Here is a 142,935-nt window from a genome sequence, read left to right on the forward strand (position 1 = left end):
CAAACATTATAAACACAGCATATTATATCTGTGTTTTAACCTGTAAAACGGGTGGGGATTACTTCAGCAGTGGTAGAGCTTGCCTTGGGAAAATTCCTGTACCACACTCTAGGCTGTAGTTTTACAGTATCCTTAGAATTGCCTACTCTCAAGTGTATTTTAGTGTGACTTTAGCACTGAATGACTGCGTAGAAGATGATGCACAATGTGATTTCAATTTAATAGTGGACATAGTTAATGCAAAGTAAGTTTGTGCATTGGCACAACAGTTTCCCTGTGCTGTCAGGCCTAAAGTGATTTGCTACACATCAAAGTCATGTAAATGCTTTGACCAGCAAAGGTAGGGCAGGCTAAAATGTGCCAGCTAACATATGACCCATCTGGAGGTGAGCATTTTCTGAGCTGAAAGCTGTCTCCGAATCACTGTATTCAACTTTCATGGACTGGATGCTCAGAAATACCAGTCTTGTTTGCAGCTTACTAATGATTCAACCTGTACACATCTTAGGTACCACAGCTTCTGGTGAGTGAAAATACTGTAGCTTTGCTTTAAACCTGCCTAATGAGAACTAAACTGATAATATAGATATTTTTTGAGACTAAGCAGGGAATATGTATTTTTTCCCCCTATTTATTTTCTGCCTTTCACAGTGTGCTACAAAATCCCTGCTCTTCTTTTTTTCCAGGTTAAAGAGTCCTAGACTACGTACAGTGCTTGTAGGGAAGCTGCTTGGTCACTTTAGGGTTCTTTTTCTCCCCTTCTTGTATTCTTTTGATTATAAAATATATTAATGAAACAGGGGTGGAACAGATTCTAAATATCATGGATTTAGTGTTTTGTCTTACTCTCTTTTTGCTTTCTTTAAGAGTTTGTAAGATTCTCTTAAAGTCTGAGCTGGCTGACGTTTCAAAGCACTGTCCTTGACTCTTGGATTCTCTCACATAGCAGCAACCAAACTAGAGCCCATTGTGATTTTCTTCCTCTGCTTAAATTGCTTTGGTCTTTGTTGACATCAGTTTTTATTGGCCAGTTTAATCAACCAGTCACTTAACTGCAGAGAGTTACCAAACCATTTATCTTTAGATTAAACCAAACCCTGGATAGGTGTCAGATTTTCACTTAACCATTAACTTTTATCTGTAGAGAAATTAAGATCATATTGAAAGGTACGGGTGCCAGCACAGATTTTTGTGATACTCTCTCTCCCCTGGAACTTGCTTACTTATTTATATTCATGAATTCTCATGTTAACTAGTTATTAACCCATGAACTTTATCTTTTTCTTAAGGCAGTTTAATGTCTTTAAGAACACTGGGGGAAGGAACCTCAACAAAAATTTTTTTGGAAATTAAATATGTTCCATTACTAGATCCACAGCTTCTTGATCCTGCCAGAGCTCTGATATTTGAAGCGTGATTTCCCTGTGATATTATCACCTGTAAATGAATTCTCCTTTTAAAAACATTTCTGATAGTTTTCTGATCAGACACTAGACATACTGGTCTTTGTTTTTCTGGGGGCTGTCTTCATTGTTTGGCTTTTGAAAAGAAAACCCCAAAAACCCCAACCTGGTATCTGGTTTGTCTCCTTTTATTTCTCTGATATTGCAATCAGTTCAAGCAACAGACTAGGCATTAGCTGACGTTTCACTTTGAGTTTCCTCTTTTCCAGTTAAATGCCAGGATGGGGTGCTATTCCTTCTATGGTCTCCGTACCTGACGCCAGTCTGAGACAACTCTGCTGTCTTTCCTGATGAGGGTTTATTTCAATAAAGGAATACCCCATAATCTTTGATAATATTATACAAATAAATCATGTAACTTTTCTGAGATGGCCATACCTTTCTTCAGACTCCTTATCTACTGGTCCCACTACATCATGCTTCTGGCTTCAGGCATTATGGCTGTGTCTACCTTTCTGCAAGTTTCACATTGCACTTGCTTATGGTATTTTTCTTGTTTTCATCCACATTTATTTCTAGAAGCTTCAATGTCAGGGTCCTGTGCTTTACTTTAAGAGGCTTTTTGCAAAGGGTTTCTTTGCCATAGAGAAGTGGTATGCCATTTAACAGACCTTGAAAAGTGATATTTGTAGTCTCCGTCTTTCTTTAAGCGGTTCCTTTTCACTTCCTTTTACACAGCTCTTGTCCCCATGTCTTGCATTCAGTCACCAGAATTCATTGCTTCTCAGACATGGTTGGCTTTTGTTCAACTATGTGTTTATACGCCTTAAGCAGTCAGTATACAAAGTTCATAGAGATATAGAGAAGGTTCATTACCTGCAGTGTCTGGTTTGGTGGCTTGGATGTGTAAGTATCCAGACTCTCGCAATAGTTCATGTATATTCTTCTGGATGAAAGGATACATACGTCGAACATCTTCCCTAGTAAAGCCTATGAGCCATGGTATATAAGCCCCAAGCATCACGGAAATCATCCTTCTCAAACCTTCTCTGCCAGCGAAGATAAGATTCACAGATCTGAAATCAAGTTAATGAATAGAAGGTTAAATCAAGCCATTTTCTGTTTCCAAATTTTCTAGAAAATAAGTCTGACGGGAGCTGTAATAGAAGCATTTCACTAAGCCAAATACATAAGCCCTTCACATTTATCGTGATTTCCAAAAAAAATTTGGGAGAGTTAAAAATGGTACAGCTGGTGCCATCTCCATCCAGGAAAGTCCTATACTTCGTGGTACTGATCAGCTGCTGAAAGGCTGAGCTCCTTCCTTTTCTCCCTGCCAATTTTAAATTTATCTCCTTCCTGATTTAGAATGATGATCCTTGAGGTCTCAAATCAAAATGCAGCAGAGCTTACTTCCATGCCTAGTGAAAGAGAAGCCAAACAGCACTCCATTTTTCTCTGTACAACTCTTCCCTAGATAAGGGAGGCCAACAGCATCCTGGCTTGTGTCAGAAATTGCGTGGCCAGCAGGACAAGGGCAGTGATGCTGTACCCAGCACTGGTGTGGCTGCACCTCGAATACTGTGTTCGGTTTTGGGCCTCTCACTACAAGAAAGATGTGTCCAAAGAAGAGCAACGGAGCTGGTGAAGGGTCTAGAGAACAAGTCCTATGAGAAACAGCTGAGGCAACTGGGCTTGTTTAGTCTGGAGGAAAGGGGGCTTGGGGGAGACCTTCTTGCTCTCTAAAACTACAGGAAAGGAGGTTGTAACAAGGTGGGTGTTGGTCACTTTTTCCCAGGTAACAAGTGAGAGGATGAGAGGAAATGGCCTCAAGTCGTGCCAGGGGAGGTTCAGATGGGATATTAGGAAAAATTTCTTCACTAAAAGGGTTGCCAAGCATTGGAACAGGCTGCCCAGGGAAGTGGTAGAGGTATTTAAAAGGTGTGTAGATGTGGCACTTAGGGACCTGGTTTAGCAGTGGACTTGGCAGTGTTAGGTTTATGGTTGGACTCAATGATCTTCAAGGTCTTTTCCAACCTAAATGCTTCTATGATTCTATGAAATTTAGAAAGCGTGAGAAGGCAAATACCACTGTCAATGCAAAGCACGTGAATATGACTGAATGCACAGGGGTGGGGATACCCCTGGAGAAAACAAAGCAGAAGGCGATGAGAGGCAGGGCAAACAGAAGGCAGGACCCGGACCGTGGAGCCAGAAGGTAGGGTAAGAACTGGAGAAACCTTCTCTGCACTGATTCCCTTTGCTACTCACTGTGGCAGCATCTGGGCCATGTTTGTGGTAATAAGAGATCCCCAGTCTTCTCCCTGTAGGTAGTATTCTTTGGAGCCCAATCTATTCATCAGCTTATGAAATTTCCGAGCAGTTGCTTTGCTGTCAAAGCCTGTAGGTAAAGAGAAACAGAGGAAACCTGTTTGTCTTGGTGTATCATCCCCTGGCCAAAGATCATGGTCTGACAGAGGCACATGAGTATGCTGCTGTGTAAAGGCACAGTGTGCTATGCTGCTCTGCCTTGCTCCTTGGCAATACAGTGAACACAAGATGGAAATTCAGTGGAAAGTGGATAAAGTGGATAAAGTGGAAAGCAGACCTGGTTTCCAGCTACCATTACCTTCCAGATCTCCACAGCCAGCCCCAGAGCCTCAGCCACATGGGTGTTAGTGCAGAGCCAAGCATCTGCATTCACAAACTGCATTCCCTGGTGAGGGCCAGGGATGACTGAGGCTCCAAGAACCTGGCAATTCCAACAGCGCCTTTTCATCGCTCACCTTTCTGGTGTGGTGCCTCAGAGAAGCCATATCCTGGGATGGATGGGCAGATGACCTCAAACACCATGTCACCCTCATTCAGGCCATGCTCAGCTGGCTCTGTGAGTAGAGCGATGGTCTTGTAGAACTCGTAGAAGGAGCCAGGCCAGCCGTGGACCATCAGCAGAGGTTGAGCAGCTCAACTGTGAGGGACATAGGAGGGCTTCACGTGGATAAAATGGATATCAATCCCTGCCACACATCCAGACAGATAAATTAAAGCCTTAGTTCCATCACAGTTTCTGTTCCAAACTCTGAAGAAGGAGGGTGGCAAAACTGTGATTAGCATTCACAGCAGAAGGTACACAATCAACCCATGGCAAGAAGATGCCTAGCTGAAAGGACATGCCTGGTATTTTACCTGTGTCTCATCTTTTACTTACAGACAGAGGTATTGATCCCAGTCCCAGTTACTGGGGTCACAGGAGACTGAGCATCCACCTCCTGAGAAATTGGTCTTACAGTATATAAGTACAGCTGCACTTCAATGAATAGCATAATGCAGCTAAGACACGTGCAAAAACATGACTAAATTACAAAATGTGTGGGTGATAAAAAGAGAAACATGGAAAAAGTAAGCGCAGGATATAAGTTTAACCTGCAGATCACTTATCTAAAGTCTGGCTAACCTCACCTGGCTAAACTGGGTGGTGGTGGTGGATATTCCAACCTCAGGGCCTGGGTAAATTTTACAGTTTTCAAAGGTGGCTTCAAGGCAATAGCAGAAGAAAACCTCGTTGTTATTTAGTGCAGGTTCAGAGCCAGATGAAGCCCATCTTCAAGCAGATCTAATCTTATCACCACTGTGCAATGATCTTAATCTATAGAGGGTTACTAATAACATAGCCTCCACTACTGATCCTTCATTAAGCTGTTATGCACACTGTTGTCTTAATAGAGTAACCTCTTAAAGCCCCCCATTCTCTCTGTGCATTTCAGAGTGAGACCTGCTCAAGCCACAGAGACCCCCTCACCTTCAATGGTGGTTCGGAAATGGGGATATTTGTTCAGGATTTCCACTTGCTTGCGCCGGTCAAACGGGTTCCTCCAGTAGGCCACCACCTTCTGCAGGTAGCTGGAGGTGAAGCCGTAGCGGAAGGCAGCCCCTTCCAGCTGCGGTGTGTAGTGGGCCTGCTCCAGGCGGCGATGCAGGTCCTGCGGACAGGAGCTCTTGCAAGGCTGGCCAGATGCCTGCATGTGCCCTATGCTAAGGCAGGCATGAACAGGCTCTCCTGGCTCCACCGGCTTCTGTGTCTCTCTCTGGGACACCACAAGCCCTCCTGAAGCAGTGCCATACTCTGTATAACTTCCTGAATCATTTATATGGAGAATATATTTCTCTACAGGTTAGCAGTTCCCCTAGGGCACCCAGGAGTAGTGGGTTCTACGCTTGCCTTACTGCTAACTCGCTTTAGGGTTTTGGGCACTAGGAACTTGCCAGCACTGCCAGCTGAGAGAAGAATAAGCAGCTCAGCCTGTGCTACCGACTGCTAGTTGGCCAGATAATTAGTGACAGGCTTGTAGGGACAGAAGGAAGGACCCCATCCTTCTTCACCCTTCCAACCCTGTCCTCTGCGGAAGCCCCTCAGTCCTGCCCTACTGGTGCCTTTGCTATCCCGGTGCCCTCCCACCCCATTCCACCACTGCAGACCTGCTGTCAAATTCTGCTGCTCAAAGCATGGCCTTTCTGCAGGAGCAGCCCCAGGTTGCATTGAGAGTCTGTGGTCTCAGAAAGCGTAAAGACATTGCAGTGAATCTGAGCTCAAATCCCATTCATAAAGGGCAGTGAGCCAGAGCATCATCTAACGGACCTGCGCTGGCTATTGCCCCCAAGGCATCACCTCAAAGCAGTAAGGTGGGTGATGAACTGGCTCCACCTCGCAGCTTTCTGCCCCTCCTTACCTCCCAGGCACGGGCACCTCAATTTCTTTGTCAGATGTTTCAGTCTTGAAGGGACAGATACTTTCATCTTCTTTCCCTTTTAGAGGTCTTTCATCTGAGCCCCACCATCCATTGCCCATTTCAATAGTCTTGATCTTGTGTCTAGACCTCAGCCAGTAAACCAGCATCCCTCCAACGCCCAGAGCGGCCACAGGGACCAGGACTGCATTCCTCTGAGAACATTCGAATGACCTGGGGAGGCATAAAATTGTTTGCGCCCAACAGAAGTGTCAAGGGTAAAGGGACTATGCTGAGGCTTGTAGTCACATTGGTTGGACGTGAGTAACAAACCCCATGCAGTCAGCAGGGGCTGGGTGTTTCTGTTATTTTTGAAGATCGCAGGCAGGATTTGTGGCAGGGTTACATCTACCAGTGTTTCTTAGGGACCTTAAGCCTTTGCTGATCAGGACTTGTTAATCACAAGGCTTCTCTGTCCCTCTCCTTATGTACCAGGTGTGCCCTGGGAGACAAGGATCAGTAGGATCTGGATCTATCTGTTTTAAGGCAGGTACTGAAGTGAATGGGATAGTAGCACCTGGACAGCTTCAGGAATAAAAACTGCACAGAGTGGGCTGAGGAGCAGAGACAAGAGTTTTCAGCTGCTGGAGACAGCTGGATGTGCTAGACATGCCCCTTGACTGTGCTACATACATAGCTCCCCTACAGATTCAGTCATCTTTTAGGGCAACGCTAGCCCTCCACCATAGCTGTCCATAGGTAAAGGTCTCAACTTGTCTGTCTGGTGCCTCTTTTTCTTACCTAGACAGCAAAGTTTCAGACTTTCTTGAGGTGTGGGAGCTAAGGCGCCAGAGCTGGATTTAACAGACAGACAGCAATGTTTTAAAACCGTTCAAACCCTTCAGCAATCAGTCCTAAATGTAGTGTCCCTTCCCATCCCCCTGACCTGTGCCTCAAGCTCTCCAGCTTCCCTTGGGGATTAGCAGAGCTGTCTGGGGCTATTGCAGGGGGCTCAAAGAAGACTGTGAATGAAGATTTTTTGTCATACAGGGTATGGAAGGGACTATGCTGTGCCCCAGCCCAGGTGCTAATAAAAAGTGAACTCCTCAGCACAGAGCAGCTATTTCACTTACCTGATCCAGGACAAGGTGCCATCCCTAGAAAATGGGGGTGGGGGTGGGGTGGGAAAGATTCTTGGTCTGATAGTGTTGTCTGAATGGTACCATCCCTTGGGGATGGTGTAAGGAACATCCCCTGCCAGCACCATTTACCGCGCAGCCATGGGATCACAAGCTGTTCAGCTGGCTGGCAACAGAGACAGTGTTTCTGGGCTGTGTTTTAGCTAGATAGTTTGTCACCATAATATTCCCGCCTTCAGCACAATTTAGATAAAAGGCACTGAACAACTGGGTAGGTGTCCTTGCGGTGTTTCATCCTACAGAGGGCTGTGTTACTTCAGCCAAGTAAATAGTTTATTTTGGCAGCTGTGTAGCGATAGGTGCCCAGCCTTGGCAGGGGACTTCCAAGCTCAAGGGTTACTCTGCTGCCAGCCACGTGGTACTCATCCTGCCCAGGGCTGGCATGAGGAGCAGCTTGTGGGACCCTTCCCTGTTCAGGTTCAGTGAGCTGCTGTACCTTTGCTATTTCCAACTACTCCTGACTGGATACCAAGCTTTTAGGTCTCATCTGCCCGCAAGAAAAAGGAAACATCCTCGTTGGTTCTCTTTTAGCCTGGTAGATTCTCTTGCAAGAAAAGCAGAATCTAAAATCTACCAAAAAGTTAGAAGCAACAGAGAAAGTCTTGTTACTCTGCAGCTAGATGAGGAAGCTGTTTGGTGTCATAATTACGATGCCTTGAGACAAAAAAAAAATTAAAAAGGACAGGAAACTCCATGAAAAACCAAGTCCACTGGGTGTTTCCTGTTGCCTGGTACCCTTTCCCACTGCTACCTGTGATGCAGAACACAGTGCCTGTACTGGACACCCCAGCAGTAGTGAAGGCAATTGGGTAATTGATCTCTGAGACAGTCTATGTGATTTTTAAGGAAGTATCTCCTGAAACCACTCCCAGACAAAGAAGACCAAGAGCTCCTAAGAGTAAACAGTGTCAGCCTCCACCTCCCTGGAGGCTGAGTAGCTTATGCAACAAGTAATAACAACCCCCTGCACTTATATCCTGGAGTTTAGTGAGTCAGAGGCACGAAACCAGTTAGCACGGCAACAGCACAAACTCGGCACTGCTAACAAAGCAAGCATGTCCCAGAAACAGCTCTCTGAGTGGCACAGAACAAGGCTCAGTCTTATAAAACCTCCTCCCTACCCATGCTCAGGAAAGCTCAGCTGCATGCTCCCACCCACCGATGGCCTGGTGGACCCCACCGGGCCTTTCTCCTGCCCCAACCCTGGGGACCCCTGTTTAGAGTCCCTCCTCCCTGTGCCAAAGAGATCTCACCAGGCGTTTGGAAGCATCTCCTGCCACATGTCCGCTCCTCCTCGCCTAGCCACAGCTCCCAGCGAAACAACCCAGGTGTCTCCTCTGCTGGCTTTCTCTTCCGCAGCGACACTCTCCTGGTGACAATGCAAGCTACATCAACCGTCAGTGCCACCTATTGCCTAAACGTGCGCTTGCAAATCAAGTTCAGCAAGAGACAAATGCCAGGTCCTGCACGGGGAGGGAACAGCTCCGTGCATCAGCACAGGCTGGACGCCAGATGCATAGAAAGCAGCTCTGCAGAGCCTGGCCTGAGGTCCTCAGCTGAGCCTGAGTCAACAAGGTGCAGCAAAGGCCGGTGCGTACAGGGCTAGATAGCAAGCGTGTTAGCCAGCAGGCTGAGCGAGGTGATCCTTCGCTCTCTTCAGCACTTGTGGGGCCACATCTGGAGTGCCATGTCCAGTGCTGGCCTTGCTGGCAGAGGAAGGGCTGGAGTGAGGCTGCCCACCCTCGGTGGTCAGGGCCACCAGGCTGCTGGGGGGCTGGAGCCATGTGGTGTACCAGGAGAGACAGAGAGACCTGGGCTTGTTCAGCCTGGAGGAGAGAAGGCAAAGGGTGGGGTCTTACTGCTGTCTGCATCTACCTAGTGGAGAGTGTAGGAAAAATGGACCAAGAACAAAAGGCAATGGACGCAAATTGCAAGAAGGGAAATTCTGGTTAGATGTGAGGAAAAATTAGTTCACCATGGAGGTATTCAGACACTGGGACAGGGGCCCAGAGAGGATGTGGGATCTCCATCCTTAGAGGCAATCAAAATTTGACAGGAACAAGGCACTGAGCAACCTGATCTACCTGAACCTGCTCTGAGCAGAAGCTGCAATGAGCTGACCTCCATGTGTCCCTTCTGACCTGTGCATTGTGTGGCTCTATTCCATGTGCACCTGTGATCGGCAGCAGCCCAAACAAAAAAGGAAAAGTTGCTTTTCATTTTCCACAGAAATCAATGCTTTGTTTTAGCTCATTTTTAGACTTCATTTCCTTCATGGTTAGTAAAATCTTACTAGGTAAAGGCTTCTCTTTCCTAAATTGTGTCCTTGCTGTGCTTCAGTCCAGGAATAACTACATCTTACTGTGAGAGAAAATGATTCCTATCTCCATGCAACGCTCTAAGCGAAGTACCATCACCAGTGAGCTCTGTGATGGTTAGGTCTCATACCGTGACTTCATATGCAGCCACTGTGCCATCAAAAAAGAGTCATCAGGAAGAAAAGCTTGTAAATCCTTCATTTGGTCAAAGTTCAGTTTATTGCTACACCACAGCTATTTCTGGTTACATCCGTCTGGGATTACTTAGCTTTAAGGTTCTATTTCCCAAACAAAACCAGCTCTTTTGAGGCCTCTTGGAAGATGATATCCCTGATTGCAGAGGGACTATAGTCAGCAGACAAGAGAATTATTAGCAACAAGGGGAAAGAACTACAACCCATGTGGAAGGTAGCTGAGGACCCTGTAAAGAGCCAGGTTGAGGTACTGCAGGCTGTGATGTCGTCAGTAGACAAAAGAGACCTCGAGGAAATTCTGTTTCTTACTTAGCACTGGGAAAAAGCATAAAGGCTGGTGGAGGAAGGACTGGCTTAAACAGCTGTGAGTGAATTTATCTATACCAGGAATGTGGGAGAAGAGCCAGCAGAGCTAGTTACAGCTACAAAGAAAAGACAGAAGTTGCTGCTTTCTGTATAAAAAGCTTGGGAAAGTCAGAATGGCTTTTACTTAAGATACAAGGTGACACACCAAGGCCACTAATACCCTGAGGCTAAAAGGCAACACCTCACCACCACCTTCACCCCCGATAAATCTGGAACAGCTGGGATGCCAGGATCCCGTCTACTGAAATGCAGGGGATGTGCAGGAGTTTTGTGTGAGTGCTGGTGAGCAGAGATCAAAGGGTTCCCAGAGGAAATTCCGTCCTGGGATGCAGCAGCAGTGGAAAGCAAGGGGTTTTTCCCCTCCTCTCTTACAACCTCTCGAGGCCAAAATGCACAAATTCAGGCAGAAACTGCTTGCTGGAGACAGCAAGGCTGCCTCCCACGAGATTTTGATGCATGTCTCATAAATGGAAAGGGGAATCCCACAGGAAAGGACCTGCAAAAATGTCTCAGAGCATCTCCCTGCATTGGGGCAGGATCCCTTATTCTTAATGACAGATGTCTTAGCAAACCCATTTTTAAAAAGCCCCTTCGGAGCACTATTAGAAAAAATTCTGCCTCTGTCCCAGTGCTGTGCTTTTGCTGGTTCAGCTGCTACTCTGGCATGGGAAAAAAAAACACAAACCAACCCAAAAGGAGAGAGAATAAAATTTGATACACTGAATCTCACTATTGCACCTCTGTCTAAACTTCCAAATGTCTAAACTTCCCACAGTCCCTGTGCGACAGGCATCATTTTATAAAGGGATTTCATATGTTCCCATTGCACAAATCACATACTAACAGAAAGCTTGTTTCCTATGCTTTTCTCTTGCTCTTGTCACTGATCTGCAGGATCACCCCTGCAGCAATGATAGAAAATACAGACATGGAAATGTTACCGTAATGTATTTTTTCAGATGGTTTAACAGCTGGATACAAGCAGGAGGAGCCAAACACAACACAACCTGCCAGCTCTCCCAGACCCGTTCGCTACTGCTGGTACAGTGTGACCTGCTGCTGGAGAAAGCACCCAAAGGCCAAGCAGTAGTTCTGCAAACACTGGGTGCCCTCTTGTGGGAAAGAGGAGCTCGCAGCACCAGTAATAACACTTTTTTTTTGTGTATTTGGGCTTTTTTCTATTTTGGACTTTATGTGTTTCTCGTTGCCAGTTTCACGTAATCATAATCCAAGCCTCATCAATGCCATTAATACTGAAACCTGAAACACAGGGAGGAAAGCTGGTGACTTCTCATTATGAAATGGGCTATTGAACAGGGGTAAGAATGGAGCACAAAACCTTTGAACGCAGCTCTTTTATAGCTTGAGATGCTGTGGCAACTTGGAAATTATTATTCTGACCTTTAGAGCCGTTGCAAGGCCCTTGCTGGGATTTATGGCCCCAACTGTAATGCACTGCCCTTCACAGAATCATAGATTCATGGAATTGTTGAGGTTGGAAAAGACCTTTTAAGATCATCAAGCCATCATCTTACAGCATGAAGGCATTGCTGCATAATTTTCCTTTTGCATGCACAAGATCAGGTTCACTGTCTTAAGCATTACTAGAAAGCAAATGGTGCTCATTAACAGGGGATCTTTGTGAATATGGTCTCCTGACTTATACCAGGGACCAGCTCTCTTCTTTTTTTCTGGTCGGTGGCCACTACCAGTGAGCTGCTGGCCAGTGATGTTGCAGGGCAGGACAACTGGAAGCTTCAGATCTCTCCTGTGCTCTTCCAGGTTCCCGAAACCCTGCTTGCCCCATGGCATCACTCTGTCTTTGAACGTTATGTTCTTCCTTTGCTTTTAAGGAAGGTCCTAAGGCTAACAAGGATTTCATGTGTTATGCCGGATCTTTGCTCCTACAGGCCAAAGACACTGAATGCTGTATTTCCCTGCATGACTTCTGAAGGAAAATGGTCCCCGTGGTCCAACAGGTCCAAGCTGGGACTGTCCATGCACATGCAACTCTTTCCAACTGGTATTGTATGAAAAAAGCCATGCCCAGAGATGGGATTAGATGGGAAAAATTGGAGATCTTACCACGTGTGGCTGTGTCCTTGGGGTTAAGGGAAAGCCCCCAGCACATCGCCCTACTTGCAATGGACAAGCAAAGTTTTCACCTTTCCAGTGAGGTCTCAGGACATTCAGCTGGTTGGTGGGAGATTTGTTTGGTACCAAAGTCGACTCTGGCACTGAATGGCAGGCTCTGTGCTCAGCCTCAGTGATCCCGTCCCTGGAGGAAACACTGAGCTCCTAAGCACCTCCAAGCTGTTAATTCCTGAATCTTACTAACAAGAGCCAGCTCAAACATCTGAGAGCCGACGGCAGCAACACCTTGCTCCTGCCCTCACCGGTAGCCAGTCCATGAGGCCTCTGTGCTGCTCCATGGTATATTACATAAAAGTCGGATTGCAGGAGCAATGAACAGCTTGGGAGAGCCCAGGACAAGCTCTCCAACCTCTTCCTCCCCCTCCACAAATGCTCCTTTCTTGCGCAGAAAGCCCATTCTCATTGCTGAATATACCTTCCCCCAACATCTCTTTAGTCCTCTGCTCTGCACTGTATGCTGAAGAGAAGTTACTGTTTTCCCAGCTGGAAATGGCCCCTTCTCTGTCTCCCTTATTGTCGGAAGGCCTCACAAATGTTTCACTGCTACCTCCGGCAAGGACTGGCCCCTTCTGTTGCTAATTAGGGAGCTAAGAGGTTCCTCCAGGCACTTCCCAGTGAAACTGAGCCCATGAAATGAATGGCAGGCAACATCTCTGGGGGTGGGGAGCAAAATTACACAACCGCTGCTTGGAAATAGGCAGTTTGTTACGCGTGCTGGTTTTAGAGACTCAGCAACATTAAAAACAAAAGCAACTTTCAAATCCAAACCAGTGTATTTAGGTCACTGATACCCCAGGGATAATCTTGGGGATATTGGTGATGGGAGGCAGGCAGCAGGCTCTGGAAGCTTGTGCTCAGAGCCTGGATGCACAAAATGTGATAGCTCCTGCATGTGTGCCAGGCCATGGACTGAAAGTCGGGTGTACAAGACCTTTCTGTGCTCTAGGATATGGGTACTGCTGTACTGCATGCTAGGAGTGTTAATCCTGGAACGTAATGTGAAGGATAGACCTTTTGGGCTTGGACACACTGTGGAGTTTTGGTAGGTGAGTGTGGTGGAGGCTTGCAGGCTTGGCTTAGCTAACCCAGGTGCCCAGCAGACGTGAGGAATTTCTTATACAGAAGGGAACTTCATACAATCAGTACAGATATAACTTTCAACTCTGCTCAGTTATCCCATTTTTGTTGTTTTACAATCTTAGGATTGCATTGCATATCTCCTGCAACCATTGCTCCAAGCCATGTAAAATTATCATCTTGCAAAGAAAGCAAGAATCATTTTTTTAAAAAAAGGATGCAGCTGACCAAAGGTACTTGAGAGAGGGACTAGTCTTAAGATTTGTAGGACAATATAGATATAAATGTCTTATGGAAAAGAATATGCTGGGTGATTTGTCATTAATGTAGTGAAGAAGCATTGGTGGCAGAAACAAAGGCCTTATCTTCAACAAAGGGCTGCATATAAATTAGTATGTGTAGAGGGTCTATACTCAATGATGTATTTAGTTTAACAAAAAATCTCTAAAAAAGCAGTTAACAGCAAGTATTTGGCTGAGGCAGAAAGAAATGCTAGAGAACGATCTCCATCCTTCTCAATAACAATGATTGCTGCTGAGGATCCTGTAACAGCAGCTATTACGACAGGCCAGATCCCAAGCTGCTTTTCTCCATCCTTACCCTGGAAAACTCCTGTTCTTGCTTTCGGTGGGCATGAGTGCGCAGTGGCTGCGAGGGGTAGCTGTGTTGCAGAGTGGGGTGGGTTGTCTCTGTCCCACCGCTCTGCTGGAGCTCTGCACAGCCACCTTCCTGAAACTAGCTCTTACAACGAAGGGCTTCGGAGGGAAAAGGAGAAGCCCAAATCTAAGCATGGGTTTTGCAGTGCCATCAGCTGAGCATTAGGCGCTCACGGAGCTCCCACAGTCGGTATGGCAGGCAGCTGAAGGGCTGCTGGAGTGTGTGAGCTCCCCTTTGCAGGCCTGAAGAAACATGCAAGAAGAGATCTGTTTTTGAGACGTTGGTCTCATGATGTATTCAGTTCACTGGAAATTTTGGAGAGTTTTCTGCAATGATCCTGTGCGTTATTACCTCCCTTTTGGGGAACTGTGTTAGCTGTTTGGAAGTATTTGTGGCCTTCTTCCCAAATTATTTATTTCTCTATGGTTTTTCCTACTGTCCATTATTAGTTGTTATGCCTACATTGTATAACAACAACAACAGTAATATGAGGAGACTCATCAGGTCCAGAGGCATTAAGAGAATGAAGACTGAATCAGCTGAACTTCTGACATAAGGATATGATTTTCATTTTTCATTAAAAACATCTAGTCTGGAAAACGAGGGACGTTTGAGTATAATGTAATAACAGCACTGCAGATATCTCACCTAAAGAAAGCAGCACTATGGACCTTGAGCATTATATCAGGACCCACAAATACAATTGGGAAAATAATTAGGTATTGTATTTTAAGATATTGGTCTGAATATGGTAAACAAGATTCTATCAACAAATCTGTAAGTGTAATTTTTTTTTCTCCTCCAGCTTTTCAGCATTCTTGGAAAGACTTCTCTAAGCAAAATCCCAGATACGTAACTGACTGGCCCTTCCCAAAGGTACAAGGATAAAGCCCTTTGCAAGTGGCTGTTAAGAAAACTGGGCAGCAACAGCTGCAGGATTAATCCTTGCCTAAGATTAATAAGCAGTTCCACAAGCAGTGTAACTAATGAAGCCTTGTTTCCTACATGTATTTGCAAAATACAGCTACTATTTGCAAATACAAAGAATTTGTATTTTGCAAGTACAAACACAAAAACTTTCTAACAATTGAATTGTTCTAAGATTTTGTTTCCTTTAGGTATGTTTATAAAATCACCCCTGCACTTCCAAAGAAATCACTTTTCATGAAATGTGTAGAAACACCTTTCAGAACTAATTTTGAAATGTCTGCTTGCCAAAGTTGGTGAAATCAGCAAACAGATCAAAAAGTTACTGAGAGGACACATCTATAGACATACCCAGTGATTGCACCAGCACTGGTTCTGCAGGAAGCAAGGAACAAAAATGAAGTTGTGAAAGAAAACATAGGAGAAAGCACCTATTTTTTAGCAGTGTTGCAGTGAGAGGAGTTGCAAGGCTCACAGAAGGAACATCCCCCATGATCAGTGCTGAGACATATGGTAGCCAAGAATGATCGAGTCCAGCTCATTTGGTTTTAATGGTGAAATCTTCAGTGCCATTGACGAGACCACCGCTTGCTTTTGCACCGCATCCAGAGGATGAAGTGTTTAGTGAGGCAGCCAAATCTATGTAAGATAGAGAACGACTGGGAAAAACTTCAAAAGCCCCTAGTAAAGGCTGCTGCTCTGAAATCTAATTCATGTTTTGGCATTTGCCTTCAGTGGGAGCAGGAATGAACCAAAAGTTGGGTAAGTGGCACAAAGTGATTGCAGATGGAACTCTCTGTATGCCAATATAAGTTAAGGGAAGCTGGAAAAAATATTTCACTGACCTAATATTTAAATGAAATATTCTGAGTTAGAGCTGATTTCAGGGAAAAACTCCAGGCACCTCTGTGGACAGCACAGTGCTGAGAGAGAAAACTCAGTGCAGAGCAAAGCAAAGCCAAAATAAGATGTCGTGTATTAAATAGGTCAGGAATGTATATATCACCGTAACAATTCCAAAATAAATCAGCTATGCATCCCCACTTTGAAATCAGTGTTAAGTAGGGTCACTTCCATAACAAAAGGGCAGAGAGGAATAGAAAAGGCAGAAAAAAACCTGGCACCATAATCACTGGGACAGTGGAGGCTGTAACAGGAGAAAGGAATGAGTGAGCAGGACAGTTTAGCTTTATGAAGAGTTGAGTCAGGGGAGAGACTAACATAATGAATAACTAATTTGACCTTTAATAAAGTCTCTTGTCACCTGCTGAACACCCTTCATGACTTGACATGGATTATAATCTGGGAGTTACACAACACCTGATGTAATAAAGAAAGGAAATGTAATTTTATGATGCATAGAATTCTGAGATAAAAAGAATTGCTGAAAAATGTCACCAAGGCAAGTAGCTGTAATCATAAAATTAGTATTAATAAAGTTGGTGATGGTGAAAATCCGTCAGTTCTTGTGCCTCTTGTTTTAGGATTTCCATTCAGGTTTGTGTGGCTCACTGAAGCTGAGATTATTCCTGCTGCTCTTTAAGCACAGCAGCATCCACATGGTGAAATACACTTTAAACACTGAGAGTTAGAGCTCAGGATGGAGAGCCAGAAAAAGCCAGTGTAATCCTGGTTTCTGGCACAAAGGCATCACTTAAAAGAGTGCAGAGTTATCCATTCCACAGCTCTCATGCGGTTGCAAATCTCTGTCCTGAAGACACTGGATGGTTTCTTTAAAGCTGCATCTTCTCTCTGGAGTAACCACCTGAGGGCAACATCACAGACGCAACGGGACACACAGGGTTCCTGTGCCTGGAATATTGCACTCACTTTGAGTGACCCCATTACCAGAAAAATTGTGATGACTGGGAAACAGCTCAAAGAACAGCAACAAAGATGATTAGGAGGCTGGAGCTACTATGCAGAAAAAACGTTACAAAAGCAAAATCTAGTTTGCCTAAGGGATGACTGACTAGGAGCAGGATCCTGGCCTTCAAATGTTTGAGGAGTGAAGAGAAATTATTTAGCGTAATAAAGGGAGATAGAACTACCAGTAACTGGTGGAAATGAGGCAAGGAAAATGTGCCTGCTCTTCCTCTTACATTTTTCCTACCTGTGAGATACTGGGTTGTGAATTGGAAGTATTCATATTCTGACTCTCTAATGAAAGATCAGGGTGAGGACAGTGCGGGCCAGGAGCACAGACCCTTGCTCATGGAGATCAGCTCACAGTCTACGTGACAGTCAGGAGATGACTAGTGAGTAAAGCAGACCACTGTTGGGTGGGCAGGAAGATAGGGATACCACGAAGTAAGAAATGATTTACAAAAGAGAAGTCATTCCTTCAAGAAAGTCCCAAGAAATCCAAGCTGTTCTCCCCCATCCACAACTTTCAAAATACATATGGCCCCAAGAAGGATCTTTCTTCTTTGCCAGCCTGCGACGTATTTGTGGGGGTGCTCTAGAGCAATACTGATTTCAGGACAGGGATACTTCACCTTCTCATGCCTTTCCAAGGAGGCAGGTGTTGGGGCCCTTGATCAGGCATGACAGTGGTTGGAGGCAGCCAGTGGGACACATCACCATACGCTCTGATTCTGGACAATTATTTTTCTGGTGGAGAGGGTAGTGGAGGCATCCTGCCCTGTGCAAACGCTGAGCTGGTGCTTAGAACACGGAGTGGAAGGGAGTGCTGAATTTATAGTACCGATGTGAAATGCCACCTACGTGTGCAGAGAGGTCTAGAGAGGAGACAGAGAAGTCCTGCCTGCCCTGCAGTCCAGGTTTGGCTTCTTCACTGCATGGGTTTGTGTACCATGGCACAACACTGGCAGAGCCTCATGGCAGTGGCTGATGAGGTGTCCAGGTGAACCAGGAGCAAGCTGTGGGCTGGAAGGGCTTTGCTGGAGGGACCCAAGGGGACTGGGAACTGGGCACTGTGCAGCGTGCACACAGCTGAGCACCTCCAATGGTCCACAGGATGGCCATGATGGAAGTCGTCCAGCCTGGTCCCTCCTCGGGGCAAGCAGCCCTCCCCAGCTGCCTGACCAGGTGGGAGGGAGGCACAAGGAGTCACAGCAAGGGGCTGAGAGGGATAAGGCAGGGTGAGCTGGATGCACTGGGCAAGCTAGCAGAGCTGTGACACTGCAAGCCTGGTGCTGCCTGAGCCTCTTCAAAGAGCGGCTTTAGCAACCTGAGAACATACATAGTCGGCAGGATCATGCTGTGCCAGGGCTGAAGGCAGAGCTGAGCTGCAGAGCTAAAGCTGTGGCACTTGGGCATAGGTTAGTATCCGTTCTTTGCTCGGGAAGGGAAAAGCTTAACGCGGTGTTCAGGGGGAGGGGAGGCTCTGGGTGTTCCTGTAAGCACAACGCGAGGAAATGGTGCTAAGACAGAGGCATGACCCATCATTTGGTAGGAGGTGCCAGCCTGCCCAGGTTAGCAGTGCTCAGTAAAGCAAGTGTGACAAACCAGGGCAGTACAGGGGTGGCACCTCCTGTCTGCTCGTCCAAGCCCAGCCCGTACTTCTGCCATATCCTTCTCCCTTGTGGCACCAAGTGGGTGTTTTTGTGCAGGTTTTGCAGTTACTAACTCTTACCGCACCAGCTTTCCTGCTCTGTTCCCCTCTCAGTATCCCTTGCTGGTGAGGTCTGAGGGACACTGGTATAGCTGAGAGACATCTCTTCCCCTACTTTTCCCTCTGCCAGCTGTCAATCACCCACCTGGCACTCAAATTCAAACCTCCCCATATCAGGCTCTCCTTTTCTTCCCTTTCTGTCCCTCCATCTACCTCCTTTAGCCAGTGATGGGACCACACCACCCCCTGGAACGTGCCAGCAAGAAAATGAGCTTTTTGTGCAGAGCTCCCTGCGTGGGTTTGGGTTTCATTTGCTTAAAAAGCACAGAGCCAAAAACTTCAGGGTGATCTGGGGCCACTGGAGAGCCCTGGAAAAGGAGCAGTTCTGGACCTGTCCAGCATGTGGAGTGCCCTGTTATACATCAGGACTTTGCAGAAGGATCCACAAGATGTTTCTTATTTAAAATGCAATTGGAGAAGGGAATGCTACACCAGCAGACTCGTCTAGCTCCAGGTCATTGGGATGCCAGCTGCAGTGTGGTCTAACAAGCTTGCTCAAGCCCCTGACTAGACTTGACTGGCCTTTCTGAAGTCTGTCTTGCTGTTACTTCATCCTTGTTAAGAGTTTAAATACAGTTGCTACGCTGCAGTTAAACACTGATGCTGTGGTAGGCATGCCCTAAGTGTGATGGAGCCTGAAAATTTGGGAAGCAAACCAAGCTCAAGTAACTACTCCAAACGGAAAGCAATAAAAGACAGCAACTCCTCCTTCCCTTCACAGATCCCCTACTTAAGAAAGAAAATCCTAATTCTTCTAACAGTCCCATTATAGGACTGAACTGCACCAATGATGACAGGCCTTTAAAAAAAAAAAAAAAAAAAAGATTGGCAAATCTATTGTCTCCTCTTAGAAGGCTTATTTGTAAATATGGCTAGCCAGATCCTTTTCCTACAGTCTGCAGCAATATTTTTCCCTGAGATCGAGGAGTTAACACTCAAATACATCAGCCTATCTCAGACCCTGGAGGCAGACTAATGCACCATCTCTGCTAGAGCATTATCCCTACCATCCACTGTTTTCAGGTTCCTGTTAAAGATTAATGATCAAAGAGCAAACAGCTTTTGCTTTGACTAATTCTGATTCAAGCCTGGATCTCTGTTTAAGCAAAAGCAAACCAAGCGAGTGTTCATTTGTTTTGAGAACCACTGGTTCCCAGGAAAGAGGACAAATTTCTCTTTCTGTCTTCTGGGTAGTTGGTGCGGGCAGCTCTGTGCCTCAAAGGCTTTCCTGCCTCCATGACACAGCAGCTGGGAGCCGGCGGAGCACATAAACCCGTAAGACAGGTCCCTATCCTGCAAAGTGAGAAGATGTTAGGAAAAAAAAAAAAGTGATTTTCCAATAGAGGGCACTAACTCATGGCTTTTGTGGCAACATAAAGCCCTATCTGTTCTTTACCAGCACCCTCTGCAGGCTCCCAAACGGGGTATGTCTGAGTTGAGGATGAGAAGGGGAAAGCAGACCAGTACTGAAGTGCTTATGGCGCCGTGTTGGTTTCTAGTATCTTCTACTCATAGGTTCCACTGTTGCAAAGCAACATACAAAGGGTATCTGGCAATGCATTCAAGTACCTGACCTGTGCAGTGACATGAAGAGGGAGATACAAACTATTTTGTTATGGAAGACATGGCAGAGGCTTCCCTAGCTGGAGGGGAAGTCACTGCTAGGAGACTGTTTTGTTTTTTCCTGGCAGTTCCTTCCTGGCTTTGTAGGGTCCTTGCCCATAGGCTGTTTTCCTGGGAGAAGCAGTCAGTGAGGTTCGTTTGATTTCATCACATCCTGTTTTCAGGGCTTCTGGAAAATAAAGCTGTTGTGAGGCTGAAAGAAAAAAAAGGATCGCGTCCTTGAACAATGACCTGTGGAACAGCAATAGCTTCCACACCTGTATGTGCTCCCCAGCCATAACAACCCCCCCCGCTGCACAGACCCTGAGGGAGGAGGTGTGAGAAAGTCCAGAATCCTCCCTCTAGCACAGAGATGGGGACAGGAAAAGGTGTCCAAATATCCACTGGTGCATCACCAACAGGTCACGGCCATTGCTGGCTCCTGCCTCTTGGACGCATGAGCAGGTGCCGTGGTTTAACCTCTGCTGGCAGCTCAGCCCCACACAGCTGCTCGCTCACTCTCCCGGCATCAGGATGGGAGAGAGAATTGGAAGAGTAAAAGTGAGAAAACTCGTGGCCTGATATAAAGACAGCTTAACAGGTGAAGCAAAAGCCACACACGCAGGCAAAGCAAGCCAAGGAATTCATTCACCAGTTCCCACCGCAGGCAGGTGTTCGGCCATCCCCAGGAAAGCTGGGCTCCATCACCCGTAATGGCTACTTGGGAAGATAAATGCCATAACTCCAAACATCCCCCCTTCCTTCTTCTTCCCCCAGCTTTACATGCTGAGCATGATGTCACACGGTAGGGAGTATCCCTTTGGCCAGTTGGGGTCAACCGTCCTGCCTGCGTCCCCCCCCAGCTTCTTGTGCACTCCCAGCCTGCTCGCTGGTGGAGCAGTGTGAGGAGCGGAACAGCCCCCGACGCTGTGTACGCCCTGCTCAGCAGTAACGAACACACCTCTGTATTGTCAACACCGTTTTCAGCACAAATACAAAACATAGCCCATGCTAGCTACTATGAAGAAAATTAACCCTATCCCAGCCAGAATCAGCACAGGAGGGCAGCAGCACAGCTTTCCAGGTGTTTTTTCACTCTTTTACTTTAGCTGCAGAGTGCTGTTGTCCCACACTACCCCTTTTTGACTTCAAGAGGAGGAGAATGCGTCCACCAAAGCAAAGACACTTGCCAGTGTGAAATTATGTTGGTCTAGGAAATCTGAAAGAGCAGATTTCCTCTTAGGCTTGGAGGCCTCATGCTTCATTCATCCTCCTTTGCTCTGAGTTTTGGGAATATAGACCCAGCCAGTTTGTCTTACAGCTGGACATGGAAAAGGGTCATTTCACAATCCTTTGGAGCTGCTCTGGGGTTGCTAGCCTCCATTATCTGTCCCATTGTGTATTCCTGACATCCCTTTTCCATCTGAACTGCTCTTCCATGCGCAATATTGCCATCATTACTGCTTCTGAGTGCGGCACGCTGTCGTGCAGAAGCTGGTGCCTCACTGCTTCAGCTAAGTTCAGTTCTGTGTACGTTCCTCTTGCTGGTGATTTCCTGGATGACAGGCATTTGCATGGATCCTGGCCCTCATGTTTTGAAAGGCCCAGAGGTGGAAGACAGTTAATACTATCCTCCTATGCTTCCTGACCTGCAGGAGTTGCAGGACACCATCAACCACCAAGGCAGAAGGAAGTTATCTAGAGTTTCATGCATTCTTTGCAGAGAAAAGCACCTCCCCTCCTGAAGTCTGTCTAAATCCTTTGTATCACAAGCCTTCACACTCCAGGCTGCTGCCCTGGATGCTGCTTTGTGAGTTCCTTCAGCGGGGGGTTAAATGGAGAAAGACGCCACAGAGTATCTGTGACTGTTTTTCTAGCGGGAGAATGTCTTTGGCTCCCTTCCCAGGGTCACAGTGAACTTCTGGAGGCAGTGGTGGAAGCAAGACCTTTGTGGAAGACTGTTAGTATATTATTCCCCTCTTTCCATTTCTCCTAACACAACTGAGTATGTTCAGTTCAATGCATAAGCCTGAGGTTAAAAGTGTCAGTAGCTCCAGGCGAGCAGACCCTGCAGGCGCAGACACTAACTGCATAATGGGGTGTGAGTGAAAGGAAGCCCTGGAGGTTGTCCTGACACAAACCCCTTGTAATCAAAACAGCTGGAAGCCGTGACATGAAGGGGAGCTGACTTACACAGTTCAGCCTCTTCCTCATGGGGTCTGGTAAGCCCTGGGACTCCTGCTGGATCTGGTGGGGCAGGAGGAGCTGGGCCATCAGGAACACACTTGAGTCTGTAGCCTGCGCTGTCTCCTGACGCATCCCAGCCTCCGAGAGCTCTTCACTCCCAGCAGCACTGCGTGCCGGAGGAACCACTGTCCAGGAGAGTGGCTGAGGATGTGCCAGAGCATGCAATTCATTTCATTACACACAAAAGTGCTACAGCAAAACGTAAAGGAACAAGAGATTAAAGGGGAACAGATGTTGGCTGATCTTGCCCACCCTACTGCTGGGAGGCAGCCCTGGGCAGCTGCTGTCTGACTCAGGCTCTGCTAGCTCAGGGTAGCAAGGCTGGGATCTTTGCAGTCTTGCATTGCTCTTCAGAGGACAGTACCAAGTATGGCTCTGCGGGTACCCTTTTCTGCTGTGGCAGCTTGTTTCATGGGGTGCCCTTTCTGTAAAAATTCATTTAAATGAATCCTTGTCATCATAAGGCATGAGCATTTAACTGTGGAATGCTGGGCCCCGCTGAGGTGAACCATCCAATCCATAATGAGAAAGGAGATCTGAACCACTGGATCATTAGTCCCAAACCAGGTTAAACCTCCCGTGGTGCAAAGCTTGCCCATCAGAAAAGCCAGAATGGGTTACTGACACTGCCTGATTCTATACACAGTTCAGCTGCCAAAACTCGTTTTTTTCACTTAGTGCATAAGCCACATTATTCCCCATTTTTGTATCTTTTTCCTGCCTTCCTTTCATTGTCCGTAGCCTTCCTTTCAATACTTTCTCTATCCCTGCCTCCCTTACTCTGCACTCTGCTGTATCAAGCCACCACTTACTCATATAATGGCTGGACTCCCTCTCCTCATATTCTCCTTGCCCAGCCTCTCTTTTTTTCTGAATCTGCACAGAAATGCTGCCACCCACACTGACATCTCTAATAGATGTTTAAAGGTGCGTCAGCCAACTTCTGAGGAACTTGTGCTCCTGTGTCACTTAGTACAAAAAGGCCCAGTCTTCAGTCATTTAAATTTTTTTCCCTAGAGGGATGAAAAAAACCACTAACCAAGAAGAAACAGCCCAAATTGAACAGTTTATTCTCTTTTTAAATATTCTCCCTCAATATTTCTAAGCCCTTTTCACTGTTTAGTGATCCCTTACTTCTGCCAGTACCCACCACTGGGAGCTATTGTCCGCCTAATGCAGAGCAGAACATGCCAGCAAGCTCCAGCCAAATTCAAACAATTAATTGTAATGTACCCACCACTACAGTATCTGCAAATAGCTGTGAAATCCCAGAGAATTAAGCTTGAAGACTTAATGGGTGAAACTGGCCTCTTGATTTTTATTTGCATGTAATGGCTCACTCATACATGTTTGGTAACTGAGGAACTGCAGCTGTAACCGTGCAGTGGAGCTCATTGCCTTCCAGCATTATTTTTTTTTTCCTTAAATTGCCTTGCAGCTTTTCCTGCAAGTGTGTCCTGTGTCCTGCCTTCCCCATCTCCTATATAGTCAGAAACAGGAGAGGGGGTCAACCTTGCCGGTGCACCTCTTGGACTGTCTGTCCCCTCTCCTTGCTGCACGCTCCAGGCTTCTGCGCTCACAGGGCTATGCTGAAAGCCCAGCGACACGGCTACAGCTCTGAGAGTGCACCGTGCCTTCCCTGCAGGGCCACCTTAATAGCTCACTGCGTACCCCTGCTCACAGATGGGACTTCCCCAGCACCCAACACCACCAACAGCACCTTTCTGTGTCTCTCCTGATACAACAGCATATGCTACCTGATCCTTGCAAAAAAGAACATCTTTCTCAGCAGATGTCCTGAGCCCCCCAGGAAGTGTTTGCTCTTCTCTGTTTGCAGATCTCTTCTCATTTATCAGGCCAGCCTGGTCACTCATCACCTCCTGATGTTAATGCTGGGAGATAGGGCCACTGAGTGCAAGAGTGGCAAAGCTGTCATGCTCCAGCTGGGCAAAAGTGGAGCCTCACTCAGTAAATATTGACAGGTCTGCAAGCAAACAGAAGGCAGCTTTCAGCAAGCAGCTCTCTGGCTCCCTGAGCTGATGCTGGACCAGAGACACTTGGTGCTCTGTGGTTATGAGCTGCTGTTTACAGAGGGCAGGATACAGGAATGGATCTCCAGCAGCTGTGATGACAGTGGCAAATTGATGGGCTCACAGGAGCCACCAGCTGCATGCCCGCTGCCCACCTGCAACACAAGAAGTGGCTGCAACCACTTCAGCCCGTGGAAAAACAAGCTGTCTTTTTCATTCCCCAGCAGCTTCCAGATGGGATTTCTTCAAGAGGATATTCAGGACAATCTCCATTGAAAATAGATAGGATAGCACAAACCAGATTTTTGTTCCAAGTCTTTAGTTCTCTGGTTTTCCTGTTCCAAAACAATGTCCTTAGCATTTAGGTGGTTATTGCACCTCCTGTAAGTTGTTAGATTTAGGCAAGTCACAAATGCAAGTGAGTATAAACATAGAGATAATCTGATTGAGTCCTTCTTATGGGTCCATGGAATTGAGTAGCCAGTCATTAGCAGCATCAGTTCTTACAGAAATCCCAAAGTTTAGTTCTTATACCTTATTAAAACTAACTTGCATCCTAAAATGGGAGATCTATGCCCCTTTCAGACTATTGCCTGTTACCTAAGTGACCACATTCCCTACACAGGTGGAGCAGAGTTCTTATGCAAAGAGATGGGATTGCAAGCGAGGGCTCATGACGGATTGGGTTCACTTCCTGGCTCACCCTTCCTATGACTTTGGGCAGGTTATTTGATCTCTTAATGCTCTAGTTCCTATCCATGAAAAGGAGGTGATAATGCTTTCCAGCTCTTTCTTTCATCTACTTAGACTGAAAGGGACTTTGCTTTTTCTGTGCTTCAGTGTTTTCTGTTTGTATTATTCCTAGAACAGTTAGATTCTGATCCGCTGCAGAAGTTCCCCGGTACTGCAGTAAATGCAAGTAATTATCTGTTCTCATTTAGAGCCTGTGGGCACCATCAACAGCCAATAAACAAGAGGATGACTCAGGTCCTTAACTGACACTGTGTGGGTCTTAGATAGAGAACTAAGGAGTGGGACAGTAATTTCAGCAGTAGATCCCACGAGTCACCATGCTGTTAGTCCCTAGTCCCTTTCGCTTCCTTTTCTGAATGTCCAAGCTGTTTCTTTACATTTGTTTTCCACTCTCTGGTTTGTTTCTACTACCTGCCTCTCACTTGTAGAGTGAAGACAACAGTTAATCTCCATTTCCTTTCCCCTGCGTGAAATAAACACTAAGTAATGTGCGTGCTTTGGAGACAGGGCAGATCCCTGCCATGAAGGACATCTCTCTTCTTCCTTACTCTCTATTGCCATTTTTCATTTCTAAATCAGACTGACAGTTTCTTAGAGCAGGGACATTGTCTGTGTCAGGGAGTAAGCACAGCATGCCTAACGCACTGCAGTATGCTTGAGAGGCTGTTGGTGTAGACCGTGCTAGGAAGGGTTTCTTATGTATTAATTTCCTAGAGTAAATCAGTCACTGGGAGTTTTCTGTCAGACAGCTCCTTTGCTGAACCAGGTGTTGGGTGATGACAGGTACCAGAAGTGTGAAAGAGGATGGCGGAACTGCAGCCTAGGGACAGTGGAAGAGCGACCAAGGATTTGGTTGGTGCAAGACCAAATGTCTCTGCTACAACTACAGCCCAAGCGCCATGCAGGGCCAGAAAGCACCTAGGCACTGCTTCAACAGCACTGGTCATCTGATCCAAACCTCAGCTTGTACAAAGCAATGGTCTGATAGTAAATCGTTTCAGCTGTTCCTCCCCTTCGGCCATCCCTGCTCTGTGGGGCCTCTGCAAAGCCCCATAAGGAAACCCACAGCTCCGGGATGGGGTCAGCTCTTTTGTCAAGATCACTGGAGATCATGCCAAAGCCAGTGCCAAAACTGCTGTGGGCCTCCAGCACTGGCAAGTCTACCAGTACAAATGAATTACAGGGAATGAACGTAACAAGACACGTCGATGGAGATCCAGGGGAGGGACAGAGAGAGGGGAGGGAAACATGGCAAAGGATGAAAAGAAAAAGAAGGGACATAGCAGACACAAAATGGACCTAAGGGTAAATGAGAAAGGCAAACTAGTGATACCTTTTGTTAAATATTCATTGAATAATGGTTTGCACAATTACAGCCAGAAGCAACATTAACAGCAGGCAGCAAAACTTACACTGTGCTGGCAAGCTGCATTCCTCTTCCAGAAGTCACTCATTCCAACCACTGCAACACTATCAGTGTAGGGCTGTCGGTACATGCGATGCCAGAAATTTTCTCAGGCAAGTTTTTCCTACAAACTCCTTCCAGTATAAGAACATACAGGTGGAGAAACTACACTGTATGTCACCTATGCATGGAAGACAAAATGAAGAATCCTGTTATTTGTGGCTGGTCTCCCCACTCAATGCTGGGAAAAGCTGGATTGGACTGCACCTCTGCCTTCCATGCTTAGAAGAGCATGAGCAGTAAATAATTTATCTGGAAGCTTTTTCTGGCACGGACAGATGTGTATAGACACAGAAAGGAAACACTGCTTGTTAGAAGGTCGGCATATATTGGTTATGAGCACGGGAATGTTCTCACAGGAAACAATGAAGGCTGTGCAGAAGTAAACATACCTCCAGTGTGGAGTGGCACGGTGACCCAGCTGAGACCCTCTCTGGGGACTAGATTCCCAGGGATGATGCACAAGGCCCTTGGGGTATTTACACAGCCTGTTCTCTAAAAACCAGCTGCCACTCAGAACAGTTTATCTTCTTTTCCTGATTATTCAGTCTGTGTTCTCTTTGCTCCTCCTGGCTGCTTTTCCTCCAGTTCCTGGAACTGTGAGGAGCACAGAGGAGCCTCTATAGCACCTGTGTGTGCATGCCAGACACAGCAGCTGCCGCATCCCCCGATGATCAGTGCTGCCTGTCCACCACACACATTTCCACACCACTGGGCAACAGGCTACTTCCAGATCCTTCCCATGCAGGTTTGTTCCTAAGACCAGAAACTTTGTATTTTCCTTGAGCATGAAAACTCTGTTCTTAGCCCTAGGCACCTCTGCATTTTGTGTTTCTTTAGATCAAGAGGGCTACCCAAAAAGTTCCACCTTCTTGCTGCCAAAATTAGGAGAGACAGTTCCAGCTTGTGACAAGCCTGGACGAACTCCAGTAGAGGCAGAGGGAATAAAAAGAGCGAGGGCCTCACTGGATTCCTGCATTTAGGTCCTGCAAAAGGCTCCAAATTCCAAGAGTCTTTCAGCAGAAACAGCATTTAAAGTGGACACAGTTCTAGTGCTTCTACAGAGGGTCAAAGCCCTTCTTTGTCTCTGCTCGCAAAGGCTTGTGTGTCCATATCTGCTAGATCTCCCTGCAGGGACACAAAAGATGCTCAGATACTTGTTGTGGTCTCCACTTGGGCTGGAGGAGCCCTGACTTCCACAGGATTTCCAAACACACAAAGATTAAGCAGGCCAGGCTAAACGGCTGGCATCTCTTCAAATTTTGCTTACTTCTTGCAACAGCAAGGCTCAGAGGGGTGCATTATTCTTTGTGGAACAAAGAGGGTACTATCTACCAAGCTTTTGCTGTATAAAATCAGTTCAGTTCAGTGAAATTCACGTTTGCTGCTTGCATGCTCCCTACTTCCACAGGCTTGCTGTCTCAACTGCCTTCATTAGTCCCATTATTTTTTGACCCAACTGCTGTAACAATAAAAAAATCAACATGAATTGGCCACAGAACACAATTCACATCTGTTTCTGGAACCCAGCACCTAAAAGGGAGATAGATTTCTTTATCCACCCAGGCCTTCTCTAGAGTCATAAGAAAAATGCACAGAAAGAATCCTTATAAAATACGATCTTCAAAAAGAGAAGTACTTATTAAATGTGCAAACAAAAGCTTCCCTTGCTACTTTCAAGTTCTATTAGCATTGAAGATCTCCATTTAAGAACAGTGGAGGAGAGGAGAAATGATAATGTTACGATTCACGAGTTGTTCATAGCACCCAAGGATGTGCTGTTTAAACAGAAAAAAGATTTCTTGCGTGCTGCCTTCTCCCGAACCAGTTCTTACAGGGTAGGAATGTGTGCCTTGATGTTCTTACTACTGAGGGACCAGAGGGGCTGCCTTGGTGGGTACGAAGTCTACGGATGTTTACAAGGTAGGATTTCTACAGCATACAAGGGAGCTAGTCATCAGCCAAGGTTACTTCTGGCTTAAGCAATCAGTTCAATGGACTTTAGCACTGTTATAGAACTGTAACCTGAAGTCCTCTGGGAGTTTGAACCATGCTGTTGTGCTCTCACAACAAGTAATTTGTGAGGCATCTCTCCCCTTAGGAGTCCGTATTAGTCAGTAACGTGAAGCAGCTGTGAGCTCTCTGTGGGAGAGAGGTAGTCCCAATGGCCAGAACCTAGGTCATACTCTCATCAACTCCCATGATGTTATCTCACAGCTTTTCAACAAAGCATGTAGCCACCTCTTGACCACTTTAACTTTCTCATCAAGTTCATATTGTAGATTTATAATTTTGTTTCTCCACACAAAACATCCAGCATCATACCCAACTTCACCACAACTCTTTTACTGCCATTTCTGCTACTGCCGTCCCATTGGCTCCTCATTTGCACTCCACAGATGAAATCCTGTTCCAGCAAAATCAATGAAAGCTTTGCTACTGACTTCTGCCAGACCTAGCTTTCAACTGGTAGCCTCTGGCTGTCACAAAACCTGTATCTTAACCCAGATACTGTTTCTGGTTTCAGATATTTTCACAGCACAATTCTTCTAACCATTCAGCAATACACACATCTAACAGCCCACTTGAGCTCCTATTTCTGCTTACATCAAGTAGATAATGTTTTGAAATAGGCTGCAGCTTTCACCTGCCCTCAGCCAAGTTCATACAGCTGTGGCCCATCAGTTCAAAGATAAATGAACTCAAGCTGCCAAGATGTGATTCTGGGTTAACAGGGGCAAAAATAAAGCTATGGCCAAATGAGAAGGAAACATTAAGTTGTTTCGTATTTTGAAACTGATTAGGCATTTGTACAGACAGACCCACTTAAGTCCTAGAACTAGGCATCCAGATCAGTCAGTACTGGCCCAAACAGCTCTCTCTCTCTCCCAAAATAATTACACCTTAACTCATCCCTGCTGGTAGTGTAAAAGTAGCTGTAAAACAAATGGTGCTTGAAGTTGCCTCGTGGTGGTTCTCTGGGAAAGGAAATTTGGTTCACAAGCACCACCGTAGTCCAAGTCTGCATGTCCCAGGTGCTCAGAAGTTGGCAACAGCCCATCCCACAGCGATTCTACTGTGCCAGGCCAAGCTTTGCAATGTGTTGTTATTAGTCTGAGGTGAACCGTAAGACACACTATGGCTGTCTAAACCAGTAGTCCACCACAACACCCACTCCCCTGCCCTCAGTCCCAGTTTTCTTTTGAATGGAAAGCTGGAAGCATGGCAGGGAAGAGAAGGCAGACCATTACACATCCAGGCTGCATCCTGTCAAGCAACCAGGATGTGACTGCAGTGCGCATCTGGGCCTCTGAGCTGGAAAACGGTCCCACGACTCACAGTTCCGGTGTGCCTCTCTGCCTCAAAGGTTGCTGTGAGCGTGAAATTGCCCTGTGGCTGGCTATAAAGCCCGAACAACTGACTGTGTGAGACCCACCCCATTTTCCATTGGCACAGTGCTGTGCTGCTGCATTGACAAACTCACGGTGGGGGCTTGGGCATGTGATTTCTCCTATTGTTGTTGAGGAAACTTCCCTAGTTCAGATCTACAATGACCTCCAGCCCTTGCTGGCCAAGCTCAAGGTTACTGTGTTGCAGGAAATCCAGAGGTAGAGGCCAGCAGAACTAAAGGCACATCTAACAGCAGGAAAGCAAACTGGTAGTCATTATGATGTGTGACACCACTTGTATTCTCATACAGACTAAAGGCCACAAGTGAGACTGGGGGGAGGATTAATTCTCCTAGGTGCTGAACAAACCCAGAGTGACCCTCCACCCTTGCAGTTTACAGGTGTAAACCAGGCTTATGTAAAGGAAAATTTCTAAGTTGCAGCATTTACTTGCTCGCTTTTTTTGCTCTGAATACTTTCACTTACTTAAAGACCAGAAAACTTGAAAAGAGATCAAACCAAGAAAGGCTGGAGTCTGCAAGGAGCTGTGTGGCTCAAGCCTAGAAATTATGATTTTATAGAGTTAATCTGGTTTTGGGAGCGATGCAGACAATTATAAACAAATCAAGGCAAGAAGGAGAGAGGTAGGAAATAAATGTCAAAAGATCGTAACTTATTAAGAGAAGTCTTCATGCATGCCCATGAAACCACAGACTGCATTCTCTCTTTAGATCAAGTAGGAGTCTCTAAGCAGACAAGAAAGAAAAATTTCTCCTACCGGAGCTCTGTCAATAAAGAAATGTCAATAAAGGTTCAGCTGATTAAAACAATTGCCCAACACAGAGGATAAAATAAATTTGACAGGGTGGTCTATTACTTCTTTCAGTGACAACCCTTCTCCTCTCAGTTACAAATAATTACTTAGCTTTTCATTAGCTATGTTGGAGGCACGCATCCATTTAGTATTTGGAATTTTTCACATATAATTCCCTTCTGAATGATCAGTGTGTGTTTAAGATTTTACTAAAGGAATAGGGACAAATTCTGCTCTTTGAAAATTTGATGTAAATCTGAAGTATCTGCCCTAATATAGACGTACACTTGTCGTTAAATCAGAGTAAATGAGAGGACACTTTGGCCTCGTGATACCTAGCACAGGGCCAGGAAGATAATACAAGAAAGGGTTACTTTCTAACTGCTTGTAAGATTTAAGTCAGACAAATACATGATAATAGTAAGTCTTTGTTTCTGAAAGGAGATATTCAGTCTACCCAAAGCACCATCCGAGTCATTAAAGGATTCCCAGGTGCCAGTATTTGGAAAGGGTATTAGCTATTCAAACAGTTTAGGCAGAGGTCTCTGCTGTTCTCTCTCCTGGGTCATCTCAGATGTCCTCAATCTCTGCCCAGAACTGAGTACAGGCAGCAAAGAAAGGCTGGAAATTTCAGAGGAGTAACATTTTCTCCAGAACTAGACAGAACATATTTTTCAGTCTTGCGGTAAAAAGGAGGAAACCCCTCCTTTATTAGCGCTAAGCAACTCCAAGGCTGGCAGGGTGAGGGCCATACAGTGCATGTGGAGGGACAGACTCTGCAGCAGATGCTGTGCAGGGAGCCCTCTTTTCCTCCCCTTTTCAGATATAATTTACCTGGTTCCACTCCATTACTGGGAAAAGAAACCACATGAAAGTATCAGCATGATGCAGCTGGGTTGCTCAAACAAAGCAATTCAGCAGCAGATTGGAGGAGTGAATCCACACAAAGGCAAAAGGCTTGCTGAGGAGATGCCTGAGCTCCGCTGACAAAAGTCAGTGCCTCAGAGACAGGGATGCAAACACAGCAGAGGTCTCTGCGTGTTTGATGCTTGGAGGGTGCAGACAGTCATCTGAAGCCACCCACCCCACCTCAGCTGGTGTCTGGCTCCTGCACATTTTTAAAGATTAATAGTTCTAAGCAGGTGCCTGAGACTGAGCAGAAATTTCAGACTGGGAACTATTTTCCTGAGGAGGAAAAAAAAAAAAAGGTGTTGGAAATGGCAATCGCTATAGAAAGTGACATGAAAAAAGGCCAGTGGTCTCTGACTATCTGGCAAAGGGAGGGATGCAGATATCTCCAACGGGAATAACCTCTGCCTAGATAAAAGCAAAGCTAACTAGAAGGAGCATGTTTTCTGAAAACGTCATCTTTAATTAATGAGATCTGCCTTGTTGATTACTCTGATCCCAGAGCTCCCCTGGATTCGCTTCCTTACTTCTGCTCTGGGCTCTCAGGCAGTAGGCCAGAAACACTTATCCCATCATCAGCTTGCTGCATGCTTTTCTCACACATCACCCAGGTCTTCGTTGCCCCTGTGCTTAAATGGTTTACAGAGGTTCTGCCTGGAGCCATCTGCAAGCTGCAAACTTGTTGGGCTTTCTTCCAAGGACAAGTTGACTCAACCTTGTTATACCAAGACTGTGCTTACTGATGGCTGCCGATTCATTCCTCTCTGTCATATGTAATCTTGGTCATGGCTCTGAAAAACCTAAATCGTTCAGGTCCCTGCCACTATAAGACATGCTCTTCCACCACTTTGCTGTAGCAACTGCAGCTTGTAGAGACAAGATGAGTGTCAGCCATAAAAACTGAACTTGCAAAGACCAGGGATCATCGTCAGCAAGCTGCTTCCAGGGAATCACTAAAACAATTTGGCAGTATTTCATGCAGTGCCTGTCCTTGCGTAGGCTGTCTAAAACCCCTTTATTATATTGGAGTATATATTTGTGTATATATTAACTGCTAGTGCCAAGACACTAGGATGATGGGCAGCCTGAAATGCGGCTAATACCTATACCAATGCATTAAATCCTCCTGAAACCTAATCACAGCCAGGACTACACTTACGTAGCAGTTTCTCACCGTCCTGTTTTGTCTTTCCCAGGGTTCCTCAACAGCATCCTCCTACTCAGACTGCTGGCAGTTTGACTGGCAGTATGGTGGCTGCAAGGTCAGAGGGCTGCATCTCACCCCTCTGGGTACCTGAAAAACGCAAAGACAGACGTGTGTGTTCAGCTGCCAGCTGGAAGAATCACAGCTGCTCATGTGATGCCTGGGCAAGATGATATAATCAGCACATTAGTACTTCTTACCCCAGTAAACTCTTTACCTGTCCCCTGTGCCAAGAGCAGTCAGGAAGACAGAGGCTATTAGGGGAGTGATGAAAAATATGAAATGAACCTTAAAGACATAGAAAACTTCATGTCACAAAATGACAAAGCTCTTTGGCTCTTGTGCCTTCTTCCTGAGTAGGGCAGTATAACACATAATGTCTGCCCCGGATTACGCCAAAGAGAATCTCCAGGGAAGACTTGTCACAGTCATCCCACAGATTCCTCTCTTATCTCAGCACAGCTGTTCCCATCCTGACCTACTAGCCTGATTCCTTGCTGCCTTCTTACTGAGAATGCTACTGCAGGGATTCGATTCTAGATGTGGAGGAACCCAGCCCACAGCACACGTTGTACCTTCACCCCTTCCTTTCCGAGTCTCCCAGTGACTGCACACAGCTAGCTCCGGTCTCAGTAATGGAGACAATGGCACTGGTCCCAGACAAGCCAAAAGACCCACATTCTTTGGACAGCTTGCAGTCAAAGTATTCCCAGAGTTTTTCTGTATTCAGTACGATCTCCAAACCAGAGGAAAGCGTCTATATTATACCAGGTAGGGACACCCCTGGTCCCTTCCATTCCTGTTAAACTGTTACTTGGCTGCAGTTCCTTACTTCATGCTCAGCACAGCTCAAGGCTTCATTTTGCAGCTCTTGAAGTTTGTCCAACTGTTCGTCACCCACAACCTCCTCCCCTTCTGTCAAGCAGCCACCTATCATGCCTTCCTTATTGAGAAAAACTGTACTTTTCTTTCTTGTTTCCTATCTTTTACTATCCTTACACAGTAATGACTTACACGCAGGAAAATGATTCAAAACCACACTGTTTCTGAAGCCAGACAGTCCGAACTTTTGAGATAACTGGAAGGAAAACGAGACCTTATATTCAACACACCTGGGAGGAATAACCCCAATCTATTTCTTGGTGCATCAGAACCAACTGCAGCCTGTCCCCACCACACTGAAGTGACCTGGATGGTGGATACCAGTATAACTCGTGAGCAGTGTCAGTCTAATGGGTGCCCAGGACAGTGAAACAGTTTGTCCTGCAAGAGTATTTTGAGGGTAGCCTTCTTAATCTGTACCAGCAGAAATGCTGACATGGATTAATAACTATTTTTCTTTCTCTTGAGATCAGTATACTACAGAATGCAAAGGAAGGTGAGCTAGCTTCCTCCTAAATCACTGAAAGTTTTTTCAAATGTTTTATAAAGCTGTGCAAGCATACAGGAGTCACTGTGCACTCAGCATTAACTTACAGGTACTTCAGGATTTTTAACTCTGATGCTGTAAACAGTTCTGTGAGCTTCATTCAGTACCTTGCTCAAGACGAGCGGAAGGGAACCTGAGTTTGATTTCTCACCCAAAATGATGCCAGCTCTAAATGAGTGGAGCTGGGAGGAGCTAAAGCTGTTTGGCACACAGGTACACACACGTTCTGTGCAAAGGCAGGAGAGCTCAGTCCTCTGACTGGAGCTGCTGGGCATTGCTGGAGCATGGCACCTTCCCTCCCTGAAGCAGGTGTCCACGCAAAGCCGCCTAGCCAGCAGCCGGCTGAATGATGCCTGGTGCCTCTCTCCCCTCCTGGCTGCCCGAGTGCTGCTCCAGCCTGGGATGGCAACGGATGGGAGAAACTGCTTTCAAACTGTTTAATAACAGTGATGGTAACCTCTGACCTTAGTGAATAGCAGCGCTTTTGACCTTTCATTTGTTAAATAATGCAACCACTTACTTCCCGATCCTTATCAGTGTTCAGTAATTGGGGTCAAGACAAAGCAAAGCAGAGTACAGTTACCCACCAGACTTCACTGAACCAGGAAGAATTTCCTTAAGCTATAGATTTCCTTTTTGATAATCTTCAATCAGGACTGGCAAAAACTAGACACTGGGTGGCTTAGAAGATCCATAACAGGCTAAAGAGCCTCTCAGCTGTTAGCATCTGGTTTGAATCCAGCTGTGGTTGACAGTGGCAGAAATTCACTTCAGATCTCAGGTTGACTCTGACTGGTTTGCGGTTCTGTTTACTAGCCAGAGAGCCATAGCATATTAACATGTGATTCTAGAGACATCAGTGATTGAATGAGCTCACAAAGCCTGAAAATGCCTATTCCCATAGAGAGAATCAGACTATGGCACAGTGGTAGGTGACAGCATGGACAGAAAGTTTGCAGTCACTCCTACATGTTCTGCCTGATTCGTGTCTAGGAGAGGTGGTTCATCTTCAGGAATCTGAGTCGCTTTTTGTGTGGCGTACATAAAACTAATGGGTCAGATTGTGTGCTGCACAGCTCCTTAAAGATTTCACGTGACAGATCAGCAGGTGATGATTGTTACAGGCAGCAGTTCCAGGATCACTGTTTTCCTTAGAAATGAACAGGAAACATATGAAAAAGAAACCCAAGAATTTATGATGTGACAATGGATTTAAATGTAAGTGCATACACATATATTTATTTATATAATGCACACATATAAAAGCTTCAACTTCCTGAAGATGTCAAACAAATTCTGTTTGTTTAAACACCCACACAATCTCATTATTTATTGCATTTTGTACTAAGTCAGGTTGCAAGGGCAGGGACTGTTTCATGGCTGTCTGTATGGGATTCAGCAAAATGAGCTCCCAAAGAGTGACTTGCACAAAGAGTGAAAGCACAAAGAGTGCTGTCGTTTATAAACGAGCCAATTGATTATAGATGTACACGAGCTAGGTAAGAACTGTAAAAAAGACACTGCAAGTAATGAGATTCAGAGGTTTGGATTTTTTTAATTTTTTTTTTTTTTTTTTTTCTGCCGTTCATGTAACAAATGAGGAAGGTGGAGCCCTTTGTGGTATCCTTTGTGGTGTAATCGTATGCCCTCCTGCTTTTGGACGTACATTTGGATTTGGGCCTCTTGAAATGGAGGCCATTGACCTAGGCAGGGCAGCCACCCCTAACCGCATTTCGAGCGGGCTGCTGCCCCTCAGGGCCGGGGCTGGCTCCCCACAGGCCCGGCACAGCCTGCCCTGCCTGCCCAGGCTCTCCAGGGCCCTGCTTTCTCCGCCGTTCCCCGAAGCCCGCGGTGCCCCAGGCCTGCACACGGCCTCCGGGCCGCGGCCACCCCGCTCCCCTCAGCCCCGCACCGCGCGGGAACGGCCGCCGCCTCGTGCCAGGCACTGAGGTACACCGGCCCCGCGCGGCTCCCGGCGCGCCCGGGCCCTCAGCCCCGGCACACCGGCCGCCTGCGCCCGCCGGCGCCACCGGGAAGGTGGGACCCGCCATTGCTGTGCATAGTTTATGTCAGCGGTTAGCACTTATAGCTGCAGCGAGTTCTCTAGATATAGATTTGTAACCAAACGGGCACAGAGGGTTGGTCTCAACTCAGTGCCCATTGCTCATCTAGGACTGCAGTTAGCATGGCGTGCAATGCACATCATTGATGACTGATGTCACCCATTTCCGGCAAGTCTTTGGTCTTCTGTGGAGTCCACTGAAGAAAGACTGTGATTCTTTCCTATGTTGTGGGCATTAGAGAAACGATATGATACTCTATGGTGTGACGAACGTTAGCCTAGCTCACTCTGTTAATGGTCATCAGTGGCTGTTTGCAGGTCTTTCTTTGATGGAGGCAAAAAAGTTAAGTTCCTATTTCCATTTCACTGAGCCTGTTAACCTGAAGGATAAAACCCTGCTGGAAAAGGCTGACCTCGACCCATCCACTGACTTTCTAGACTCTCTGGAGCATGATATCCCACAAGGTAAAGGTAGAAGAATCGACAGATGCAATGAAAGGGAAGGCAGCCTTGAGTAGTCTGGGAAATGCTGAGGTGACAGGATGCAGGTCACTATGGAGTTTGGTATGCTTGTGAGGAGCTCCTGCAAATCTGTAAAGGAATTGTATCCTTTACTAACTGTTGTACTTAGTTCCCTTCTTTAGCAAGTCTAAATGCTTACAGTGGTAGATGTAAGTGTACCAGAGCTGTTACATCCTCACAACAGATCTGACCACATCAGCAGTTAATAACCCCTCTGCCTGAGTGGCATATTGTCTCTTGGCTTGGGTAAAGCCTGTGACAGCTGGTGTCCCTGTGGGGAGAGATAACTCCGCCAGTGACAGAGGGAATTTATGTGGTTTGAAGTATTGAAGAGACCTCTTGTCTCACCCGGTATTGCTGCTCTTTATCTAAATGGGCTCTCATTAACACTAAGCTGGTATCTCTGAGAGGCTGGATTCAAATGTTCCTTTGATAAACTGTGTTAGATGCTGCAGTGTGGAACAATCTGTATTCTAGTGGGATTACACTGGAAGCAGAAAGGAAGATGTGCCTACTGGAATGTATTTTCAGTTCACATCTCTATTGTTCTGCTGGACAACTGTTAAGTATATTTAAAGCTTCTTCCCCTGGCAGGCTATTTCTCTAAAGAGATGGGCATGATTTTTATTTGCTTCTAACTACCTTTTGCTGATTTGTTGCATTTTTTTGGATTGGGCCAAGTGTTTTCATGGCCTGCTGTCTAGAAAGAACAGAAAGAAAGATTCTTGGGTCATAGTCAGAACTTAAGTTTGCTATTTTATTCCTATCCTAGAGTAGCAGGATAGGATAGTAGGTGACCTGTGCCTGATGGATTTGGCTGGAAGGACAGTGAATTACCAGTGCTCTGACTTTCAGACTTTACGTGTGTGTGATTAGACAAGATATATATATATATATCTTGTCCAATCTTTCCTTTGACTGAGAAGGAACCTAGTGAGCTCCTGCCTGAATTGTGAACATTTCTGACTGTTCAGAGCATAAACAGTGCTAAAATGTAAACCATTGTTCAACTTACTGGGAGTGTCCTTGCTGCAGTCGTTTTACAAAGGTGTAGTCTGGAGGGACTGCACATTTTTATGTATGCTGGCCCATTGAGCTGGCCCTTTTGACTCAAAAAGGAGTATTGCAAGGGAGATTAGGTCCTAGATACCTCCTAAGAAAATTTTAGCTGCAGTTTTGTATGGTAGTTCAGGCATTGCTACTGTTTGCATTCCCTGCCCACCCTTTTTTTCCTAGGGTTTGTGGTAGGGAGACTTTTTAATTTTGTGAGGCCTGAAACCATAGAGCCACTGCAACAGGCGATAAATCTGGGGTGCTTTCTATGTTTCCACTAGAAAACAGGCACCAAGGGCTGAGAGCCTGGAGACTAATTTGCATCACAGAGCTGGTTTTAGCCCCCTTCAGCTGTGGTGAAGAATGGCACCTTTGAAAGATTACAGATACAATTCTGTAGTGTTTCACATCTAGTTCAAGGGACCAGGCAACTGGCAGGTCATGCTGTGTGTTAGACATGAAGATGGCGGTTTTATTGAAGTCTTTAAATCAAATTTGACTTGTAGTCAAATTTTACACAGTGGCAGATAGAAAGCAAGGCTCAGCTGTGCCACTGTCGTGTTTGTCTTCCTGTCGCAACCTGCGGTCTGAGTAAGTGTGAACCTTTGCCCCGTTCCTGGGAGGTTGTTGCTGTTAGTGCAGATCTCTGTCTCCTCAAAAAAGTTAATTCTCAAAGACTACCTGAGCTCAAGTGCAGCTGAGCGCTTCTTAATGGAAGAAAAGAAGATTCATCATGGTGCCTGTGCAGCTCTGGCTGCTCTGTTCTGCTCCTTTTTGGACTGAACCTGAGGATTGATGGAATGAGCTGGTCAGGCGAAGGAAGTAAGACAGGAACTGGTTACAGGATCAGCAAGGCATGTAGCCTCTCTAATTGCACTCTATCACATGCAGATAGGAGCTCTGACATTAAAGAAAGATCAATCCACCCCCCTTTAACAAGCATACAGGTTGCCTGAAGTACTGGTTGCTTGTGAAAATGTAGGGGGAAAAAAAAGAACAGGAGGTAGACAGAGGCTTTCTGCTGACTTTATCTGCACGGCTCTGCCGAAGTCCCTCACTCCAGGTTGCAAGGTACTCAAACTCTGGGTCTTGAATTACCCTCTTTCAATTCTGCCAGTTCATGTTGGTCCTGACCCAGCGCAGACAGTGCTTTTTCTATTTCCTGACATGTTGTTCATAGCTCTGGCAAATCCCCTCATTTTGACCCGAAGCTTTTCTTGTCTTTCTTGGCTAGATCCACTCTTGAACAGTTATTGTCAGAGCAGAAGTAGGAATTCCCAAATCTATTGACTCTAGAATTGTGACCGAAGCCAAAATCATCTCTGCCCTCAATAAATACACAAAAAGTTGACCGGGTTGTGTAACATGTGAGTGACGCTCCCAGCGTGCATTAGGATTCTCCCTTAAAAGACCTAAAGAACAGGACTGAGAGATTAAGGGCTGATTTTAACCTGTCTAAAAGTAACAACTCTTTTGGAATAGTTTTCTTGATTAATTGGAAACTGAACATCTGTGGTGGCTGTCAAGGGTGTAACTGTCATCAAATGTATGGGGTGTCATAATAGGAGAGCAGAGGTGTCTTACAGAATGGAAAATTGGAGGCAGAGACAATATTTTATATGACAGCTGAGAGGTGGGAAGAAAGGAAGTTAAACCAGATTGAATAAAGGAAACAACAGTAAAAGAGAGTTTAGTGCAAGATTTGGGGAACCTGGAGTTTTGTAACAAAACTGTCTGCCACCCTCATCTTTATCAGTGATATCTGTGGTGATTGCAGGTTCCAGATTCTGTCCGCGTGTCTGTCTATTGGGTTATCTGTGCACTTCAGGAGTTCAGACTATGTTGCTGCTCCTCCCCTAATCATACTGTGAGTCTGTCTGGGTTTTCTTGGTGTCTCAGCTCCCAGAGACAAGTGACTGTGTAACTTAGATTTTACTTTAAAAATACATTTTTGTAAATGATTGTAGAGAAAAGTGGGAGAATGCAAACCCTGTCTCAAAAGCAAATTCAGTTGGCTTATCCCCTCTAAAGTCGCCAGCTCTCTGAGCCAAACTCATGAATTTGAGTGGCCCGACTCATGATTTTTGAACATGGAGGGGTTGTGATACTGATCTTCTGTCACCACAGTATCAGATCATGTAATGCTTCTTTCTGATCCAAGTGGCCAGCTGGCCATCATGTTGCATGCTGGGATCTGTAGGTTTTGCTGGCCGTATGTCTGCATTAAAGGTAAGCTTGTTTGCTCTAGTCTAAGCAGACAATCTGCTCAACTTTATGCACAATTAGATATAGCCTTTCAGCTGCTGGCAGATTGCCACACTCTGTTGCATGGAGCTTGGCACCCTGGGTGATAGCATCTCAGGATCTAGAGTTGTGGCAGTTTTACATGTGCTTGTAGGTAATGGAATGGTGAAAAAAATAGCAGAAATTCCTAGCATGCCTACAGCATTTTCACTTGATGACCTAATGTGGCATAGGTATGAAATAACGGTCACCTGTCAAGCATTGACATGATGGGAAAAGTGAAAATGGAGGGGGAAGGATGATTTTACTGTCACCATAGTATCAGATCAGGCTATGCTACATTCTGCAAGGACGAATGAAAGGGAATGGGAGAAAGCCTAAGGTACTAGCATGGACTGGAAAGCTTGGGAGGAAGTAAAACAGGGGATGCAGAATTCAGGTCTTTGGTGCTTTCAAAGTACAGTTCAGAAAAGCAATAAATTGACTCTGAGTTTTGTTACAGATTGCTGACTCAGATCACTTTGATATGGAGATAAGGGACACCAACAGGTTAAAAACCTGATGCAGTTAAAAACTGATGCGGGAGGGGAGGTATGTTGGAGGCAAAGGAAAAGAAAAATGTGGATAGGAAAAGATATGAGTGGGAATAGGATTTATAAAAGAAGACTTTATTCACAAGTCATGACTCCCAGTCAATGAAGAGCTGCTTCTGGCTGAAAGCCTACCACAGTTCACAGGTGGAATAAGGGTAGGAATTAGAATTTAAAAAGCAATATAAAAGAAATACAGAAAGTTGGGAACAATTAATGATTGATATAATTTGGAATTTATATTGAGTAGAAAATGACAAGGAAGCCAGGATAACCTGCAGTAGTCCCTGACAACTATAGGGAGGACTTTTTCAACTATATTGATAGGAGAAGAAAGCATAGTAATGGTACTGGAAACTGTCACTAAATGGTGAAGGTAAAAAGGCTGATAAGAAATGTGGAAGAGCAGAAATGCTCGAATTTTTTTTCTGGTTTGTTTTGGGGAAGAATAAGGACTCACATGAAATGAAGACAATAAAATACTCTTTCAGACAGTTTTCAGACTGTTTGCTATGGGAGGGTAGTTAGACAACCTTTACTGTGTGTCAAAAAATGAAAATGGCTGAGCCAGATAAGTTACTGCTGAAATCATTATCTCAGGAGACTTGTGGCATACTTACGATGTTAACCTTTAATAAATTCCAGCATTGCAGAAATATTCCCCTAAACTTATCTTAATTGGTAGTTGTGATTTAGAAATCACTGAATGGGTGTATTTCTGGAGAGGGTCAGAAGGGGATTCAGCTGGGACTAGTGCCAGTACTGGTATTCTTCAACTTATTTATAAATGATCTAGGAGTAAAGAATTGGTGGAGAGGCAAATAATGACAAGGGCAGGACAGCTACAGAGATCTGGCGAACTGGGCTTGCTTAAAGAAAGTACATTTTGATGTAGCTACTTGCAAAGTCACAGACCTAAGAGCAGGGACTGGAAGCCAGACTGTGAGCTGTATTCTGGAAGCTGTGGCTCTGAAAGGAAATCCAGGCACAACCCACTGAACATCAGCTCCCAGTCGGATCCTGAAACTTAAAAGGCTAATTTGATCTGTAGATTTATAAACAAGGGGGTAGCAAATAGGAACAGGGAGGTGATTTTTTTTCTGTGCATGCTGTTAGTGGAATCAGGACTGGATTACTGCACATTGCAAAACTGGAGAGTTACAGAAAAGAGCCACAAAAGGATTCAAGGGCTGGTGAGAGACATAAACAGTTCAATCTGTTTACCTTGCAGGAAAGAACATGAGAATGACTGTATTACACTGTGTAAATACTCCATGGAGTTTAGGTATTGATTATTGAAGATCTATTTAGTATAGCAGAGACAGGCGTATCAGGAATCAGCAGCTGAATATTATAGCCAGAAAAATGAAAATGAGGAACTAGGTACAAATTTTAACAGTAAAATTACTACCGTCTAACAAGGATAATGGAGGAATTTGTGTCTCTTGGTATCTTAGCATCATTCTGGATGTCTTCCTGGGAATTGTGTTTTAGCCAAAGGCAAATCTAAGTTGCTAGTCCCAGACATGAGTAACTGAGTTAAGTTTAATGTAGGAGTACAGAACAGGTGATTTCCTGATATGCCTGGCTGTAAACTTGATGACAGCCATGGAGGGTGATTTTTAGTTTGGGCTTCTTCATTGTCAGTGACATTAACGCAAAGGTGGCAATGTGCTCCTGAGACAGCGACTCTAAGCACAGGACTCTCCGTACAGCTGGCTTTACGCTCTGAACTATGACGCATGAGGGCTCAAAAGAGGACTGAGGAGATTCCTGACTTATTGCCATGCATTGTGTAGGGTAGACCGGGGAGCTGAGACCTCTCAGATGTGATTGCTCTGGCTCTGTAATGCTGGGATTTCGTAGCGTCATTCTAAACGGGTATACAGTGGCAGGGTGGATCATAGTGAGTCTTGTCTAGTTGCTGTTTCATGATTCAGCCAGAGAAGTGCCTAGAGAGAAGATCGTTTCAGCTCCTTTACCATTTTGACTGCGGAAGAAGTGACAGCCACTCAGTCTGTAGCTCCGTTTGTTCACCTGAAAGTGCAGTGATTTTGAGGCATTCCTTACACAGCATTGCAGACAATGGGATTTGTGGCTGTTTCCTTGGCTGAATACTTTGGGCACCAGCCTTTCTGCAAACTTGCTGAATAGTAGCCTGGGTTAGAACACTCATAACCTCCTGTTCTCTGAGCTTCATTGGCACGCTTTTTACCGGTTTAGCAACAGCTGGTGCTTAATGGGCCCTTGAAGATAGAGAGGCTGCGTTTCTAAGTGGGAGATAATTTCCTTTGGCCACTCTCAAGGCCCATTTTGGTAGCTCCATCTTGGTTGCCCCAAAAGTCCAGGTGCTGGAAGTAAGGCGGCCAGGAGGCATGAACCTGCTTTATCTCCATGCATTAACACAGCTAATTAACTCCCTTTCGACCCACCCTCCAGGCGATTAATCCTCTATCAGCCTAGTCTCCAGCCATTTGAAGAGTCTGTGTCTGCAGAGGTATTTACAACCCCCAGCTAGCGAGCAGAGAGCAAGCCTGCCCGTTATCAGGGCTCTAAGACAAATGGCTATCTCCCCAGTGGCCTTGCAAAATCCAGCAGTGCTATGCTGTGCTGGCCACCTACTTTCACCCAGCCTCCCTTCTCCGCTAACATTTCACTGATGTGACCTGAGCCCTCCCCTTTCATTGCTTAACAAGAAGCAGCACCTCCCCAGCTCTGTGAAAACTGAGAGCAAAAGCACTTTACCTCTTAGCCTGCCAAGAGCCACACGGGGACAAGGCTTTTCAAGCTGTCTTGCTGAAATTCAAACTAAAAGACCCATAATGAATGAGAGGGCAGTGCTTCATATTAGCAAGGATAAAAAGAGGTAGCCAAAACATAGAACAAAACTCCTAGTGTGCCTCACAGCTATCCTCATTCCTGGTTCGGAGAGGTGATCTGTAGGTCTGGCAAATGTGTGAAACTGAGCTACAGCATCCCATGGAGTTACCTGACATTTATAGAAGTGTTTTTGACAAACTTCATAACACAGTAGTGCAGAAGGAGTAAAACAGATTAGCGTGCATCAGAACAGTCGGCTTTCGGATGTAAGAATCGAACCAAACAGTTAGCTCAGTGGGCTATTACTTAAAGCGTTGGTACCTGAAGTTCTCTGTTAAAACTGAAGTCATCCATCCCTAGAAATAGTTCCAGGCTGGCCGTAGCTGCTGCTTTCCAGCAGGGCGCACTGTGGTCCAGGCGTTGTCAGTGCTGCGCACAGAAAAGGAGACTATAGAAAAGCAAAACGAGAAAGAAAAGCACCGAGAGCAGCATCAAATTGAGGAGAAGGTATGGCCTGAGTTTCCAGGCTGTGTGTGGTATATTGACCTTCTGAACTGTAGGTATGGAGAAGCTACTCTGTCCCTTCCAAGCTTAGGCAATTTCTGGAATGGTCCTGGGGCTTTTCAATAGCTCTCTTCGCACCCTTAGTGATTACAGGCATGCAATGGATGTACGCAAATACATAAGCATGTCTCCTACATCCTTCAAAAGTAGAGACACTCTTCATGTTTTTGGACTGAGGAGCCTTTAAAGGCTGTTAAGGCTACGCCTGCAGCGACCCAAGAGCATTGCCTGGGAGCAATACAAGATGTTGTCCTCTTACAAGCTGGGGGGCTGCCAGCTCAGGAGTTCAAGATCAGACTGGAACCTCTCCTGCTATGTTGCCACGTGAGGACTCCAGAGCCAGCTAGTATTAGAGCTTTTGACTGGCCGTCTGTGGTCTGCTTTGATTTCTGGAAAGGAGTCTGCTTTCCTTGGGCTTTGTGTCTATGGGTAATAAAGCAGTGCATTCACTGCTTTTGGGTCCTCGGTCTGTATCACCTCAGGGGTCTTGTTTAGTCAGAGACCTTGGATGAGTTTATACTGGAGCAGGGCTGCCCATCAACCGAGAGCCGTGGTGGAATCCTTCACTCTCCTGACTGCTGCAGTGAAAGGAGGAGGACAGAAGCAGAGTCTTCCGTAGCAACTTTCCAGGGATTATAATTGAAGTTTTTTCCTTCTCAGTAAAAGAAATCATGGCCCACCCTGTCTCCGTTTCAGCTCCTGGTTCATTGGACATGAAAAGGAGATGAACTTCTTGATGAACTGATGGGAAATGCGGGTGAAGCCTCTTAGGACCAGAAGTTGTAGTTTTATCACCACATCGGTCAGCCTTGGCCTAGCCCTTTCTCTAGGGAATGATGAAAAATCACTTGCAGGGGAAAGCCCAGGGCAGTCTGTATGTCACTGAAGTCACAACAAGGTCAGCTTTTGCTAGGAGTGATCTATTTCTGAGTGGCAGCTCCTGCCTGTGCAGCAGCTGGCATTGGTGCCAGCCCTGTTTATAGCTTTGCTTTGCTGTTTGCTGCCCCTTTGGCCATAGAACATTTGCAGGGAGGAAGTAATGGGCGTTGTCTTGCTTTACTTATGCAAATGTCATATAGATTGAAATTCTGCAGGCTGAATGGGTGCGTGGCTGTGTGTAGAGGGAAAAGGATGAGACAGTTCATCTATGGGTATATTTGTAAGGCAGTTGTGCTGTGCAGGTTGTGCTGTGCAGAGACAGCTAAGATATCCCAGGCATTAGAAGATGCTTAGCCATCTTTAGTGTTCAGAATCAGCTTGAATATCAACACAACTGCACCATGCTGTGTGGATACGCTCAGTGTGACAGTCTTCTCAGAAACTGGTAAGCTCTTCAGGTAATTCGGGCTAGATTTCAGTATCTAGTTTAGTATGAGAACATCAACAGTTAATAATCCATGCCATCTGTTCCTCACCCTAAGCCCTTTTAACTAGCCCTGCTAATCTGGTGATGAGGTAAGAAGTACAACTGGGGGACTGACAGGGCTTGTAGCCTTGCCCCTCCTGCAGGAGAGCGAATTGGATGTCCTCTAAGCATTCGATGGGTTTTGAATCCCAGCATCGACTGCTTTGTGTTCTCTCAGAATTCGGAGATCGATGTGAGGCTCTTTGCCCCTAATCCAGCCCCTGTTCATCATTATCACCTCCTCAAAGTGGCCAGTGCTTTGTTATCAGGAGAGGCAAAATCTTACAGGGCGGCCATAATCTCCTCTGAGAGTCAGACAGATATTCTCCGTGGGTAAGAAAGTGACAGTGACCGAAAGCTCTAGGGGGAAGCAGGCTAGAACAAAGCTGTCCATTGCATCCTTTCATCAAGCTGTTAATCTTTCTTTCAAAGACATCACATTTGTTTGGTGACAAAAGCCCCAAAGAAGCTGAATTGAGCCTGAAATCCTGTAGCAAGATTTAGAGGAAGCGTCTTTCATTCAGAGCAGGGAGGGGCGAGAGACTCCTTCTTTTTCTTCCTACCAACCAATGGGCTCACAGAAGCCCACGAAGGTGACGGATTAATGCAGGGGCTCCCCAGGTAGATGCTACGTGACTCCTGGCACGCTCCACACAGCGACCAGCTGAACAAGAAATATGGAGTGTGACAAGATCCAGCATAAACTTGTGCTTTGGAAGGAGGGTGCTTTGCCTCTCTGAGAGATTTGTAAATTTACTACAGAAGACCCAAGATACAATGATCAGTATTACAGTTGTCAGAATCCAAATAGCACAGATTTTAACCAGTTTTTCTACTCCTAAATTTTGATTGTATATTGTCTTGCTGTTTCCTCTAGTGCACAGCCCTGTTCCAAATCTCTGTTCTGGATGCTTTCTGTGCAAAGTCTGCATCTTTTTCTCAAGAACAACAACAAAAGTTAAAAGGATCCTAGCTCTATTCTAATTATCAGGCGGATTTAGGACTTAAGGGCAAACTAACTGGGCTATAAGGAGGCTGCAATTTGATGTGTGTTACTTCTGTGCTAGCTTTTTCAGTCTTTCCCATCCTTTGCTGCTCATTTATGTCTGTGTATTGTCCCTTCTTTTGTGTTGGCATTACTGGCTGTGCAGCCAGATTTCAGCTGGAAAAATAATTTTATTTTTGGCTAAACTATTTTTCAGCCAGATCGTTTCCCTGACCTGGTTCACTGAGCAGTAAATAAACACTTTTGTGGTCTCTGTGATGGAAGAGTGATGAGGAGGGGAATAAGGGTTTGGGGGCAGAGCCTGCTTCAACTGGATTAAGCCACACTGTTGTCAGATGTCTAAGTATGGCCTCATTTCAGCCAGTACTTGGAGGCTTCTGAATACTGTGCTCCTGGGACAACATTGCAATGCCTGGGTCTTCCTTGTCAGCAGGAAACAGGTACTTTGTGCGTAAATGGAAGGCCCAGGGCTGTCTTAATCATTTGTGCTGCAGAGGCATCCCCAGTGGGAGAGGATAATGGAGAGAAAAACCCTCTGAAGCAAGACCATTTTACTTTGAGGTTTGGGCATGGTTGTATTTGTGTGTCAAAGATGTGGCAGGCATTAGGACCACGCAAGAGCCACTTGGAAGCATCTGACTGTTTGTAAACTGTGCTTTCCTGGCTCTGGAGGCTTTTAAAAATAGTACCGAACCTGCAACCAGTCTGTGTTTTTATTTAATTATTATTAAATAGTTATATGGGCAATTGGAAATATTGACAGCAGTGTTAACGTATGGGGTGCAAGTGGTGTGTCAAGCAAATGAAAGAGATTTAGTTTGTAGCCAGTAAATGGCGTGATAGAGTCTGAGCCCCACATATAAGAGCGTTTGGATGTGTGTCCTTATGGCTGGTAGGCTGTGCCTCAAATGTCCGTGCAGCAAAATTTCCTTACAGCTGCTCTGCTGTGCAATTTGTCTTTGTTTCCTATCGACAGCAAATTAGAAGTAGGAAGCTCTTTGCAGTGCTAGATTTTCTGTTGGAGGGAAATGGAAGCTAAATCCCATGGGTGCAGTGTAGCTTTGTCAGAGCTAAGTGCCTGGGGTCGCGCAGCCAAGCAGTGGCTGCTTTTGCAAAGGGAAGCGGTTATGTTACCCCTCTGTGGGTTAATATTTGTGCTATAACTCCATACTTCACCCTCACTCAGAACTGAACTGCAGCAAGGTAGGTTACAACCTGCTCATGTGGCAGCGTATTGTGTTAATGGTAAGAGCAACCATGCTGACGCTGCTTTTCCCTTGAGACATTTCCTCCTTTGAAGAGGAATTGATAATGTCACTTTTATGACCCTCTGTGAGCTTTTGCAACATGGAGCCTCTCTATCAGCCTGTCTAGCTCTTAAAGCTGTTTCTTCTCAAGCTTGTACTGAAACGAGGCATTGCTGAATCACCTCCGAAGCAGCAATGTTATGAGAGGTCATACTGAAAGTGGACCAGTTCCCACAGGAAAGTTCTGCAAACAGCCTTCTTAAAAGGCTCTTGTTTAAAAGCTAATGTCTCACGCACCCTGTTGCCTCTGTGAATTAGAAGATTCAGCCCATAGCTGAGACAGACATGGGGATGAGACAGGGATTTCTATTGGCAACTGGAAAGGAAGAAGAAGCTGAGAAGTAGGTTGACTTTTGAAATTCAGCTCTGGTGTCCTGGCAGCTGTTGAAGTGCCATAAAAAAGGCAGTGGTTTAACACTGGGTGAGCATCAGAATCTTCAAAGCACTTTCCTGTTTGGGAAAGATGTAAGGAACTCCTCAGAATTCCTGTCTGCGTTTGGAGGGGTGGAGGCTGCAGCCTGCTCTAAAGAGGGAATAGGAAGCTCCAGATCTTCATCCAGCGGATATTTTTCCCATGCTTTTTCCTCCCACACAGCAGCTCCCTCCCTTCCCTTCTGGAGCAGCAACAGGCAATAGTTTCAACACAGACAGTGCTTGGCTTCCTTAGGTTTGCTGGGTGCAGCTTCAGAACTAATTTGCTCTTTTAAAAAAATGGATTTTGAAGAATGGAAATCTTACCAGAGCGGTGTTACTGTTAGAAATCTCTGGCGTGAGAGCAATGACCTCTGGTTCCCTGTACCTCAGCAAGCATGATGAGTGAAGTTAACTCTGCTGCCTGATTTAGGGATAAAATAGGCTAGGTACAGCTCACACGTAGATGCAAGTAAAAATCAGTATTTAACTCTAGGAAAGCCAGCTTTTACTTGCTGTCTCTTAGTTCTATTTGTATTCCCTCCAATGCAAATAATAGTTCGTAAATTTTTTTTCCTGACAACTTTTATCTAGGAGTCTTGGTGTACCTTACAGACTGATGCTCTGAGTTTCTCAGCCTCCCAGCAAGAGACATGTTGTCTGACACAGGGGCAATGAACAGTACGGGGACTGCCATGGGATATTCTGAGCCAATATTAGAAAGGATTTGAACCCAGCATCCCACTCCTGCATTTTTATAGTAATAGAGACCTACAGCTACCTATGCAATGATTTTACTCCAAGAACCATTTGTAATAGCAGGGAGGTTTAAAAGAAAAGAAAAAGGATAAAAGAAAAAAAAAAGGATAAACGCAGCATTTCATTTTTGCAGTTCTCAGCCCTTTTTATATTTTATTATGAAATGCATTTCTAAGGCATTTTCTTGAAGGAGGAAAGAAGGCATATTCATTTTAAGCTATTATTTCATGCTGTTCATTAGCTTCTGATTAAAGTACATTTAGAGTGGTTTATGACATCATTATTTCAAACTCCTACAAGAAAGGTGGGCCTGAAAAAGCATTTTTTATTAATATAGTGAGGTTTGAGCTGTGATGGAAGAGAACACAATTGTCTTGAAGCTTTCAAGGAGAATAACTTGCTCCGTGTCTCATGAGTTCAAATAATTTTGTCTTCTGGACCATCTCCTCAAATGCTGCTAATGTGGTGAGGTATGGGAAAAAACAGACTGAGATAATGGGCTCTAAAAGGACCAAAATAAGTGGTTAGGTTTCACAACTTTAATGTGCTGCCTCCTTAGAAGGCAAACACCAGCACTGTGTATCAGTGCGGTTTCTGAATTGATTTTGTGTGTTGCAAAGGTCCAGCCTGGAAAAGTATACTGAATAGATCACCTTTGATTGCTGTGTTAGAAATATGTCCCCAGTGATCTGGTTAGTAAAAGGTAGAAGGTGGCACGGCTGCTGCTGTTTTGGCTCTGCAGAATAAAGAGCAGCTCTATGACTAATTCTTGCTGAAAACAGGATCTGAGTGAAAATGACATTACAGTTTCAGACAGTTTCATGTAATTTTTTTCCTCTCTTCAACGAGTGTTGTGTCAGTCCAGGTGGGATTGCCCTGAAGTAACCTGCTTGTTTTGTTCAGGTCCTTATTTCACAGGAAGACTTATGCAGCATCAGCAAAACTTTATTGTCCCTATTTGCATAGAATTAGATGCAGAGCCAAGCATCAGAGAAGAGCTAGAAAGCTGCAACAATGTAATATTCCCCAAAGGTCTCACATTTGTGAAATGACAAATCTGAGCCCTTTGGGAGTTTGCAGCTTGGACAGACAGTAGGGAAATGAAACAGCTGCACATCACAGCCTTCAGAGATCAAGCATAAAAGTGAATGGAGCTGTCTTCAATTACATCTGTCCATTTCTGCCAGGTGTGAAGGTACATGGGAAGTTCCTTTGATCAGCAGAGTTAACTGCTGATGAATCCTCTGCAGAGATAGATAAGCACACTGGGTAAATGTTGTGAGGAGATCATGGATCCATGTACTGTATTGCCCCAGGGCATAGATAAGGGGATTAAATCAAGTTGAACTCTATTTACTCTACCTTCTCTGTGAATTTGTCCAGCAAAAAGAAGTCTGAATCCAGATATAGTTCATGAGAGCATTAATATACCTGTTTTCCTTCTCAACTTTCCCATTTGTCATGCTCCAGGCATTTCTTTTCGTTCTTTGTAAATAGTTTTGGGCAGAGGATTCATCTGTGTACATGAACATATATACACACACACAAGCTATCACATGTACCCAGGCTGCTGGATGCTTCCAGTATGTTGGGAGACATTTAGCAAACCAGATAATCCCTAGAGGCTCTCACCACCCAGCAAGGCAAGGCACAGTCCTATTCTTGACAGACTTGCTTCTCAGAGGACTGGTCCTAAATCAAAGACAATGAGAGGTCCTCATTCCATTAGCTTTTTGTCAGAGAAACTCTTTCAAAAGTTTACAGTCACCCCCCTGCAAACCAATGTGTAAAGCCACAGCAAGAACCACCAGTACGTGATAAAGGGCTTGCAGATCATTTCTGCAAGCGCAAGCTGCAAGAACCCTGCACTGAAAGCAGAGTCGGTGTTCAAAGGAGAAATGGAAAAAGTTATTTGTCACATATTCAGACCTATTTGCTTGCCACTTGTTGCTCAACTCTCCTATGCATAGTCTAGCTACCGCCACGAGCAAATGGTGAAAATTTTTAGAGGCAAAGTTCAATAAACTGTTTGAAAGCTTGTCCTTTGACAGCAGATGGCTGTAGTGCTTCAGCCACTGGATGATCTGCCTCGTCATGAAATGTTCTTCACCTGGGATTCCACGCTAGCCAAGTAGTGAAGTTTCTTAAGAACATGCAGATTTTGTCAGAGACCCAGTCAGTTAGAATTTGTAATCCCAGTGGCTGAACCATTAATATGTGGTTTTACTCCAGCTATGACCAAGGTCCAGTCCAGTTTGTGTCCATATGAGTAGCACTGGAGAGACTGCATGGGAGACTGGGGTTGCCTGGTCTGTGAAACCACTGTGTGTGAAGACACTAGCTCATGCTTTAACTAGGATGTGTGCAAGGAATGTTACAGTGCAAGGAAGATGGCACACACCTGTACTGATCCTGCTCTGTATTAAGTAGCGCTTTGCTTTACTGAGATTCCAGCTGTTTCTCTTTAGTGGCAACATGGAGCTGAGTGAGTCAGAAGTAAGCTCTCCGGTATGGAAATCTCCCGAGTCCTTAAAAGATTGTGAATGTCTCTTTTGTACTTCTATCCTGCAGCCAGAGTCACTTTGTTAGAAAGTTCAGTGACTGCCATGGAAGGCAGGTGTTGCTGTCCATTTAGTTCCATGTTTGCATGTAACTGAAGAGGGTGCTTTGGAAGGTAACAGATCAAAGACGACACGGTGCGTATTATGATATAACCAACCTGTGGAACTTGCTACTGAAGGAGACAGGGGAAACAGTGGTGCCCAAGAAACTTCTGAAAAGTACAGAAATACAAAGAGAAGAGGGAGGTAACAGGTGAGCAGCAGAACTCACGACACCTGGTTTTACAGGGCTTTGAATTGTGGTGTTCCTTTCTGATTCTGCAGCCACCATATATACTGTTTCCTCTCAACTTTCCCCCCCCCCCCCCCCCCCCATCGAGCCCTCAACTACTGCAGTTTGCCATGAACTGCTTCAGAGACTACATGTACTGCAAGTGAGTGTGCAAGAGCCCAAAGCTACAAGCACTGATTGCCCAGATAGCTGCTGCCGGGCAAGCCAAACAGCCTGTGCTGCCCCACAGCTGCTGGCAGATAAACAAATAGCTTCAGGAGCTGCAGTCAACCCTTGGGCCGTGTCCTGTGGAGACCTGTTGTAGGAACCTGTGGTGTTAAAACACTTCAACCCTTTGTCGGATGCCACTAAAATTGGCCAAGAGTCAGAAGTGAGTGGGAAGGGGAGGACTGGCAGCTGACAGCAATCACAGAAGCCCTTCCCCAGGCTAACCGTGACCTAAGTAAGCATGAGTCACAGCATAAACTGATGAGCCTAAAATTATCTACAAGGATGAATACCGTCTAACTGTCCCAAGGCATTATGGGCTTTCTGCTTACTCTGGAATTGGCACATTTTGACTTTGGGTGCAGACAGCCTGACCGCTTGACTCCAGGCCCGTAGTAGTATGACAGCTCCAACTGCACTTTTTTATTTGGGCCTGCTGCTTTTGCTTTTAGATGAAGATTCAGCAGGAACCTTCTTCCTTACATTGTAGCCTCTAGGCATTACTGATTTGGTGCTGAAGCTGGTATTTTCTTCTTTTGGCAGCTCCTTGCCCTCTGGCATTGAATCCAGGCTGATGCTCCAGCCCCCTCCCCTCCTGTGTTGTTCCCAGGCTGTCAGATGCAAAACAAACACTCAGTGGCTCAGAGCTCCTTGCATCCAGGAGAAATTGCATTTTCACACTGGCTCTGAACCTCCTCCGCAGAGCCAAAGCAAAATTAATGTGGAAACTAATCCCTTTGCCCCTACCACGCACATCCTCTTCAATGATGGAGCCAGGAAAGACTGAAGAGAATTAACCTTTTCTGCAAAATTCTTTGAGCTAAGAAATACCCTGCTTTTCATGCTCTCTTCCTCTTTCCCAGTTGCTGCATCAGGGAAACCAGTCTTCTCTGGAGCTGAAGTGTCTTCTTCCTCTTCTCACTACTAAAGCTACAAGTTTATTTTAAAAATAAATTCCATACTATGCAGGATTGCTATAGCTAGTCTTGGCTCTCTATAGCTAGTAGCTAGACCAAGTAGGTGGCAGCTTGGTAGAGTAACTGCTGCCCGCTCAGAAGCATCCAAGAATAGCTCTAGCCTCTCCTAGGGATCAAGTATACAAGTCTGGAGCTCCAGGGGTCCCTTCCTGTGACGCATATGGCGTTACTATCATAGCCATGGAATATGCTACCGTGTGAAGCTAGACACAGACATCTGGAATTGAGGGCAGCCTGTAACACTGAACTGACAAAAGAAAAAAGGTATCAAGGTTTCTGGTCTCCCTCACTTCCCTTTTCTCAGGTGTCACAAACTCCAGTGCAGCCTTGTGCACTGTTAACTGGCCAGGCAGAACGCACTGCAGTCCCCCTCTCAGCTTAGGGACAGCTTGCTCCAGGAACGCTGCCTCTTTCTCCTTTCCAGGGACTGCACTTGTGACATACTGACAAATGGCATTTTCTTGCACAGGCTCCTGGACTGTCCAGCTAGAGAAGGGAGGCACTGTGGTGGTGCTGCGGAGCCTGCTGCGGCTGGGACTGATGTTCTACCATGTCCCAATGACCGAGCGATACGGCTATGTCTGCTTCGGCACTGGCGAGAAGAACTTGGATCTGCCCTTCATGCTGTGACTCGCCTGTCTGGGATGAGGGCTCGAGAACATTTAGATTTTATACTTAGGAGACTTTTGTTTACTGCTTGTTCTAATAAATGTGTGAAACCTCTGCACTTTGAGCAAGATTCTTTTGTGCCTGGATTCTGGCCCCAGTTCTTTTCTTAGGACTTTGCTGTGTGCGATCCTCCTTCAGCTCCAGGTTGAATTCCCTGTTATGTGTCACTGAAGATCCTTTAGATACTGATAGATGGCATTTTCTTCCACGATGGGTGAAGCCCCAGGTTAGAAATCAAACCTAGGCCATCTAGTTACACATGCTTACACAACCATGACACTTCCTTGACACCATGCTTACACAAAAACTAATTTGGAGACAGCATGAATGAATGCCTACTATCACCCATGAACGACAAACAGAACAGGGCTGCACTCAAGAGTAGAAAGCTCATGCATACTGTAAGGGATCTGTACTAAACCCTGAACTCGAGAAAGGCATATTGAAGAAAGTATTTTGGTTTTCAAATGTTAGGTTTCATGAAAATTAGAGAGGTCCTTCCAGCTCATGGCATTAAACTGTAGAAAACATTAACTGTGGGCATCACCTGGTCTTTTGCAAAATGTGCTCATTCAGGTTCATCTCAAGGCAGTGGTTTAATCCAGTGACTTTTCCATTAGTAAAGCTCATTGAGCAGAGCTACCTAGGCTAGAAGACGTAGTAACTTCTGTACGCAGGAGAAGAAAGAAAAATCTTTTCCCTTCTGAAGGGCTGTAGGTTTCAAAGCTTCATAAAATAGACGGTCAGCCAGAGATTTTATCTCAGTATAGTTAATGAAGTCTTAGCTCTGCCTCCCAAAGCAAAAAGATCTTGGCCAGCTCAAGGGGCTGAATGTAGGGCTTCCATTTCACAAAGTAAGGCTAAGAAGAACGATTATAACTTGGTTTCCTGGGTAAAACGTGTTTATCCTTACTCTCTGTTCCTGTCCATGCTGATAGGTATTAGCAGATGATTCTGATGAAAGCAGTACAAGGTTAAGTGGCATAGTAGTATATAAATAAGCTGTGTTGATCTGTAGCCCCCAGACAAATATCAAAGAAACGGAGCCAAAGCCATAATGACCCTGATAAATGTAATGACCTTTTCATACCAGGCCCATAAGTAGCACGTCTCAAGTAGCAGTGGTCAGTAGGTGCAAGGTACACGCACGTACTACTATACAAGGAGAGAAATGGTGCCACCTTTTAGTTAGAGCGTGGAAAATTATGCGCATCGATCAGGCCCAAACTATCCCAGGAAGCAGCCGTACCACCGATACGGACAACTTAAGGCAAATGTATTTCCATGGGGAAAAAATCACAGGCCAAGTCATCAAGGATGTCAACATTCTGTATTTCCTAGATCCAGGAGTGAAGCACAAGCCAGAAATCCTTAAGGGGACGTGTAAGGTACACACGTCTGTTTACCACTGCCATAGGTGTTCTGCTGCAAATTATGGATAGTACAGATAATTAAAAAAATTAATTTTGGTAGTCATAACAATTTCTGTTACTGCCAAGGAAATACAGTTCTGCAGGAGACTTTTTCTTCCATTAGTGTCACAGGTATAAAAGCCCAAATGAGGCAGATCTGAGCTGAAACACAGGTTAATGGGGAATCACCATTCATTGTTGGAAAAAGCGGGAAACATGCTTTTCCAAACCCAGTCGTGAACCACGATGAAACAAAAGCCTTCAGATCCTTTCCAGCTTTGAGGTAAAAGTCTTTGCCCCTCCTTTCTCCAAATCATTCTGCACACTGGACTTTGCTTTGCTAAATCTTGTATTCTGCTAGAGGAGCAGGTTGCAGCTCATTCACTGGAGACAGTATAGAGTACTAATGACAGTTTTGGCATAAGAAAATCGGGGATACTGACAACCTTGCAAAAAAAGCAGAGCAGTGGGAAACAGCTGTGCTAACTGACTATGCCAGTTCTGTCCATTAGTGGTTTAAGCAGAGAGGCTTGTGTGTATGTTTGACATTATCCTTCAGCAAAGGGTGTCCCACTGGCAGAGGTTTTTTGCACCACTTAGGGCCCCTCTTCCAGATAAGCTTTGCAGATCTGACGGACCAGCGGGTCAGATACCTGTCAAAAAAACACAAATGCATTTCAGCTTGAGAGTGATCACAGAGAAGAGGTTCCAACTGAAGCAGGAGCAGGCACTGTAGCCTTTGCCTCCACACATGCCTCTTTATAAAAGGAATAACCATGAGCAGAGCCCCCTCAATTCAGAAGGGGCCACTGGAAAGGAATCTTTCTTTGTTTTGGAACTTCTGAGCTGCACCTCTGCGCTGAACCCCCTGGCACCTGCTTGACTTCCAGTCTTACAAATCAGGCGTAGTCTCCAGGCTGCTGGCAAGTTGTCCACCTGTAGTGAAACTGGAGTGCCAAACCCCGTCATTGCAACCAAGTCCAAGACTGAATGCATCCAGCCTCTATGGGAGGTGTTATTTCAACAGCTGGCCTCAATAAGGTAAACGAATTACAAAGGCTAAACTCTGTGAGAAATAAAGTCTCTAAAAAGGGGTTAGTTTACTTCTGGTGGATAATCGGTTATTTCTTCTGCATGTGATGGGTTTCTGGCCTAGTCTTGTATTTTCATACATTCAGCTTTGCTTTAGTGTTCTCTGTACAATACTACTGCAGCTTGGTGGTGCGGGAAGTCAGAACCTACAGTGTAAGAGGTACTAGAATGGAATTATCATCACAAAACTACAAATCTCTGTGAAGAGCAATGTCTGGCAAATATCCTCTGTTTTTTACCATTTGAAGTTTTAGGCTTGGCTTTGCAAACAGGCAGGGGATTTCAGATCCAGAATCAGTTACTGGAAATCTTACCCTGCGGCTGGGTGGCCTAGAGTTTTGTTAGACTTTAAATCTTTTGCTACCAGTAGAGAGGGGAATAGAGGTCCTCAGAGAAAGAGGAGTCTTTTCGGACAATAAAGATCCAAAGTAAAACCCTAGCATAATCTGCAAAAATAATGTTCTAACAAATTAGAATTTGGAACAGACTGATAAACTTTGTCCAGCGATGTTTGCATGCCTCTGGTTGAGTAATCCCATGGTCTTAATGTAACCTCAATCAGTTATCCTCTCCCCAGACAGCTTTGTTACCTTCTATTTTGCATCGTGCAAATTTGAGATATTAGGAACTTTGGACAGAGACCATGTAGTGCATTTGTTTGAAGGCATTTGGCACATTCCTGAGAACTACAAAGCAAGCTTGCTATGCCAGGCAGCCACAGACTATGTAACAGCAAGCCCATTTTCCAAGCACTTTTCTTCCTCAGCAATCCTGAACAGCACAAATTGAAAAAAGAATCATATTTGGAAGTACCTGCTACTGAAACGAAGCCACTTCAAAAGGCTTTGCTTTTGCTTTGAGAAGTTTATGTTAGTTAACTAAACACCTAGAAGCAACAGCAGGAGGGATCTGGGAAAAGGTATCAAGCAAGATACAGCCACTTCTTCTCCTATGCATGCATTATATTAGTCTCTTTTGACCTTCAGAGTTATGCTAGTGCATTAGTGGAATCCCTTACATAACAACATCAGGACAGGACTCTTAATTTCTCTTGCTTTTAATTTCCCATGCAAGGGGAGTTCAGCGAGACCAAACACAGGTCCCCAGTTTGGAATCTGGCAAAGAACCATGGCAAGGCAGCTCCTTCGGGAGAAGCTGCAGGGGTATTAGATGGGCATGTGGGGCTTGGCCCTTCTTTTCATATTCCCCTTGCTGCAGGGGGAGGTCTGTAGCACAAGTTTTGGTATCGCAAGACGGCACTTACAGTGAAAGTGGAAAAAAAATCCCCAATTGTTTTAATGCATCAGCGTGCCAAGTGCACTTCTGGTCACGTGTCCACATGCTTATGGGAAAGTGCTCCCGTGATAATAAATGATCTCAGTGGGAGAGAAGTGAATGTGTGAATGTGAGATAGATACACATCAATGCTGTGTGCAGGTTTAGACAGACAGTGGCTTTTTAAGAAACCCCTCTGTTTCTGTGTGGGGGCTGGAAGTGCACACCCCAATTCTGCATAGGAAGGAGGATTTAGTAATGGCCTGATTTTAAAGCTTTTGTTATTTCTCTTTTGAGCAGGTCTAATGATTCAAGATTTGGCACTTTCTCTTGCTGAACCCAATGTCACGTCCTAGTGCCAGGAGAAATTGTAGGCTGTAGGAAGTGCTATCTTCCAGCAGAGATAACAGACCTGTCATCTTCCTCTTCATCAATGAAGAGTCCAGTGGTATTTTTTGTGAGAAAGTAAACCCCTGTTTATAGTATCCTGACCAAGACTGTGTGTGGAAGTCTTGTGTGTGTGTGTGTGTGTGTTTGTGTGTAAGAAACCATCTCAGTTTCCAAACTGCAGTGGAATCTCTCCTCATTTCAGACACATCTTGCTTTGTGCACATACATTGATTTGTTAGTGTATCTGAGGAGCTAGTTCTCTTGCTCACTAGGACAAGATGTGTTTATTCTTTTTGTTATAATTCTTATAGCCTTTTTTTTTCCTCTCTTTGAAGTGCTGAGGTGCAGTCACTCTTATTGGCTGTTTGTGGACAGCGCCGTGGTTTGGTTTGTGCATTTTGCTCCAGATGAAGTCAATTTCCTTTTGGAGAAAAATATTACTAGGAGGAAGCTTCTTGTGACACTTTATGGATGCTGTGGACCTCAACTGTTGGGATGTAATGATGTTAAATAATAACAGCAACCATTATTCTTCCTCTGCTGATCAGTTTTGGAGCAGTGCTCTGCTATTGTGCTTCTCCAGCTGTCCCTCCTCCTCTCCCGTTCCCATCTGCCCATCCCTTGGCTTGCACCTGTACGTCCCACTTGCCCACTGTCCAGGTACCTTTGGGGAAGCACAGATATGTCTGTAGTCCAAAATCCTACTGTGACTTGTTGGAAGTGTTCCAGCAGTGGTAAAAATGCTACATTTCATAGCCAACTCAACAAAAAGAAAGGGCTTTGCATGGATGACTCAGTTAATTTCCCTTTGCCTACCGCAGAAGCAGCTGAAGGATTTCCAGTTGGTTGCGCCATTAGCCAGGGTGTCTCACTGCGGGTCTATTGAAATTGCATACACAGCAGCAGCCATGGCTGTTGCACCGGTGAGCTAAAGAGGGCACTTGAGGCTTTCGAGCAGCAAAGACAGAGTCCTGAGAATAACATATGGAAACCATGCAAACCATCCCTGGCCTGCTGGTCTTAAGTCTTAAGGTTAAGTCTTAGGGTTCAGTCTTAAGGTTAATTCTTAAGGTTAAGTCTTAGGGTTAGGTCTTTAGGTTAAGACTTATGGTTAAGTCTCAGGGATAAGTCTTAAGGGTAAGTCTTAATGTTGTCTAAAGGTTGAGTCTTAGGGTTAAGTCTTCACGTTAATTCTTAAGGTTGAGTCTTAGGGTTAAGTCTTAAGGATGAGTCTTAGAGTTAAGTCTCTAGGCTCAGCCTTAGGGTTAAGTCTTAAGGTTAAGTCCTAGGGTTAAGTCTTAAGGCTGAGTCTTAAGGTTGAGTCTTAGGGTTGAGTCTTAGGATTAGGTTATTTGGTTAAGACTTAGGGTTACGTCTCAAGGTTAAGACTTAGGGTTAAATCTCCCCCAGCCCGGAGAGCCTCCCCCAGCCCTCAGCAGCACAGGGGTGTGGGGGCAGGAGAGGAGAGGAGGGTCTCCCTGAAACCCCCATCTCAGCTGCTTGCCTCGCCCTGGCCTTCAGGACAGCAGGCACTGGCCCCTTTGGGGATCTGCTGGCAAGAGTCCCAGGGCACTCCCCCTTCCCCTTCTGGGGATGCATCCCATCCCCGCAGCAATGAGCAAAGCAGCAGAGAAGAAGCCAGTAGTGGCCCCTCTCCCCCAGTTCCGACACACACATTCCTCCCTCCCTCCCAGTTCTTGAGCCATATGCCAGCCTCTTCCCCAGTTCCCAGGGCCATACCCCTCTCACTCCCCGACTTGTGCAGCAATGAGCAACCAGACACAGAAGAAACCAGGTGTGGCCCCTCTCAGCATCCCCAGTGTTTTCATTTCAGGGGGGCCCTGGGGGGCCCGGCCGCCTCACTCGGTAGCGGGGCAAGGGGAGGCGGCGCGCATGGTCCCCTGAGCCCGGCTCATCCTCCAACAACCTGCGCAGCCATTGCAGATCTTCGCTGATGTCCGGCAAGCGGCGGAGGGGGCTGCGGTCTCTGTCCTGCGGGCTGGACATGCTGCGGACGCGCTGGCGGGGCATGGGGAGTCTGCGCTCCCCAGCGTTGTCAGAGAGCCGCCGGCGCCGGGGACCTCTGGGGCCCCGCTGCTGCTGCCACTGCCGCCACCCCTGCCACCGCCACAGCTCTACTTGAGGATGGAGCCGGCCGTGATGATGGCGGGCTGCCCCATTGTGGTCCACCTGTCCCTGCAGGTGGCAGATGGCCACGATGCGCCCCCGGCAGATGGGGCAGGTGGCAGCGACGGTGGTGTCAGCCCAGTGCTGGATGCAAGCGTGGCAGAATGCATGCCAGCACGGATCCACAGCAGCGGGGCCCTCAAGGGGACCCAAGCAGATGGGGCAGGTGTCCTCCCGCTGGGAGATCCTGGCGGCTCCCAGTGCTGCTGGCTCATGCCTGGACGCCTCCATCGCTGGTGCTGGAAGTTGGTGCCCTGTCAGCTGCTGGTGGCACTTGCTATCTCACCTGCCACTGGCAGGGCTGGATGGGTGCCGCCAGCAGGACTCGAAGGCTCGGGTGCTGCTGGTGGGTCGTGAAGGCTCGGGTTCCACGGGCAGGACTCTGGCTCCTCAGCTGCTGGCAGCTCTCAACGTCCGGCGTGCTGTGGCAGGACTCGATGGTTTGGGTGCTGCCCACAGGACACTCTGACGCTGGCAGTACCTGATGCTGGCAGTGTTGCTGTGCAGCCCAAGTGAAGTCAAGGGGTGACTGTGACCCTCTGGTGACATCACAGTGGTCTCAGGGGTGCACCTGCAGGTGCACCCAGGCGCTCGCCCAGCCTCAGAGACAGACCCTGCGATGCAAAGCCCCTCCGGCAGCGTTGCTTCACACCTCCGTGTCTGCTCAGGCCCCTTTCAGGCGGTCCCTGCTGCCGCTGGTAGTTGTGCCAGCATCACACGCTGTTGGAGCGGTTGGGGCTGGCAGAGCCCTCCGGGGGCCACCTGGTGCCAGCCCCTGTTGAAGGAGGGCCACCCTGAGCCGCATGGATGCTGGGCACCACTGGAAAGAGCCAGGCTCCAGCTTCTTTGCACCCTGCCTTCAGATAGTGACCTACATGGAGAAGGTGCCCTGGGCCTTCTCTTCTGCAGGCTGAAGAGTCCCATCTCTCTCAGCCCCTTCTCACCGGAGAGATGTGTTGTCCAGATGGTTGGCATCAGAAAGTTTGTGAAAAAGAAATATCACGGCCCAGGCCTTCCCTAGAGCCACACACCCACCACAGAAAGCCTTTGGAGACAATTGATGGAGAGACACGTCCAGAACTCTCTCCTACCTCTGCCGTGGGCCAAAGGCAGTGCTAGACCTTTGCCTCCCTCACTGGGGAGGGACTCCAGGACACATTTCACAAAGGTCAGAGGCTGCATCATCACTCCCATGCTAGAAAAAGAGCTGCCGAGATCAATCCCACTGTTGGCAGTTTCTCTTCTGTCTGTTGGCTCGCAGTTCTCACCCAAACTCTCGTGTTGCTCTGCACTGAAGCTAGGCAAGGTCTGGTCCTGACTTTCAGGACTGCCCCAAGTCCTCTCAAGTCAGCTGGACGGCACCATCAGAACTGGGTCCTGTGACAGGTCTCCCGGTCCCACAGCAAGATGTAGGTGCTCCCTCCAAACATTTGAGCCGAGTTTCATTAGGCAGGAGCTGCAGTTTTCAGGGTATGTCCCTGCCACGCAAATCCATTCCTGACCCTGCTGCTTCTTGCAGCGTTATTCAGGTGGCGGAGAAGGGTCCGGGAGCTTGGATTGCAACCCAATGCCTACTAATGAACAGGCACCAAACCGCCCCTCTCTAACCCCTGCCAGAGCAGAGGGATGCACAGACCACTCTGCAATCACACCCAAGGACACAGCCAGAAAAAGTAAAGTTTTTTATTTCCTTTTTTTGGGTTGGGTTTTTTTTTCTGTAAATATACAATTACAGAAACCTTTGCGTAACATTCTCAACAGGACAGGCAGCTCCGCGGCCCTGGGGGCGAGCACAGGCTGCCAGTTCCTGGCTCTGCCGTGCTGTGCTCCGGAGCTGCCCCTGCTCTCGGTGCAAGATGCCCGGCTCCTCGCCCTCCGCAGGGAAAACTGGCCCTCCTGGTGTCAGGGTGTTGCCTTTTTGTAGGTGATGTGGAGGTGCTGAGCCACGGGCTGCATACCATTACAGAAACAGCAGGGAATAACTGCTGCATCCGTCATCGCATCTTTACAAATGGGAAGTAACAACTCCTCTGGAGTGGGATCGTCTGAGGAGGAGGAGGAGGAAGGCTCCTCTGGTAAAAAGGGAGGCATTCCTTCTTCCCTCTAGCATAAGCTTCCCTGGAGGAGAGGGGGGGGGAGGAAAAAGACAAAATTGAAAGATGGGTAAAGGAAAACTGTTACAAGCTTTGGATTTTATCAAACGAAGGTGATAGATGGAAGCCTTCTCACGCCACTTTGGCCTTCTACAATGTAGGCATTTAGGTTAAATGACTTTCCTAGAGCCACAATATCAAAAGAAGGAGGGAGGAACAGTTTTCCTTCTGCAGAGCTCTCCTATCCATTGGATCAACTACAAAGCAATCTCAGACTGGAAAAATGATTGCTCTGCAGCTAGAGAGCAGGGGAAAGGAATCCACCCACTCCTTTGCCAGAGGGTAAATGTAAATTGCTGGATCAGGGTAAAGTTCGTCCCCAGGTAATTTCATTTTGTAAATTAAAGAAGTCTGTGCTACAGCTTCTACAACAGGAGATCCACGATAGAAAAAGGGAAGTGCTACCGAGTGCACTTTCCAACAGCCACTCTTGAGAGCACACAGTAGGCATTTCTTAGTTTATAGCTACAGGAAAACTTCACTAAAAGTTAGAGGGGGAGGAAATCTCAGTCCAACGGCTATTTATTAAATTTTGCAAGAAGCCTTTGAAACATAAACCAGAAGCAAAACGAGTTTTCAAAGAGAATGATGCCAACTGTAAATGCTACTGAAATGCCTTGCCTAAATACAGGTTCTTAGCATATCCCAAGGTCAGCCAGCTTCCAGGGGCATGAACATTAAGACCACCCTATTTTAATATTGTAAAGTATTGCAGGTCTTAATGTTAAGATACGATTATAATGTTTCCTCCCTCGTAATGGCAGAGGCTGGCCACCTTGGCTACGTTGCCACTCAGACATTTTTACATGGTTTATCTCATTCACTTTTTGGTCAGGCCAATGAATTCCACACTTACACATTAATAGTTGGTATTGCATTTTTCCTAGCCTTTGTCAGCATGGCACCCTTTGTGTTGGGATCTTCCACCTCCATCATGAAACTTGTTGGAATTCCTGTGCTTCTTTTAATCCTGGGAAGAGACTCAACATTTTTGCCCTGTTAAGAATGGAAATGCAGACATCTCTCATCTTAAGACCCACACTTAATATGACATTGCAGTGATTATTTTAAGCACTGAAAGCCTTTAATCCTCCCCTTTTACCTAGCATAAGGGCTGTTCGACTGAAATATCTACTTTCCTCAGTGAATATAGCCAGGACGTACCAGAGCTTTGAGCAGTGTTTTGGACTCAGTCAACATTCTTTGGCTTAACTTCAGGACCCTTCAGGGTGAAACAGCCCTTTGCTCACCATCTGTTCGGAGCAGAGACACAAACCCGCTGCCCCTCCAAAACGCTTTGCAGAGTGAGAGCTTCATTCAGGGCTCTGAATCAGTCCCTGTGGCTTATTGATGCACGGACTCTGAGAGCAGATTGAAGACTCGAAGACAATCAAAGACACTTTACTAAAATCAAGCAAGCCTTTTTACCTTTACAGCAGGCTGACGTATCAGCCTGTGATTGTGCTCAGTAATTTTCCACTGTAGCTCTTTTTTCTGTTGCAGACACAGCAACTTAGCAACTGCCTTTACCTACAAGGCCACGAGCTCTGCAGACAACTCCGTATCTTAAAGTTTCTCTTCTTGCTCCCATGACTTCCTTCCAACAAGCATAACTGTGTCTCTCTCCCAAGGTCAGTTTTTGCTCACTGATGCTGTCGAGCTAGCTCGAGAAATATCCACAAGTCCCTGGGGAAACTTATATTCACCATCTATGTTCAAGGTTAATCGTAGATTAATAGCAGTATTGTCTAGGTTAAACTAGCAAGATTAGTTGTTAGCAGCAGTGAAAACACAGGTGCAGCAATAACAATATAACCACGTCCGTTGTACAATTCTTTCTGTGATTGATTTAGCCTTCAACTGAGTTAATCAGTAGATAAAAATAAATGGGTATGTTAAACAGTAAGTAATAATCAAATAAGCCTGTCAGATGATTATGATTAGATATAAATGACTTTTATGATTTTGAGTCAAGAAGACAACAGCATGACCTACACCGTCAACAACTGGATTGAATGACGAGGATCAGTTGATGGATGAGAATTCAAAGTACTTTCCGGCTGACCAAGAAGAACAGAACAATCGAAAAGATGATGAAACTTTAAGTGGACTGGACTTCAGGGATTATGTAATTGCTTTAAGAAATCTATGTAAGATGCAAAATGAAAAATTTCAAGTTGCCACTCACTGAGGTGATGCCCAACTCTGTATTGTGATTAAAAGCAAACCTAGAGAAACCCATTCAGCTTGTGGAAATTCTTTAATAATCCATCTATGAAAGCTGAATTCATACCTCTTGCATATACATTCAGTGGCTGATGTTAAACGGCATGAATACTCAGCCAGAGGCTTCTGGTAGTTAAAACTCACAGATATTCAATAGAGGGGGTCAACAGAAACATCTTGTTTTTATAGGAAATACTAAAAACTTTGAATGGTCATTGAACAGAGTTAGAAGCAGAAAAATTTCCAGTCCTACTGAAACAGACAAAAATAGGTGTGAAATTTCACTGAGAAAGATCTATGGACATCTTTAATGTCTGTGACCTAGAGAAAAGAAAATTTCACATTCAGAATTCCAGGCTTCCCTTGGATATGGAAGGGCTTTGCAACATTGCCATGTAACCTCTGTATTTCACCCCGAGAGAAACAATTCTTACTAGGAGCGTTCATGTCTTTGTCACATAAATGCCAAGGTAAAAACCCTAAAAGGTTCAGTAACACCAGAAGCACCCCACAACCTTACCCATTTTGTTGGGCAGTTCTTTCTATCGTGGCCAGGTTTTCCACAACGCAAGCAAATGTTCGATGGTGGAGGTGAATCCCAGGGGTCTTTCATGTAACTAGAAGTTTTTTGAAAAAGAAAAAAAAAAAGGAAAACGTATGCATGTATCTTTCCTCTTAAAACAAACATCTCTACAATGTTCCCATAACCTTCAAAGAACATACCTGACACTCACTTGACTGGGTTGTATTCACAGCAAGACTGTATCATCATAGCCTGTACCTTATCCTCTTTGGTAGCATTGTCTTCAGCCAGGTTGTCAGTCTGTTTAAGAGGTAATGATTATTTGACACGCACGTTAGGCTACAAATAGGCTCTCTTTGTACCTTACATAAAGACTTGTGTAACCAATCCAATTTTCTTCCAAGTGGACTGAAGCTATGTTTAGAAAAAAGCCCACCAGCCAGCATTTTGAAGCTGAACTTTAAGCTCCAGACTGGTTGAAGAAGCTAGCCACGGTACATTTAACTGAGATGCATGCAAGTAGCATTATTTATGTTTTGCAGCATTAAAAGGACGCACAACTTAAGAGTTGTTGCAGATGCTTTTGCTTGCTGAAATTCAGCTTCAGACCCAGAAGCACTAAAAGGAAATCAGCTTTTGATAATCCCTTAGCAAGGGATTTAAGAATTTTCTGTTGGTACTGGATTTTCTGTTGGTTTTTGTCTGCCCACAAGCTCTGCTTCTGGCCAGGAAAAGGACTCCTTAACAGCGGCTATTGCCAAGTGCAATGGAACTGCAGGTCCAACACGTACTCAGAAGCTGCTCTTTGTTGATCTTCAATGTTTCCAAAACCATCCTCAGCACTCCTTTTCAAAACAATCGCCCTTTGACACCCAAAAGGAAACCTTTGGGATCAATGTGTCCCCGGGGAGGGCTCGACACAAAACCTCTGCCCAGACCTGCTGCCCTGTGATGCCTGCCAGCAGAGCTGGTGACGCGAGTGCTCCTTCCCTGTCTCTGCTGAGGATACTAAGGTTAGCAAAGCCCTCCTGTTTGTCTTGTTGACAGGTGTGCTCAGCCTGAAACGCAGTGAGGGAGCACTAACAGGCGGCCCTGCCAGCCGGCCTGAAGGGCAGGGGGGATGTGAAAAGCAGCTTGGGGCTGCCTGAGAACTAGCACAGGCATCGAGGGAGGGAACGCGCGGGAGCAGGGTGTTCTCTCGCTTTCACTCGCTGGGAATGTGCAATCCATTCCTTCCCTCGGAATCTCTCATCTCTAAGTGAGAGACAGTCAACGTTTTAACTAATGTTTTACAAAATGCCTCTTTGTAAATACCTACACATACCTACACATACACGTTCTGTTAAAGTAGCAAAGAGTATGTTTCCCAGAAAAGAAGTACCTGAATTTTGAGAAATTTTGAAGACTCTTTGATGGCCATCTGAATTGTGGACCGCATCATCTGATTTGTGGACCCCATCTTAAACTCTATTTAAGGAAAAGGAGGATTGGGAATGATACCACTATGGAAATAGACAGTTAGGCATTTCACAGGAGTCAGAAAATGGTGCGTCAGCCACAGCTGGTGACTACCAGCTCCAATATTTTGAAGATTAGGAAACTATTTCAAAAACTTGTTGACAAGTCTTTCCTAGAAGTGTAATGCTCTTTCTAAGAAATCATTCGCGCAGTGCATTGCAAGAGTTGAAAAGCCCCTCGTTCTTCTTCCTTGCAAAAAAAAAGAAAAAAACTGTTTACAGTTCTCTTCCTCTTCATTGTACTCCTCATTGTCATCTTCACCACTGTAGATGACAGTGGTGAAGACGTTAATCAGTGCAGAGCGTGTTGGTCTTAAAATATTCTCTTGAATTCTGCGTGATTATTTATGATGGGCTGGATGCAGAATCCCTTCCTGGAGACCCCGTTGCAATGGGGCATCTACAGCAAAGAACATTCTATTTATTTTGTTAGGAGGGAACTAGAACATGAAATCCAGGTTCAGACCAGCAGGCACAGTTTTTAAATCATTTTCAGGCTGAAGGAACACTTAAATGGACAGATTATGCCTTTTAGGAAAACTTGTCTGTGGTGGCTGGCAAAAACACTTCTTCCAGCTACAGAAAATCTGAAAAAAGATGGACATGACCTCCTCTGAACGGACAGGGGAGGCACTGCTGATTAAAGCCTTTAGATAGCATACAAAGCATGATAACCCCTGATTTCTCATTTTTATAAAAAAAGGAGTAATCTAAGGAGGTCTATAAAAAAGAAAGAAATGTTGTGGTTTATCTGTTTTTAAGCTTTTTGTGAGCTTTCCCAATCTTAATGGCTGTCCATTGCACGTTTAGTTAGAGCTCACAAAACAGAAGCCACTCTGTGCAGCTGTACCCTCAGCCCTCTGCACTACTGGCTTCTGCAGAAGCAGCAAAGGTACAAAGAAAAAAACCAAAACTCCACTGGTGAGGGGTGTATGTATTTACTTGACACAATGTTATTATTGCCAAAGGAATTGCATTTTAAAGACTGATCTTCAGTTTCTGAAAATCACAGGCCATCTTTACACTGCAGAACAGTGAAAATGTCACAGAGGTACCTTGGTGCCAAGAACCCAGCTCAGCAGAGTGGTGGGCTTCTCCTCTGCCTCATTTAACCTGCTACCTAATAGACCTTGTGCTGGCCAAGTTCCGTGGTTCCCAGTGATGATCCCAGATTGACCAAAGCCAGATCAGGAGCTTCTACCCTTTAGGTCTTAGGGCTGAATCTTAGGGTTAGATCTTAAGGGTAGGTCTTTAGGTTAAGACTTATGGTTATCTCTCAAGGATAAGTCTTAGAGATAAATCTTAGAGACACACTGAAACTCGCCGGTATACTTTATTTATTGAGAACTAACATTAGAAAGACACGGCAAAACCACAGGTCAATAATATCTACTAATGGTGGAGGAGAGGTCTGTCTTGAAGAAGCCTTGAAAACATGACCATTCAAACCATGCTGATGCAGCTGATACAGAACTGGACTGTACGAATACATTGATGACAGCGATAATGCTGTAGTCAGGCTTACATTTGAGTATCTGCAATTGTAATCAGATTCTCTGTCCTCCATAAATCTGAGGAATACAGCAGTAATACCTGGAGCACAGAGAGCAGCTTAGGGTGAAATCAGACTTAGAAAGGTAACTACTAACATTTGGGAAAGTGCTCAACTGCTTTCTGAGCTTCAGGTTTGGAAAAGATCAACTGTTCCTTCACCGTCCTGGCACAAAAGGCAATACGCTTTAGGATGTTGTTCTTTTTCTCTTGCCCGACATAGACATTGTCTTTAGGAATCTAATAGGAAGCACTTAAGAATGAAACTTCTTGTTTGCACGGTTTGCCAGCTGGCCACTCTCAGTCTTTCCTCTGGAGACAGTATGCAGCCCACACACGCACCCCCCTTTGGGGTGTAAGAATACCCTGCCCCCCTCCCCCAAACAAAGGAAGCAGTCAAACACGGAGACTCGGACTGCTGGCAGATGGGAACAAATCACCAGTTCACACTGCAATGTGTCTCTCCGTTTACTCTAAAAGCAATACAAGCAAAAGCATACAATAAGGGATCTCTCTGCATAGAGGAAACAGGATGGAGAACTTGACTCTAAGAAAAATCAAGCCCAAGAACAAACCCAATTCAAACATCTCAACAGTTACCACTGTTGGAGCTTGAATGCCACGTCCCAGCGGGCTGAAAAATCTAAGTCTGCTTTGGGACAGATACCTTCAAATCTGCCCTGTCACAACAAAAGTTAACAGCAGCTTTAACAAGAAAGATACAACCTGAATGCCTCCGTAAACCAACAGCCACAAAGAAGGTGAACACACTGAAACCCCTCCCACAGGACACAACGCGTTACGGCTACTTACCCAAGGTCTGTTTTGCCGGTAGCTTTAACTCCTCTAACAGGGACTCCCCTAACAGTTACCGATGAGTGCCTTGGAATCAGGGCATTGTCATCTGTGTATTCTGGAAACAACATCAATACAGAGAAAGCATCAGTCAGTTTGTAAGAGTGATATTAACATGTCGTGACGTAGCACTTCAGGGAATCCCTTTACAGATAGAAAAGCAACATTTTACACACAGCGTCATGCTTTCATCATCTCACGGTACCATTCCAGAAATCTTCAGGTCTGATAGTCAAACACAAGCAGCAAAATCTTTTCCATTTGTTTTGAATTGTTTCAATGCCAACAGCAAAATGGTCTCTAAAGTCACTAAAGCAGAGTCTGCTACAACATGAGGCTCTTTCCTGATCTAACTTCCATTGCTTTTGCTCCTGTTAGCTTACAAAACCCTAGAACATGTCTCTAGAATAGCGAGCACGGAAGAGGACACCCCCACCCCGCCTCCCACCTTTTCAAACACATCCCAACCATCCATTTTGCCTTCCCACCATCTTCAAAAAGAGTCCACCATCTCTTTTTTTTTCCCCCCAGTGATGTTTAAAATCCTGTTTACTTTCAGCTTCTATTAGCATTGCTTCTATTACGAGATTTCTGTGATCACGCGGCCCGGAAAAATCTGAACAAGTTGGCCATCTTCACTCAGGGTTCACTGAAGGGTCTTTCCAAGATCATGTCACCATTTAGTCAGGACTCCTGCACCAAGTTATAAAACCCACGACCATATCTCCACAGGGAAGATCTCCAAGAACCCCCTTTAGGCAGAACATCCAGGCCTAGTTCTTTCCTTCATCTTCTGAAGGTGACTTTAGGCACGCAGATGCTGTTCAATAAAAACGGAAATTCACGGTTATGTATAAAACCCCAAAATCTGGCATACATGTGTATGACACTGAATTGTATTCCTTAGCTTTGCTCTGACAACCACTGGGGGATTTTTGCATTTCCACAGGGAAGACACCCTTACAGAAGTTCCAGTAAGCATCTGTGTCACAACCTGTACGTCTGCCTCTACCTGCATGTCTGTCTCTACTGCTGTATATGACACGCGACCCCGTAACACCCCCAAGACCCCTAACACCGTGCTGTTAAGTCTCCTCACAGATACTCTCCTGAACATACTTTACCTATCTGTAGGTAAACAGCGTGTTTAGGTCCAACCACTGGAAAGGCTGGGGCCAAAGTTACAGTTACCGCAGCAGGCATGTTACTCTGTTTCAGTTTTAATACATCAAACAGGGAGAGGAAAAAATCCTATGAGTACACATTGTAAAGACAAGACTGTTGAGAGAATGTCACAGAACCACAGGAAAAAAGAAAAAAAACCCCAACCGATAAAATTTGAATGTTTAAGGAATGGAGACGGTTTCCAAGTCTTTGTATTTCTGACAAGTCATATTCCAAAGTCTTTAATCACATGCAAGCTTTGCCAGACGGTAGATTACCAAACTGAAACAGCACGCTAAGTAATACAAAACCATTACCGTCTCTGAGAATCAAGCACCATTTCTGAGATTCAAAAGAACTCAGGGCTTCTCGAAGAACATTTTTAGGTATATTCACCATAACTGATCTGCCATAAAACTTCAGTACTGCCCTGACACCGTCTAACACGCAGTACCACGACAAAAATGCACCGTTTGAAAGAAATGAAGAAATGATGCTCAATAGCATCTGAATGAACATGTCTTTGGTGCAGCAAAGAAGCTGTATTGGCAAGAAATGCCAAGTATACTTTAGACAGAACGCTCGTCTACAAGATGGCTTTCCAGGGTCTGCATACATTCTCACTCACAGATACACTCTTGATCCCAAACGTTGCTACTGAGCAGTTTCTGCAACAGCCAAGCACCACTTTTCCAATGCGGTGGAGTAAAAGTAGCTGAAGACAAATTTCAGTCACCAAACCCACTTTTTTTTCCCCTTCAAATTAGCCACCCACTCCTTTTCTATCACGTTCAGCCTTCTCTGCCGGCTTTCAAAGAAATCTGGCAGGTTTGTGATGACAAGGCATTGTCCCACATTCCCTTCTCGTTTTACCTAGAAGGGTTCCCAGAAACCAAACCCCTTCCACGCGCGGTGTCGCCCATCGACCCCGTACGCTGCTGTGCCTGGCTGCGCACACAGCCCTGACGCCAGCTGCCAGCGCACAACCACGGAAGAGCAGCTCTGAGGCCCCAGCACAAGTCACCGCTGCCGGCCGCGGCCCAACCGCCTCACTGGGCGCCTGCGCCGCCGCCAGCCGGCCGGTCCCCGGTCCCCGCGCCCGCCGCCCCCACGCACCTTCCATGGTCTGGGCGTTGGTGACCTGCAGGTCGCAGCGGGTCGCCTTCAGCCTCTCGCGGCCCATGATCTGGCGCCTGAGGTCGCGCAGGGAGATGTGGGGGCCGTGAAAGGTGACCACATCAGAGCTCAGCCTGGAGGAGAACTTGTAGTGGACACACGACATGGCCGGGGCCAGGCGGTGCCCGCTCCGCGATGGCACCTCACGCAGCAGCTGGCCTCGCGGCCCCCACAGCAGGTCAGGGCCCACCGAGGGGCTGGGGCCAGCAGCGCGGGCTGAGCCCGCCGGCTCCTCCTCGCAGCCCCGGTGGGAGGACGATGGCGACAGGCCCTGGCTCGGCCTCCGCTCCCTCCTCGCACCAGCGCTGCCAGGCCAAGCTGCTCGCTATGGCAACCCGGGCGGCTCCGCATTGTGACAGAGGGGCTCAGGGGGCCACTCAGCGCCCCTGGGGGAGGGGCCTTCATCAGCCCCGCCTGGGCCGCCGGTGTCCCTGCTGTCCCCCAGCCTGTCACCGCCCCGTGCCCTGTCACCCCCCAGGCTGTCACGGCTTGCTGTCCCCTCCTGTCACCCCCCAGGCTGTCACGGCCTGCTGTCCCCTCCTGTCACCCCCATGCCGTCCCAATCTGCTGTCCCCTCCTGTCATCCCCAGGTTGTCACGGCCTGCTGTCCCCTCCTGTCACCCCCCAGGCTGTCACGGCTTGCTGTCCCCTCCTGTCACCCCCCAGGCTGTCACGGCCTGCTGTCCCCTCCTGTCACCCCCCAGGCTGTCACGGCTTGCTGTCCCCTCCTGTCACCCCCAGGCTGTCCCAAGCCACTGACCCTTCCCATCACCCCCAGGCTGTCCCCAACAGTTATCCCCTCCTGTCACACATCAGGCTGTCCCCACCAGCTGTCTCTCCTGTCACCCCCCAGGCCTGTTACTACCAGCTGTCCCCTCTTGTCACCCCCGGGCTGTCCCCACCTGCTGTCCCCTCCTGTCCCAAGGCAGCCTGGGGGAGATGCTGGGGCTCTGCCGGGTGGCACTTGGCTGCCCGCACCGCAGGGACAGCGCGGGGAGGGGACATCTCAGGGTGTCGCAGTGTTGTCCTTGTTGTACTCCTCCATGGTATTAACGATGGTTCCTTTTGTAACTGGCTTTTATTCACTGTCTGACGGGGCTTTCTCTGGTAGAACCAGTGCCAAGAGGAAAAAAGGGCGCAGTCCAGTCGTAATGGGTGAGGTGCACACTGTCATCTTTTGTAATGTTTCATAAAACAGCTTTTATTTAAATTCTGTATCAGCAGTATTTTTTCCAAAAATGTTCAGTTAAGGGAAGACGAGAGAAAGGGTGAGTCCACTAGCACGAGCGGGGAGAGCCATGTGACCTTGACCTCGAGCGGGGATAACCACGTGACCTTGAGCTAGAATGACAGCCTCGACTCTTCTCTCTGCCTCTTCTTGGATACGGTGGTGATCGTGGGTAGGAATGAGAGGGGTCACGGCTAGATGATTGAGAGCAGCAGCGAGGGTGGGAAGGACCTGATCTTGACTTGGAGTAGGCATGCGAACTTCTAGAGTGAGAGGAAGTGGCACAGGGAGACCTGGACCTTAAAAAACAAAACGCAACACAAAGGAAATTAATGAAGTTAATTCAAAACAGTCACTCACACCATTTTTTTTTCTCCCAAATTTGTTTGGGTTTGGGTTTTTTACCTCTCCATACGCTTATGTCAAAGTTCCTTTCAGCTGCTGATATACTGCTCCTGCAAACCGAAGAGCATGACGGCATGTAAAGGTTTCTGCTTACGAGCCAGAACAGCTGCTGCTGTGGTAGTGTAAAAACACGCAGGAAGGGTAAGTCTGCTCCTACTCACTTCTATCGCATGGACTACCCTAGCTATGGATGGATTTCAGGGGTGTCTACTGGTCTCTGCTGGTACATGGACATGCAGATGTCTCACTACCCAGCATCCACCTGCAGCGCAAATCACTCTTGTGCTTTGTAAGATGCAAAACAAGTGAGTCTTAATGGCCACAGCGCAGTATCAACTGTCAGGAAAGCAGGGTTTAGCCTGGAGGCAGTAAAGCTCCATTTGAAAATGCCAGCTTAGTCTATTTAACTTCACTACGTATTTGGCAATTTGTACAGGATGCAAAATGCCCCACTTCTAGCCAGTGGTAGCCAAATTCTGCACATACCTCTAGCTCCAACCAAGGCCAGTGACTGCATTTCAAGAAAAATCCTAGCTAAAAGCTTCTAAACTCAGTCTCCAGTAAGCTGACGGAATGCCACTACTCTGGGAAAGATACTGACAGCATTACTACAGAGAGCTCTTCAGATTCCTGCCCAAGGGCTTTTTAAGGACAGAAGACAGCAGCTATCTTTAGATTTTTCTTCACAAGTTATTCCACGTATGTTCATTCCTCCTCCAACTGAAGATTTCCTTACGCAAGTCTGATCTTTTAATTTGTAAGAAAAATTTAAGGATGTCAGCAGAATCTGAGCAAAAGGCACCAGTTTGCAGTCCAGGTTGCAATCCGTCTGTGCGAGATTAGATGACAGAGGCAACAAAGGCAATTCCTCTCACGTATCTCCTCCAAAGTGCTTTGAGGTAACAGTTACAGTCAGAGCACGGAGGCGCAGGAATCCACACCTGTCCAGTTTCTAGCCTCCTCAGGGCTGTCAGGAGGCGAAGGATGTCACTGCAGAGAAGCTTTGGCAAAAGAGACACCCGTTCCTTCTCAACTGCTGCCCAGTTATAACTATCAGTCGCCTGTAATCCCTGCCATCTTTGAGCTAGGGACCTACATGTGGAGCTCCCATCACTACTCGTCCCTTGAACCATCCAATCCACCTAAGGATAGAGAGGTGGACTGGAACTCCTCCTGATTCTTCTAGACAATCTGCTTCTCCGTCAGGGACATGCAACGCAATTCCCTGGGAAATGAATGCCTGCGCTCCTCCTGAAACTCCTCACGTGCCACCAATTCCATAGAAGAAGTGTTTGTGAACACTTCGGGTCTGGACTTTTTCTTTTCCCTGTTAAAATCAGTTTGACCATTATTATAATTATAGTTGGATATTTATTCCAAACAGACACCAAAATACAAAACACGGCCAAGATGAGAAAATGTCTACTGCATGTAATGCCAAACATGAACATCCTAGTCAAGCAAAACGAGTTTAGAATTCCCCCAGGATTTAGGGAAAGTTCTACAATTCCATTTGTCTTGCTTGAGTTTTGCACATTTACCATCTGCAATGAAAAGGTCTGTTGGATAAAACACGATGCCATTTTTGCTTCTGCCAGATGCGCTTTAGTGTAACTGCAGTCCAAGGTGCTAACGAAATACCAAAGCGCAAACCCGTGCAACTTCCTGGAGCCAAACACTTACTCCTTTTGAAGTCTCCGTTGTTCCCGTAAAACTCCTCCCTAGACAAGGGAGGCCAACAGCATCCTGGCTTCTGCCTGAAAGACGGTGGCCAGCAGGACCAGGGGAGGGATTGTCCCTCTGCACTCAGCCCTGGTGAGGCTGCACCTCCAACACTGGGTTCGGTTTTGGGCCCCTCACTACAAGAAAGACACCGAGGTGCTGCAGCGTGTCCAGAGAAGAGCAACAAAGCTGCTGAAGGCTCTGGAGCACAAGTCCTGTGAGGAGCAGCTGCGGGAACTGGGGTTGGTTAACCTGGGGAAAAGGAGGCTGAGGGGAGACCTCACTGCTCCCTGCAACTACCTGAGAGGCAGCTGTGGTGAGGTGGGGGTTGGTCTCTTTTTTTCCCAGGTAACAACTGATAGGAGGAAAGGAAGTGGCCTCAAGTTGCGCCACAGGAGCTTGAGATGGGATATTTGGGAAAATTCCTTCACCAAAAGGTTTGTCAAGCGTTGGAACAGGCTGCCCAAGGAAGCGGTTGGGTCACCATCCCTGGGTGTATTAAAAGAAATGTAGAGGTGGCGCTTAGGGACCTGCTGTAATGGCGGACTGTGTAGGTTTAGGTTAACTGCTGGACTCAACGATCTTAAAGGTCTTTTCCAACTAAACCTAAATGACCCTGTGATCCTATAAAGAAAGTGCTGGTGTCGCTGGGAGGGTATTTGAATGAGTCGCTGGCCGTGCTGTTGGCTGATGACATGTTTGCAGGAGCTGGGGGATATTCTGGAGCGGGGCGGGGGTATACCCAGCAGATGGAGGCTGACCAGGTGGAAACTGAGGAGGTAGTGGTGGTGGTGGTACCGCCAGCGGGAAAGGAAGCGCCTGGGGTGGGGGAGGATGCAAGGGAGGTGGAGGCACAGGTGCAAAGGCTGCTGTTGATGATGGCAGTGTCAGGGCCCGAGTCCTCTGGGTACGTGTGCTACGTGGATGTCCTCCATTTGAACTTCCAGAGAAACCCAAACCCGCGTGTCACTGTCACACTCTGCCCTGATTTTAAAGAGGAATGTGAATGAAGCGGGAGCACGGTGGCGAGCCCTTCTGGTTCTCAACCTGAGCATTTTTCTGGCAGCTTCCTGTCCATTTGAGCCTACCCTCATTTCTGGACCCTCACACTTGCCTTCCACATCCTCACTCCAAGCAGTTGCCTCAGGCTTCTCCCCCTCCATTCAGCTTTGTGACTGTGGGCAGAGGCTGCCCACGCTTAAAGGAGACTCCCATCTCCCAGGTGCCAGGTGCCCACGGCTCCTCTGCCACTCCTCCATACACTTCCTACTTCACACTTCCGAGCTTCAAAGTACTGCACAGATATTAACCAAGCTTCTCTCAAACTTCCTTTCAATTCTTCCCCATAAACTTCCTAGGTTGTTGCCTCGTGATGATCTGTTTGGCCTGGTCTTGCCCCTGAACTGTTCTTTCCTTGCTTACTGAACCTGAGAATTTTAGGTATCTCTGGGACGGATGCTGTGTTTTCTTTTGATTTATCTTTAAGATTTTATAAACACGACGCACACTTATAATCTATCCATAACAAATACATACCAAAAGGAAGAACTAACTGATATGGCAATAACAGCAAAACCAGATTCCTCTCTCTCCAACAGAGAGAAAGCAGCTTGGCTATTTGAGATGACTAGACTAAAGAAATTCAAAATGGTCACAAAAAACCAGCACTGACTCTTCCAACAATTTGCTCCATCACTAAGTCATTAAAAATCAAATGTTGGAGGCTGACTTCAATTGGGAAATCAATTTCTTCAGCCCTATCCAGCCAGTAATTCGAAAGGGTGGCTTTGCACCTCATCCTGTCATTATGTTTAATTTTGATATATACTTACGGTTTCCTCCAAAAGCGTTTGTTTTTCAGAGTCTACTTTTGGGTCACATACTGGAGTTTGATTTGTAATCGTTTTACTGCAAGCACAGATCCCCTTTGTTAGAGCCAACTCAAGCTGAGCCACTTAAAAATGAATTGCCACTTGTATTCTCCACAGCTATCTGTGCACAGGCATTTCATTATAAATCAGCTACTGTAGAAGTAATGTAGGTGTTACAGCCTGGTTTAACAGGTTACAAGTCGTCATAGACTGAATTTCTGTGAAATACTTACAGTCCCCAGCCTGGTCTGCCACCTGCTGAGCGAACTGCACTGGCTCTCATCGGATGACCTTTTGGAGTGGGGAGAGGAAAAAGAAATAAATCCCATTCAGTTCATCTGAAGATAATTTTTTTAGAAGAAATTCTAAAGTTACGGTCACTCACCAGGTGTGGGTATTTTTTGCTCTTGGGGGCCCAGAAGACATGGTACTGCCGGTTGTCTTGCTACAGGGACCGGAAAGCCCTTGTGAATAAATGCAAACAGTTGGAAAATAAGCTCTAATAAATACTGTATTTCAAAAGCATATGTTGAAATAAAACTTAACAGACCGCTGACTGACAGAGAGGAAGATTTAGAAAGTTTGGTGGCAGTCACCTGAGCAGCAGGTGTCACAGTCACAAGTGGTCGTGCAGGCGGTGACGGCGGCTGTCGCTGCTGCTGCTGAGTCTCCTTATGGAGCCCTGTTGTGTGGCCGGTTCCACTGTGGAAGTTGTTCACAGCCTAGAGGCAGAAGAACATTGACAAAAAGATCAAAGTGTCAGATTATGACGACAATAGATGAAGAAAAGCCTCCACAGGGTAAAATGACTTCTATAATCCCATACATGCTATCAAGCCTAGAGTAAAGCAGCACACAGAGATAGGAACACATCACAGGAAACACTGCTGTTAAGGACTGGTAGCTCAGAGTATCTGTAGTTAAAGGACTTCGGTGTTAACAGCGAATCTGAGAGGCAGGCAAGCATGTTTAGACAAAAGTTTGACCTGAGTTTGCCTGATTATCTCTAAAGAGTTGTCAGCTTCTGTAACAACAGACAACGCATTTGAAAAGAAAATGCAGCCTTATTCAGTTTATCCTTCTTTAAGGAGATGTCAACAATTTCCTCCCTTTCAGCTTTTTACAAACAGACTTTCCTTACAAACAGTTGATGAAAAAGTCACCACGTTACCTGGCGCAGGAAGTTGTTGGCAACTAAAGCGTCAGGAGAAACACCTGTCTGATGACACGCCGGGCAAGTATGTTCCTCTGACTCCAGTAAAGCTGTTCTAATACCTGTGTGTAATTAGAAGCGTCAAAATAGGTTTCAGCCAAAGTAGGGAAATCTTTGGGGTTCTCATCAATTATAAGAACACACAGACGATTAATGGGTGGATACGGTCTTGAATGGAGAGCATGAAGCTATAAATGGTCAGTAGTGTAAAAAATGCCCAGTACGCAGCAAATCGCTCTACAGTTTTGACATTCCCCCGCTGTAACAGCTGAAGACATAGAGTGGGCTGTGTCCTGATGTTTGGACTAGTCTTTTTTCCACTACCGAGTACAGCAAGAAGCCACCAACATCAAGGCTAATGAACAAAGCACATCTCAAAAAGCCGTGAGTCGGTTCGAGTTTTGAAGGTTTAACCAACTCCTGTGGCAAAGAATGTAGATTAAATGCCCGACTGCCTGTTTGTGGCGGACCAGAGTCAGTCACCAGAGCTGGCTCTATAGTTGTGTATGAGAGAAAGAGCTGTGGACAAACTACGTGCATTCCACATCTAATACTGTAATCACCTGCACAATTATGCACTCTTCTCATACTCGACCTTCCGCATGTGAAGAAGATTTGACTAGATACACAGAAAGGGAAAAAAGCTCTTTGGCCTTTGGGTTTGTTTTTTTTTTTCCCCCCGTTACGGAGAAGAGGCCTTTCCTACTCCGGGCGTACTGAAGTATGAAATAGACCACGTAGCACAGGCGATCTCCTATTCCTGCTTTCAGAAGATCCGATGTGGTGTTTTGGATTAAAAAACACGGGAGGGGAGTTTACTCCTTACATGACATTACTCACTTACATTCGTCACAGTAACTTGCTCCACAGCAGGGAATAAGCGCTGCATCCGTCGCTGGATCTTTACAAATGGGACATAACAACTCGTTTGGAACAGGCCTGTCTGCAGAGGAGGAGGAGGGCTCCTCTGGTAAAAAGGGTGGCTTTTCCTTTTTCTCTCTAGCATAAGCTTCCCTGGAGGGCAGGTGGGGAAGGAAAAAGAAAAAAGTGAAAGATGGGAAAGGAAAAATTTTCCAAGCTTTGGATTTTATCAAACGAAGGTAATAGGTGGAAGTCTTCTCACTCCACATTGGCTTTCTACAACGTAGGCATTTACGCTAAATGACTTCTCTAGGGCCACACTATCAGAAGAAGAAGGAGGGGGGAACATTTTTCCTTCTGCAGAACTCTCCCATCCGTTGGATCAACTACAAAATTAGCTCAGACTAGAAAAATAATTGCTTGACAGCTAGAGAGCAGGGGAAAGGAACCCCACCTCTCCTTTGCCAGAGGGTAAATGTAAATTGCTGGATCAGGGTAAAGTTCGTCCCCAGGTAATTTCATTTTGTAAATGAAAGAAGTCTGTGCTACAGCTTCTACAACAGGAGACCCATGACAGAAAAAGAGAAGTGCTACCGAGTGCACTTTCCAACAGCCACTCTTGTCAGCACACAGCAGTAATTTCTTAGTTTATAGCAACAGGAACACTTCAGCCCGTTTCACACATGAGATTTGCTAAAAGTCAGAGGAGGAGGAAATCTCAGTCCAAGGGCTATTTGTTAAATTTTGCAAGAAGCCTTTGAAACGTAAACCAGAAGCAGAACGAGCATTCAGAGAGAATGATGCCAGCTGGAAACACTACTGAAATGCCTTGCAGAAATACAGGTTCTTAGCATACCCCAAGGTCAGCCAGCTTCCCGGGGCATGAACAGCAGGGCTACTCTATTTCAATATGGGAAAGTATTGCAGATTTTAAGGTTAAGATACGACGGTAGTGCTTCCTCCCTCGTAATTAGAGGCTGGCCACCTCGGCTGCATTGCCACTCAGACATTTACGCATGGTTGCTCTCATTCGCATTTTGGTCGGCCCGATTAATTCCATACTTACGCATTAATAGTTGGTATCGCGTATTTCCCAGCCTTTGTCAGCATGGCACCTTTTGTGTTGGGATCCTTCACCTCCATCAGGAAACTCCTTGGAATTCCGGTGCTCCTTTTCATTCTGCGAACAGGCTCCACATTTTTGTCCTGTTGAGAACAGAAATGCAGACATCTCTCCTCTTCAGACGCACACTTAAAATGACGTTTCAGAGATAATTTTAAGCAGCGAAAGCCTTTAATCCCCTCCTTTTACCTAACATAATGGCTGCTCGACTCATACTCCTGCTTTCCCCAACGAGCATAGCCAGGACGTACCACAGGCTTGAGCAGAGTTTTGAACCCAGTCGTCATTCTTTGGCTTAACTTCAGGACCCTTCAGGGTGAAATAGCCCTTTGCTCACCATCCGCTCAGAGCAGAGACACAAACCTGTTCCCCCTCCAAAGCCCTTGGGCAACGTGTGAGAGCTTAATTCAGGGCTCCAAATCAGCCCCCATGGAAACTTACATTCACTTCTATATAGGAAGGCTGAATTCATCCCTCCTGCATGTACATTCAGGGACTGATGTTAAACGGCATGAATATTCAGCCAGAGGCTTCTGTAGTTAAAACTGACAGATACTCAATAGACGGGGTCAACAGAAACCTCTTGTTTTTAGAGGAAATACCAACAACTTTGAACTGTCATTAGAAAGAGTTAGAACCAGGAAAATTTCCAGTACTATTGAAATAGATACAAATATGTATGAAAGTTCACTGAGAAAGATCTATGGACATCTTTAATGTCTGTGAGCTAGAGAAAAAAAAAGTTTCACATGTAGAATTCCGGGTTTCCCTTGAATTTGGAACATGGCTTTGCAACATCGCCATGTAACATTTCGCCTCCAGAGAAACAATTCTTACTGGGAGTGTTCATGTCTTTGTCACATAAATGCCAAGGTAAAAAACCCTAAAAGCTCGGTAACACCAGAGGCCTGCCCCAATCTTACCCTATTTACCGGGCAGTTCTTGGCAAAGTGGCCAGGTTTTCCACAGCAAAAGCAACTGGATGATGGTGGAGGCAGATCCAAGGGTTCCCTCAAGTAACTAGAAGGTTTGGGGAAAAAAAGGAAAAGGTATGCATGTGTCTCTCTTCTTAAAAGAAACATCTCCATACTTTTTCCATAACCTTTGAAGACCACATTTGATACTTACTTGGATGGATCGTATTCATGGCAGGACTGTATCATCATCGCCTTTATCTTATCCTCTTCGGAAGCATTGGCTTCAGCCAGGTTGGCAGTCTGTTTAACAGGTAATGGTTATTTGACACACACATTAGGCTACAAATAGGCTCTCTTTGTACCTTACATAAAGACTTGTGAAGCCAATCCAAGTTTTGTCCAAGCGGACTGAAGCTATGTGTAGAAAAAAGCACACCAGCCAGCATTTTGAAGCTGGTCTTTAAGCTCCAGACTAGTCAAAGAAGCGAGCCACGGTACATTTAACCAAGAAAGATGTGTGCAAGTAGCATTATTTACATTCTGCAGCGTCAAAAGGACACACAACTTCAGAGTCGTGGCAGTTGGTTTTGCTTGCTGAAATTCAGCTTCAGACCCAGAAGCATTAAAAGGAATCAAGCTTTCTGTAATCCCTCAGCAAGACAAAAGATTCTTTTCAGCAGACATCTGACCATCATGTGCTGTAGGCAGTCCAAACCGCACGGTTCCGCCCCCTCCCCCGCTGCCACTCGCTTCTTCATAGGAAGTGACTGAACTACAATTTTTTTCCAGTTGGCACTGTCCTTTTAACACGCAAATTGTAATATAAACCTTACGCAGAACTAGATCTTCGAACTATGGAAGCCAGATGGTTTTTTTTTACACAGTACTTCTTCAAATGTTTCTATTCCACACTAGTCCAGATACAAGCAGGGTCAAAGGGGGTGACTGTAAATTATTTGGAACTTCAAGCACCTATCCTACAGACCAACTGCTCATGTTTTCCTTTTTACATGCATTCACTCACAAAAGCAACCAACTAGTTTCCACATGTGATTTCATCTAGCTGTTCCATATACGCAGGAACATAATCCAGATCGCCATCTATGAAATCATTTCCAGTAACATTTGCAGAGAACTTTTATAGACACTTGACTGATTTGTCTGAACCCAAATGGTTTACAAAACACACCCAAAACCCACAACACATTTCTAGGAACAGGCCGACATTAACTATGGCATTCAAAACATAGTCATAGCAAAGCAGAAAAGTTCTTACTACACATTGCCTCCTGTGCCAGCCTGCACTAAAGAGGTTAGGGTAACAGTTCGGAGCTGCTTTGTTACCTATCTCCGTATTTCTGAAATCTTTGAATTTCTCAAAAGCTTGGACAGTTTAGAGTAAATTTCACATGCCTTTACAGAACCAAGGGACAGCCCTGAGGGAGACCAATGTCTTTTGGTGGCTGCTTCCCAAACTAATTCTGCACACACCCCCACCCCCACCCTGCCGCAAAATGTTAATTAACACAATTAAATTTCTGCAGTGAGCGAGGGAAGACGTTCCCAGTGGGAAGAGATTTCTTTCTCGTGGAAATGAGCTCTGGCCTTCATTTTCAGAGGAAAGAACTAGCTCCTCTGCGTTAGGCCCTGCCTTCTCTACTCTTTGTAACTTTAAAGACTATGTTTTTAATCACTTCTGTGGCTAGTACTACGCCTCTTCACCAAGTGCAATCACTAGTGTTTCCCCAGACAACGTTACACGTTGCTGAGCACAAAATACCAGCAGTTCCATTACAAAACATGCTTTCAGGCGGTCACGTCTGCTGATGTGCCTCGCATAAACACTGGCACAGTCCTATCAACAATTAGGTGCACTTGCACAGTTTGCACAGTCTGCATGTAAACAAATTAGGTTGCGTCGTCCTCTGCCTGTATGCCACAATTCAGGCAGTCCCGCACCATTCAAAGAATGGACCTGTAACTGTAATGACTAGAAATTCAAAAACAGCCATGCAATTGTCCATGTTCCAGAAACACGTCTGTTCTGGCTGTTGCAAAGGCCCTAGAAATGTCCATAACTTACAGCCAATTAAATCCTGCTGTAAAAATTGTGTTAGTTTCCAATGAACAATGAGCGGGACATATGAAAAATGGTAAACAGCTTCTGAAGTGCTGCTTCTTTGTGTCTTGCAGATGAGTAACACTGCAGCATTACACTGAGGCCAGTAAGGTGCTCCCCTTCCATCTTCCCAAGCTGGGAACTATTCTCTACAGGATAGTATCAAAGTAACATTTCAAAGTTAGGAGAAACACTCTGAATTATTAACAATTAATGTTTTGCTCATATTACAGCAGTTATCCAGCTAGAGAGCACAGTGTAAGGTTTACAAACACTATTTCACAAGCAAGTACATCTAAGCATACCTTAATAAGCTGGGCCAGAGAAAGAGGTGCAGAAGGGTCGCCAACCTATTCAGAAAAATTAAACACATGTTCAAGTTCTACAATCAAAACAGAGCAATAGTTCACCCCTACTGCTGTATGAAAGCCTGCGCTATATCCTCTGAGCGTCACTGGAAGAGCCATCTCCAAGCCAGTGGAATTTATACTTGTTCAAAACAAAGTCCAAACCTTAAACAGCTTAAGTATGCCTACGTTGTTAATGAGAAGAAACTAAAGCAACCAACCCCTCCTGAGATCAACCAATTGCTCAGAATACCTCAGAGGGGGACCCTTGTCAAATGCTCACAACTGCTTAAAAGACGGAGGGTCAAGGAAGCTGTCCATTTTCAGCTCAAAAGGATCTAAAAAAAATATTTCCGTTTATTTGAGAAGGAAGTGTCACTACAGGAAACATTGTCAGCGCAGTTTATAAATTAATCAGTTAATAGCTCATCATTTACTAAATGCACACAGGTGTGATACATGAACGCAGTATAGTTTTTGCGCTGTCTTTCGTTTACTTTAATTAGACTCCAAGTTCACAAATTTCTAGATGAAGTTATCCTAAGAGCTTACAAAGTGATCAGATCCAGTGACCTAGAGCTCGTGTAATGCCTCACTCCATTCTAGTGAAGAACAAGCAGTTATACTTACAGATGAAAACCAAACACCACCGCAAAGTAAGGTTTGTACTATGAGGGCTATTTTGAAATGCATCGTTGCACGTAGCATTCCCCCCAAGGACCAAATGGAGATCTAGGCCATTACGAGTCAAGTATCTCCTCGAGTTACTTATTCATGTCTTAGCAGCAGAACAACAGTGTTTTCTGACCAGAAGAAAAATGCTGCCCCTTTTCCAAATGTAAATTCAAAGTGGTGGTGTACCAAGTTCAGTGGTGCAAACCTTGAACCTACAAGCTCTACCAATGAGCCTACATTATCTGTACAACACACAGTCATACAAGAAATATTCTAGCCTAGTCAGTACGAAATGCAATGCGTTACTAGGCACAAATACCATTATTCACATTAGAACCGTGCAAATGTTGGCATTGCTCAGTTTTCACTATGCTGAATCAAATACATTGGATTTACAGCATACACTATGTTTCACTGGAAAATATGTTTGATATATATATATTATAAATGTTATATATAAAACATATATATTTTATATATTTTTATATATATAAAAAGAATTAGTACAAGGCTACATTTCTTAGACTTAGGTGCAGCATGTAGAAAAAAGTTTCAGCTTGTGTTTTTACATACCTCTTTTGATGTTCTACTCGCTGGCTCAGTTCGACTTCTAGAAGAAGAAAGAAAGATGATCAGAACTTAAAATAAAGCACTTGAAACCAACATAAAGCCGTGAAAACAGTTTATAAAACCTGAACATCAAAACATTGTGTTCTGGTAGTCTTATGAATACGGAAATTTATTTCTATACATAAAGTGCGCTCTCCTGGTACATTCAGTGCAACTGAAATAAAGCCCAAAATCCCATTCCTTCTTTGTCCCCAATGACTCTAAGATACAGAATACAGCAGTGCAAGAAGAAGTCCTCACATATTTTCTTTCTGCCCTCTAAGTACCAAAACTGTGAAGACTGTGCTACAGTTTTCTGTTCTTGAATAGTCAGCCATCCAAATACGAAGGCACCTTCAGGCAATCTGTATAGCCCCACTATCACAAATAGGTACCAGATAGAGCACTTTGGTTTCTACACTCCTCTGACAAAACAAGAACAGTTGTCTGTAGAAAAGTGTTTCTTGGTGGAAGCCCCAGCACTGTGTTCAGGTACCTACCATACTTAGCCTAAAGTGACTACAAATAGCAGTAGAAACATCACCTGAAAGCAGTTCCTAGGATTTTCTGTGATCGAGGAGGCCTGTGTTAAAAAAATAAGAAAAAAAGTCTTGATTACCAGAACTTGCTTTAAGATCATCTTGAACATGCTACAATATTTTAGGAAACGCTTATGACACACAAGCCCTTGCCGAGATCCCACATACTCATTGGTCTGTACCTGCATGCTACTCATGAATCAAACATGCAACCGTCCATCAGTTAACAAACAATTCATACATCATCCAAAGCGTCCCACGAGCAGAGGCAACCCAAAGGCTGCTGTGCAGGTCCTGCACAAATAGAAAGGCTCATTCTTCCTGCCACTGCTACACCACCACCAGGCTCGCAAGTACAGCCACGTACCTCCTGAACATGAGGAAGTGCTTTAGATTACCACACCATGGTTTCTCCATCCATTTGCCTTGAGGAAGATACTACAAGGTGACTAACGCATTCCTGAAGGCCTCTCCACCGTGACAGCATGCATTCACCATTCCCAAACACTAACGACTCTACCAGTTGTTTCCACAATGGCTCCAGCTGAAGGAATAGAAAGCTGACCTGCCTGATCCATTTGCAACTTTAGCAGAGCAGCGGCGTTCATCCCTTATCCCCACGTGCAGGTATTTCTTGGATCTTTGATGCTAGTGGCACCTAGCCTCTCATTTTAGGGCAGCATGCCAACACCAGGAGAGGGTGCCATCTAACCAGAAATGGAGGATATATTGACAAGACAGCACTAAGCATCCCCATCTAAATTAACCCCCCAAACAAGGCCATGCTTAGCAGCACAGTGCTGTGGCATCCAGAAACTCTTGGTAGTGCTGGGAAGCACTAATATGCTCAAAGCTTACAGGAGAGCCACATAAATTCAGGGGGGTTTGCTTGCAGATGCTTCATGGGTACTAGGATGCTGCTGTACTGTTTGTTTGAGACACGCTGTAACTCGCCGGTATACTTTATTTATTGAGTACTAACATTAGAAAGACACGGCAAAACCACAAGTCAGTAATATCTACTCATGGTGGAGGAGAGGTCTATCTTGAAGAAGGCTGGAAAACATGACCATTCAAACCATGCTGATGCAGCTGATACAGAACTGGACTGTACGAATACATCGATGACAGCGACAATGCTGTAGTCAGGCTTACATTCGAATATCTGCAATTGTAATCAGATTCTCTGTCCTCCATAAATCTGAAGAATACAGCAGTAATACCTGGAGCACAGAGAGCAGCTTAGGGTGAAATCAAACTTAGAAAGGTAACTACCAACATTTGGGAATGTGCTCAACTGCTTTCTGAGCTTCAGGTTTGGAAAAGATCAACTGTTCCTTCACCGTCCTGGCACAAAAGGCAATACGCTTTAGGACGTTGCTCTTTTTCTCTTGCCCGACAGACATTGTCTTTAGGAATCTAATAGGAATCACTTAAGAATGAAACTTCTTGTTCGCACGGTTTGCCAGCTGGCCACTCAGTCTTTCCTCTGGAGATAGCATGCAGCCCACACACACACCCCCCTTTGGGGTGTAAGAATACCCTGCCCCCCTCCCCCAAACAAAGGAAGCAGGCAAACACTGAGACTCGGACTGCTGGCAGATGGGAACAAATCACCAGTTCACACTGCAATGTGTCTCTCCGTTTACTCTAAAAGCACTACAAGCAAAAGCATAAAATAAGGAATCTCTCTGCTTAGAGGAAACAGGATGGAGAACTTGACTCTCAGAAAAAACAACCCCAAGAACAAACTCAATTCAAACATCAGAACAGTTACCACTGTTGGACTTTGAATGCCACGTCCCAGCGGGCTGAAAAATCTAAGTCTGCTTTGGGACAGATACCTTCAAATCTGCCCTGTCACAACAAAAGTTAACAGCAGCTTTAACAAGAAAGATACAACCAGAATGCCTCCGTAAACCAACAGCCACAAAGAAGGTGAACACACTGAAACCCCTCCCACAGGACACAACGCGTTACGGCTACTTACCCAAGGTCTGTTTTGCCGGTAGCTTTAACTCCTCTAACAGGGACTCCCCTAACAGTTACCGATGAGTTCCTTGGAATCAGGGCATTGTCATCTGTGTATTCTGGAAACAACATCAATACAGAGAAAGCATCAGTCAGTTTGTAAGAGTGATATTAACATGTGACGCAGCACTTCAGGGAATCCCTTTACAGATAGAAAAGCAACATTTTACACACAGCGTCATGCTTTCATCATCTCACGGTACCTTTCCAGAAATCTTCAGGTCTGATAGTCAAACACAAGCAGCAAAATCTTTTCCATTTGTTTTGAATTGTTTCAATGCCAACAGCAAAATGGTCTCTAAAGTCACTAAAGCAGAGTCTGCTACAACATGAGGCTCTTTCCTGATCTAACTTCCATTGCTTTTGCTCCTGTTAGCTTACAAAACCCTAGAACATGTCTCTAGAATAGCGAGCACGGAAGAGGACACCCCCACCCCGCCTCCCACCTTTTCAAACACATCCCAACCATCCATTTTGCCTTCCCACCATCTTCAAAAAGAGTCCACCATCTCTTTTTTTTTCCCCCCAGTGATGTTTAAAATCCTGTTTACTTTTAGCTTCTATTAGCATTGCTTCTATTACGAGATTTCCGTGATCACGGGGCTCGGAAAAATCTGAACAAGTTGGCCATCTTCACTCAGGGTTCACTGAAGGGTCTTTCCAAGATCATGTCACCATTTAGTCAGGACTCCTGCACCAAGTTATAAAACCCACGACCATATCTCCACAGGGAAGATCTCCAAGAACCCCCTTTAGGCAGGACATCCAGGCCTAGTTCTTTCCTTCATCTTCTGAAGGTGACTTTAGGCACGCAGATGCTGTTCAATAAAAACGGAAATTCACGGTTATGTATAAAACCCCAAAATCTGGCATACATGTGTATGACACTGAATTGTATTCCTTAGCTTTGCTCTGACAACCGCTGGGGGATTTTTGCATTTCCACAGGGAAGACACCCTTACAGAAGTTCCAGTAAGCATCTGTGTCACAACCTGTACGTCTGCCTCTACCTGCATGTCTGTCTCTACTGCTGTATATGACACGCGACCCCGTAACACCCCCAAGACCCCTAACACCGTGCTGTTAAGTCTCCTCACAGATACTCTCCTGAACATACTTTACCTATCTGTAGGTAAACAGCGTGTTTAGGTCCAACCACTGGAAAGGCTGGGGCCAAAGTTACAGTTACCGGAGCAGGCATGTCATTCTGTTTCAGTTTTAATACATCAAACAGGGAGAGGAAAAAATCCTATGAGTACACATTGTAAAGACAAGACTGTTGAGAGAATGTCACAGAACCACAGGAAAAAAGAAAAAAAACCCCAACCGATAAAATTTGAATGTTTAAGGAATGGAGACGGTTTCCAAGTCTTTGTATTTCTGACAAGTCATATTCCAAAGTCTTTAATCACATGCAAGCTTTGCCAGACGGTAGATTACCAAACTGAAACAGCACGCTAAGTAATACGAAACCATTACCGTCTCTGAGAATCAAGCACCATTTCTGAGATTCAAAAGAACTTAGGGCTTCTCGAAGAACATTTTTAGGTATATTCACCATAACTGATCTGCCATAAAACTTCAGTACTGCCCTGACACCGTTTAACACGCAGTACCACGACAAAAATGCACCGTTTGAAAGAAATGAAGAAATGATGCTCAATAGCATCTGAATGAACATGTCTTTGGTGCAGCAAAGAAGCTGTATTGGCAAGAAATGCCAAGTATACTTTAGACAGAACGCTCGTCTACAAGATGGCTTTCCAGGGTCTGCATACATTCTCACTCACAGATACACTCTTGATCCCAAATGTTGCTACTGAGCAGTTTCTGCAACAGCCAAGCACCACTTTTCCAATGCGGTGGAGTAAAAGTAGCTGAAGACAAATTTCAGTCACCAAACCCACTTTTTTTTCCCCTTCAAATTAGCCACCCACTCCTTTTCTATCACGTTCAGCCTTCTCTGCCGGCTTTCAAAGAAATCTGGCAGGTTTGTGATGACAAGGCATTGTCCCACATTCCCTTCTCGTTTTACCTAGAAGGGTTCCCAGAAACCAAACCCCTTCCACGCGCGGTGTCGCCCATCGACCCCGTACGCTGCTGTGCCTGGCTGCGCACACAGCCCTGACGCCAGCTGCCAGCGCACAACCACGGAAGAGCAGCTCTGAGGGCCCAGCACAAGTCACCGCTGCCGGCCGCGGCCCAACCGCCTCACTGGGCGCCTGCGCCGCCGCCAGCCGGCCGGTCCCCGGTCCCCGGTCCCGCCGCCCCCACGCACCTTCCATGGTCTGGGCGTTGGTGACCTGCAGGTCGCAGCGGGTCGCCTTCAGCCTCTCGCGGCCCATGATCTGGCGCCTGAGGTCGCGCAGGGAGATGTGGGGGCCGTGAAAGGTGACCACATCAGAGCTCAGCCTGGAGGAGAACTTGTAGTGGACACACGACATGGCCGGGGCCAGGCGGTGCCCGCTCCGCGATGGCACCTCACGCAGCAGCTGGCCTCGCGGCCCCCACAGCAGGTCAGGGCCCACCGAGGGGCTGGGGCCAGCAGCGCGGGCTGAGCCCGCCGGCTCCTCCTCGCAGCCCCGGTGGGAGGACGATGGCGACAGGCCCTGGCTCGGCCTCCGCTCCCTCCTCGCACCAGCGCTGCCAGGCCAAGCTGCTCGCTATGGCAACCCGGGCGGCTCCGCATTGTGACAGAGGGGCTCAGGGGGCCACTCAGCGCCCCTGGGGGAGGGGCCTTCATCAGCCCCGCCTGGGCCGCCGGTGTCCCTGCTGTCCCCCAGCCTGTCACCGCCCCGTGCCCTGCCACCCCCCAGGGCTGCGGTGTCCCTCCTGTCACCCCCTGGGGCCTTCACCACCCAGCGTCACCTGTCAGCCCCTGCGCCTCTGGTGGCTCTCCCAACGGCCCTGGGCACATCACCGCCCCGTGCCCTGTCACCCCCCAGGCTGTCACGGCCTGCTGTCCCCTCCTGTCACCCCCCAGGCTGTCACGGCCTGCTGTCCCCTCCTGTCACCCCCAGGCTGTCACAGCCTGCTGTCCCCTCCTGTCACCCCCAGGCTGTCACAGCCTGCTGTCCCCTCCTGTCACCCCCCAGGCTGTCACAGCCTACTTCCCCTCCTGTCACCCCCCAGGCTGTCACGGCCTGCTGTCCCCTCTTGTCACCCCCATGCTGTCCCAATCTGCTGTCCCCTCCTGTCATCCCCAGGTTGTCACGGCCTGCTGTCCCCTCCTGTCACCTCCCAGGCTGTCATGGCCTGCTGTCCCCTCCTGTCACCCCTAGGCTGCCACTGCCTGCTGTCCCCTCCCGTCACCCCCCAGGCTGCCACTGCCTGCTGTCCCCTCCTGTCACCCCCATGCTGTCCCAATCTGCTGTCCCCTCCTGTCACCTCCCAGGCTGTCATGGCCTGCTGTCCCCTCCTTTCACCCCTAGGCTGCCACTGCCTGCTGTCCCCTCCTGTCACCACGCAGGCTGTCACTGCTTGCTGTCCCCTCCTGTCACCCCCCAGGCTGTCCCAATCTGCTGTCCCTTCCTGTCACCCCTAGGCTGCCACTGCCTGCTGTCCCCTCCCGTCACCACCCAGGCTGTCACTGCCTGCTGTCCCCTCCTGTCACCCCCCAGGCTGTCACGGCCTGCTGTCCCCTCCTGTCACCACGCAGGCTGTCACCGCTTGCTGTCCCCTCCTGTCACCCCCCAGGCTGTCCCAATCTTCTGTCCCTTCCTGTCACCCTTAGGCTGCCACTGCTTGCTGTCCCCTCCTGTCACCACCCAGGCCTGTCCCCGCCTACTGTCCCCTCTGGTCACCCTCCATACTGCCACTGCCTGCTGTCCCCTCCTGTCATCCCCAGGCTGTCACTACCTGGTGACATAAGCTACATAAGAGAAAAAAGAAAAAAGAAAAAAAACAAAATGAAAACCTGCTTTGGTGAACACCAAAACACCCGTGACTTTCTCAGACTCTTCACTACCCCACATGTGAGTCAAGGGACAGGGTCTCCTAAAGGCTCTTTTGTGGGCACTTCCTGAAGACACCCCCAGCCCCCACCCCCCACCCCACCCTGCTTTTCTACAAGTGCACAAAGAGGTGAAGAAGAATTTCATGTTTAAGTTAAAGGAGGCAGTTTCTGAAATTAGCTTAGGTGAATAAACCAAGGTGGTGTACTCATGGATTTTCTCCTCTGCAGAGCCATGAAGAAAACATGAAACGCACTCCCCAAAGGCAAAGGAGCAAACTGAGGGAGAGCAGCTCATCGGCGCCTTTCAGAGCTTCAACAGTCTGGAGAAACGGGAAAAAAAACCATACAAAGATAACGAGCAGCCAAGAAGCACTTTTATAAAATGCACATTGGGGCCTGTTCCAGATCTCAGAATGACTTTCAATATTGCTTTGCATGACTATTAGACCAAGGCCTAAAGTGGAGTGATAGCTTCTGCTTGCCGGGGCATGGTAAGATCACTCAAACGAGCGACAAGGTAACAAGTAAACACCAAAGGCAATAGTGGAGCTTACCGTTTCCCTCCACTGGCGACCAGCTGTGCAGTAAACCAGCTTAACCAGCCTCCCTAAGGATGGCTCTAAAGTCGCTGAAAAGGAAAAAAAAGAAGGTAAGTCCTTAGCCTGGAATGTAAAGGCACCATCTTGGCTCCCAGGCAGGTGGCACTGATGGCCCAGCAGGGTCATGTCCCCACGTTCCAGGAAAGATAAAAAAAGTGCAGGACATGTTTGTGGGGTGGGTTTGATGCATCCTTTCCGTTTGCTGAAAGCCTGAGGAAGGATGTATTCCACGGTAGGACCGGTGGCACTTTAGACCTGAGGTTAAAAAAGTGCTGCACTTCAGTGACGCTCCCCAAGCTGCTTTCACCACCAAAGAGAAAAAGATTTGCTCTCTCCAGTATGGTGGGAATGATACCATAAAGTCGGTCAGGGAGAAAAACCCTCTAAGACTTGCTTGCAAGTTTCAGAAGGCCGGCATTCTTTATGGCAGTGCTGGGAGCACGGGGGAATGTTTCCTCTGAGCGTGCTCACCCAGTTCCTCGAGGGTACGCACTACGGACAGCAGAGCACTTGCACACTCATAGCGCATTACACACGCATTTTCAGTCAGGCACGGGATGGGTTACAAGTTGCTTGCTTTAATGCAAACGAGCACACACCCTCAGACAGCACCGCTGAGGTTTTTTACTAGCTCCCCGTGCTCCCCAGGCGGGGCCTTGCCCTCTCTCGGGGGGCTATCTGAGTCAGAGGTCACGATCTCCCCCCACAACAATTACCTTTGTCCGAATTCCAACCAACATTCTGCGGATCGCAGCACTCTATCGGCTTGTCTCCTCCTGCGACCACAACGTCCTCACCCGCAGGCTCTTTCTGCATCACTGAAGAGAACGCAGATCTTTCCCCCATCCATTCTTTGTTCCCCATCCTTCCCAAGGCTGACTCCCTGGATGAGAGGTCCCTTACTTCGTCACTTCTAACAGCTTTAGAGAGTCAGCTTGGCCTAACCTTTGTGCGCAGGTGTGTTTAACGTAGAGCTACACAGCAAATCAGTGTGGTAACTGGGGAGCTCAGACATCTTGTCCCTTTGCCGAGCCAGCAGCCTTCCCTTAACAGAATCCCTGGACACAAACGTATATACAGTGGAATCTATACGGTGGCATCAAAGGTCCCCCCAGACACCACATCCGTCCCTAAAATCCTTCCCCCCAAACAACCCTGAAAGATTTCCCTTGACCCCCTCCTCCACCCTGGCTGTTCCTGAAATCATCCCCCACCTCCACCTCCCCGCCCTGGCCCTAAAACCTTTCCCTCAGACCCTGGTCCAGCCCTCAAGTCCCTCCCCCACTCTTGGTCCATCCCTAAAGGCCTTCCCCCAACTACCCAGTCCTTCCCTAAAGGTCTCCATTAACTCCCTGTCCGTCCCTAAAACCCTTCCCCCAGGCTTCCCAATCTGTTCTCTAAATAACACACACACCCTCAACGCCCCCCCCCCCCGGTTTAGCAATACACACACCTCCACCTCCCCCCACCCCCACCACCCCCCACACCCACTCCCACAAACACACATCCTTGCCCCACCCCCCACCCCCACACACCCCGCTCCATCCCTAAACACCTTCATCGATTCCCACCCGTCCCTCCCTAAACCCCTTCCCCCCCTCCCCTGCCCCCGTCCCTCTGTCCCTGGCATGGCCCAACTGCCCAGCACCACCAGACCACTCTGGCCCAAACACCGTAAGGCAATGGTTCCCACCTGACAATAGCAAGTCGAGGAACTTTTTCGTTTTCCTAAATAGAGAGAGTTTTACTTAGCACGATGCCGACTACGCCGAATTATGTTTTGCTCACTGACTGGATACACAGCAAAGCTGAACTCCAGATCAAATATAGTCAAATCTATCAAATATATCAAATAATGGAATATATCACATGCAGTTTCTTATATTGCAATAAAAGAAAATAGCATGCAATATGATAAAAGGAACCAGTAGCAGTTACTGTGAGCAATATGATAAAAAAGCAATAGGAGCGAAGCATCCATTTGTTATCCCAAAGTGTTAACATGACCAAGGAAGGGAGACATCACCAATTCCCACCCCAATTCCCTTCGGCTGGGAGCCCCCTTGCAGCTGCTGCCAGGAGTCTCTCGGGAACTGGGAAATTCCCCTGGAGAAGGTACCAGGAAGGAATTCTCTTGCTGCTTCCCACTGTGCATGGCAGCCGTGTGAGGCACAGCACAAGAGTTCTGCTCCCTGCTTTCTGTGGTAAGAATATTGACACAGCACTTTAGAACTCATACAGAAGCAAAAAACATGGCCTGGGAAAGTGCAGCACGGCTCCCCTGGAGAGAGTTCCAGGCAGGAATTCTCTTGCTGCTTCTCACCCTGCCCGGGCAGCCATGTGAGGCACAGCACAAAAGTTCTGCTCCCTGCTTTCTGTGGTGAGAACATTGACCAAAACCTTCTGCACTCATGCAGAACCAGAGCTCACCTTGTGAAAGTGCAGCAGTGCTCCCTGGAGAAGGTGACAAGAAGGAATTCTCTTGCTGTTTCTCACTCTGTCCTTGCAGCCATGTGAGGCACAGCACAAATGTTCTGCTCCCTAATATCTGTGTTTTGAAAATTAACCCCTAACATTTGCAAACTTATAGAGCCAAAAAACCCCTCACCTTGACAAGTGCAGCACGGCTCCCCTGGAGAAGGTTCCAGGAAGGAATTCTCTTGCTCTTTCTCTCCCTGCCCTGGCATCCATGTGAGGCACAGCAGAAAAGTGCTGCTCCCTGCTTCCTGTGGTGAGCAAAATTAACCCTTCAGAGTTGCAGTTGTTAAGAGCCCAAAAAAGTCACCTTGGGAAAGTACAGCACTCCTCCCATAAAGAAGGTACCAGGAAAAATTTCTCTGGCTGTTCTCACCCTGCACTGGCAGCCATGTGAGGAACAGCACAAAAGTTCTTCTCCCTGCTTTCTGTGCTGAGAACATTGATCCAAAACTTTTGCACTAATGCAGAGCTAAAAGAAAAAAGAAAGTCTTGGGAAAGTGCAGCACTGCTTCCCTGGAGAAGGTGCCAGGAAGGAATTCTCTTGCTGCTTCTCACCCTGCCCAGGCAGCCATGTGAGGCACAGCACAAAAGTGCTACTCCCTGCTTTCTAAAGTTAGCAAAATTGACTGTCCACAGTTGCACTCATGTAGAGATAAGACTTTCTTACTCAAAAGCAAAACCCAAGAAGCCACGTAGCCTTGGGAACTCCCTTGTCCTTCCGTGTGGCTGGTGACTTCCCATGGCTCTTCCACAAGGCAGGACAAACAACCATGAATTTGGAAGCCCACGTAAATTCAAGTACACTTAGTCCTCTGACAGTCACTGCTTATGGGCCAGCGGTCCTCTCACCCCTCCACAGATCTGCCTCTTAGTCCTCTAGCAGTCATTCTCCATGGAGGGACCACAAGTCCTCCATACCTACCCACCAGCTCACCAGAAATGAGTCAGACCACGCCAGAAGTGACACTGCCTGACCTGCAGGAGATATATTAGACCAGTAACGATGGTTTCAAGACAGAAAAAACACCACCATCCAGCAGCACAGCAGAAAAACAACCAGAAGAAACTTCGTACACAAACCAAAGGCACCCATCCATACTTTACAAAGGAAAAAAAAGCTGAAAAAGGCACTCTCCACAAAAAAACCCACCACACAGATCACAAGATAAGATAAAAATGCCATAACCCCAGGAACGCAGGGCCAACAAACACAGATTCTGTCCATAACAATAACACACTTTGACACTGACTCGCTTGACCTCTGGCATGCTTGACCTTGTTGCCCCCAAACCCCAGCACATTGTAGCCCTAAGGCAACACAAAATGGAGCACAAAGTCCCTGGAGATCTCTGCCAGGGCAAAAGCAAAGCACAGAGCCACACGGGAGGGGGGGTTGGAAGGGACCCGTGGAGGTCCTCTGGGCAAAGCCCTCTGCTCCAGCACGCTCACCTCGAGCAGGTCGCAGAGAACTGTGTGCCCTTGGCCTTTGAAGATCTCCAAGGACAGAGAATCCACAACCTCCTTGGACAACCTCTGCCAGCATTTGACCGCTCCGAGGGGGAAAATTTGCCATTTCTCTCTCTTCTTTCACTGTACCACATTCCAGAACAGCCATGACATGACAAGCTCAGGCTTGAAAGCCAGTGCTGTGGCTGGCCTGAAATTCTGTCCCCCTATTTTTCATCCACTGGTAGCTAAAGGAGGACAAAGAAGGATTTCTTTCAAAGGAGAGCTTCTCTTTTCCTCTGTCCTTCTTCTCTACCAGTGATCTGGATTCTGAGTGCTGTGCCACTGTCCTAATGGCTGGGACAGGGATACTTCTCGTAGGACAGGGAGGAGGTGACAGTGGAGATCATCAGGCTGGGGAAGCTGAAGGAAAACGCAAGCGACTGGAGTTGCCTGGAGCAAGAGTGGCCAGCTTCCAAGCTAGGTCACCTCGTGTCCTCAGCTCCCATGCAGGAGCTGAACCACACACATGGACTGCAAAGCAGTGTGGCCCATAGAAAAAAACCTGCTTTTGGCTCGGGATCGCCCAGGGGCATTTAACTGCAATTCCACCCTTGTCAGCAGGAAGGAAACATGCCCTGCAAGCACACACTGAGGCACGACACCTTGCCCGGGGCTAAAGGGTACCTCAGGAGACCTACATGGGACCCCCCAGCACCTGGATTGCTGGCTGGAGGACGGGTAGGTCAAAGGACCCTGACGGGAGCCCTGCAGGCTCCATACATTGGACCAACGGGCACCTTCCCTTGTCACACAGAGCATCCTCTCGGATGCTCTGCACAGTTTCTGGTAGATCTCTGGAGAAGAGCTTCTCCGCAGCCCTCTCCCGTGGGCTTGCTCACCCCCGGTGCCCTTCCCAAGCACAGCCCCATCAGGTGGATGCAGCCGGCGATGCAGGGAAGAACAAGCAGCAGGCACCACAGTCAGCACTGCGGGAAAGCTGGGACCCCAGACACCCACCCAGGCTCTCCAATCCCAGCCTGGCCCACAAGAGTGCCTTTCTCTCCCTTTCCCAGAAGTGCTGAATTCCCCTTCCAGCATTAGCCACTGGACCCACGCTGCTTCTTGCTGCAGTGTACAACAGCCAACAGAGAACTTGCTACACGTCTCTGATTTCCTGCATTTTTCCTGAAAAGGGCGGGTGTGTAACTCTCTGAATGGCTTCTATTTGAAGCAAGGCATTGCTTAGGGTCAACAGTGAAACGAGACACGGGCCATCAAAAGCCGACTACGGGTCCCTTCTTTGCCATGGTCATGGCCTACCCCACAGACTCGCCCCTGGCCGTGTTGGCCACCGGCTGGGTGAAGGTCATGGCTAACAGGGCAGGGGCTCCTGGGTGCTGCTCATCCAGCCCTGATTGCCAAGGGTGAAGCCTTAACACCCAGGTGGGATAAAGCCTTCCCAAGCAAGGGTGGTGCTCCAGGGGCACCACAATCCCTGCCGAAGCTCACCACACATTTCATTTACCTGTGGCGCCTGGCAGGACACGAGCGGCTCTTGACTGCTGCTAGTCCCCCCATCTTTTGGTAAAAATGGAAGTTTTTCCTCCCGGTGGGCCTGCTCCAGTTCCAGCGCCTTGGGGCCTGAGGCCTAGCACGGCCTGGTTGCCAGAGGCCTTCCAACTGCTAGGCCTGCCTACACCAAGAGGAGTCTGCCTCTAGCCACAATGGCCATCTCTAGGAAAAACAGCTTCTTTTATTGAGCAGGACCCTGTCAAAAAGCCAGGTGAAAGCGTTGGCCGCAGGCGCAGGGAGGTGGCCCTCGCCCCCTGCCCTGTCCTGCTCGGGGCTCCCCCGGGCGGGGCAGGCCCGGCCATACTGGAGAGGGCCCCAGCCCCGCCCCCCCAGGCCCCGCCCACTTTCCGTTGGGCTCAGACCGTTGGTCACGGGGAGCCCACGGCCACCACAGGCAGCAGGGCAGAGCTGTGCTGGCACGCAGCGGCGCTGGCAGGAGGCAGCCTCTGGCCCAGGAGCGCTGCCACAGCACCAGCACCCCGCTTCCCAGCCTCCCCGTCGCCGGCTGGGCCCCCTCCTCGGTGCACGGCCAGGGCCCTCCTCTCCCGGGCAGGATGGGCCAGGCCTGCTGCTGCTGCAGCTCCAGGTGGGCTCCCCCCGGGCTCGGGGACACACGGGCACAGCTGGGCCACGCAGCACTGACGTTGCTCATGCCCGCCGCGCTCTGCTCTGCAGGGAGGCTCTCAGTGACGCCGAGCCGGTGCTGAGCACGGACGTGCGGCTGACCCGGGGCCGCAAGAGGAGCGAGAGGCGCCTGCTCCTCCTCCACGAGGAACTGGTGGTCGCCAAGTTGCGGTAAGACCCTCAGAGCCCAGATCCTTGCCCCCAGCCCCGGCCCAGGGACACCCTGGCACCAGCCCCAGGCCCCGGCCCCTCGGTGCTGGAGGCACCAATGTCCGTCCCAAGGGCAGGTGGGGGACAGGGCTCTGCGCGTGGGGACCCAGCCCAAGGAGCCCCCCTCCAGCTCAGTGCCCGCCTCTGCTCTCTGCAGACATGGCACCAGCCTGCGCCCACAGCTCTGCCTGGCCCTGGACCAGCTGTGGGTGCTCAGCAGCGGGAAGGAGGCTGCGGGGCAGGATGGACAGGAGGAGGAGGAGCAAGGCACCGATGAGGACAGCACCTCTGTCATCCTCGCCTGGCCCACCGGCTCCTGCATTGCCACTTTTGGGTGAGTCGTGGTCGGGCAGCAGAGGTTCCCAGCCATGCCCGCGCCATCCCATGAACACAGGCCTCTGCCTTGCGTGCAGAGCTGGGCAGGGAGCAGGCAGCTCGGTGGCAGGGAGGGAGGGATGGGGGATGTTTCCCCATCCTGCATCCCCTGGTCACCTTTTGGTCCCCAGAAGGGAAGGGCAAACGCAGCCGCTCAGGCAGGACAGAGCGACCCAGGGCTTGGACAGCGCCTCTGTCCTGCCCCACGGGGCAGGGCTGTGCAGGCACCCACCTTTGCCCAGGGCTGGGGGCAGCAGGGCCTGACGCTCTCTCTCCTCTCTACCTGCAGATCCCAGGCACTGAAGGAGCTGTGGGTAGCCACACTGCTGGGGTAAGCCGGGGGGATGCTCCAGGAGAAGCTGGACGGACGGGGGAACACAGCCCCCAGCTGGGGAAGGTGCCCCCGTGGCTGCGAGCAGCTCTCGGGCACAGCTGCCTGACAAGAGACAAGAGACGGCTTGGGGCTCACCCAGCTCTCTCCCTCTCCATTCCCGGTGCACAGGACACCAGAAGGACGCAAGGGAGCCCGCGTCACCCGTCTGACATCCATCAAGCTCCTGGAGAAGGAGCTGAGCCGCCGCCACGCCGTGAGTGTCTCTCTGCTCTGGGCCCTGTCCCTGAGCACTGCTCCTGCAGCCGAGCAGCAGACCCATGGCTGCTCACCTTCTTCCCCTCCTTCTCTCCTGCCCAGTGGAGGACACTGCGCGCCAGGAGCCTGGAGAGGCTGATGGAGGCACAGGCAGAGGTGAGAATGGCTGCCTTGCACCTGCCTCTGGCTGCGCCGGGATGCACAGGGACTGGGGTGACCTTGTGTGGGAGGGACAGAGGGTCTGATGGTGCCACTCAGGGAGCAGAGAGTTTTGGGAAGCCAGCAGCACGCCAGCACGTTCTGACTGGTGACACTGGGAGGAACCCTGCCACATGGGGAAGAGAGCCTGGGAGGGCAGAGTGTCCCAGCTCTGCCGCGCTCAGGCTGCTGGTGGCCCTTTCTGCTGCGGGGCTGCTCTGCAAGCACAGCCTGATTCTTGGTTCTTGCAGGCTCATCCCAAGCAAGGGCCTGCGACGGCCCCATCTGCAAACGCAGGGGGACTTTGCCCCACACCAGGTGAGTTTGGGAAAGCAAGGCAACCTCCTGCAATGCTGTGCTCACTTGTCCCGAGTGTCGCCATGCAGGTTGGGCAGCCCACGGAAGGATGTCACCTGGACGGACAAGGACAACTGCTGGGCCGCGGCTGCTGGACGTGCTTCTGCGGGGACACGGAGCCTCTGCTGCAGCCCGCAGCTTGCAGGAGGGCAGGGCGAAGGCTGGCACAGGCTGACCCCGTGGCACAATGGCTCTCAAGAGCTTCTAAGTCAACACCTCCGAGCCACAGCCGTGGTTCCAGCTGCTGCCTCCCTGCCCATCCTGCCGCACCACACAGCACCGTGCTGCAGGCGGGGCAGCGCAGGGCAGGGCAGGCGCTGGGACCGCTGGCCTGGGGTCTCCATTGGTGGTGTCTTACTCTGTTTTCCTTTGCAGCAGGAGGGAGCAGCAGCGGGAGCAGCACCAGCAGGAGGAGGATGGGGCTGCCCTGGCCCTTTTGTCTACGGCGCACCCCGGCCGCTGCCCAGGCGCCAGGGCAGGCGGGCTCCGGCTGCAGCAGGGCGCTCTTTGAGCAGCCCCTGGCAGCCCTCTGTGGGGAGGACAACACGCTGCCCCGGCCCATCCAGGTAAGCCAGCCTGCACACGGGGTCCCCAGCCCTCCCTCTGGCTGCTCTGGAGAGGGCCTGCGTGTCCCCAGCAGCTGCGGGGACAGGGTACTGGACTCTGCACCCCCAGAACCTGCTTCTGGTCCCAGACCCTTTGTGGCGCTTAGGCAACCACGTCTGGGGCAGAGCTCTGGTCCTTGCCACCGCTTGGTTCTTCAGCCAAGCAAGTGGCCTCCTGCCTCTCCTGCAGGAGCTGCTGGCTGTCCTGCGCCAGCGAGGACCGACGACGGAGGGGATATTCCGCAGAGCTGCCGGCGGCACAGAACTTCGGCAGCTACGCGAGGCCCTGGACCGCGGCAAGGACATTGACATGGGAAGCCAGCCTGCGCTGCTGCTGGCCGTCATCTTGAAGGTGAGCGCTTCTGACCTGCAGCTGGAGGAGCTCCTGGCTGGCCTGCAGCGTTCAAAGGCTCACCTGCAGCCCTTGGCATTGCAGGACTTCCTGCGAAGCATCCCAACCAAGCTCCTCCTCATCGACCTCTACGAGGACTGGATGGCAGCCATGGAGAGGGCCAGCAAGCAGGCCAAGGTGGAGGAGCTGAAAGCGTAAGTGTGGGCAGCAGCCTGCCTGTTGAGCAGGGACCGGGAGAGTTCTGGGACCTGCCTGCCAAGGCACGGGCTCCTCAGAAAGCTGTCTTTTCGGGCAGCTGCAAAGCTGTGCAACACGGCTGCTGGCTCCCACCCGCCTGGGGCCAGCTGCAGGGACGGCTGTGGGCACCCTCTGCTTCATCAGCCTTGTCTTCCTCTTCCCTCAGGGTGGTCAACAAGTTGCCTGTGGCCAACCTCCTCCTCCTGAAGCAGCTGATGGCCCTGCTGCAGCACATTGGCCACAACGCAGCCACCAGCAGAATGAGCTGCAGCAACCTGGCCATCTGCGTCGGGCCCAACCTGCTGAGCCCACCCAACGAGGACCTGCTCCCGCTGCAGGCCATGCTGGCAGTGACCGAGAAGGTACGCCCTACCCAGCAGCCAGTGCTGCCTTCCCCGCCCATCGGAGCTTGGCTGTTGAGAGGTCCCTGGCTGCCTCCTCCCTTGAGCCAGGGCTGGTGGGCTGCGTGCCTGGAAGAGCAACCCCCAGCCGCAGCCGCCTGCGCAGACGAAGGGCCAGCAGTGGGAAAGGCTGCTTGACACGTCTGCAGGCACCTGGCTTGAGACCAAGGCTTTCATGTCTGCAGGTGAACGTGCTGGTGGAGTTCCTCATTGAAAACTGCGGGGACATCTTTGGGGAGGAGATGGCCAGCCTCTCCCCTCCATCAGCCGAGGAGGTGCCAGCACCCATGGACAGGCGCACAGGTAGGAGGCGGGACTGAGGCTTGTCACAGACACTGGGGCTTGGGATGCCAGAAACCTCAACGTTGAGGAGACAAGTGGTGTAGGGCTCGGCTGGGCTTTGCTTAGGTGTTCTTGACTTCCAAGAAGTCACGCTGCTGCACGTGCTTTTGCTTTCCAGAGCTGCAGTGCGAAGAGCAAAGTGGCCCTGCAGGCACAGCAGAGACCCAGCGTCCAGCAAAAGCCTTTTTGGATGCAGCCGCCTCTCTGCTGGACATCGAAAGAGGAGCTGGGGGAGACACAGGGGCAGGGCCCAAAGCGGCAGAGGTACGGCAGCTCCACAGACACTGGGGCAACATGTCTCAAGTGGGACAGAAATTTCCCAGGAGGCCAAGCAGCCGCTGGGGCTCCTCCTGGCAGCCGCTCTCTTGTGCCTTTGGGGTTCATCCTCTCCCCCCAGAGTGGTATGTGTTAAGGAAAACTGGAAAGGCTGTTTCTGGAATGCATTTCATTAAGTATGATCTGCTTCATCAAACAAAACATACCTACAAAATACCCACAGAAGGACAGAAAGGAGTAGCTGCCACCTTGAGAGGGCTTTTGCTCAAATCCTACTCCGTCGCAGCTTCATCAAGTCTAGGCTGCGTTGGCTGGACTGTGCAAAATGTGCACGATGCAAACCAGCATCTCCTCTGTAGAGCTCATACAGCAATTTGGCAGTCAGGCCCTCACTACCCCAGGCTGTCACTTGCCACCCCTTACCTCCCAAATTTCTGGTTTAGGCACCTCCAGATTTGCCTCCAGGCACCCCCGAGGGCACGGCAGAGTCCCTGGCACGCCTGCCACAACTGACCAGCCTGCCCCAGGAAACCAGGTAGGAAGAGCTCCCCTTGCCTGACCTGAGAGCTCACTGCAGGGGCTTGGGGCTTTCCCCATCTCATCACGCTGTGGGATGGAAAGGTTTGCAGGCTCCCACCAGGAGAAGGAAACGTCAAGGAAAAGGAAGAGAAAAGAAGCCTGGGCAGAGGAGAGGGACAGCCAAGCACAAATAAAAAGGAGAAGAGGGGAAATGATTTCGTGGACCCAAACCTGAGAAAATGCAGGAAGCTGCAGCACGTCAGGAAGGCCAGGTGCGTACCACGCGCTGCTGCCCATCTTTCCCGGCTCTGAACACGGCCCTAAGTCAGCCCAGCTGGCTGGCAAGGGCCGGCGAGGGCTGGTGCTGAGCAGGGTTTGGGATGAGCCCCATGGCTGCTCCCCAGGGGCTCCCCGTCAAGCCCTGCTGCGCGGCACAGGGGCACTGTCAGCATCCCTGCGCACGCACAGCTCCCTAGGGACATCACCCCTGGGGAGAAGGCCCCTAGTGGAGGCCAGCAAGAGCTCTCCCTTCTGGGTCATGAGGAATTCCTCAGAAACAGCGTCCCCCAAAGAGGGGGGAACCAAATCCTGCCTCTTCCTGCCTCTGGGGGTTTAGCAGAGCTTTCTGACTCTGTCCTTGCAGGTGCTGACTGATTTTCACCGGCTGAACAGCTGTGACTTCTGGGCCCCCGCAGCTGCTGTTGACAATAAAAGAATCTTTTCCCTCTCCTGACTGTGTCTGCCATAGGGTCTCGTGGAGTGGGGAGCGCTTGTGCTGGGGTGGACCCTCGGGGAGGAGATTGGGATCGTCCCTTCCCCAGCACCCTTTCCAGCGGGCATCGGGGCTGAGCTGAGGGGCTTTAGGAGGAAAAGCAAAGCACAGAGCCACACGGGAGGGTGGGGTTGGAAGGGACCCGTGGAGGTCCTCTGGGCCAAGCCCTCTGCTCCAGCACGCTCACCTCGAGCAGGTCGCAGAGAACTGTGTGCCCTTGGCCTTTGAAGATCTCCAAGGACAGAGAATCCACAACCTCCTTGGACAACCTCTGCCAGCATTTGACCGCTCCGAGGGGGAAAATTTGCCATTTCTCTCTCTCCTTTCACTGTACCACATTCCAGAACAGCCATGACATGACAAGCTCAGGCTTGAAAGCCAGTGCTGTGGCTGGCCTGAAATTCTGTCCCCCTATTTTTCATCCACTGGTAGCTAAAGGAGGACAAAGAAGGATTTCTTTCAAAGGAGAGCTTCTCTTTTCCTCTGTCCTTCTTCTCTACCAGTGATCTGGATTCTGAGTGCTGTGCCACTGTCCTAATGGCTGGGACAGGGATACTTCTCGTAGGACAGGGAGGAGGTGACAGTGGAGATCATCAGGCTGGGGAAGCTGAAGGAAAACGCAAGCGACTGGAGTTGCCTGGAGCAAGAGTGGCCAGCTTCCAAGCTAGGTCACCTCGTGTCCTCAGCTCCCATGCAGGAGCTGAACCACACACATGGACTGCAAAGCAGTGTGGCCCATAGAAAAAAACCTGCTTTTGGCTCGGGATCGCCCAGGGGCATTTAACTGCAATTCCACCCTTGTCAGCAGGAAGGAAACATGCCCTGCAAGCACACACTGAGGCACGACACCTTGCCCGGGGCTAAAGGGTACCTCAGGAGACCTACATGGGACCCCCCAGCACCTGGATTGCTGGCTGGAGGACGGGTAGGTCAAAGGACCCTGACGGGAGCCCTGCAGGCTCCATACATTGGACCAACGGGCACCTTCCCTTGTCACACAGAGCATCCTCTCGGATGCTCTGCACAGTTTCTGGTAGATCTCTGGAGAAGAGCTTCTCCGCAGCCCTCTCCCGTGGGCTTGCTCACCCCCGGTGCCCTTCCCAAGCACAGCCCCATCAGGTGGATGCAGCCGGCGATGCAGGGAAGAACAAGCAGCAGGCACCACAGTCAGCACTGCGGGAAAGCTGGGACCCCAGACACCCACCCAGGCTCTCCAATCCCAGCCTGGCCCACAAGAGTGCCTTTCTCTCCCTTTCCCAGAAGTGCTGAATTCCCCTTCCAGCATTAGCCACTGGACCCACGCTGCTTCTTGCTGCAGTGTACAACAGCCAACAGAGAACTTGCTACACGTCTCTGATTTCCTGCATTTTTCCTGAAAAGGGCGGGTGTGTAACTCTCTGAATGGCTTCTATTTGAAGCAAGGCATTGCTTAGGGTCAACAGTGAAACGAGACACGGGCCATCAAAAGCCGACTACGGGTCCCTTCTTTGCCATGGTCATGGCCTACCCCACAGACTCGCCCCTGGCCGTGTTGGCCACCGGCTGGGTGAAGGTCATGGCTAACAGGGCAGGGGCTCCTGGGTGCTGCTCATCCAGCCCTGATTGCCAAGGGTGAAGCCTTAACACCCAGGTGGGATAAAGCCTTCCCAAGCAAGGGTGGTGCTCCAGGGGCACCACAATCCCTGCCGAAGCTCACCACACATTTCATTTACCTGTGGCGCCTGGCAGGACACGAGCGGCTCTTGACTGCTGCTAGTCCCCCCATCTTTTGGTAAAAATGGAAGTTTTTCCTCCCGGTGGGCCTGCTCCAGTTCCAGCGCCTTGGGGCCTGAGGCCTAGCACGGCCTGGTTGCCAGAGGCCTTCCAACTGCTAGGCCTGCCTACACCAAGAGGAGTCTGCCTCTAGCCACAATGGCCATCTCTAGGAAAAACAGCTTCTTTTATTGAGCAGGACCCTGTCAAAAAGCCAGGTGAAAGCGTTGGCCGCAGGCGCAGGGAGGTGGCCCTCGCCCCCTGCCCTGTCCTGCTCGGGGCTCCCCCGGGCGGGGCAGGCCCAGCCATACTGGAGAGGGCCCCAGCCCCGCCCCCCCAGGCCCCGCCCACTTTCCGTTGGGCTCAGACCGTTGGTCACGGGGAGCCCACGGCCACCACAGGCAGCACGGCAGAGCTGTGCTGGCACGCAGCGGCGCTGGCAGGAGGCAGCCTCTGGCCCAGGAGCGCTGCCACAGCACCAGCACCCCGCTTCCCAGCCTCCCCGTCGCCGGCTGGGCCCCCTCCTCGGTGCACGGCCAGGGCCCTCCTCTCCCGGGCAGGATGGGCCAGGCCTGCTGCTGCTGCAGCTCCAGGTGGGCTCCCCCCGGGCTCGGGGACACACGGGCACAGCTGGGCCACGCAGCACTGACGTTGCTCATGCCCGCCGCGCTCTGCTCTGCAGGGAGGCTCTCAGTGACGCCGAGCCGGTGCTGAGCACGGACGTGCGGCTGACCCGGGGCCGCAAGAGGAGCGAGAGGCGCCTGCTCCTCCTCCACGAGGAACTGGTGGTCGCCAAGTTGCGGTAAGACCCTCAGAGCCCAGATCCTTGCCCCCAGCCCCGGCCCAGGGACACCCTGGCACCAGCCCCAGGCCCCGGCCCCTCGGTGCTGGAGGCACCAATGTCCGTCCCAAGGGCAGGTGGGGGACAGGGCTCTGCGCGTGGGGACCCAGCCCAAGGAGCCCCCCTCCAGCTCAGTGCCCGCCTCTGCTCTCTGCAGACATGGCACCAGCCTGCGCCCACAGCTCTGCCTGGCCCTGGACCAGCTGTGGGTGCTCAGCAGCGGGAAGGAGGCTGCGGGGCAGGATGGACAGGAGGAGGAGGAGCAAGGCACCGATGAGGACAGCACCTCTGTCATCCTCGCCTGGCCCACCGGCTCCTGCATTGCCACTTTTGGGTGAGTCGTGGTCGGGCAGCAGAGGTTCCCAGCCATGCCCGCGCCATCCCATGAACACAGGCCTCTGCCTTGCGTGCAGAGCTGGGCAGGGAGCAGGCAGCTCGGTGGCAGGGAGGGAGGGATGGGGGATGTTTCCCCATCCTGCATCCCCTGGTCACCTTTTGGTCCCCAGAAGGGAAGGGCAAACGCAGCCGCTCAGGCAGGACAGAGCGACCCAGGGCTTGGACAGCGCCTCTGTCCTGCCCCACGGGGCAGGGCTGTGCAGGCACCCACCTTTGCCCAGGGCTGGGGGCAGCAGGGCCTGACGCTCTCTCTCCTCTCTACCTGCAGATCCCAGGCACTGAAGGAGCTGTGGGTAGCCACACTGCTGGGGTAAGCCGGGGGGATGCTCCAGGAGAAGCTGGACGGACGGGGGAACACAGCCCCCAGCTGGGGAAGGTGCCCCCGTGGCTGCGAGCAGCTCTCGGGCACAGCTGCCTGACAAGAGACAAGAGACGGCTTGGGGCTCACCCAGCTCTCTCCCTCTCCATTCCCGGTGCACAGGACACCAGAAGGACGCAAGGGAGCCCGCGTCACCCGTCTGACATCCATCAAGCTCCTGGAGAAGGAGCTGAGCCGCCGCCACGCCGTGAGTGTCTCTCTGCTCTGGGCCCTGTCCCTGAGCACTGCTCCTGCAGCCGAGCAGCAGACCCATGGCTGCTCACCTTCTTCCCCTCCTTCTCTCCTGCCCAGTGGAGGACACTGCGCGCCAGGAGCCTGGAGAGGCTGATGGAGGCACAGGCAGAGGTGAGAATGGCTGCCTTGCACCTGCCTCTGGCTGCGCCGGGATGCACAGGGACTGGGGTGACCTTGTGTGGGAGGGACAGAGGGTCTGATGGTGCCACTCAGGGAGCAGAGAGTTTTGGGAAGCCAGCAGCACGCCAGCACGTTCTGACTGGTGACACTGGGAGGAACCCTGCCACATGGGGAAGAGAGCCTGGGAGGGCAGAGTGTCCCAGCTCTGCCGCGCTCAGGCTGCTGGTGGCCCTTTCTGCTGCGGGGCTGCTCTGCAAGCACAGCCTGATTCTTGGTTCTTGCAGGCTCATCCCAAGCAAGGGCCTGCGACGGCCCCATCTGCAAACGCAGGGGGACTTTGCCCCACACCAGGTGAGTTTGGGAAAGCAAGGCAACCTCCTGCAATGCTGTGCTCACTTGTCCCGAGTGTCGCCATGCAGGTTGGGCAGCCCACGGAAGGATGTCACCTGGACGGACAAGGACAACTGCTGGGCCGCGGCTGCTGGACGTGCTTCTGCGGGGACACGGAGCCTCTGCTGCAGCCCGCAGCTTGCAGGAGGGCAGGGCGAAGGCTGGCACAGGCTGACCCCGTGGCACAATGGCTCTCAAGAGCTTCTAAGTCAACACCTCCGAGCCACAGCCGTGGTTCCAGCTGCTGCCTCCCTGCCCATCCTGCCGCACCACACAGCACCGTGCTGCAGGCGGGGCAGCGCAGGGCAGGGCAGGCGCTGGGACCGCTGGCCTGGGGTCTCCATTGGTGGTGTCTTACTCTGTTTTCCTTTGCAGCAGGAGGGAGCAGCAGCGGGAGCAGCACCAGCAGGAGGAGGATGGGGCTGCCCTGGCCCTTTTGTCTACGGCGCACCCCGGCCGCTGCCCAGGCGCCAGGGCAGGCGGGCTCCGGCTGCAGCAGGGCGCTCTTTGGGCAGCCCCTGGCAGCCCTCTGTGGGGAGGACAACACGCTGCCCCGGCCCATCCAGGTAAGCCAGCCTGCACACGGGGTCCCCAGCCCTCCCTCTGGCTGCTCTGGAGAGGGCCTGCGTGTCCCCAGCAGCTGCGGGGACAGGGTACTGGACTCTGCACCCCCAGAACCTGCTTCTGGTCCCAGACCCTTTGTGGCGCTTAGGCAACCACGTCTGGGGCAGAGCTCTGGTCCTTGCCACCGCTTGGTTCTTCAGCCAAGCAAGTGGCCTCCTGCCTCTCCTGCAGGAGCTGCTGGCTGTCCTGCGCCAGCGAGGACCGACGACGGAGGGGATATTCCGCAGAGCTGCCGGCGGCACAGAACTTCGGCAGCTACGCGAGGCCCTGGACCGCGGCAAGGACATTGACATGGGAAGCCAGCCTGCGCTGCTGCTGGCCGTCATCTTGAAGGTGAGCGCTTCTGACCTGCAGCTGGAGGAGCTCCTGGCTGGCCTGCAGCGTTCAAAGGCTCACCTGCAGCCCTTGGCATTGCAGGACTTCCTGCGAAGCATCCCAACCAAGCTCCTCCTCATCGACCTCTACGAGGACTGGATGGCAGCCATGGAGAGGGCCAGCAAGCAGGCCAAGGTGGAGGAGCTGAAAGCGTAAGTGTGGGCAGCAGCCTGCCTGTTGAGCAGGGACCGGGAGAGTTCTGGGACCTGCCTGCCAAGGCACGGGCTCCTCAGAAAGCTGTCTTTTCGGGCAGCTGCAAAGCTGTGCAACACGGCTGCTGGCTCCCACCCGCCTGGGGCCAGCTGCAGGGACGGCTGTGGGCACCCTCTGCTTCATCAGCCTTGTCTTCCTCTTCCCTCAGGGTGGTCAACAAGTTGCCTGTGGCCAACCTCCTCCTCCTGAAGCAGCTGATGGCCCTGCTGCAGCACATTGGCCACAACGCAGCCACCAGCAGAATGAGCTGCAGCAACCTGGCCATCTGCGTCGGGCCCAACCTGCTGAGCCCACCCAACGAGGACCTGCTCCCGCTGCAGGCCATGCTGGCAGTGACCGAGAAGGTACGCCCTACCCAGCAGCCAGTGCTGCCTTCCCGGCCCATCGGAGCTTGGCTGTTGAGAGGTCCCTGGCTGCCTCCTCCCTTGAGCCAGGGCTGGTGGGCTGCGTGCCTGGAAGAGCAACCCCCAGCCGCAGCCGCCTGCGCAGACGAAGGGCCAGCAGTGGGAAAGGCTGCTTGACACGTCTGCAGGCACCTGGCTTGAGACCAAGGCTTTCATGTCTGCAGGTGAACGTGCTGGTGGAGTTCCTCATTGAAAACTGCGGGGACATCTTTGGGGAGGAGATGGCCAGCCTCTCCCCTCCATCAGCCGAGGAGGTGCCAGCACCCATGGACAGGCGCACAGGTAGGAGGCGGGACTGAGGCTTGTCACAGACACTGGGGCTTGGGATGCCAGAAACCTCAACGTTGAGGAGACAAGTGGTGTAGGGCTCGGCTGGGCTTTGCTTAGGTGTTCTTGACTTCCAAGAAGTCACGCTGCTGCACGTGCTTTTGCTTTCCAGAGCTGCAGTGCGAAGAGCAAAGTGGCCCTGCAGGCACAGCAGAGACCCAGCGTCCAGCAAAAGCCTTTTTGGATGCAGCCGCCTCTCTGCTGGACATCGAAAGAGGAGCTGGGGGAGACACAGGGGCAGGGCCCAAAGCGGCAGAGGTACGGCAGCTCCACAGACACTGGGGCAACATGTCTCAAGTGGGACAGAAATTTCCCAGGAGGCCAAGCAGCCGCTGGGGCTCCTCCTGGCAGCCGCTCTCTTGTGCCTTTGGGGTTCATCCTCTCCCCCCAGAGTGGTATGTGTTAAGGAAAACTGGAAAGGCTGTTTCTGGAATGCATTTCATTAAGTATGATCTGCTTCATCAAACAAAACATACCTACAAAATACCCACAGAAGGACAGAAAGGAGTAGCTGCCACCTTGAGAGGGCTTTTGCTCAAATCCTACTCCGTCGCAGCTTCATCAAGTCTAGGCTGCGTTGGCTGGACTGTGCAAAATGTGCACGATGCAAACCAGCATCTCCTCTGTAGAGCTCATACAGCAATTTGGCAGTCAGGCCCTCACTACCCCAGGCTGTCACTTGCCACCCCTTACCTCCCAAATTTCTGGTTTAGGCACCTCCAGATTTGCCTCCAGGCACCCCCGAGGGCACGGCAGAGTCCCTGGCACGCCTGCCACAACTGACCAGCCTGCCCCAGGAAACCAGGTAGGAAGAGCTCCCCTTGCCTGACCTGAGAGCTCACTGCAGGGGCTTGGGGCTTTCCCCATCTCATCACGCTGTGGGATGGAAAGGTTTGCAGGCTCCCACCAGGAGAAGGAAACGTCAAGGAAAAGGAAGAGAAAAGAAGCCTGGGCAGAGCAGAGGGACAGCCAAGCACAAATAAAAAGGAGAAGAGGGGAAATGATTTCGTGGACCCAAACCTGAGAAAATGCAGGAAGCTGCAGCACGTCAGGAAGGCCAGGTGCGTACCACGCGCTGCTGCCCATCTTTCCCGGCTCTGAACACGGCCCTAAGTCAGCCCAGCTGGCTGGCAAGGGCCGGCGAGGGCTGGTGCTGAGCAGGGTTTGGGATGAGCCCCATGGCTGCTCCCCAGGGGCTCCCCGTCAAGCCCTGCTGCGCGGCACAGGGGCACTGTCAGCATCCCTGCGCACGCACAGCTCCCTAGGGACATCACCCCTGGGGAGAAGGCCCCTAGTGGAGGCCAGCAAGAGCTCTCCCTTCTGGGTCATGAGGAATTCCTCAGAAACAGCGTCCCCCAAAGAGGGGGGAACCAAATCCTGCCTCTTCCTGCCTCTGGGGGTTTAGCAGAGCTTTCTGACTCTGTCCTTGCAGGTGCTGACTGATTTTCACCGGCTGAACAGCTGTGACTTCTGGGCCCCCGCAGCTGGTGTTGACAATAAAAGAATCTTTTCCCTCTCCTGACTGTGTCTGCCATAGGGTCTCGTGGAGTGGGGAGCGCTTGTGCTGGGGTGGACCCTCGGGGAGGAGATTGGGATCGTCCCTTCCCCAGCACCCTTTCCAGCGGGCATCGGGGCTGAGCTGAGGGGCTTTAGGAGGAAAAGCAAAGCACAGAGCCACACGGGAGGGTGGGGTTGGAAGGGACCCGTGGAGGTCCTCTGGGCCAAGCCCTCTGCTCCAGCACGCGCACCTCGAGCAGGTCGCAGAGAACTGTGTGCCCTTGGCCTTTGAAGATCTCCAAGGACAGAGAATCCACAACCTCCTTGGACAACCTCTGCCAGCATTTGACCGCTCCGAGGGGGAAAATTTGCCATTTCTCTCTCTCCTTTCACTGTACCACATTCCAGAACAGCCATGACATGACAAGCTCAGGCTTGAAAGCCAGTGCTGTGGCTGGCCTGAAATTCTGTCCCCCTATTTTTCATCCACTGGTAGCTAAAGGAGGACAAAGAAGGATTTCTTTCAAAGGAGAGCTTCTCTTTTCCTCTGTCCTTCTTCTCTACCAGTGATCTGGATTCTGAGTGCTGTGCCACTGTCCTAATGGCTGGGACAGGGATACTTCTCGTAGGACAGGGAGGAGGTGACAGTGGAGATCATCAGGCTGGGGAAGCTGAAGGAAAACGCAAGCGACTGGAGTTGCCTGGAGCAAGAGTGGCCAGCTTCCAAGCTAGGTCACCTCGTGTCCTCAGCTCCCATGCAGGAGCTGAACCACACACATGGACTGCAAAGCAGTGTGGCCCATAGAAAAAAACCTGCTTTTGGCTCGGGATCGCCCAGGGGCATTTAACTGCAATTCCACCCTTGTCAGCAGGAAGGAAACATGCCCTGCAAGCACACACTGAGGCACGACACCTTGCCCGGGGCTAAAGGGTACCTCAGGAGACCTACATGGGACCCCCCAGCACCTGGATTGCTGGCTGGAGGACGGGTAGGTCAAAGGACCCTGACGGGAGCCCTGCAGGCTCCATACATTGGACCAACGGGCACCTTCCCTTGTCACACAGAGCATCCTCTCGGATGCTCTGCACAGTTTCTGGTAGATCTCTGGAGAAGAGCTTCTCCGCAGCCCTCTCCCGTGGGCTTGCTCACCCCCGGTGCCCTTCCCAAGCACAGCCCCATCAGGTGGATGCAGCCGGCGATGCAGGGAAGAACAAGCAGCAGGCACCACAGTCAGCACTGCGGGAAAGCTGGGACCCCAGACACCCACCCAGGCTCTCCAATCCCAGCCTGGCCCACAAGAGTGCCTTTCTCTCCCTTTCCCAGAAGTGCTGAATTCCCCTTCCAGCATTAGCCACTGGACCCACGCTGCTTCTTGCTGCAGTGTACAACAGCCAACAGAGAACTTGCTACACGTCTCTGATTTCCTGCATTTTTCCTGAAAAGGGCGGGTGTGTAACTCTCTGAATGGCTTCTATTTGAAGCAAGGCATTGCTTAGGGTCAACAGTGAAACGAGACACGGGCCATCAAAAGCCGACTACGGGTCCCTTCTTTGCCATGGTCATGGCCTACCCCACAGACTCGCCCCTGGCCGTGTTGGCCACCGGCTGGGTGAAGGTCATGGCTAACAGGGCAGGGGCTCCTGGGTGCTGCTCATCCAGCCCTGATTGCCAAGGGTGAAGCCTTAACACCCAGGTGGGATAAAGCCTTCCCAAGCAAGGGTGGTGCTCCAGGGGCACCACAATCCCTGCCGAAGCTCACCACACATTTCATTTACCTGTGGCGCCTGGCAGGACACGAGCGGCTCTTGACTGCTGCTAGTCCCCCCATCTTTTGGTAAAAATGGAAGTTTTTCCTCCCGGTGGGCCTGCTCCAGTTCCAGCGCCTTGGGGCCTGAGGCCTAGCACGGCCTGGTTGCCAGAGGCCTTCCAACTGCTAGGCCTGCCTACACCAAGAGGAGTCTGCCTCAGGCCACAATGGCCATCTCTAGGAAAAACAGCTTCTTTTATTGAGCAGGACCCTGTCAAAAAGCCAGGTGAAAGCGTTGGCCGCAGGCGCAGGGAGGTGGCCCTCGCCCCCTGCCCTGTCCTGCTCGGGGCTCCCCCGGGCGGGGCAGGCCCGGCCATACTGGAGAGGGCCCCAGCCCCGCCCCCCCAGGCCCCGCCCACTTTCCGTTGGGCTCAGACCGTTGGTCACGGGGAGCCCACGGCCACCACAGGCAGCACGGCAGAGCTGTGCTGGCACGCAGCGGCGCTGGCAGGAGGCAGCCTCTGGCCCAGGAGCGCTGCCACAGCACCAGCACCCCGCTTCCCAGCCTCCCCGTCGCCGGCTGGGCCCCCTCCTCGGTGCACGGCCAGGGCCCTCCTCTCCCGGGCAGGATGGGCCAGGCCTGCTGCTGCTGCAGCTCCAGGTGGGCTCCCCCCGGGCTCGGGGACACACGGGCACAGCTGGGCCACGCAGCACTGACGTTGCTCATGCCCGCCGCGCTCTGCTCTGCAGGGAGGCTCTCAGTGACGCCGAGCCGGTGCTGAGCACGGACGTGCGGCTGACCCGGGGCCGCAAGAGGAGCGAGAGGCGCCTGCTCCTCCTCCACGAGGAACTGGTGGTCGCCAAGTTGCGGTAAGACCCTCAGAGCCCAGATCCTTGCCCCCAGCCCCGGCCCAGGGACACCCTGGCACCAGCCCCAGGCCCCGGCCCCTCGGTGCTGGAGGCACCAATGTCCGTCCCAAGGGCAGGTGGGGGACAGGGCTCTGCGCGTGGGGACCCAGCCCAAGGAGCCCCCCTCCAGCTCAGTGCCCGCCTCTGCTCTCTGCAGACATGGCACCAGCCTGCGCCCACAGCTCTGCCTGGCCCTGGACCAGCTGTGGGTGCTCAGCAGCGGGAAGGAGGCTGCGGGGCAGGATGGACAGGAGGAGGAGGAGCAAGGCACCGATGAGGACAGCACCTCTGTCATCCTCGCCTGGCCCACCGGCTCCTGCATTGCCACTTTTGGGTGAGTCGTGGTCGGGCAGCAGAGGTTCCCAGCCATGCCCGCGCCATCCCATGAACACAGGCCTCTGCCTTGCGTGCAGAGCTGGGCAGGGAGCAGGCAGCTCGGTGGCAGGGAGGGAGGGATGGGGGATGTTTCCCCATCCTGCATCCCCTGGTCACCTTTTGGTCCCCAGAAGGGAAGGGCAAACGCAGCCGCTCAGGCAGGACAGAGCGACCCAGGGCTTGGACAGCGCCTCTGTCCTGCCCCACGGGGCAGGGCTGTGCAGGCACCCACCTTTGCCCAGGGCTGGGGGCAGCAGGGCCTGACGCTCTCTCTCCTCTCTACCTGCAGATCCCAGGCACTGAAGGAGCTGTGGGTAGCCACACTGCTGGGGTAAGCCGGGGGGATGCTCCAGGAGAAGCTGGACGGACGGGGGAACACAGCCCCCAGCTGGGGAAGGTGCCCCCGTGGCTGCGAGCAGCTCTCGGGCACAGCTGCCTGACAAGAGACAAGAGACGGCTTGGGGCTCACCCAGCTCTCTCCCTCTCCATTCCCGGTGCACAGGACACCAGAAGGACGCAAGGGAGCCCGCATCACCCGTCTGACATCCATCAAGCTCCTGGAGAAGGAGCTGAGCCGCCGCCACGCCGTGAGTGTCTCTCTGCTCTGGGCCCTGTCCCTGAGCACTGCTCCTGCAGCCGAGCAGCAGACCCATGGCTGCTCACCTTCTTCCCCTCCTTCTCTCCTGCCCAGTGGAGGACACTGCGCGCCAGGAGCCTGGAGAGGCTGATGGAGGCACAGGCAGAGGTGAGAATGGCTGCCTTGCACCTGCCTCTGGCTGCGCCGGGATGCACAGGGACTGGGGTGACCTTGTGTGGGAGGGACAGAGGGTCTGATGGTGCCACTCAGGGAGCAGAGAGTTTTGGGAAGCCAGCAGCACGCCAGCACGTTCTGACTGGTGACACTGGGAGGAACCCTGCCACATGGGGAAGAGAGCCTGGGAGGGCAGAGTGTCCCAGCTCTGCCGCGCTCAGGCTGCTGGTGGCCCTTTCTGCTGCGGGGCTGCTCTGCAAGCACAGCCTGATTCTTGGTTCTTGCAGGCTCATCCCAAGCAAGGGCCTGCGACGGCCCCATCTGCAAACGCAGGGGGACTTTGCCCCACACCAGGTGAGTTTGGGAAAGCAAGGCAACCTCCTGCAATGCTGTGCTCACTTGTCCCGAGTGTCGCCATGCAGGTTGGGCAGCCCACGGAAGGATGTCACCTGGACGGACAAGGACAACTGCTGGGCCGCGGCTGCTGGACGTGCTTCTGCGGGGACACGGAGCCTCTGCTGCAGCCCGCAGCTTGCAGGAGGGCAGGGCGAAGGCTGGCACAGGCTGACCCCGTGGCACAATGGCTCTCAAGAGCTTCTAAGTCAACACCTCCGAGCCACAGCCGTGGTTCCAGCTGCTGCCTCCCTGCCCATCCTGCCGCACCACACAGCACCGTGCTGCAGGCGGGGCAGCGCAGGGCAGGGCAGGCGCTGGGACCGCTGGCCTGGGGTCTCCATTGGTGGTGTCTTACTCTGTTTTCCTTTGCAGCAGGAGGGAGCAGCAGCGGGAGCAGCACCAGCAGGAGGAGGATGGGGCTGCCCTGGCCCTTTTGTCTACGGCGCACCCCGGCCGCTGCCCAGGCGCCAGGGCAGGCGGGCTCCGGCTGCAGCAGGGCGCTCTTTGGGCAGCCCCTGGCAGCCCTCTGTGGGGAGGACAACACGCTGCCCCGGCCCATCCAGGTAAGCCAGCCTGCACACGGGGTCCCCAGCCCTCCCTCTGGCTGCTCTGGAGAGGGCCTGCGTGTCCCCAGCAGCTGCGGGGACAGGGTACTGGACTCTGCACCCCCAGAACCTGCTTCTGGTCCCAGACCCTTTGTGGCGCTTAGGCAACCACGTCTGGGGCAGAGCTCTGGTCCTTGCCACCGCTTGGTTCTTCAGCCAAGCAAGTGGCCTCCTGCCTCTCCTGCAGGAGCTGCTGGCTGTCCTGCGCCAGCGAGGACCGACGACGGAGGGGATATTCCGCAGAGCTGCCGGCGGCACAGAACTTCGGCAGCTACGCGAGGCCCTGGACCGCGGCAAGGACATTGACATGGGAAGCCAGCCTGCGCTGCTGCTGGCCGTCATCTTGAAGGTGAGCGCTTCTGACCTGCAGCTGGAGGAGCTCCTGGCTGGCCTGCAGCGTTCAAAGGCTCACCTGCAGCCCTTGGCATTGCAGGACTTCCTGCGAAGCATCCCAACCAAGCTCCTCCTCATCGACCTCTACGAGGACTGGATGGCAGCCATGGAGAGGGCCAGCAAGCAGGCCAAGGTGGAGGAGCTGAAAGCGTAAGTGTGGGCAGCAGCCTGCCTGGTGAGCAGGGACCGGGAGAGTTCTGGGACCTGCCTGCCAAGGCACGGGCTCCTCAGAAAGCTGTCTTTTCGGGCAGCTGCAAAGCTGTGCAACACGGCTGCTGGCTCCCACCCGCCTGGGGCCAGCTGCAGGGACGGCTGTGGGCACCCTCTGCTTCATCAGCCTTGTCTTCCTCTTCCCTCAGGGTGGTCAACAAGTTGCCTGTGGCCAACCTCCTCCTCCTGAAGCAGCTGATGGCCCTGCTGCAGCACATTGGCCACAACGCAGCCACCAGCAGAATGAGCTGCAGCAACCTGGCCATCTGCGTCGGGCCCAACCTGCTGAGCCCACCCAACGAGGACCTGCTCCCGCTGCAGGCCATGCTGGCAGTGACCGAGAAGGTACGCCCTACCCAGCAGCCAGTGCTGCCTTCCCGGCCCATCGGAGCTTGGCTGTTGAGAGGTCCCTGGCTGCCTCCTCCCTTGAGCCAGGGCTGGTGGGCTGCGTGCCTGGAAGAGCAACCCCCAGCCGCAGCCACCTGCGCAGACGAAGGGCCAGCAGTGGGAAAGGCTGCTTGACACGTCTGCAGGCACCTGGCTTGAGACCAAGGCTTTCATGTCTGCAGGTGAACGTGCTGGTGGAGTTCCTCATTGAAAACTGCGGGGACATCTTTGGGGAGGAGATGGCCAGCCTCTCCCCTCCATCAGCCGAGGAGGTGCCAGCACCCATGGACAGGCGCACAGGTAGGAGGCGGGACTGAGGCTTGTCACAGACACTGGGGCTTGGGATGCCAGAAACCTCAACGTTGAGGAGACAAGTGGTGTAGGGCTCGGCTGGGCTTTGCTTAGGTGTTCTTGACTTCCAAGAAGTCACGCTGCTGCACGTGCTTTTGCTTTCCAGAGCTGCAGTGCGAAGAGCAAAGTGGCCCTGCAGGCACAGCAGAGACCCAGCGTCCAGCAAAAGCCTTTTTGGATGCAGCCGCCTCTCTGCTGGACATCGAAAGAGGAGCTGGGGGAGACACAGGGGCAGGGCCCAAAGCGGCAGAGGTACGGCAGCTCCACAGACACTGGGGCAACATGTCTCAAGTGGGACAGAAATTTCCCAGGAGGCCAAGCAGCCGCTGGGGCTCCTCCTGGCAGCCGCTCTCTTGTGCCTTTGGGGTTCATCCTCTCCCCCCAGAGTGGTATGTGTTAAGGAAAACTGGAAAGGCTGTTTCTGGAATGCATTTCATTAAGTATGATCTGCTTCATCAAACAAAACATACCTACAAAATACCCACAGAAGGACAGAAAGGAGTAGCTGCCACCTTGAGAGGGCTTTTGCTCAAATCCTACTCCGTCGCAGCTTCATCAAGTCTAGGCTGCGTTGGCTGGACTGTGCAAAATGTGCACGATGCAAACCAGCATCTCCTCTGTAGAGCTCATACAGCAATTTGGCAGTCAGGCCCTCACTACCCCAGGCTGTCACTTGCCACCCCTTACCTCCCAAATTTCTGGTTTAGGCACCTCCAGATTTGCCTCCAGGCACCCCCGAGGGCACGGCAGAGTCCCTGGCACGCCTGCCACAACTGACCAGCCTGCCCCAGGAAACCAGGTAGGAAGAGCTCCCCTTGCCTGACCTGAGAGCTCACTGCAGGGGCTTGGGGCTTTCCCCATCTCATCACGCTGTGGGATGGAAAGGTTTGCAGGCTCCCACCAGGAGAAGGAAACGTCAAGGAAAAGGAAGAGAAAAGAAGCCTGGGCAGAGGAGAGGGACAGCCAAGCACAAATAAAAAGGAGAAGAGGGGAAATGATTTCGTGGACCCAAACCTGAGAAAATGCAGGAAGCTGCAGCACGTCAGGAAGGCCAGGTGCGTACCACGCGCTGCTGCCCATCTTTCCCGGCTCTGAACACGGCCCTAAGTCAGCCCAGCTGGCTGGCAAGGGCCGGCGAGGGCTGGTGCTGAGCAGGGTTTGGGATGAGCCCCATGGCTGCTCCCCAGGGGCTCCCCGTCAAGCCCTGCTGCGCGGCACAGGGGCACTGTCAGCATCCCTGCGCACGCACAGCTCCCTAGGGACATCACCCCTGGGGAGAAGGCCCCTAGTGGAGGCCAGCAAGAGCTCTCCCTTCTGGGTCATGAGGAATTCCTCAGAAACAGCGTCCCCCAAAGAGGGGGGAACCAAATCCTGCCTCTTCCTGCCTCTGGGGGTTTAGCAGAGCTTTCTGACTCTGTCCTTGCAGGTGCTGACTGATTTTCACCGGCTGAACAGCTGTGACTTCTGGGCCCCCGCAGCTGGTGTTGACAATAAAAGAATCTTTTCCCTCTCCTGACTGTGTCTGCCATAGGGTCTCGTGGAGTGGGGAGCGCTTGTGCTGGGGTGGACCCTCGGGGAGGAGATTGGGATCGTCCCTTCCCCAGCACCCTTTCCAGCGGGCATCGGGGCTGAGCTGAGGGGCTTTAGGAGGAAAAGCAAAGCACAGAGCCACACGGGAGGGTGGGGTTGGAAGGGACCCGTGGAGGTCCTCTGGGCCAAGCCCTCTGCTCCAGCACGCTCACCTCGAGCAGGTCGCAGAGAACTGTGTGCCCTTGGCCTTTGAAGATCTCCAAGGACAGAGAATCCACAACCTCCTTGGACAACCTCTGCCAGCATTTGACCGCTCCGAGGGGGAAAATTTGCCATTTCTCTCTCTCCTTTCACTGTACCACATTCCAGAACAGCCATGACATGACAAGCTCAGGCTTGAAAGCCAGTGCTGTGGCTGGCCTGAAATTCTGTCCCCCTATTTTTCATCCACTGGTAGCTAAAGGAGGACAAAGAAGGATTTCTTTCAAAGGAGAGCTTCTCTTTTCCTCTGTCCTTCTTCTCTACCAGTGATCTGGATTCTGAGTGCTGTGCCACTGTCCTAATGGCTGGGACAGGGATACTTCTCGTAGGACAGGGAGGAGGTGACAGTGGAGATCATCAGGCTGGGGAAGCTGAAGGAAAACGCAAGCGACTGGAGTTGCCTGGAGCAAGAGTGGCCAGCTTCCAAGCTAGGTCACCTCGTGTCCTCAGCTCCCATGCAGGAGCTGAACCACACACATGGACTGCAAAGCAGTGTGGCCCATAGAAAAAAACCTGCTTTTGGCTCGGGATCGCCCAGGGGCATTTAACTGCAATTCCACCCTTGTCAGCAGGAAGGAAACATGCCCTGCAAGCACACACTGAGGCACGACACCTTGCCCGGGGCTAAAGGGTACCTCAGGAGACCTACATGGGACCCCCCAGCACCTGGATTGCTGGCTGGAGGACGGGTAGGTCAAAGGACCCTGACGGGAGCCCTGCAGGCTCCATACATTGGACCAACGGGCACCTTCCCTTGTCACACAGAGCATCCTCTCGGATGCTCTGCACAGTTTCTGGTAGATCTCTGGAGAAGAGCTTCTCCGCAGCCCTCTCCCGTGGGCTTGCTCACCCCCGGTGCCCTTCCCAAGCACAGCCCCATCAGGTGGATGCAGCCGGCGATGCAGGGAAGAACAAGCAGCAGGCACCACAGTCAGCACTGCGGGAAAGCTGGGACCCCAGACACCCACCCAGGCTCTCCAATCCCAGCCTGGCCCACAAGAGTGCCTTTCTCTCCCTTTCCCAGAAGTGCTGAATTCCCCTTCCAGCATTAGCCACTGGACCCACGCTGCTTCTTGCTGCAGTGTACAACAGCCAACAGAGAACTTGCTACACGTCTCTGATTTCCTGCATTTTTCCTGAAAAGGGCGGGTGTGTAACTCTCTGAATGGCTTCTATTTGAAGCAAGGCATTGCTTAGGGTCAACAGTGAAACGAGACACGGGCCATCAAAAGCCGACTACGGGTCCCTTCTTTGCCATGGTCATGGCCTACCCCACAGACTCGCCCCTGGCCGTGTTGGCCACCGGCTGGGTGAAGGTCATGGCTAACAGGGCAGGGGCTCCTGGGTGCTGCTCATCCAGCCCTGATTGCCAAGGGTGAAGCCTTAACACCCAGGTGGGATAAAGCCTTCCCAAGCAAGGGTGGTGCTCCAGGGGCACCACAATCCCTGCCGAAGCTCACCACACATTTCATTTACCTGTGGCGCCTGGCAGGACACGAGCGGCTCTTGACTGCTGCTAGTCCCCCCATCTTTTGGTAAAAATGGAAGTTTTTCCTCCCGGTGGGCCTGCTCCAGTTCCAGCGCCTTGGGGCCTGAGGCCTAGCACGGCCTGGTTGCCAGAGGCCTTCCAACTGCTAGGCCTGCCTACACCAAGAGGAGTCTGCCTCTAGCCACAATGGCCATCTCTAGGAAAAACAGCTTCTTTTATTGAGCAGGACCCTGTCAAAAAGCCAGGTGAAAGCGTTGGCCGCAGGCGCAGGGAGGTGGCCCTCGCCCCCTGCCCTGTCCTGCTAGGGGCTCCCCCGGGCGGGGCAGGCCCGGCCATACTGGAGAGGGCCCCAGCCCCGCCCCCCCAGGCCCCGCCCACTTTCCGTTGGGCTCAGACCGTTGGTCACGGGGAGCCCACGGCCACCACAGGCAGCAGGGCAGAGCTGTGCTGGCACGCAGCGGCGCTGGCAGGAGGCAGCCTCTGGCCCAGGAGCGCTGCCACAGCACCAGCACCCCGCTTCCCAGCCTCCCCGTCGCCGGCTGGGCCCCCTCCTCGGTGCACAGCCAGGGCCCTCCTCTCCCGGGCAGGATGGGCCAGGCCTGCTGCTGCTGCAGCTCCAGGTGGGCTCCCCCCGGGCTCGGGGACACACGGGCACAGCTGGGCCACGCAGCACTGACGTTGCTCATGCCCGCCGCGCTCTGCTCTGCAGGGAGGCTCTCAGTGACGCCGAGCCGGTGCTGAGCACGGACGTGCGGCTGACCCGGGGCCGCAAGAGGAGCGAGAGGCGCCTGCTCCTCCTCCACGAGGAACTGGTGGTCGCCAAGTTGCGGTAAGACCCTCAGAGCCCAGATCCTTGCCCCCAGCCCCGGCCCAGGGACACCCTGGCACCAGCCCCAGGCCCCGGCCCCTCGGTGCTGGAGGCACCAATGTCCGTCCCAAGGGCAGGTGGGGGACAGGGCTCTGCGCGTGGGGACCCAGCCCAAGGAGCCCCCCTCCAGCTCAGTGCCCGCCTCTGCTCTCTGCAGACATGGCACCAGCCTGCGCCCACAGCTCTGCCTGGCCCTGGACCAGCTGTGGGTGCTCAGCAGCGGGAAGGAGGCTGCGGGGCAGGATGGACAGGAGGAGGAGGAGCAAGGCACCGATGAGGACAGCACCTCTGTCATCCTCGCCTGGCCCACCGGCTCCTGCATTGCCACTTTTGGGTGAGTCGTGGTCGGGCAGCAGAGGTTCCCAGCCATGCCCGCGCCATCCCATGAACACAGGCCTCTGCCTTGCGTGCAGAGCTGGGCAGGGAGCAGGCAGCTCGGTGGCAGGGAGGGAGGGATGGGGGATGTTTCCCCATCCTGCATCCCCTGGTCACCTTTTGGTCCCCAGAAGGGAAGGGCAAACGCAGCCGCTCAGGCAGGACAGAGCGACCCAGGGCTTGGACAGCGCCTCTGTCCTGCCCCACGGGGCAGGGCTGTGCAGGCACCCACCTTTGCCCAGGGCTGGGGGCAGCAGGGCCTGACGCTCTCTCTCCTCTCTACCTGCAGATCCCAGGCACTGAAGGAGCTGTGGGTAGCCACACTGCTGGGGTAAGCCGGGGGGATGCTCCAGGAGAAGCTGGACGGACGGGGGAACACAGCCCCCAGCTGGGGAAGGTGCCCCCGTGGCTGCGAGCAGCTCTCGGGCACAGCTGCCTGACAAGAGACAAGAGACGGCTTGGGGCTCACCCAGCTCTCTCCCTCTCCATTCCCGGTGCACAGGACACCAGAAGGACGCAAGGGAGCCCGCGTCACCCGTCTGACATCCATCAAGCTCCTGGAGAAGGAGCTGAGCCGCCGCCACGCCGTGAGTGTCTCTCTGCTCTGGGCCCTGTCCCTGAGCACTGCTCCTGCAGCCGAGCAGCAGACCCATGGCTGCTCACCTTCTTCCCCTCCTTCTCTCCTGCCCAGTGGAGGACACTGCGCGCCAGGAGCCTGGAGAGGCTGATGGAGGCACAGGCAGAGGTGAGAATGGCTGCCTTGCACCTGCCTCTGGCTGCGCCGGGATGCACAGGGACTGGGGTGACCTTGTGTGGGAGGGACAGAGGGTCTGATGGTGCCACTCAGGGAGCAGAGAGTTTTGGGAAGCCAGCAGCACGCCAGCACGTTCTGACTGGTGACACTGGGAGGAACCCTGCCACATGGGGAAGAGAGCCTGGGAGGGCAGAGTGTCCCAGCTCTGCCGCGCTCAGGCTGCTGGTGGCCCTTTCTGCTGCGGGGCTGCTCTGCAAGCACAGCCTGATTCTTGGTTCTTGCAGGCTCATCCCAAGCAAGGGCCTGCGACGGCCCCATCTGCAAACGCAGGGGGACTTTGCCCCACACCAGGTGAGTTTGGGAAAGCAAGGCAACCTCCTGCAATGCTGTGCTCACTTGTCCCGAGTGTCGCCATGCAGGTTGGGCAGCCCACGGAAGGATGTCACCTGGACGGACAAGGACAACTGCTGGGCCGCGGCTGCTGGACGTGCTTCTGCGGGGACACGGAGCCTCTGCTGCAGCCCGCAGCTTGCAGGAGGGCAGGGCGAAGGCTGGCACAGGCTGACCCCGTGGCACAATGGCTCTCAAGAGCTTCTAAGTCAACACCTCCGAGCCACAGCCGTGGTTCCAGCTGCTGCCTCCCTGCCCATCCTGCCGCACCACACAGCACCGTGCTGCAGGCGGGGCAGCGCAGGGCAGGGCAGGCGCTGGGACCGCTGGCCTGGGGTCTCCATTGGTGGTGTCTTACTCTGTTTTCCTTTGCAGCAGGAGGGAGCAGCAGCGGGAGCAGCACCAGCAGGAGGAGGATGGGGCTGCCCTGGCCCTTTTGTCTACGGCGCACCCCGGCCGCTGCCCAGGCGCCAGGGCAGGCGGGCTCCGGCTGCAGCAGGGCGCTCTTTGGGCAGCCCCTGGCAGCCCTCTGTGGGGAGGACAACACGCTGCCCCGGCCCATCCAGGTAAGCCAGCCTGCACACGGGGTCCCCAGCCCTCCCTCTGGCTGCTCTGGAGAGGGCCTGCGTGTCCCCAGCAGCTGCGGGGACAGGGTACTGGACTCTGCACCCCCAGAACCTGCTTCTGGTCCCAGACCCTTTGTGGCGCTTAGGCAACCACGTCTGGGGCAGAGCTCTGGTCCTTGCCACCGCTTGGTTCTTCAGCCAAGCAAGTGGCCTCCTGCCTCTCCTGCAGGAGCTGCTGGCTGTCCTGCGCCAGCGAGGACCGACGACGGAGGGGATATTCCGCAGAGCTGCCGGCGGCACAGAACTTCGGCAGCTACGCGAGGCCCTGGACCGCGGCAAGGACATTGACATGGGAAGCCAGCCTGCGCTGCTGCTGGCCGTCATCTTGAAGGTGAGCGCTTCTGACCTGCAGCTGGAGGAGCTCCTGGCTGGCCTGCAGCGTTCAAAGGCTCACCTGCAGCCCTTGGCATTGCAGGACTTCCTGCGAAGCATCCCAACCAAGCTCCTCCTCATCGACCTCTACGAGGACTGGATGGCAGCCATGGAGAGGGCCAGCAAGCAGGCCAAGGTGGAGGAGCTGAAAGCGTAAGTGTGGGCAGCAGCCTGCCTGTTGAGCAGGGACCGGGAGAGTTCTGGGACCTGCCTGCCAAGGCACGGGCTCCTCAGAAAGCTGTCTTTTCGGGCAGCTGCAAAGCTGTGCAACACGGCTGCTGGCTCCCACCCGCCTGGGGCCAGCTGCAGGGACGGCTGTGGGCACCCTCTGCTTCATCAGCCTTGTCTTCCTCTTCCCTCAGGGTGGTCAACAAGTTGCCTGTGGCCAACCTCCTCCTCCTGAAGCAGCTGATGGCCCTGCTGCAGCACATTGGCCACAACGCAGCCACCAGCAGAATGAGCTGCAGCAACCTGGCCATCTGCGTCGGGCCCAACCTGCTGAGCCCACCCAACGAGGACCTGCTCCCGCTGCAGGCCATGCTGGCAGTGACCGAGAAGGTACGCCCTACCCAGCAGCCAGTGCTGCCTTCCCGGCCCATCGGAGCTTGGCTGTTGAGAGGTCCCTGGCTGCCTCCTCCCTTGAGCCAGGGCTGGTGGGCTGCGTGCCTGGAAGAGCAACCCCCAGCCGCAGCCGCCTGCGCAGACGAAGGGCCAGCAGTGGGAAAGGCTGCTTGACACGTCTGCAGGCACCTGGCTTGAGACCAAGGCTTTCATGTCTGCAGGTGAACGTGCTGGTGGAGTTCCTCATTGAAAACTGCGGGGACATCTTTGGGGAGGAGATGGCCAGCCTCTCCCCTCCATCAGCCGAGGAGGTGCCAGCACCCATGGACAGGCGCACAGGTAGGAGGCGGGACTGAGGCTTGTCACAGACACTGGGGCTTGGGATGCCAGAAACCTCAACGTTGAGGAGACAAGTGGTGTAGGGCTCGGCTGGGCTTTGCTTAGGTGTTCTTGACTTCCAAGAAGTCACGCTGCTGCACGTGCTTTTGCTTTCCAGAGCTGCAGTGCGAAGAGCAAAGTGGCCCTGCAGGCACAGCAGAGACCCAGCGTCCAGCAAAAGCCTTTTTGGATGCAGCCGCCTCTCTGCTGGACATCGAAAGAGGAGCTGGGGGAGACACAGGGGCAGGGCCCAAAGCGGCAGAGGTACGGCAGCTCCACAGACACTGGGGCAACATGTCTCAAGTGGGACAGAAATTTCCCAGGAGGCCAAGCAGCCGCTGGGGCTCCTCCTGGCAGCCGCTCTCTTGTGCCTTTGGGGTTCATCCTCTCCCCCCAGAGTGGTATGTGTTAAGGAAAACTGGAAAGGCTGTTTCTGGAATGCATTTCATTAAGTATGATCTGCTTCATCAAACAAAACATACCTACAAAATACCCACAGAAGGACAGAAAGGAGTAGCTGCCACCTTGAGAGGGCTTTTGCTCAAATCCTACTCCGTCGCAGCTTCATCAAGTCTAGGCTGCGTTGGCTGGACTGTGCAAAATGTGCACGATGCAAACCAGCATCTCCTCTGTAGAGCTCATACAGCAATTTGGCAGTCAGGCCCTCACTACCCCAGGCTGTCACTTGCCACCCCTTACCTCCCAAATTTCTGGTTTAGGCACCTCCAGATTTGCCTCCAGGCACCCCCGAGGGCACGGCAGAGTCCCTGGCACGCCTGCCACAACTGACCAGCCTGCCCCAGGAAACCAGGTAGGAAGAGCTCCCCTTGCCTGACCTGAGAGCTCACTGCAGGGGCTTGGGGCTTTCCCCATCTCATCACGCTGTGGGATGGAAAGGTTTGCAGGCTCCCACCAGGAGAAGGAAACGTCAAGGAAAAGGAAGAGAAAAGAAGCCTGGGCAGAGCAGAGGGACAGCCAAGCACAAATAAAAAGGAGAAGAGGGGAAATGATTTCGTGGACCCAAACCTGAGAAAATGCAGGAAGCTGCAGCACGTCAGGAAGGCCAGGTGCGTACCACGCGCTGCTGCCCATCTTTCCCGGCTCTGAACACGGCCCTAAGTCAGCCCAGCTGGCTGGCAAGGGCCGGCGAGGGCTGGTGCTGAGCAGGGTTTGGGATGAGCCCCATGGCTGCTCCCCAGGGGCTCCCCGTCAAGCCCTGCTGCGCGGCACAGGGGCACTGTCAGCATCCCTGCGCACGCACAGCTCCCTAGGGACATCACCCCTGGGGAGAAGGCCCCTAGTGGAGGCCAGCAAGAGCTCTCCCTTCTGGGTCATGAGGAATTCCTCAGAAACAGCGTCCCCCAAAGAGGGGGGAACCAAATCCTGCCTCTTCCTGCCTCTGGGGGTTTAGCAGAGCTTTCTGACTCTGTCCTTGCAGGTGCTGACTGATTTTCACCGGCTGAACAGCTGTGACTTCTGGGCCCCCGCAGCTGGTGTTGACAATAAAAGAATCTTTTCCCTCTCCTGACTGTGTCTGCCATAGGGTCTCGTGGAGTGGGGAGCGCTTGTGCTGGGGTGGACCCTCGGGGAGGAGATTGGGATCGTCCCTTCCCCAGCACCCTTTCCAGCGGGCATCGGGGCTGAGCTGAGGGGCTTTAGGAGGAAAAGCAAAGCACAGAGCCACACGGGAGGGTGGGGTTGGAAGGGACCCGTGGAGGTCCTCTGGGCCAAGCCCTCTGCTCCAGCACGCTCACCTCGAGCAGGTCGCAGAGAACTGTGTGCCCTTGGCCTTTGAAGATCTCCAAGGACAGAGAATCCACAACCTCCTTGGACAACCTCTGCCAGCATTTGACTGCTCCGAGGGGGAAAATTTGCCATTTCTCTCTCTCCTTTCACTGTACCACATTCCAGAACAGCCATGACATGACAAGCTCAGGCTTGAAAGCCAGTGCTGTGGCTGGCCTGAAATTCTGTCCCCCTATTTTTCATCCACTGGTAGCTAAAGGAGGACAAAGAAGGATTTCTTTCAAAGGAGAGCTTCTCTTTTCCTCTGTCCTTCTTCTCTACCAGTGATCTGGATTCTGAGTGCTGTGCCACTGTCCTAATGGCTGGGACAGGGATACTTCTCGTAGGACAGGGAGGAGGTGACAGTGGAGATCATCAGGCTGGGGAAGCTGAAGGAAAACGCAAGCGACTGGAGTTGCCTGGAGCAAGAGTGGCCAGCTTCCAAGCTAGGTCACCTCGTGTCCTCAGCTCCCATGCAGGAGCTGAACCACACACATGGACTGCAAAGCAGTGTGGCCCATAGAAAAAAACCTGCTTTTGGCTCGGGATCGCCCAGGGGCATTTAACTGCAATTCCACCCTTGTCAGCAGGAAGGAAACATGCCCTGCAAGCACACACTGAGGCACGACACCTTGCCCGGGGCTAAAGGGTACCTCAGGAGACCTACATGGGACCCCCCAGCACCTGGATTGCTGGCTGGAGGACGGGTAGGTCAAAGGACCCTGACGGGAGCCCTGCAGGCTCCATACATTGGACCAACGGGCACCTTCCCTTGTCACACAGAGCATCCTCTCGGATGCTCTGCACAGTTTCTGGTAGATCTCTGGAGAAGAGCTTCTCCGCAGCCCTCTCCCGTGGGCTTGCTCACCCCCGGTGCCCTTCCCAAGCACAGCCCCATCAGGTGGATGCAGCCGGCGATGCAGGGAAGAACAAGCAGCAGGCACCACAGTCAGCACTGCGGGAAAGCTGGGACCCCAGACACCCACCCAGGCTCTCCAATCCCAGCCTGGCCCACAAGAGTGCCTTTCTCTCCCTTTCCCAGAAGTGCTGAATTCCCCTTCCAGCATTAGCCACTGGACCCACGCTGCTTCTTGCTGCAGTGTACAACAGCCAACAGAGAACTTGCTACACGTCTCTGATTTCCTGCATTTTTCCTGAAAAGGGCGGGTGTGTAACTCTCTGAATGGCTTCTATTTGAAGCAAGGCATTGCTTAGGGTCAACAGTGAAACGAGACACGGGCCATCAAAAGCCGACTACGGGTCCCTTCTTTGCCATGGTCATGGCCTACCCCACAGACTCGCCCCTGGCCGTGTTGGCCACCGGCTGGGTGAAGGTCATGGCTAACAGGGCAGGGGCTCCTGGGTGCTGCTCATCCAGCCCTGATTGCCAAGGGTGAAGCCTTAACACCCAGGTGGGATAAAGCCTTCCCAAGCAAGGGTGGTGCTCCAGGGGCACCACAATCCCTGCCGAAGCTCACCACACATTTCATTTACCTGTGGCGCCTGGCAGGACACGAGCGGCTCTTGACTGCTGCTAGTCCCCCCATCTTTTGGTAAAAATGGAAGTTTTTCCTCCCGGTGGGCCTGCTCCAGTTCCAGCGCCTTGGGGCCTGAGGCCTAGCACGGCCTGGTTGCCAGAGGCCTTCCAACTGCTAGGCCTGCCTACACCAAGAGGAGTCTGCCTCTAGCCACAATGGCCATCTCTAGGAAAAACAGCTTCTTTTATTGAGCAGGACCCTGTCAAAAAGCCAGGTGAAAGCGTTGGCCGCAGGCGCAGGGAGGTGGTCCCTGCCCCCTGCCCTGTCCTGCTCGGGGCTCCCCCGGGCAAGGCAGGGCCGGCCATACTGGAGAGGGCCCCAGCCCCGCCCCCCCAGGCTCCGCCCACTTTCCGTTGGGCTCAGACCGTTGGTCACGGGGAGCCCACGGCCACCACAGGCAGCACGGCAGAGCTGTGCTGGCACACAGCGGCGCTGGCAGGAGGCAGCCTCTGGCCCAGGAGCGCTGCCACAGCACCAGCACCCCGCTTCCCAGCCTCCCCGTCGCCGGCTGGGCCCCCTCCTCGGTGCACGGCCAGGGCCCTCCTCTCCCGGGCAGGATGGGCCAGGCCTGCTGCTGCTGCAGCTCCAGGTGGGCTCCCCCCGGGCTCGGGGACACACGGGCACAGCTGGGCCACGCAGCACTGACGTTGCTCATGCCCGCCGCGCTCTGCTCTGCAGGGAGGCTCTCAGTGACGCCGAGCCGGTGCTGAGCACGGACGTGCGGCTGACCCGGGGCCGCAAGAGGAGCGAGAGGCGCCTGCTCCTCCTCCACGAGGAACTGGTGGTCGCCAAGTTGCGGTAAGACCCTCAGAGCCCAGATCCTTGCCCCCAGCCCCGGCCCAGGGACACCCTGGCACCAGCCCCAGGCCCCGGCCCCTCGGTGCTGGAGGCACCAATGTCCGTCCCAAGGGCAGGTGGGGGACAGGGCTCTGCGCGTGGGGACCCAGCCCAAGGAGCCCCCCTCCAGCTCAGTGCCCGCCTCTGCTCTCTGCAGACATGGCACCAGCCTGCGCCCACAGCTCTGCCTGGCCCTGGACCAGCTGTGGGTGCTCAGCAGCGGGAAGGAGGCTGCGGGGCAGGATGGACAGGAGGAGGAGGAGCAAGGCACCGATGAGGACAGCACCTCTGTCATCCTCGCCTGGCCCACCGGCTCCTGCATCGCCACTTTTGGGTGAGTCGTGGTCGGGCAGCAGAGGTTCCCAGCCATGCCCGCGCCATCCCATGAACACAGGCCTCTGCCTTGCGTGCAGAGCTGGGCAGGGAGCAGGCAGCTCGGTGGCAGGGAGGGAGGGATGGGGGATGTTTCCCCATCCTGCATCCCCTGGTCACCTTTTGGTCCCCAGAAGGGAAGGGCAAACGCAGCCGCTCAGGCAGGACAGAGCGACCCAGGGCTTGGACAGCGCCTCTGTCCTGCCCCACGGGGCAGGGCTGTGCAGGCACCCACCTTTGCCCAGGGCTGGGGGCAGCAGGGCCTGACGCTCTCTCTCCTCTCTACCTGCAGATGCCAGGCACTGAAGGAGCTGTGGGTGGCCACACTGCTGGGGTAAGCCGGGGGGATGCTCCAGGAGAAGCTGGACGGACGGGGGAACACAGCCCCCAGCTGGGGAAGGTGCCCCCGTGGCTGCGAGCAGCTCTCGGGCACAGCTGCCTGACAAGAGACAAGAGACGGCTTGGGGCTCACCCAGCTCTCTCCCTCTCCATTCCCGGTGCACAGGACACCAGAAGGACGCAAGGGAGCCCGCGTCACCCGTCTGACATCCATCAAGCTCCTGGAGAAGGAGCTGAGCCGCCGCCACGCCGTGAGTGTCTCTCTGCTCTGGGCCCTGTCCCTGAGCACTGCTCCTGCAGCCGAGCAGCAGACCCATGGCTGCTCACCTTCTTCCCCTCCTTCTCTCCTGCCCAGTGGAGGACACTGCGCGCCAGGAGCCTGGAGAGGCTGATGGAGGCACAGGCAGAGGTGAGAATGGCTGCCTTGCACCTGCCTCTGGCTGCGCCGGGATGCACAGGGACTGGGGTGACCTTGTGTGGGAGGGACAGAGGGTCTGATGGTGCCACTCAGGGAGCAGAGAGTTTTGGGAAGCCAGCAGCACGCCAGCACGTTCTGACTGGTGACACTGGGAGGAACCCTGCCACATGGGGAAGAGAGCCTGGGAGGGCAGAGTGTCCCAGCTCTGCCGCGCTCAGGCTGCTGGTGGCCCTTTCTGCTGCGGGGCTGCTCTGCAAGCACAGCCTGATTCTTGGTTCTTGCAGGCTCATCCCAAGCAAGGGCCTGCGACGGCCCCATCTGCAAACGCAGGGGGACTTTGCCCCACACCAGGTGAGTTTGGGAAAGCAAGGCAACCTCCTGCAATGCTGTGCTCACTTGTCCCGAGTGTCGCCATGCAGGTTGGGCAGCCCACGGAAGGATGTCACCTGGACGGACAAGGACAACTGCTGGGCCGCGGCTGCTGGACGTGCTTCTGCGGGGACACGGAGCCTCTGCTGCAGCCCGCAGCTTGCAGGAGGGCAGGGCGAAGGCTGGCACAGGCTGACCCCGTGGCACAATGGCTCTCAAGAGCTTCTAAGTCAACACCTCCGAGCCACAGCCGTGGTTCCAGCTGCTGCCTCCCTGCCCATCCTGCCGCACCACACAGCACCGTGCTGCAGGCGGGGCAGCGCAGGGCAGGGCAGGCGCTGGGACCGCTGGCCTGGGGTCTCCATTGGTGGTGTCTTACTCTGTTTTCCTTTGCAGCAGGAGGGAGCAGCAGCGGGAGCAGCACCAGCAGGAGGAGGATGGGGCTGCCCTGGCCCTTTTGTCTACGGCGCACCCCGGCCGCTGCCCAGGCGCCAGGGCAGGCGGGCTCCGGCTGCAGCAGGGCGCTCTTTGGGCAGCCCCTGGCAGCCCTCTGTGGGGAGGACAACACGCTGCCCCGGCCCATCCAGGTAAGCCAGCCTGCACACGGGGTCCCCAGCCCTCCCTCTGGCTGCTCTGGAGAGGGCCTGCGTGTCCCCAGCAGCTGCGGGGACAGGGTACTGGACTCTGCACCCCCAGAACCTGCTTCTGGTCCCAGACCCTTTGTGGCGCTTAGGCAACCACGTCTGGGGCAGAGCTCTGGTCCTTGCCACCGCTTGGTTCTTCAGCCAAGCAAGTGGCCTCCTGCCTCTCCTGCAGGAGCTGCTGGCTGTCCTGCGCCAGCGAGGACCGACGACGGAGGGGATATTCCGCAGAGCTGCCGGCGGCACAGAACTTCGGCAGCTACGCGAGGCCCTGGACCGCGGCAAGGACATTGACATGGGAAGCCAGCCTGCGCTGCTGCTGGCCGTCATCTTGAAGGTGAGCGCTTCTGACCTGCAGCTGGAGGAGCTCCTGGCTGGCCTGCAGCGTTCAAAGGCTCACCTGCAGCCCTTGGCATTGCAGGACTTCCTGCGAAGCATCCCAACCAAGCTCCTCCTCATCGACCTCTACGAGGACTGGATGGCAGCCATGGAGAGGGCCAGCAAGCAGGCCAAGGTGGAGGAGCTGAAAGCGTAAGTGTGGGCAGCAGCCTGCCTGTTGAGCAGGGACCGGGAGAGTTCTGGGACCTGCCTGCCAAGGCACGGGCTCCTCAGAAAGCTGTCTTTTCGGGCAGCTGCAAAGCTGTGCAACACGGCTGCTGGCTCCCACCCGCCTGGGGCCAGCTGCAGGGACGGCTGTGGGCACCCTCTGCTTCATCAGCCTTGTCTTCCTCTTCCCTCAGGGTGGTCAACAAGTTGCCTGTGGCCAACCTCCTCCTCCTGAAGCAGCTGATGGCCCTGCTGCAGCACATTGGCCACAACGCAGCCACCAGCAGAATGAGCTGCAGCAACCTGGCCATCTGCGTCGGGCCCAACCTGCTGAGCCCACCCAACGAGGACCTGCTCCCGCTGCAGGCCATGCTGGCAGTGACCGAGAAGGTACGCCCTACCCAGCAGCCAGTGCTGCCTTCCCGGCCCATCGGAGCTTGGCTGTTGAGAGGTCCCTGGCTGCCTCCTCCCTTGAGCCAGGGCTGGTGGGCTGCGTGCCTGGAAGAGCAACCCCCAGCCGCAGCCGCCTGCGCAGACGAAGGGCCAGCAGTGGGAAAGGCTGCTTGACACGTCTGCAGGCACCTGGCTTGAGACCAAGGCTTTCATGTCTGCAGGTGAACGTGCTGGTGGAGTTCCTCATTGAAAACTGCGGGGACATCTTTGGGGAGGAGATGGCCAGCCTCTCCCCTCCATCAGCCGAGGAGGTGCCAGCACCCATGGACAGGCGCACAGGTAGGAGGCGGGACTGAGGCTTGTCACAGACACTGGGGCTTGGGATGCCAGAAACCTCAACGTTGAGGAGACAAGTGGTGTAGGGCTCGGCTGGGCTTTGCTTAGGTGTTCTTGACTTCCAAGAAGTCACGCTGCTGCACGTGCTTTTGCTTTCCAGAGCTGCAGTGCGAAGAGCAAAGTGGCCCTGCAGGCACAGCAGAGACCCAGCGTCCAGCAAAAGCCTTTTTGGATGCAGCCGCCTCTCTGCTGGACATCGAAAGAGGAGCTGGGGGAGACACAGGGGCAGGGCCCAAAGCGGCAGAGGTACGGCAGCTCCACAGACACTGGGGCAACATGTCTCAAGTGGGACAGAAATTTCCCAGGAGGCCAAGCAGCCGCTGGGGCTCCTCCTGGCAGCCGCTCTCTTGTGCCTTTGGGGTTCATCCTCTCCCCCCAGAGTGGTATGTGTTAAGGAAAACTGGAAAGGCTGTTTCTGGAATGCATTTCATTAAGTATGATCTGCTTCATCAAACAAAACATACCTACAAAATACCCACAGAAGGACAGAAAGGAGTAGCTGCCACCTTGAGAGGGCTTTTGCTCAAATCCTACTCCGTCGCAGCTTCATCAAGTCTAGGCTGCGTTGGCTGGACTGTGCAAAATGTGCACGATGCAAACCAGCATCTCCTCTGTAGAGCTCATACAGCAATTTGGCAGTCAGGCCCTCACTACCCCAGGCTGTCACTTGCCACCCCTTACCTCCCAAATTTCTGGTTTAGGCACCTCCAGATTTGCCTCCAGGCACCCCCGAGGGCACGGCAGAGTCCCTGGCACGCCTGCCACAACTGACCAGCCTGCCCCAGGAAACCAGGTAGGAAGAGCTCCCCTTGCCTGACCTGAGAGCTCACTGCAGGGGCTTGGGGCTTTCCCCATCTCATCACGCTGTGGGATGGAAAGGTTTGCAGGCTCCCACCAGGAGAAGGAAACGTCAAGGAAAAGGAAGAGAAAAGAAGCCTGGGCAGAGGAGAGGGACAGCCAAGCACAAATAAAAAGGAGAAGAGGGGAAATGATTTCGTGGACCCAAACCTGAGAAAATGCAGGAAGCTGCAGCACGTCAGGAAGGCCAGGTGCGTACCACGCGCTGCTGCCCATCTTTCCCGGCTCTGAACACGGCCCTAAGTCAGCCCAGCTGGCTGGCAAGGGCCGGCGAGGGCTGGTGCTGAGCAGGGTTTGGGATGAGCCCCATGGCTGCTCCCCAGGGGCTCCCCGTCAAGCCCTGCTGCGCGGCACAGGGGCACTGTCAGCATCCCTGCGCACGCACAGCTCCCTAGGGACATCACCCCTGGGGAGAAGGCCCCTAGTGGAGGCCAGCAAGAGCTCTCCCTTCTGGGTCATGAGGAATTCCTCAGAAACAGCGTCCCCCAAAGAGGGGGGAACCAAATCCTGCCTCTTCCTGCCTCTGGGGGTTTAGCAGAGCTTTCTGACTCTGTCCTTGCAGGTGCTGACTGATTTTCACCGGCTGAACAGCTGTGACTTCTGGGCCCCCGCAGCTGGTGTTGACAATAAAAGAATCTTTTCCCTCTCCTGACTGTGTCTGCCATAGGGTCTCGTGGAGTGGGGAGCGCTTGTGCTGGGGTGGACCCTCGGGGAGGAGATTGGGATCGTCCCTTCCCCAGCACCCTTTCCAGCGGGCATCGGGGCTGAGCTGAGGGGCTTTAGGAGGAAAAGCAAAGCACAGAGCCACACGGGAGGGTGGGGTTGGAAGGGACCCGTGGAGGTCCTCTGGGCCAAGCCCTCTGCTCCAGCACGCTCACCTCGAGCAGGTCGCAGAGAACTGTGTGCCCTTGGCCTTTGAAGATCTCCAAGGACAGAGAATCCACAACCTCCTTGGACAACCTCTGCCAGCATTTGACTGCTCCGAGGGGGAAAATTTGCCATTTCTCTCTCTCCTTTCACTGTACCACATTCCAGAACAGCCATGACATGACAAGCTCAGGCTTGAAAGCCAGTGCTGTGGCTGGCCTGAAATTCTGTCCCCCTATTTTTCATCCACTGGTAGCTAAAGGAGGACAAAGAAGGATTTCTTTCAAAGGAGAGCTTCTCTTTTCCTCTGTCCTTCTTCTCTACCAGTGATCTGGATTCTGAGTGCTGTGCCACTGTCCTAATGGCTGGGACAGGGATACTTCTCGTAGGACAGGGAGGAGGTGACAGTGGAGATCATCAGGCTGGGGAAGCTGAAGGAAAACGCAAGCGACTGGAGTTGCCTGGAGCAAGAGTGGCCAGCTTCCAAGCTAGGTCACCTCGTGTCCTCAGCTCCCATGCAGGAGCTGAACCACACACATGGACTGCAAAGCAGTGTGGCCCATAGAAAAAAACCTGCTTTTGGCTCGGGATCGCCCAGGGGCATTTAACTGCAATTCCACCCTTGTCAGCAGGAAGGAAACATGCCCTGCAAGCACACACTGAGGCACGACACCTTGCCCGGGGCTAAAGGGTACCTCAGGAGACCTACATGGGACCCCCCAGCACCTGGATTGCTGGCTGGAGGACGGGTAGGTCAAAGGACCCTGACGGGAGCCCTGCAGGCTCCATACATTGGACCAACGGGCACCTTCCCTTGTCACACAGAGCATCCTCTCGGATGCTCTGCACAGTTTCTGGTAGATCTCTGGAGAAGAGCTTCTCCGCAGCCCTCTCCCGTGGGCTTGCTCACCCCCGGTGCCCTTCCCAAGCACAGCCCCATCAGGTGGATGCAGCCGGCGATGCAGGGAAGAACAAGCAGCAGGCACCACAGTCAGCACTGCGGGAAAGCTGGGACCCCAGACACCCACCCAGGCTCTCCAATCCCAGCCTGGCCCACAAGAGTGCCTTTCTCTCCCTTTCCCAGAAGTGCTGAATTCCCCTTCCAGCATTAGCCACTGGACCCACGCTGCTTCTTGCTGCAGTGTACAACAGCCAACAGAGAACTTGCTACACGTCTCTGATTTCCTGCATTTTTCCTGAAAAGGGCGGGTGTGTAACTCTCTGAATGGCTTCTATTTGAAGCAAGGCATTGCTTAGGGTCAACAGTGAAACGAGACACGGGCCATCAAAAGCCGACTACGGGTCCCTTCTTTGCCATGGTCATGGCCTACCCCACAGACTCGCCCCTGGCCGTGTTGGCCACCGGCTGGGTGAAGGTCATGGCTAACAGGGCAGGGGCTCCTGGGTGCTGCTCATCCAGCCCTGATTGCCAAGGGTGAAGCCTTAACACCCAGGTGGGATAAAGCCTTCCCAAGCAAGGGTGGTGCTCCAGGGGCACCACAATCCCTGCCGAAGCTCACCACACATTTCATTTACCTGTGGCGCCTGGCAGGACACGAGCGGCTCTTGACTGCTGCTAGTCCCCCCATCTTTTGGTAAAAATGGAAGTTTTTCCTCCCGGTGGGCCTGCTCCAGTTCCAGCGCCTTGGGGCCTGAGGCCTAGCACGGCCTGGTTGCCAGAGGCCTTCCAACTGCTAGGCCTGCCTACACCAAGAGGAGTCTGCCTCTAGCCACAATGGCCATCTCTAGGAAAAACAGCTTCTTTTATTGAGCAGGACCCTGTCAAAAAGCCAGGTGAAAGCGTTGGCCGCAGGCGCAGGGAGGTGGTCCCTGCCCCCTGCCCTGTCCTGCTCGGGGCTCCCCCGGGCGGGGCAGGCCCGGCCATACTGGAGAGGGCCCCAGCCCCGCCCCCCCAGGCCCCGCCCACTTTCCGTTGGGCTCAGACCGTTGGTCACGGGGAGCCCACGGCCACCACAGGCAGCACGGCAGAGCTGTGCTGGCACGCAGCGGCGCTGGCAGGAGGCAGCCTCTGGCCCAGGAGCGCTGCCACAGCACCAGCACCCCGCTTCCCAGCCTCCCCGTCGCCGGCTGGGCCCCCTCCTCGGTGCACGGCCAGGGCCCTCCTCTCCCGGGCAGGATGGGCCAGGCCTGCTGCTGCTGCAGCTCCAGGTGGGCTCCCCCCGGGCTCGGGGACACACGGGCACAGCTGGGCCACGCAGCACTGACGTTGCTCATGCCCGCCGCGCTCTGCTCTGCAGGGAGGCTCTCAGTGACGCCGAGCCGGTGCTGAGCACGGACGTGCGGCTGACCCGGGGCCGCAAGAGGAGCGAGAGGCGCCTGCTCCTCCTCCACGAGGAACTGGTGGTCGCCAAGTTGCGGTAAGACCCTCAGAGCCCAGATCCTTGCCCCCAGCCCCGGCCCAGGGACACCCTGGCACCAGCCCCAGGCCCCGGCCCCTCGGTGCTGGAGGCACCAATGTCCGTCCCAAGGGCAGGTGGGGGACAGGGCTCTGCGCGTGGGGACCCAGCCCAAGGAGCCCCCCTCCAGCTCAGTGCCCGCCTCTGCTCTCTGCAGACATGGCACCAGCCTGCGCCCACAGCTCTGCCTGGCCCTGGACCAGCTGTGGGTGCTCAGCAGCGGGAAGGAGGCTGCGGGGCAGGATGGACAGGAGGAGGAGGAGCAAGGCACCGATGAGGACAGCACCTCTGTCATCCTCGCCTGGCCCACCGGCTCCTGCATTGCCACTTTTGGGTGAGTCGTGGTCGGGCAGCAGAGGTTCCCAGCCATGCCCGCGCCATCCCATGAACACAGGCCTCTGCCTTGCGTGCAGAGCTGGGCAGGGAGCAGGCAGCTCGGTGGCAGGGAGGGAGGGATGGGGGATGTTTCCCCATCCTGCATCCCCTGGTCACCTTTTGGTCCCCAGAAGGGAAGGGCAAACGCAGCCGCTCAGGCAGGACAGAGCGACCCAGGGCTTGGACAGCGCCTCTGTCCTGCCCCACGGGGCAGGGCTGTGCAGGCACCCACCTTTGCCCAGGGCTGGGGGCAGCAGGGCCTGACGCTCTCTCTCCTCTCTACCTGCAGATGCCAGGCACTGAAGGAGCTGTGGGTGGCCACACTGCTGGGGTAAGCCGGGGGGATGCTCCAGGAGAAGCTGGACGGACGGGGGAACACAGCCCCCAGCTGGGGAAGGTGCCCCCGTGGCTGCGAGCAGCTCTCGGGCACAGCTGCCTGACAAGAGACAAGAGACGGCTTGGGGCTCACCCAGCTCTCTCCCTCTCCATTCCCGGTGCACAGGACACCAGAAGGACGCAAGGGAGCCCGCGTCACCCGTCTGACATCCATCAAGCTCCTGGAGAAGGAGCTGAGCCGCCGCCACGCCGTGAGTGTCTCTCTGCTCTGGGCCCTGTCCCTGAGCACTGCTCCTGCAGCCGAGCAGCAGACCCATGGCTGCTCACCTTCTTCCCCTCCTTCTCTCCTGCCCAGTGGAGGACACTGCGCGCCAGGAGCCTGGAGAGGCTGATGGAGGCACAGGCAGAGGTGAGAATGGCTGCCTTGCACCTGCCTCTGGCTGCGCCGGGATGCACAGGGACTGGGGTGACCTTGTGTGGGAGGGACAGAGGGTCTGATGGTGCCACTCAGGGAGCAGAGAGTTTTGGGAAGCCAGCAGCACGCCAGCACGTTCTGACTGGTGACACTGGGAGGAACCCTGCCACATGGGGAAGAGAGCCTGGGAGGGCAGAGTGTCCCAGCTCTGCCGCGCTCAGGCTGCTGGTGGCCCTTTCTGCTGCGGGGCTGCTCTGCAAGCACAGCCTGATTCTTGGTTCTTGCAGGCTCATCCCAAGCAAGGGCCTGCGACGGCCCCATCTGCAAACGCAGGGGGACTTTGCCCCACACCAGGTGAGTTTGGGAAAGCAAGGCAACCTCCTGCAATGCTGTGCTCACTTGTCCCGAGTGTCGCCATGCAGGTTGGGCAGCCCACGGAAGGATGTCACCTGGACGGACAAGGACAACTGCTGGGCCGCGGCTGCTGGACGTGCTTCTGCGGGGACACGGAGCCTCTGCTGCAGCCCGCAGCTTGCAGGAGGGCAGGGCGAAGGCTGGCACAGGCTGACCCCGTGGCACAATGGCTCTCAAGAGCTTCTAAGTCAACACCTCCGAGCCACAGCCGTGGTTCCAGCTGCTGCCTCCCTGCCCATCCTGCCGCACCACACAGCACCGTGCTGCAGGCGGGGCAGCGCAGGGCAGGGCAGGCGCTGGGACCGCTGGCCTGGGGTCTCCATTGGTGGTGTCTTACTCTGTTTTCCTTTGCAGCAGGAGGGAGCAGCAGCGGGAGCAGCACCAGCAGGAGGAGGATGGGGCTGCCCTGGCCCTTTTGTCTACGGCGCACCCCGGCCGCTGCCCAGGCGCCAGGGCAGGCGGGCTCCGGCTGCAGCAGGGCGCTCTTTGGGCAGCCCCTGGCAGCCCTCTGTGGGGAGGACAACACGCTGCCCCGGCCCATCCAGGTAAGCCAGCCTGCACACGGGGTCCCCAGCCCTCCCTCTGGCTGCTCTGGAGAGGGCCTGCGTGTCCCCAGCAGCTGCGGGGACAGGGTACTGGACTCTGCACCCCCAGAACCTGCTTCTGGTCCCAGACCCTTTGTGGCGCTTAGGCAACCACGTCTGGGGCAGAGCTCTGGTCCTTGCCACCGCTTGGTTCTTCAGCCAAGCAAGTGGCCTCCTGCCTCTCCTGCAGGAGCTGCTGGCTGTCCTGCGCCAGCGAGGACCGACGACGGAGGGGATATTCCGCAGAGCTGCCGGCGGCACAGAACTTCGGCAGCTACGCGAGGCCCTGGACCGCGGCAAGGACATTGACATGGGAAGCCAGCCTGCGCTGCTGCTGGCCGTCATCTTGAAGGTGAGCGCTTCTGACCTGCAGCTGGAGGAGCTCCTGGCTGGCCTGCAGCGTTCAAAGGCTCACCTGCAGCCCTTGGCATTGCAGGACTTCCTGCGAAGCATCCCAACCAAGCTCCTCCTCATCGACCTCTACGAGGACTGGATGGCAGCCATGGAGAGGGCCAGCAAGCAGGCCAAGGTGGAGGAGCTGAAAGCGTAAGTGTGGGCAGCAGCCTGCCTGTTGAGCAGGGACCGGGAGAGTTCTGGGACCTGCCTGCCAAGGCACGGGCTCCTCAGAAAGCTGTCTTTTCGGGCAGCTGCAAAGCTGTGCAACACGGCTGCTGGCTCCCACCCGCCTGGGGCCAGCTGCAGGGACGGCTGTGGGCACCCTCTGCTTCATCAGCCTTGTCTTCCTCTTCCCTCAGGGTGGTCAACAAGTTGCCTGTGGCCAACCTCCTCCTCCTGAAGCAGCTGATGGCCCTGCTGCAGCACATTGGCCACAACGCAGCCACCAGCAGAATGAGCTGCAGCAACCTGGCCATCTGCGTCGGGCCCAACCTGCTGAGCCCACCCAACGAGGACCTGCTCCCGCTGCAGGCCATGCTGGCAGTGACCGAGAAGGTACGCCCTACCCAGCAGCCAGTGCTGCCTTCCCGGCCCATCGGAGCTTGGCTGTTGAGAGGTCCCTGGCTGCCTCCTCCCTTGAGCCAGGGCTGGTGGGCTGCGTGCCTGGAAGAGCAACCCCCAGCCGCAGCCGCCTGCGCAGACGAAGGGCCAGCAGTGGGAAAGGCTGCTTGACACGTCTGCAGGCACCTGGCTTGAGACCAAGGCTTTCATGTCTGCAGGTGAACGTGCTGGTGGAGTTCCTCATTGAAAACTGCGGGGACATCTTTGGGGAGGAGATGGCCAGCCTCTCCCCTCCATCAGCCGAGGAGGTGCCAGCACCCATGGACAGGCGCACAGGTAGGAGGCGGGACTGAGGCTTGTCACAGACACTGGGGCTTGGGATGCCAGAAACCTCAACGTTGAGGAGACAAGTGGTGTAGGGCTCGGCTGGGCTTTGCTTAGGTGTTCTTGACTTCCAAGAAGTCACGCTGCTGCACGTGCTTTTGCTTTCCAGAGCTGCAGTGCGAAGAGCAAAGTGGCCCTGCAGGCACAGCAGAGACCCAGCGTCCAGCAAAAGCCTTTTTGGATGCAGCCGCCTCTCTGCTGGACATCGAAAGAGGAGCTGGGGGAGACACAGGGGCAGGGCCCAAAGCGGCAGAGGTACGGCAGCTCCACAGACACTGGGGCAACATGTCTCAAGTGGGACAGAAATTTCCCAGGAGGCCAAGCAGCCGCTGGGGCTCCTCCTGGCAGCCGCTCTCTTGTGCCTTTGGGGTTCATCCTCTCCCCCCAGAGTGGTATGTGTTAAGGAAAACTGGAAAGGCTGTTTCTGGAATGCATTTCATTAAGTATGATCTGCTTCATCAAACAAAACATACCTACAAAATACCCACAGAAGGACAGAAAGGAGTAGCTGCCACCTTGAGAGGGCTTTTGCTCAAATCCTACTCCGTCGCAGCTTCATCAAGTCTAGGCTGCGTTGGCTGGACTGTGCAAAATGTGCACGATGCAAACCAGCATCTCCTCTGTAGAGCTCATACAGCAATTTGGCAGTCAGGCCCTCACTACCCCAGGCTGTCACTTGCCACCCCTTACCTCCCAAATTTCTGGTTTAGGCACCTCCAGATTTGCCTCCAGGCACCCCCGAGGGCACGGCAGAGTCCCTGGCACGCCTGCCACAACTGACCAGCCTGCCCCAGGAAACCAGGTAGGAAGAGCTCCCCTTGCCTGACCTGAGAGCTCACTGCAGGGGCTTGGGGCTTTCCCCATCTCATCACGCTGTGGGATGGAAAGGTTTGCAGGCTCCCACCAGGAGAAGGAAACGTCAAGGAAAAGGAAGAGAAAAGAAGCCTGGGCAGAGCAGAGGGACAGCCAAGCACAAATAAAAAGGAGAAGAGGGGAAATGATTTCGTGGACCCAAACCTGAGAAAATGCAGGAAGCTGCAGCACGTCAGGAAGGCCAGGTGCGTACCACGCGCTGCTGCCCATCTTTCCCGGCTCTGAACATGGCCCTAAGTCAGCCCAGCTGGCTGGCAAGGGCCGGCGAGGGCTGGTGCTGAGCAGGGTTTGGGATGAGCCCCATGGCTGCTCCCCAGGGGCTCCCCGTCAAGCCCTGCTGCGCGGCACAGGGGCACTGTCAGCATCCCTGCGCACGCACAGCTCCCTAGGGACATCACCCCTGGGGAGAAGGCCCCTAGTGGAGGCCAGCAAGAGCTCTCCCTTCTGGGTCATGAGGAATTCCTCAGAAACAGCGTCCCCCAAAGAGGGGGGAACCAAATCCTGCCTCTTCCTGCCTCTGGGGGTTTAGCAGAGCTTTCTGACTCTGTCCTTGCAGGTGCTGACTGATTTTCACCGGCTGAACAGCTGTGACTTCTGGGCCCCCGCAGCTGCTGTTGACAATAAAAGAATCTTTTCCCTCTCCTGACTGTGTCTGCCATAGGGTCTCGTGGAGTGGGGAGCGCTTGTGCTGGGGTGGACCCTCGGGGAGGAGATTGGGATCGTCCCTTCCCCAGCACCCTTTCCAGCGGGCATCGGGGCTGAGCTGAGGGGCTTTAGGAGGAAAAGCAAAGCACAGAGCCACACGGGAGGGTGGGGTTGGAAGGGACCCGTGGAGGTCCTCTGGGCCAAGCCCTCTGCTCCAGCACGCTCACCTCGAGCAGGTCGCAGAGAACTGTGTGCCCTTGGCCTTTGAAGATCTCCAAGGACAGAGACTCCACAACCTCCTTGGACAACCTCTGCCAGCATTTGACCGCCCCGAGGGGGAAAATTTGCCATTTCTATCTCTCCTTTCACTGTACCGCATTCCAGAACAGCCATGACATGACCAGCTCCCTACAGCTCTGGCAAAACCAAACTGGGTGGAAATCAGAAACCGGTACTGCTGTGTAAGCAGCACAGCCTTTAAACCCAAACCAAGGGTTTCATTCTAAAGGTCAGCTGTTGGAGCACCATGAGGCTCTGGTGGGACAGCTCTGGAAAGAGTTAAGCCTACGCATCTTCAGAAGTTCTGCTCACCTTGGAAGAGGCCACATATGCAGGGCTAGCGCTGCCCGTACCCTGGAAGGTTAATTTAACCCTAATTTCTATATAGCACTGCAGATACCATTTGAAGGGCACATCACTGTCTGCCTCTGTCTCACTATGAGCAAACACTGACCTGCTGGCTAATTATTCAGCTGCTTTGGGGGGGCGGGGTGGTGGTGGTGGTAGTGGTGGTAATTTGCAGTAGATTTAAAAACCACCCTCTTGCCAATTCAAGTCTGCTCCGACTTCAGTGAGAGCAGCTGGGGAGAACTGCAGCCAATGCTGACATGCTCTTCAAAGCCTTCACTGCCTGCAGCCTGCACGGTTTGCTCAGAGAGCAGCAGAATCGCCCGTCAGCCAGAACAAGGAACAGAATCACTAAAGCAGCATCCCCTCATCAGAACTGTTTTTAAGTTTATCTCCTCCGTGTTTTGCTGTCTCTCCATATGGCCGTTTTGTTAATAAAGGCAGTGTCGCCAAAGGATTGAGGTAATAAACAATTAAATTAGTAAATGAAAAAAATTGTGTGCTAGAGGGGAGAAGCCAGTATGGGAATGGGAACTGCGTGTTCTGCCCTTGCTTACACCACACCTGACCAAGAGCCTTTATACATTGCCTGAAAAATCAGTTATCTGCAGTGAATCCCAGTGACAAGACAAATAGTTACGGCTTTTTTTCTTTTCTAAAAAAACACACAAAACTTGGTCTCTTCTGCAAGGTCAGCTCCAGTTGAATGTGACAGCAGCGCATCCCTGGGAATGCCGAAGGGGATCTGCATTGAGCCACCAGGCACCCTCCTGAAGACGACGCAGCTGGCTGTACGACCGCTGCTGGAAACCAGGCAGCAGCGAGCTTCACCTGGAGCACAGGGCTCTGGATCAGGGAGGTCAGGGACCAGGCTGAAGGAGACAGGACCCCGCATTACGACTGTCATGAGAAGAGGAAATCCCAAGGAAGGTCTTCTGCCTCCTCCCTCGTTACAAGGCGCTGGGAAACCATTTGCGCCCTGTGGCAGCACATAACAGACCCAGCACGGGGGTTATGCAGGCAGAAAAAAGCTGCCACTGACTAAGAAACCTTACACCCTAGGCCTATCTTTTCTTTCCTGATCACAGAGACGTGACATGCAGCTGCCTTCTGTGATGCCAAGAGATGTCAGCCTTAGCAGCCACACAAAAGATCCCCGAGAAGACAGCATGACAAAGAACAAGTAGGAAATGATCTAAGAATGATGCTTTTTCCTTTCTGCAGGGAGAG

General features: G+C 51.4%; 1 pseudogene across 1 annotated transcript; it reads right to left on the reverse strand.

The window, feature by feature from the left end:
- Window positions 1-3,490: 3,490 nt before the first annotated feature.
- LOC308057958 (epoxide hydrolase 1-like) lies at window positions 3,491-7,199 on the reverse strand (annotated as a pseudogene). Its single transcript has 4 exons — window positions 6,148-7,199; window positions 5,203-5,383; window positions 4,190-4,420; window positions 3,491-3,804 (listed from the first exon to the last, which is right to left on the reverse strand). The product of its transcript is annotated as an epoxide hydrolase 1-like (transcript).
- Window positions 7,200-142,935: the final 135,736 nt, after the last annotated feature.

This window comes from Falco punctatus (genome assembly GCF_963210335.1).
Source record: "Falco punctatus genome assembly, contig: scaffold_27, whole genome shotgun sequence".
In the NCBI taxonomy this organism is placed as follows: domain Eukaryota; kingdom Metazoa; phylum Chordata; class Aves; order Falconiformes; family Falconidae; genus Falco; species Falco punctatus.